General features: G+C 39.4%; 2 pseudogenes; both read left to right on the top strand.

Annotated features, from left to right (window-relative positions):
- The first annotated feature begins 31,734 nt into the window (after positions 1-31,734).
- On the top strand, positions 31,735-105,189 carry LOC149266691 (APO protein 1, chloroplastic pseudogene; annotated as a pseudogene).
- A 427-nt stretch (positions 105,190-105,616) lies between these two features.
- On the top strand, positions 105,617-106,392 carry LOC149266692 (nascent polypeptide-associated complex subunit alpha-like protein pseudogene; annotated as a pseudogene).
- The last annotated feature ends 37,787 nt before the right edge of the window (positions 106,393-144,179 follow it).

The following is a 144,179-nucleotide window of genomic DNA, read 5'->3' on the forward strand; positions in this document are numbered from 1 at the left end:
ACAACCTCGTAACGGGTTGTACCTCAAGCGTTACTATGCGCGATTCAGTATAGTAACATGCATGCTTTTGTTATGTTTTTGTTTTCACTAAATTGTTTGTTTTGGTCGAGTAATCCACTTTTTACATTTATTGCAGATGTCAAACCTATTGGAGTCATGTGTTGAATATGCCAATGGAGCGAGTCGTAGTTTGCGGAACCTATCTTCTGCGGCCTAGGTAGTTTTTGATACAAGCGGCGAGTTAGTAAGTTTCAGAGGGGTATGTATTGGTCGATCAACGAATAACATCGCTGAATATAGCGCGTTGATAGGACTTCTCTCTGATGCCATCACACATGGTATACACCGACTGATTGTCAGGCTAGACTCACAACTCGTCATACTACAACTCAATGGTATCTACTCTGTCTGAAATCCAACTATTTATCGCATGTTCCTAAGGGTTAAGATTTTGGAAAGGAAATTTGATTTCATTCAATATTAGCATATTTCTAGAACATTAAACACATTAACTGACTCATTGGAAAATTATGTGTTAGATAGACATTTTCAACATTTATAAAAAGAAGCATACCATCAATATTTGCATTTGGATCATGTAACTTAACCAAAATAAAACTCCAAAAATAAAAAGTATATATATAACTGTTTATGGTTTACACATAATGTTCTGTAACCAAGACAAAATTGGTCAAATGACCCAAAACTCAAAACGCTAGGGGGGCACCCTAGTCTAATGATGCTCGTGATAGCAAGTCACAGCCTGTGCGATCATGCGTAAGAGCCGAGTCCATCGTCTTGGCACACCAGTAGTATGTCGCTGCAAGCTCAAGGGCAGCTCATTAGTCCTCACATTTGGAATACCATGAGTGAGGCCCTCAAACTGTTCTTGTAATGCTGTGAGAGTCTCGGCCACATCGAGGTCGCGAAGGATAGCCCTTCCAACAGCCTCTCTTGCTGGGGCAGCAGCTGGCACTCTCAGGCGTACTACTAGCCGAACGGGACCAACATCTACATGAACACATGAGTTTGATTAAGTCTTGACAGAATAAAGCACAAGGACATTATAAAAGAAAAACAATAAACAGGGATATGGTCAAAGAATTTACCAATGACGCCCCACTGTTCGCCAGCCGGCAGTACTAAATTTGGATCACACCGGAGGTCCATACCGGCATATGGATACTCGGAATAAACCATCTCTTGATGATCAAACCACCCAAAGAAGGTATCAGAAAAGGAAATCTGAGACTGACCAGCATGCCTAGACATATGGTCGACCCATCTCTGCATACGTGGTTCAATCGGTGAAGGTAAATCGAGTGCAATATATTGCGGCTGCATCAGTGGTATCTTTTCCAAGGCAAAGGCGGTCAAGATAGAACCATACCCAAAGTTCTTCAACCTCCCATTCTTCACCTTGGTCAATTGTTCTTTCATCACAAGAAGTAATGCATTGCACCAGTTGAACACCTTCGGTTGGAGACATTCTAAGGCATACTGCATATAAGATCGGTTGGTTACATGAAGAGCCACACCACCAGCCATCCTACCAAAAGTGAACAGAATAGTCCTGTGGGACCTGTCAGTGACATCACAGATGATGATCTTGCTGTCCTTACTCGGCTAAGATCCCTCTCTGCAATACCGGAACATAATCTCTCACAGATTCACCTCCTCGGGCCGAACCTGATAAAGAGATGGGGGCACCCCACCTCGACAAGCCAGTCAAGAAATAGATGTCCACTACAGTCAAGGGGATGGATTTGCCCCTAATCTGGAACACCTGGTTGGTAGGATCCCAAGCATCGAGCAAATACTGCAGCAAGTTGATTTGTTGTCTCATGATAGAAATGCGGAAAAACTTCAGCAAGCCATAGTTCTGCAGTGCGTTTACTGTAACCGGATCATGTAAAGCAAGCATGTCCTCTTCTTCATGCTCATGTTCTCGCCATGTAATAGTCATCTTGCTCCAAAATCTCTGAAAAACAAACAAGAGAAGAGTTAGATCCTGATTTTGGTAAGAAACAGGCAAAATTTCCATCAAAAATTGTGCATAAAATTCCTTCCTTGCGCCCATCGCACCTACAGTAGTGCTCTGGGTGCATTGCATGTCAGATGGCCAGTAGACAGGCCAACATCCAACGCACCTTTCGATACACAAAAGGTGCACTGAAGCCAGGGCGAGGTTTTCAAACCCCAGAGGCTCAGAAAAACCAGGAATCAAGCTTAGAATGCAAGATGGAAAGCATGAAATGAAAGAGCTCAAGTTTAGCTCCTACCTAGTCCAGACGGCGCCGAGAATCGTCCACAGAATCTCCCGAAATCAGCTGATGAAAATCAAGGGGGAAAAGCACCTCCAAAGCTCCAACAAACCAAAGTTCAAATGAAATGGTAAAATGAGAGGTAAAAGCACTTTTACATTGCTTTTTACATAATTCAAGTAAAATATTAGTGTTCTAACTCATTTTTCAAACATGTATTGTTCATTTCTAACTAGTTTGATGAAGCAATTGAAAATGCAGTACAATCTTTGAAAGAACAAAGCTATTTATGGTAAAGTCAAGAAATGACCGTTATATCGAGCAGTTTTAGTGCATAGTTCAAGCTCGTTAAAAAATAAACATAAGCCATGAGCAAATGTTTCCCCCCGCGTTTAAGCTCATTGAAAAATGAACTATTTCCTGGTAAATAACCATCGTGAATGTAGTACTTCAGCCTTTAAAAGCCTTGCTCATGTTCTCATCATCACCTCCACTCTGTATTGGCTGATCATTCACCTCCATTTGATTGTTTACCCCTTTTGAGGAACAGCTGCGAAAAGTGATCTCACTAGCCATCCTTGTAAAACTGCCGTGATTGGAAAATTCCAAACCTTACCTAGAATCAGCTGCTACCCATTTTCATCACTCGTTCCTCAAGAGACGATACTCCTTTAAGCTCTTTTCAACTCACTCGTAAAATATGAAAAGATTGCCGAGCCATTGGCCTCTCCAGCTCGTTAAAGGGACCGAAGTGCTATCCCTCCTTTAGATTTTAATCTTTTTGGACCTGAGGGATTATTACACAAAAAGATTGAGCACTTGTTTTGTTCGGCTCGTTAAAAGTATCGAAAATTCATCCCTTCTGTATTGTTTTATACTTTTTCAGACTTAAGGGATTAGATGACGAAAAAGGAATTTTGGAGTTTCCTTTACGTTCCTTTTTAGACTCTCTAAAATTGAAAAGGACCGAGTTATCTTTGTCGTTAAACTCGTTAAAACTTAATAGCGACAAACTTGTCCATAGCAGACAAGAATGAGTTTCACTATCTCTAGGCTCGTTAAAACATAGCGATGGGTTTGCCCGAAGGGAAAATTATAGAACAAGCATATGTTATCCTCAAGCTTGACAAAAATAAAGAGGTACTGTTCAGCAATGACTGGGGAAAGATTGGGAAGAAAACTTGAAGAAACTTTGTTGGTAGCAAGTCGCTCTTGAACATGACACTATCACTCTGCATCCAAGTCGGGTTGGGTTGTTTCATTCACCGGTCACATCACCATGGTCCCATCACACCATCCACATTTGGGGTTAATGCTACCAATCCATCACGTCAGTGTCGCCGATATGTTCAAGAGAAGTCATTCAGAGAATTCACCTATGTCTCACCCGCTACAATACATTTACACTCCATTCTTTCATGACCGCCACCCTGAACCTTATGTCATTAGATTGTTTTCACCTCCATTAAAACCATTTACTCCATTCTGTGTCGTTGATGTGGGATTCATTAAGGCCCTCCTGTGACGGATCGCTTCTTGTTGACATCAGCTCATTATCCAAGAAGTCGATCTAGGAACACCCCATTCAGTACTTTGAAGCTTGCATGCCTCAATGGCAAGTTTCTCACTTCCGGTGATAGGTTTACATCAATGACCTTCGACCGAAAGATTTTGCATGGTGTTCGACGCCAAGTCCTTTATTCACACCACGTGAATTGTACTGCAGTACCTTGAGGGTCATTATCATTATCGGTGATCCCTCTCGCGCCTATTAACAACTTACATCATTGGCTGGTAATCAAGCGATGTCTTTCCATGTTCGACTCCAAAACATCTCTCACATGGATAGACTTGTACTTCGTGTGAAGATCAAACGAGATTGAAGACCTCGGATCTAGTTTCATCCATCCAGGCTGCGATATATATTCAGGGAAATAAAGACATCAAATGTACATCATTGCTGCACAGATAATCATCCAATCAAAGGGATGATGACTCTACTAGAATCATCAGTCTACACTCAGACGATTGTCTGTCCTATGTACATGAAAATGAATTTATAAAGCTGAGCATGGGAATTCCCGCCTCAGCTAGATCATGAAAATATTATGAAGATAATGTATTGTATTGTATCTTATTACAGGTCTCCTCCTAGCTTGAAAGAACTTCGGATCCTCATAATAAAGCATTTCACCCAACATCAAAAGATTAACGACCTCATGCTTTAGGGGGAAACTATTATAGACATTTTTTGGCACTACAAACCCAAGCATGAAATGTCCATAAACCAAGGGCTCCTAAGTCCCTAAATGTGTTGTTCTAACCCCTAAAGGAACAAGGTCAACTGATTACAACTTCTCCCAGAAGTTCTCCATGACAAACTGCTCAGAACTAGTCAAAACAGGATCATTTCAGCTGCACCATAGGCAAAGTGCGTTGCATCTCACCTAAATACACTGTGTGGGTGTGTTGCATTTCAAAAAGCCCTTCTATGGGGTGCGATGGGTGAGAAGTGACAAATGGCAGTGTCATTCCGCGAGGTGGAGAGGCATGGAAACTTCAAGAAACTTCTCCTGTGACACTTGCCTCTCGGAATTCGACCAAGGATGAGTAAGAGATCATCAATCTCCAAGTGGAAGCAAGAATATCAGAGGGAATACACTAATCAAATCACAAGCTGACTCATCTCCCTTACAGATATCTATATATGGATCCCTCATCCCAGAGATCCAGAGGCTGGAATTTTGCATATTGTAAGGAATTGCTGTTGGTTTCTTGAGACAACATCAGATTGTTGGGTGATCTAAGCTTTGTATGGGGTGAAGAGGGGCTTCCTTGCTGAGAGGATGATGCTGGGTCAGAACAACTGGTTGTAACTCTCTTGGCTCTTTCTTGTTTATCAATAAAAGCTATTCAAGTTTTCCTCCATACTTTTGTGTCATTTAAGTTTTATGCATTTGTATGGTCAATTTACATTTGATCCTAGATTGTTTATGATTATAGATCTATGTTCTTGTATAGTGCTATGCTACTGTGACCTTACAGGTACCCTGTGAAGCTGGGCGTACAAGGGAGCAAGTGGCGAAAGACTATCAAGAGAGAGAGGAATCGAACTAGGAGATTAGCGCAAGACAGAGGTTAGTCTTCTTTGTTCTTCTCTCATCTATATTTCATAAAGGAAAAACGAAAGTAGCTTTACTTTGTTTGTTTCTAAGGTAGCTATCACACCTTAGTGGGATAAGCAGTTTTGTGTAGACACTTTTCCCTGTAACAATATGCCCTCTAAAAAAAATTTGGTAATAAAAACATGCAATAGAGAATATCCTAACACTCTATCTCCATAATGGCAACAACCTTTCTCATATACTAGAAATAAATCTACCACATTTTCCTTGTAATACAAACATGTGAGTACTCAAGACCATCTGATCTGCGCATGTAAGACTTTCAAGATATGTTACTGATAACAAGACTTTGGAAATACTCTTTCACCATAATACACCACACACATGTCACACAATAGCATCTGACCTTCTACATTTCAACACACAAAATCAACCCAAAATTTCACTTCATTAATAGAAATAAACCAACACTCATCGCACTCTAGGATAGAGAAAACTATACATTGCATACAGGAGCACACAGGTCTATTTAAACTTAGGAATACACAACAATTCATTCATTGTTCCATACACACATCCATTACATTTAGACAAAAAATATTTTTTTTCTCCAAGCATTGTATATCTCACCTTTGATTGAACTTTAGCTTTTCATATTTCAACTGATTATAAATATACTAAGTTGTTTTACCATATCAACGACCACAATGGAGTAATCAATATGTTCCATGACCATGGAGACCAGATCAACTAATTACTTTCACTTTAATGCATTTACACTTATGATTTGGTGACCCATTCATACCTCCTTGACCCGATCAACTAGTGAACAATATAGACAAGTTCAGAAACCTTGACTGTATAAATTACCTTTGGAAATTATAGTGGTATAGCCCACGGATTTTAGTTTCATGCCCTGTAGGAAGAGTCATGGGGAGTACAGGGCATGCATGGGAATATTGTCATGGGCATACAAGTTCCATCATGTGACAATGTTGTAGTATTGTTGGTATACCGTAACAAGCCTACAACACTCTTGTAAACTTGGAAAACATTAAACATATTTGCCTAAATATAAAACCACTTGCTTCTAGAATCCTTCAATGACCTTTCCTAACACCTATATAATTCTAGAACATCAACACATCTCTGTTAAGAATCAAATCATCATGCAAGTTCTCCTTTTACTGGTTTAAATTAATGAATAACTGTCAAACTCCATGGTTGACATCAATGCCAACATACATCTGAGGGTTTAGATCCCATTTTTTCCAACGTTCATTGCTTCCACTTCTAGAGAGAAGATGGATTGTTTATGGTTTTCTTTAGTAGGTTTTAGAGAAAATATCACAATAAGAGGGGGGAAGGTGAATTAGTGTGGAGTAAATTTTATCATTTCAACACATTTTATCAATAAGAAACTATGTAGTAATGTACCATAACCATTTGTAGCATATAAATGAATAGAACAATGCATCAAGAAGCCATCATAAAATAAATAATGCATCAAGAATCCATCACATCGACACAGGAGGACATAAGATTTTATGTGGAAACCTTTATAGGAGAAAACCAAAAAATTTTCTTCATATTCTTCTTCAATTCATTACATAGATTTGTAGGCACCAAATTGCTAGAGGAACCCACCCTTCGGATATGCAAGCAACTACGTATGGTAGGATACAACCTTGTTGATGCAACAACCTTGAGAATGTGCAAGTAGCCACTTAACATAGGCTGCAACCTAATAGATGCACCTACCTTAGTGATGTGAAAGCTTCAAATTATTATATGCTTTGACCTGATTGAGGGACCAACCTCAGTGGAGGCACACATATCCTTTTTCAACTTCATGTGGACCACTTTTCATAATATTTCAACATGGATCGACTTGCTATTAAATATAGAACTTCGAAACTGATTTTGTTGATGCTTTCAAACTACTATCATAAACTTGTCGCACCCTATCATTACTTTGTTCCAACTACATTTCTTAGAACCTATTCCTTCCATATACCCAAAAACGATTGTAACATGCTTTTAAGCCATCAAAACATATAACATTGATCCTAGACATAAAAAATACATCATCAAGGATTGGCATCCCTTCATAATTGTTCAAAATTGAACCCTGATCATCACACTTCTTTTGAAATTCAATTTGGATTTGAAATGAGCCCAAAAAGACACAAAAACCAAATAAAATAAATTAATTGTTCTACACAATGGCCCTTTCAAGGTGTGCTCGACAAAATTCCTATTTCATGGAAAACGCTCTACAAATGTGTGCTTCTGACAACTTAACAATTTGAGCTAATAACATTTTGTGAGAAAAATAGTTTCAAACCTAATGAGTGAGAAATTTCAAACCAATTATATTGGCTAACACAACACACATCAATTGCTAACTAGGATACGTATATGGTTCTTACCATACAATCCAGATCAATTTAATTTGATGTCGTATAATTGGACTAGCTCTAGAATCGGAAAAGTACTAGATCTATGACTAGTCAACATTTAATTTTTTATTTTCTCATGCATCCATATAATTTTCATATACACTAGAAATCAATAGTTCCATCAAGTTTTCCAACTCAACGTAGAAATATAGGAACATTCCAACTAGTAAAAATCATTCAGTTGATGTGTGTGCAAATCAAACACCACAAGGGCCATGGCTATCCACACCATCAAAACATGACTTAAGAAATCCACATATGTTCTAACCGAGAAACACAAGGGTCATCAACATCCACACCACTAGGACATGAATTAAATAGTCCACGTGTGTTCCAACTGAGCACCATAAGATCCATGACTATCCATGCCACCAAAACATGACTTGACCAATAAACATATGTGTCAACCAAGCACTATAAGGCACATGACTATCCATGCCACTAGAACTTGACTTGACTAGTGAGAATGTGTGTCAACTAAGAACTAAAAAGGCCATGAATATGCATGTGTTCGCTAAATATATTTCCAAATAAGTGACCTCCACTAAAAATGTATCTAGACATCAGTGACCTTAGACACTTATTTTCAATGATAAATTCAAATCATAATCTCAAATAAAAACTAAAAACCAATAAATTATTTCCACCTTAAATTTTTTTCTATGTGTTGTTGCTTGAACCTCGTATTCAAACTTCGGTCATGTGGCATATATATACCTATCTATGTTGTCTCAGGGTTCAGTAGATCTGACATCAATCATTCCCTCAAATGGAGTTTTAAAAATACAACTGACCATGGGAAAACATTCAACCTTGCACATCAAAAGTTTAAAAGCAACCGTACGACTTCATCCATATGACCAAATAGACAAGAATTTTAGTTACACCCCATATGACTATGCCATATGAACATATCACCAAGGGTTATGGTCATCTTCTTGATGATGTCAATGTGATGTCCTCATGCCACATGGTAGCTTGTGACGTGTGCCATGTTTTACTCATATTTGAACCTTTTACTAGTAAAAATGCTCGAAATTGTTTTGCCATATCACAGTCCCTAGTGGTGTCACATCACCCTGTTGTCATCATTTTATGACATGTCATGCCAAGTCCTGTCGATGTAGCCACATCATTTCTTGTAATCAACTACCATGCATCAAAACTACCACTTGTCAATCCAAGGTTTGTGATTTCCATGACATTACTAATGAAGGGGTCCACATTACAGAGGCCAACCAAATTATATCACATGTTAATGTCTTAGTGGTCTAGAGATTGAGTTTAAACTTGATGCGGGTTGTAATGCCATCCAATCTTTAGGTTTGTCTTATTTGAGAAATATGCTCACCCTTTAACATTGTTAAACATCATTCATGTTTTGTTTATATTAGTTGTTGAATTAATTACTGAACCATGGATTTGCTCAAAAGATACACACTCTTTAACAAATTTGGGGTCAGTTAATTTTTCCCTATAGTTTAGCTCCTTTTCCCAATGTTCATCCTCAAATGGCCATAACTTATCATCCAAGAGGAGTATTTCAGAGTGCGACATACCATTGGAAATATCTTGAGAAGGAATACTCGACCATAATATCATTGGCTCATTAAGACATCATAAGTTTGTAGCCACCTCACTCCATATTCATCCACTTTAACTTGCTCAGGGTAAACTTAAGATGAGAGTTATTATGCGCGACCCAATTTCCAGGATGGTCCACATGTCCAAAACTAGCTACATACACCTAGTGACACATGATGACACTGTTATTAGCCTAACTTGACCCAACACTATTTGTTTTCTGTTTTGTTTCCTTAAATTAAAAAAAAAAAGCTACTTTTGGAAGTTTTTCGGGTTCTAAACTTTTGAGGTCGTTTTGAGGGCCTAAATGACAATTTTAGGGTAAAAAGAGAGACTAAAAATGTGCCGAAATTTTCTTTATAGATATTTATTTTGACCTCCTCATGGTGAGCTTTTAAACAAAGTATTATGATAGTCAAACATAGATAACATGCCAAAGTTACGACCCCAATAAGTTGGAGATCCAAATTACTCATTTACACAAACAGTTTGTGTACATACTACCTGTAGGTCATAAATGCATATATGTTCACTGATTCAATAAGCTCACAAGAGAATCATCAAGAAGGCTCAATGCTATCTCAATCTAGCTACAACCACACTTGTTAGCCCATGCATTCATCAACCATTCAATAAATTATCAAAACATGTTAAGATCCATAGATATATTACATAATATAACCAACATATAGCCAACATACAAATAGAATGAAAACCATGGAAAATTAGTCGTAACATAAAAATGATAACCATTACAAGTGCTCATAGATTACAAAAGGAAAATAACTCTTAATAACATATGCAAAATCTAACCAAGTCAGGGACTTCCACGTACCACTTGACCATATATTGGGATGAACCAAATATCTCTTTCATCCAATCATCTTTGTGCCATATTATAAGCTTGAATATGGCATCTCATGGGTTAAATCTAAACAAAACCAACTAGGGCTTCCAGAGGCCAAACCACCTCAACCCTCAAATATAGTGATTCCACCTCTATGGTCTAGAAATCACTAACATCAACCAGATCAGTCTCTACCTAGGTTGTATGGGGCCCCAGGAACTCGTAACTCAGCCCACAACCTTGTAGGGCTCCAAAGCATTTGTTTAAACCATGGCTCCAGGGACTAGTAACTCAACCGACCAAGGGCTCCAAAGATTTTTTCCCAACCAATGGCTCCAAGAACTAGTAACTCAACCTAAGTTGTTCCAAGGCTTTGAAAGTGTTTGTTCCAACCTACAACCATAAGGAACAAGAAAACCAATAAGACAAAAATAATAAGTGGGAAACCCACAACAACATGAATATCTAGGAAACAATAAGGTAAGGCTAAAACCACTATCAATCTATGAAACTCACCATGCCAATGACAACACATATCCATCGAATCACATTCATATACCATGCATCCCAAAATAAGCAAGGAAATCACACATGCAACATGTTACCTGCAAAGAAGTCCCATTATAGTTGTTGATCCAACTATTCCCTTATGCTCCTTTCTTTCCTTTGCCTTCTTTCTCCAATCTGAGTGAATGCCCAACTGCTCCATGAATGCTCCAAGAATGATCCAAGTGTGCAAGAGTATGAGAGAATGAAAGTGTGAGAGGGTGAACTAGATATCAACCACAAAATTGTCAAAAAGCTTAACCAACAAAAATTGTGAACTGATTCTTTGAAGGATTTTTATCATTGATGCCTCTATTTTCTTGATATTTTTCCTTCATTTTTCATCTAATTTCCCTTGCATGAAAATATGTGTCTCTTCACCTTCATTTTCTCCTATTTTCCTTTATTTTCATAAATAAATGCCAATTATTACCTCTTTTCTTTTTCCAATGCCTTTTCCAATTTCTATAACCATTATCAATCCAAAAATGATGCCGACTATAATGTTTTTCCCAAAATTCAGCTTGCAATATGTGTCCCATGACCATGGTTTTATTTTATTCACATGGAAAATCAACTAAGGGATGTTCCAAAATTCATAATAAACCTAATAAACTTCAATCGTCTTTGACTTTACTTGATTGAGGTCATGTAAGATATCAGACTATCATACTGCTTCATGGATGATATTGCTGATTCATTTAGCATCCCCTTTGAAATCAATGAGATTTTTTTTCATCAATGAGAAAACTATTGGTAGCGATATCACCATTTTTTATTGACAAAAACACCACCCAATATTGAGATTCATTGATGGAAATGGACCAAACTCCCCTTGAAAGACTAATTTGAAATTCTCCTAATTGGACTGCAAGATTCTCTTCCCAATGTCTTCCTTTGCCTCATCAATGTTTTCAATCTCTCCTCATATGAAATCAATGGGAAAGGGACATGCTATCCTACTAATGTTTCCATGTTTGTCTATTGAAAAAATCTTGTTTATAACCCCAATGATTATGTTGTAAGTTTCTTCCAATATTTCCAATATTTTCTAATGGAACTAATAGATTCTCCCCCTTACACCATGTTTCCAGTTCTTCTCCTACTATTCTTGGAATTTCTCATGGATATGATTGAGTCTCCCCATGTGACCATGATTCCTTCATTGGTAAGAGAGTTTCATGTATTCATTCTCTAATTTCCCTTAAATTATCCCATGTACTTAATGGAGTCTCCCCTTGGGTCCATGCTTCATTCATATATTTGTATGTGACTTCCAATGCTCTCAAGTTGTGCTTGAAATTTTCTATGGACCTAATCGGACTTTAAATGAAGTCTCCTTTGGTCAATATTCCTACTTGGTTTCAATATGTGATGTATTCTTTCTCATTAAACTTATCCTCTAATATTTACATGCCTCCTATCATACTCTCCCATCAAACATGAGAGTTCAAACTTTCTCATATACTATGTTGAATCAACACCCTGATCTCTTCTATTAGTAATTACTTTCATAGTAGTGACCATACCTCATTGGTTCATTATTTTGTTCATTTTCATATTCAAAGTCCATTCTCTTCATTTATTTATATCTAGAGTATGCTTGGTATTGTCCTTGACATGCTCATTATGGATGATATACAAAATCATTTTAGTGTTTCCTACGAATTCAAAATCTATTCTTTTCATGGACGCGATCTTGAAATCCAAAGTAAATCTATCATAATACCCTTTAAACACAAAAATTATTCATTTGGAAGAACCTAAAATAGAAAAAATATGGGTTATACCTTAGGGTAATTTTTTCACTGCGACAAGTACCCTCCACAATTTTACCTACACTTGAATTTTGGAACCTACTATGGATCCTGTGATTGATCATCCCATGATCACTTTTTGATCAGTCGAAGTCACTTGATCACACATATTCAGTCTACAACAAGTTCATAAGCACATTATTTTATAAAAGCTTTAACAAGTGTAGCATGGTCCATGAAGACACTTCATGTACAATATTCAACCTATGTTGACAGTTAGTGTGTGATTTCATTAACAATCTTCCACTTCTGGCTGCATTTGTACTTCTATTTCGGTGAGTTTTTCAATTTATCACTTTTGCGCACCTTCACTTTCGTGAGTATCATTTTCATGCATTCGACTATTGCTTTTGCTTGATTTTAGATTAATTAGTGTCTTTATCATGTTACCTTTGCTCTACCATGTGTCTCTTTCACTCTTATTCACGTATTGCAAGTGTTGTTCGCACCTTTATCTTCACATAGTAAATGTCATATTTTAGCATCTGGATGTCGCACAATGAACGAAATCTAGTTTTGGTGGTTTCAAGGGGTAATGCTTGTAAAAATGAGTTAGTATTACCATGTAAACATGTATCACACTCATTTCCAAGTTTTTAAGCTTTGTCACCCAAGTGTTGTCACGGTCATTGCAAAGTGTATCTTTGGTGTCACACTTGGTGTTTTTCATCGCAAAGTTTTTTCATTAGGGAAAGGATGTTGTTCATGTTTTCTGAGTGTTCCATGTTGTGCGATTAATTTATCTAAGTGTGTGGTCATGTTTAGAGTCATGAGTTTACTTATATTCCGCTCATTGGTCCTACAATTAGTCAAATTGGGAAAACTCTCCGACCGAAGTAGTTAGCCTCCTTTAGCTAGCCTGAACTTTGCATTGCATAGTCTTGGTCCTCAAAAAACGACCTTGTCTCTTGGCACTGTGAAATGTGTAGTTTATACCTCATAGAACTTCACATTACAAAATCTCAGTACTTAGTCCCATCCCTTGAACTCAAAATTTGTGCAATCATTGCCTCTGACTAGCCTTCTCTGCACGTTCTGTAGTCTCAAGAATCAAGCATCAGCCTTGAGCTCTTGAACTGCGCAACTATACAATCAGTTAGCCTTGGTCCCTCTTGAACTTTGAATTGGGAAACTTTAAGCTTCAATCCTCAAGATTGATCCTTTAAAGCCATCAATTGCACAACCTCCCAACTTGTTCTCCTGTCTAAAATGCACATTGGGCAACTTCAAGCCTTAAGCTTGATCTCCTGTGTCCCTCAATTGCACAGTCACTTAGCGTAGGCCTTCAAAACTATGCACTACATAGTATCAAGACTCAAGCCTCCAACTTGAGCTCTTGAGTCACTCAACTACGTAGTCCCTCTACCCAGGCCTCCAGAACTATGCATTGCATAGTCTGAAGCCTTAGTCTTGGATGCTAACCTTTGGAATTGCGTAATCCCTGAGTTAGTCACTTGACCAGTCATCAGTTCCATCCTTAACAAGTGATTTCATGAATCATATTAGGCTATGGGTTTATCGGAATAATTTCATTTTATCATGGGCGGATTGCAATTACATATATTCTATTATGTCATGACAGGATGATGGTCAAGGAGATGGAAAAGGAGACCATGCTAGAATATACCTAAGGAGTTGAGGAGATAAAATGATCATCAGGAAGGAAAAAGAAGTAACACCAAATTATAATAGTAGATGGAATATGAAGACCACATTGGAGACTCCTTATCTTCAAGTCATAAGGGGGAGGATAGAGAAGAAAATGCATCGTATTTTCAAGAAGACACAAAGAAAGTAGCAGCGAAAAGTGACTTGACATTTCGATGTGATCATGCAATCCATGCCATTAGTGTCATGTCATGTTGTGTCATGAGCCATCTTGTGCCCCATCATTTGTGGATTATGTAAATTCTATAGTGGAGAAATATAATTTAAATTGGAGGTCCAAGAGTTATTCATGTAATGTGAAAATTCATGTAGGATGTCAAAAGTTCATAGAGAAGTTGAATAGTCATGAGGGTAGTCCACGAGTCACAAGGGAGGTGAAGGATCACTCCACTTGTTATATATACACCCTCATTGTACAAGAAAAGGAATTTTCACCATGGCTTTTCCCATAAGGCATCAAAGGGACAAAGTTAGTACATTTTGGGAGAAATTCATGGCTCCAATGCTCCACTATTGGAGCTAGTGATGTTTGTTGTATTCATGTATCTTGGGACTTTTAGTTAATAATTGAAGCTTGATGGCCAACATGTTTTCATGCATGCATTGTGAATATTTGTAAGATTGTTATGTGAATGTTTATGATTCATGCTTTCTTTCACATGCACTAAGGTAGTTTAACTATTTCAGTTATTTTAGTGCTTATCTTATTGAAATTGTGTTGTAATGGTTTTAACAATTGTCACATCTATGGGGACTATTCTGATTGATGTTAGGAGATTCTATTTTCTTTTGTGTGCAACTCTACTAGGGTCATACTACTACCTCTCTCTTAGAGGCTAACTTTTCCTCCCTCTGCAGTAGAACAACCTTGATACATCTGCAATCAAACATTCACGAGGCACACTTACTTTCTTTTTGCAAAGGCACATATGCTCATCTCTCTCTCGCTGATAGCTTAAGCCAAGGAAAATCTATAAAAATATATGGTAGTCGGGTCAATACTCTAGATGGGGCTCCTATTCCAAACGATGGGAGGTATAATTATGACTTCACATTGGGGAGACCCCCTTGGTTGACAGATTTCCAGCACCGTCAACATGTATATAATAAATAAACAACTCATATCAATAACTTGAGAACACAAGGAAAGTTCATGATTTTCAAATTGTTTTCTTCTCCATAGTTTAATATGAATTTCTCCTTTCCTAGTAGAAACCTTTCCTTCCATAGTTTTCTTATGGAAGATCATGTTAAATTCTTCTGCAATGTGAGCAATATTGTGGCATCTAAAGCGTATTGTATAATAATTTAAAGGAGGAGAAGTTGACATATACTTTCTTTTATTTAAGACATATGGATCTAGCATTCCGACAACTTGCTTCTAAATGAATAATAATAATATCTACCATAGGCATGGCAATCCCTACCCTTATGCCTTAAATTCATACATAAAAAGAAATAACTAAGAAAGGTACTTTGATATCTAGATGAGAAAGATTCCCTTGAAGATATTTTGAAGATATTTTTCCTTAGAGGAGGATTGAACCTTTGATTATGCTTATTTTTGTCTTCTTCTTGATGGGCCTTCTTAAGAACATTGGCACAACTTCCTAGAGTAGAAACACTTCCAATCTGGCATTATTCATATTTTTCTTTGAACTCTTCTTCAAATTCGACCTTTGGGGACTTGGAGCTTGAGTCTTCTTTGCAAGGAGAATTATTTGTATAATCATGAATCTTTTTGTCACTTGGAGATGTATGAAAAATAAAAATATTATCCAAAAATTGTGAACTCTTCAATTTATTGTCAAGCTTGCCAACTTCAGCCCTCAAAGAAACAACTTCTTCAAATTGAGAATTCAAGAATATTTCTTATTCAAATTATGCTTTGATTTTTTTCAAGTCCTCTAATTTTTCTTTAAGATTAATTCTCAAAATTTATTCTCTCTTTCTTACCTCTTTTACCTCGATCATTAAGAAGCCAATTTCTTCTTCCTCTTTGATATACTTGTAATTATTCTCTTTGGAGTCTTGTATCTGTTAGCTACCTATACCAATAGGTTTCATATTTCATGATTGGCACTGAAAAGGTCCAAATATGCTCTGCTTTGATGATGCAAAGATCACATATTTCCATAAGAATACAAGCTGTGCTCATAGCCTGGTATGGACTCAAATTTTGATGGATGGTCCAACAGTCTAAACTGGATCATGTCATGTTTTAAATTTTTAGTTGTAGAATAGAGAAAGGAGTCTGTCCAAACTGTTTAATCTTGGCAGACAAGTAGTTCAGGTAGAGAAGAAAAGGCTCCCAACAGCTTAATCTGGGACCTTGGAAGAAATAAGGGTAGAAGTAGATAGAAAAACAAAAGAAAAAGCCAAAGAAAAGAAAAGGCAAGTAAGGGCATGCAAGCCTAAATGTACCCTTCAAGAAGAAACAAAAAATGCTAGGAAAAATAGCTGGGTAAGTAGATGGGGTTGCAGAAGTGGTATTCATTTCAGATTTTACCTTGATGGTCAAGATGAGAAAAGAAAAACAAAGAAGCATGTCTAACTTCCCAATTATCCCTTTTTCCCACTCATTACTAACATCCCCTCATCAATTGAATTGCTTAGAAAACTTGAGGTTTGATGGTGGTTTTATTCATTGAAAAGCCACATTTCTTGTCTAAAAATTCTTTTCATTTTGATCTACTCCCTAAAACTAAGTGAGTTTCAAATAAACTTAGTAATCCCCCCCCTCATTCACATTTCCCCCCATATTAACTCTAACTCTACTATGTAATTCCCCTATGTTACCTTTCCCCTACTATTATTAACACCATGGTGTATAAACCCCAAATTTTGTATAAATATCCCTCCCCTTGGCATTATAGCCAATAAATCCTCTGTCAGGGATCAAATTGGCATCTGGTCACTTTGATGAACCTAAACCTCACCCCTCTCCTTTCTTTGAAGTCATTCCACCCATTAAGCCTTTGTTTGTAAAGAAAAAACCTTGTAAAAAACCCTTCCTAGCCATAACCCCCTTTGAGATTACGAAATTACCCAAAAAACCCACCTTTTGGCACTTATCCAAAGTTTCGGGCGCTATATTGGTTTTATTGAAAATACATTGAAAAACCTTACAAAGCACCATACCCCGATGGTCTTCCGCTAAGCACGCATCCCAAAAAATATATTTTTTAAATCCCGCCCCCCTTCCGTATCGCTCGATCGTTTCATTAACCCGTCAGTCGTCCAATCGAGCGCCTCTGATCGGACGGCCCTTATGCATATCGGGTTGGTCCCCACGCCCGACAGTTAGCGCCCGAGAAAATGACGAAGGGTTACGTCAATCCTCGGCCACGCGTCGCCTTCTCAAGTCTCTCGGAGCGGCCTCTGACAAAACCGGGGCCGTACTGTAAGCGGTCCGAGAAAACTGTTACCACTATTGCACTTACCGCCCGGTTTGCTGGTCCCCTGTCATGCCCACGTTGGAGCCACGTCGCCGCCACACCGCCGTCGCATCACCTCATTCGTCCGTCCCTCCGCTGACATGTCCACCACTTCAGCATATCCATGGACCAACCAGGACCTGCCACATCACCTGGTGACATCATGCTGACGTCATCCGACTCCGACCCCACCTGATGACGTCATGCTGATGTCATCCCAAAAACGCGCCAATATTGCCAAAAATCTATTTTAAGCCAAAATTTCGTGTTTTTTCTACTTTTGCCGAAAGAGACTGTTGTTCCTGCATGAATTTAACGACCAGACCAACGCCAACCTACACTGTTCGACTCCAAACTGCGGGCGCCTCTGTCGTACCTGCATCTGCAACTGTCAGTGGCAATCCGCAAGGTATTTCTCGAAATTATTCTCTGCACCTGGTTTTTATTTAAATTTCTGTAAACAAACTGTTAAGGGAGTGTTAAGATGCTGAATTCACCGTCTAGTATCCAGTAACCTGCACCTATTTCCCTCTGGCAAGGCAACCAACAGTTTACGAAACCTGCATTTGACTGAAACAACCTGAATTCACAGCTAGCTCGCGCAATCGTGAGCTAGAAACCTATGCTGGCTAAATTCACATGAGAAAAGTTCTGGTCAGCCCTGCTATTTGTCTTTATCAATCTGTTAAACAGTATTTCAATTACTGTGTGCTCAATTAACCCTCTGGTCCCTAAAATTCATACTTTCATTATAAGGAATCACCTTTGTGTTGTTCTGCTTATTTCAACCAGTTCACCTGCAAGTCAGAAGCTTAATAGACCATGGAAACTCCAATTGCACTGAACATCAAGCCTTTCAATACCCCTCATAGGGAGTTAGAATGGAAAGCTCTGGGAGATATGGATTATCAAATGTTAGACTATTTTCCATTAGGCTCCAAATATAATATTCAGTTGCTAAATGAGTTGAAAGCCCAGCACCTTAGTGGAGCTGATATCCTAGGGATTTGGGACTCAAACTTGCCCATCTACAACCTCCCCCAGGTAAATCCTATGCCAGAATTGATCCACAGATGCCAGGAGTGCTATGATCCATGCCAAAGAGTTGTTCTCAGCCCCACAGGCTCAATTCTGTTCCATATCACCCCAGAGAGCATAAATGAGATGCTGCATTTACACACTGCAAAACCATTGACCCCCCTCTACATGCAGAACTTGATAAAGAAGGGGACTAAGTTGTCAAATGACCAGGTCATCAAAATCAATTAGCTGTTCATACAACCAGGCTCTGAAGCCATCAAAACTCCTCCTATTGGATATGCATACTTAAATGAATTGGGCAGAATGCTAGTGGATTTGATCAGCTATGTCCTAGGGTTCAGGGGAGTGGAGGATGTGGATGATAGTATAATGGCAATGCTGTCTATGTTCTCTCCTGGAAAGCCTCCAGCTATACATTATGACTATGCCACATATATTGCAGATAGGATCCATGACCAGCTAATGAATCTGCAAAGGGAAAGACTGTTCAGATACACTTCGTACATTTACCATTTATTCTTGTTTTATCAACCAGGCAGCTTCCTCATTCCCCTGAAGCAAGTTAATGCCCAGGGGAATCCAAGGTCAGTTGTGTTTTGGACCTCTGTTTTTCATTGCACCTCTGTATCACCATACACATACTGTGAGTTCATAGACTTGTTCATTCATCCAGCTATGACATTATTGTATGGTGTTTCTCCTCCAAGGCTAACTGATGACATGAGGAGAATTCTCCATCTAAACAAAACCTACAGCATTGGTAATTGGTACTTTTACCAACACCACACAGTGATCAGAGTTTATGGCTGTGAGTTGAAGCCTTATAGGCTGCCAAGGTATGTCCCCATGAGACTTTTTGCCCTAGAATACTTCAGGCAATTTGGGAATGCCGACTACCTCCACTTCCAAAGTAAGAACAAGAAGGCGCAGTTAAAGGTAAGGAGCCAGCTGGGCCCTTTCCTATATAACAAAAAAGAGAAAGGATGGAAAGAGGCAAATAGTATCCTAGAGGCCCTCAAACTGCAAACTAGTTTTGAGTGGATACCCTATGACCCCAATCATTTTGTTTCCCTCAGGAGGATAAAATACAAATTGGGTACCTATTCACATATGAGGCAGCCTGAGATTGAGCAGTATGCCAATGCATTGAGCTAGAAAAAGGGCACCCTAGAGGAGGAAATTACTAGTGAAGAGCTGCTAGAAAGCGAGGCTAGGAATATTCAAAAAGAAGCTGACTTGGAAACTTGTGGACAGGTCCCCCTCTCATATCAAAGACAACTTGGAGCAGCTGCCTCATCCTCAACAACACATCAGCAAGCTGCCATGAATACTCCACAGACATCCAACAAAGGCAAAGAAAAGCACGTGGAACAGCCACCTCCTATGACTAAAGAGCAAATGGAAACACTAGTGCAACAACAAGAAGAAATTATGCAGAAGGAAGTGCAGCAACAAACACAACACCAACAGCAAGAAGAACAAAGACAGGAGCAGCCTGTCCAGCAAGAGAAAACAGTGGAAGCCCCTAAATCCACTGAACAAACTGTGCCTCCAAGGCAAGAAACTTCAGCTGAGGCATCAATCCTCCAAACTCCACAAAAGGAGGATACAAGCAGGAAAAGGGACAGAGAGACTCCCCTTACAACATCAACAACTCATGGGGAGAAAAGACAGAGAATCAATCCCTTCTCAGAGGAAGAAATGCCAATAGGACAGTCTTTTGGTATGGTCCCACCCAGCAGGGAAGCATGAGCAAGTTCCTTTCAACAGGAACAGGATAGAGCAATGGGAGGAGAAGTGAGTTCCTCAAATCAGCAAAGGGAAGGTGGACTCAGCATTAAACAGCAATTCATCGACATTAAGAGGAGAAATGAACCCATCAAGATACAACTGTATAACCATCTGTTAAACATGGCTCCCACAAATCAACAAAGACTCATGTCTGCATATGATGTGCAGGAAGGCAAAATGATCATGAGTCATTTTATGCCAACAACAGTGCAGCCCCAATCTGCCTCTGACTACTTGAGGACCAACCTGGAGGTCCTTGCCAAGGATATCCACCCAATGGACAAAATAGAACTGCATAAGCAAACGGGTGAGATGGTCTATGCTTCCCTGGCAGACCAAACATTGGATAATTACAGGCTACAGAATAGCCTTAACAACACAGCTGCTCAGCTTGAGTTGGAGAAGGCATCCTCTCAAGCAAAGGACAACAGAATTAGGTCCTTAGAAGACATCATCATAGAGATTGGGCATGATCCCAAAGACATCAAGGGCATACAAGAGATATTAAAATTGAGGGATGCAGACATGGCAGCTTCGAGGAGAAAGATCAAACTCCCAGCCACAATTCACCCTCAAACAGATGATGTTGCCCAGCAAAGACATGATCAAGAGGCCACAACCTTGTTGATATCTCTGTACAAGCAGCTAATCCAAACCCAAGAAAAACTGGGAGAATCAGAGGCTGCACAGGCAGCATTACAGGCAACCTTGAAACAAAGAGAAGAAGGCCAGACTTCTCAGCCTCCTCCTCAAATCATTAATCTTGAGGAAACTGCTCCCATTGTTACTCCTCCTCCTTAGCAAACAGAACCTACAGCACCAACTACATCGATAGCTGCACCAACAACAGAGCAGACTCATAGTCTGGATATGCAGAAGCTTCAAAATGAAATTCAAGTCCTGGAAGCTCAAATGTTAGAGCTCAATCAAGCCAAAGAATCGTTGGCTAAAGTAAATGAAAGATATGATAAGAGCAAACAGAATGTGGCTGAGAAGGAAAGAGATATAAAAGCTCTCAAAAAGAGAATAACTGAGCTTGAGAAAGAGCTCACACTAGATAAGGTGACAGCAGAGCTCAAAACAGTCCTGTGGGCCAATATTGGCCAGTCCATTACTGATCAGTGGCAATTCATTGAGACCATAGATGAGCAGTCAGTTCTCATTACAAAGGCAAATAGGGAGATACACAGAGCAAGAGCAAGCCTTGGCAACATGCCTGATGCTGCCAATAGGATGATCAACATATTAAATAACAGGACAAGCTCTCAACTGACCACCATGGGAATTGCTCATAGGACTAAGACAATCTCAATGGTTAAAAGGGTCCTGACATTAAGAAACCTGGTTGGAACACTAGAAAGGAGAACCCAAGATATGCAGACCGAAATCAACAAGTTCATGGACAGGTTTCAGGTGTTACAAAACAGAGGCCTCCCCAGCATACTAAGCAGTGTGGGAAGACTGCTTACCCATGAAAATTATGCTAAAAGGGTCAATGCCTTTGCTGCTAGTCAAATTGCAGGACAGCCCAACACTTCAGCAGAATCAGGGCCAGCATCAAGGCAGACTCTATATAATAGGGTGGAAAACCTGTTTTTCATCATGAACGAGATCAATCATCTGTTCGATGTGCCTCCAAATTTCTATAAATATACAGAAGCAGATGAAACCATAGAGGCAATTGTGAAGCACCAATTGCCCACACAGGAAGTCTGGAACAAATTGACACAGCTAATACTATCAAGCCAGAACCTGTAATGTTATGTTTTGTCAAATTTATAAGTGATCATACACACGAAAAATTTTGGTAGATAAGCATACAAAGGAAGGATGAAAGGCTAAGCCAACTCAGCAGGGCTATTCGGTCACCACAGCAGCAAACACAGTCACAGGTGGCAGGGCCAAGAAGATACAACGCAGCAAACGTAAAGACACATTTTCCAGCATTAAAGCAAAGCGTTCCAACCGACTCAGTGACCTCCAAAGGTCAAAATATCCTCTGACAGACTTAAAGAGCAGTTATGTTGCATTCAAAGCTGTAATAACTTCTTTTCTACTTTTCTGTACGAAGTAATGAAGATATTTCTCTCTCAGATGACTCAATGCCTGAGATATTTTGTATAAACATTTCTATAAAGTCCCCTTCGCATGAGTTTGCAAGGGTTGTTGTTGATTTCATTTCTATATTTCTGTTGCTCTACAACTCTCAGAAAAATAATACAAAAGGTGGATGGAATTTCCAAAGCTCTGTGTTCCTTGATGCACTGTGGTGGCTGGATAAATATTACAGGATTCCTGCATGTTTCATAGCACAATAAGTCTTCTTTAAAACTCTGTGTTATATGTTTTCTAGTCTTTCATCTTCTTTCATGTTTATGAGTTTTTACACTTAATGGTAAAGTAAAAGAATAGTTCCAGGATTTGATCATAGATTACCCTGAACTCAATCTAAGCTGTTATAAATGTTTTCTTCAGATAGAGTAAATGAGGTGTAATTCTTAATTGCTACACTTTCAAGCTATATCTTTCACTGTGATAAATATTTTCAGGAATTCAAGTTTGCTCCTGAGGCATCTATCTCTTTCCCTCACCCCAGCTTAGTGGAAAATTCTTGAATGCTTTTCACTGGTTGTTCACATGTCACCATCATAATTTAACTTTGTTATATGAAGTATTTAAATGGCCCTGTAATTTCAGCAAATCATCTCAAGGTTTCTAAACACTTGTAGCCACAGACTCCATTGCCCAATGAAATAAACTCATCTGCAGGTTGCACACTTCAAGTACAGAAAGATATCCCTCAACCAAAGCACAAAACTAAATACCATCATTTCATAACTAGCCTAAAATCTCCAGAGACAAATTATAAAGAGAGAGCCCTCTCTGATTACAGTGTGGCTAGGCACTGTAATCCAAAGATTGGTTAGTGGTTACCTCGGCCGTATTCCATTGGGAGTCATAGGGAACAACCTGGGTGTTAACAGTATCTTTTCTTCCAGCCGATTCACCAAGACATCTTCACTTTTTTTAGATTCTTCCAATTATGCTTTTATAGAGGCTATATCATAGTCCCTATTTTATGAGTGTACCTGTTATCTTTTCCTTTTTCTTTCAGCTTGCTTTTCCATACTTCATCCAATACTCTTGCTTCTTCAAGTTAAGCTCTCAAAGTAGCAATATCATGATCCTGATCCTTCTGGAGTTTATTTTTTTCTTGGATCTTCTCTTATAATTGACTAACCTTTCTTCTTGAAGCCTTCATTTCCTTTAAGTAACTCTTGATTTTTCCTTCATAGTCTACTTTTCTTCAATTTCATTTTTTACTTCCTCTTCAATTAGTTGAGATATATCATATTCATTATCTATAACAATATATGAACATAGAGGTAGAGTGACCTTCTTTACCACAACTGAAAATAAATACAATGTCTAATTCTTTAATATCTATGAGAATTTAGAATGATTCTTCTTTGGGATCACATATAATTCTCACATGATTGTAGTGCTTCTTTTTTTGAGATCAATTCTTCTTATTGTTCCGCTTATTTTCCATAGTTACTTTGATCTACATTAAAATAATTAAGTTTTGTTGAAGACACCTACTCTAATACCACTTATTATACCAAATAATAAACTAAGATGGTGGGGGGTGAATCAATGTGGGGGATTTTTTCTCATCTCAACATATTTTATCAATATGAAATTACATAGAAATTTACCATAACCATTTGCAACATATCAAAAAATAGAAGAATGTATCAAGAAACCATCACATTAACACAAGAGGACATATTTTGTTGTTTGGAGACTTATGTTGTTAGGATTCTAAGTGTGTTGATCTAAAAAATCCACAGGTGCCATTTTAAGTTGATGTTTCGAGTCTCAAATAGGATATAAGTTTTTACGTGGAAACTAATATCTGTAAATTGTCGTGGATATTCCATTGGATAATTCATCATAATAAATATCATAAGATCATATTTAAAAATATGACATGTATAATATTACAAATTTATTTCTCTTTATATTTCAAGATCTGTGGATTATTGTTAATTACATATGCATGCAAATTAAAATTATCTAAAAAATATAGAACAATGAAATAAAAACTCACAAACTAAAATTTGACTTAAGATATGACCTAAGAAACCCTTTCGAGAGAGAAAGCAACTTGAAGGTAAGCTCACTCTACTCTCTTTCTTAGAATAAAAATTGATTGGGAGTACAAAGAAGTATGGCCTGGTTATAACACAAGTTGGTAGCCTTATAGTGGTTAGGTTTGACTACCTCAAATCTTAACTAGAGTTACAATATGGAATCTTCTAATGTTTTATTCATCGTAATGATGTGTATGGCTCATTTTCCATGAATAATGGGGGCTAACATGGAATCCTATTGAATTATGGTGGTGAAAACAAGAAGGTCATCTTCTGAGTATCATCACCTATGCATACAAAATTTAATTGATGCAATTCTTGTGAAGATGAAAAGGAATCTGTGTAGAATATGAAAAAAGGTGTGACATTAAAGTGGAAAATTTTTACCCCCCAAAAAAAATTGTTTGATTCCTCAAAATGCTCCTAGAAGGTTTTAGACACTTATTTGCTAAACTGGGCCCCACTGTTAAAAATGGTCATATGAGCTAATTCATCCACGTTTTCCACACTAAAAGCATCAATATGGATGGAAAACAATATGATTATTCAATATGGATCATAAATCACTATTTTTGGAGGATTTTGCTCGACAAAATATTCTACTAAATTAGGTGAAAAAAATTTTCCTCCACCTTCTCTTAGGTGTACCATTTAGCTTTTCCTAGAAGTTGTCCTTTCAACCTAAACTCCCAAAATTCATGCTAGCCCTATCTCATAGTTTTGGAACTCTTCTGGAACTCTCAACTCTAACTCAACTTGTGGTTCCAAATCCTCAACAGAATGTAGGACATGTTCCTCTTCCTAATCTAGCATGGAAGGATCATATAATTTCAGATTCTCTACATTCGCAACTGGGTAAATGCACATGTATGGTGGTAGACTGAGACAAAGGGCATTATCACCCACCCTTTTTAATATATCAAAGAGACCATACTATAGAGCGTTGATTTTCTTACTGCGACATTATATCTTCTCCTTGTTCAATTGTATCCATACTCTGTATGAGCTTAGACTAGAATTCTAAGTATATTGGGTTGTAGTAGTAGGAAGAGGCTCTACAGCTAAGTGCGTAGGGTGGAGCCGAGTCTATAATTGGGACAGAAAGCTAATAAAGAGAAGTTGATTCTTAATTCTATGTAATTGCTGTGCATTATATTCTTTTTGTTTATACTCATTTATGTATCGCATGCACTGATATCACTGTTGAATATGTTGTAATAACCATAAATCTTACACACACAAGTTAAGTAATTGGTTAATTAGCGAGGAACTTGGGTATTATACGGGTCGCGCCCCGAGTAGGGTTGCACAAAGCCACACCGTAGGTCACGAAGGGATTGCAAGTGCACACAGCGACAAGTCATACCACGGACCTCCAAAAGCCCACCAGACATTCCAAGGGTGTGGAAACCTGGTTCTAGCACCCTCCCATACTACTTTGGGTGAGACCTCAGTCCACGATCTGCAGACTACTGCCAAAAGGATCAGTAGTACCGGGATTTCCTTGGCGAAATCACCTGTGAACTTGGGTCAAGCCCCACTAAGCCAACAAATGGTTCCATTGCCGAGACTGGGATCTGCATAAAGGATGTTTGATGTCATGCCACAGGGACCCTACAAAGAAAGAAATTGAAGAGTGGTTGGACAATAAGACTCACGAGTTCGCCGTGCAAGAAAATAAAAATACGTGAGTATCTAAGGAACAGTGGTTGGATCGCTACTTGTACACTGAAATCCATGAAATTTTATTTGCATCTTTTCCATTTGAGTTATATGAGTGGATCCCAAAGTTAGAAGATAGCCAGGGAAGGTGTAGGCTTGAAAAACTAATAGTGTGGACTCTGGAAATAGTGTGCAGACTAGAAGCCTCAGAAGAGAAGATGGCGCGAGTTGTAGACCATTGGCTCGACCGAATAATAGGAGGATTTATCACTGAGTTCGCGGTAGACATGACCATCAGCTACAGCGAGGTAGAGCGACATTTTCTCAGGGGACTATGAGGTAAGTATGTTAAATCTTTGAACACTTAGATTAAGATGCTATTGTGTGAAAATCGGGTTAAGCAAATAAATTAATGTTTGGGACTACGTGGAGCGGAAATATCTACAGAAGCGGAAGTAGTGAAGAGTTAGAAAACAATCCCTTAATTTCACCCTTGCAGGAGAAAGAGGATGAGCTCGTGAAGGTTTCTCCAAGAAGCACGGTTAGTTTGATAAGGCAGTGAATTCCGCGTTTACCACCTCCACCCACACTGCCACCCACTTCACCCCCCTCACCTCCATCTCCACCCAATCCACTTCCACCACCTCCATAGTTCAGTATGGTGAGCACGATCAAACTACCAGTATTCAGAGTAGTAGGGAATGAAGATCTGGACCAATTCTGGTTCATAGTAAGAGAAGTATGGGAAGCCTAGAGCGTCGTGGATGATAATATCAAAAAGGCTATGCTGGGGAGCATGCTACACGATCGCACATTAATGTGGTATATCAAGCATTCTAATGACCAACTGGACACAGGAATTGTAGAGATCTAGACCATGTTGAACAAGGAATTTAGCATGCCAAAATCAAAGACACAATCAATCATTGGGTTTAAAGGGATCACGATACTCCTGGGTGAGACCCCTTGGGATCTGGACCAAAAGCTGAAGAGTATGATCTGCAAAGCCAATATGACGTTAATGGATGCACATCAGCGCACATGGTTTGTGGCCTCACTTACGCCACACTTAAGGATGACACTGTCACAGCAAAAACTTTCCACCTAGGCCAAAGCATTGGAGATGGCAATGAGGTTGCATGAGACCCCTATACAAGACCCTATATTGGGAGTCCAATAGATCCACACAAAGCTATAGAATCTATGTATGGAAAGATAGAGTTTGAAACTGGATAGGGCACCTCGGCCAAAGGCGCGTGAGGAAGTATGGTGCATAAAATGCAAAGGCTAGGGCCATGACAAAGCTCACTGTCTAGTGTTCACGAACTACTTAGCAAGAGGAGGGCCAATGCCACTAAGACTAAAGGCATAGGCGGGGCTGGGCATGGGGTCTGCATTATGGTGCGCAATCTACCAGGTAAGAGGAAAACATACCATGGATAATTTTCATCTGTTGCAAAAGTATACGCAAATGTCGCAGCAGTTGTTTCGTAATTTCTGAAGGTCGGTAGGCCATGACGAATGCACCTGTCGAAGCTATGAACTAATGATGGATCAAATTCCTGCCTATAGGGTGTAGGCCGAAATGTGAGCCATTGACCCAAATGCAAGGATGGCGTGCACTGGGTTTTAGGGGCATGGTTGGGGTCGAGGTGGAATGGGACTAGGAAGGGGTCGCTGTCAGATAATTTTTTACAATTGCGGAGGGCCAGGGAATTATGCCCGCGATTGTAAGAACCTTACTAGGATATCACGTTGGTACTATAATCAGTTTGATCATGAGGTAGAAGATTTCCCTTTGTTGATAGCGAAGATGTGTGAAAAAGGGGTACTCCAGCCCTGTTTGACCCATAATTTACAAATGATGAGGTCTAAACCACGCAAGGAAGACCCAAATGTAAACATGATGCTCAGGAGTTGTTTGACAATGGGAGATGATAAAGGGAAGCAGCCAAAAGAAAGCGTGTGGATTCATAAGGCTCCTACAAAGGAGTCCGAGTTTGATTTAGAACGCATGAAGGAGACATTCATGGAAGCTAAGAAGAGCTTCATGGAGGCCTCCACTTTAGGTACTAAGGATCAACTAGAACTAGGGATGGATCCTTCCATGCTCATCACCTTTCTAGAGACATGCATGAAACTACTGCATGACAACAAGGCAGTCAAAGGACTACAGGAACTTATCACTAGGTGTGCGGGGTCAGGAGAACTACGTGTGGTCCAAAAACTGGGAAAGCATGCATTGCACACAGGAAGGGAGATGAGGTTGACTGTGAAAATAGGTGAGTATGAAATGGATCAGGTAATCCTGGATCTGGGTTTGGACACGAATGTACTACCAAAGAAAACATGAGAACGCATGGGTAGACTTGCGTTACAATGATCCCCTATTCAGTTATGAATGGTGAACCAATAGAAGATTTTTCCCATGGGAAGATTGCAAGGGGTGACAGTCGATATTGAAGGCGCGAGCGTGCAGGCAGATTTTGAAGTGATAGAGATTGTCGATGTCAACAATCCATATCTTGTGCTACTTGGAATAGAATGGGCTACCGATATGAACAGAGTCATAAATTTGAAGAAGCGCAAAATGACCTTTGAGAAAAAGCCACTACGCCTAGTAGTACCACTAGACCCAGCTGAGGGAACATGATACACTGAACCAGTGCATGATGATGATAGTGATGACAATCTCAACTGTATCTACAAGATAACTGCACAAGGAGAGGATTGGGTGAATCCGACAATAGATGGAAGGATTTCATGGGAGCTCGAAAGCTCTTGCACTTCAGATTCAGATGAAGAGATAGAGTGATGGCAGAATCGACTGCACAAAGTAACAACACTGAACTGCAACATGATGATCAGGTCATTGCGTTGTGAAAAAATAGAGGCAAGGGAGCTACTGACATATGATGGATTGTCACCGATGGATGAATTACTGAGCAAATTTGAAAGTGTAGTACCAGAGCAACAACGGTTTGATGTGCTAAAGTGGGCACTACGTGCAACACCTACACGATGGCGGGGTATGCATTAAGGAACTTTTGAATACTGGCGCAGATGTAGAAGGATGATGTGCCTACATTTTGGAAAACCCCAACTTCGAATGAAAGCCAATTAGTTGGGGTGGAACAACCTGTGCGCCCACCTTTCCTGATGGGTACAGGCATATGCTGTACAGTCCACACAAGCACACAGCCTAGAGAATCGGAACAAACCACAACAACAGGAAAGGTGACATGCATTACCAATTCTCCATGACAAGGCATCCGATAGGGTGCATGAAGTACTGAACAAGGTTTACTAGACGAGACAAACTGATTAGGACCTATGTGTGCCAGCGGTCCAATGGGCCTACAGGACCATGTGAAGAAACCTAAATGCAGAGATGATTCCAAAGGTGCGAAACATAGTAGAACCCGAGATTTCTTAAGGCAATACAAAAAGGAATCCACACGTAATAGCTCCCACAGTTATGGCAGCGTGCGAAGAGTAGGATGAAGGAATCACATAGCTATGTGAGGATGACCATATAAGGATTCAGAAGGCCATTCAATGAGGGAACCTTAAACTTCATGAACTCGAATAAGATTGGGTACAATTAAAGAAGAAAAGAATGTTGATGGATGCTGAGATCAAAAGACTGGAAAATAGGGTCACGCAAGCATGTCTCATCAATAAACCAAGGATGACAAGGCAAGGTACAGATGGTCATACCACTGCATTAGAAGACTATTGCCAAGAATTTATGACTCTGCTACCATGGCTGAGACCGCACCTTACTGAACGCACTAAAAAGGCAAGCGCATCGCATAAGGTAGAACATGTAGCGCCAATTGTCACAAGGGAAAATTGAGGAGTGTCCACGCGCTATGTTGGAAGGCGAGTTTCAGTCTCACGCAAGTTGGGCAACCACCTAACTAGTCGTAGGGAGCACAATCTCAGTGCTCCAGACAGTCAAAAGAGAGAGTAGGACTCTAAAAGAGTCTGTTTTGGAACTGTGCGATGAGGGAGGCACGCGCAGAATCAACATGGTACAAGGTTCGTGCCCGTGCACAAGGGGGCTGCACTACCATGCAGGTTAGCTGGCAAGTAACCATTGACATCATTGTTCATGATGAGATGTCCAATTTAAGGCAAAAGGGAGCAGGTGGCGGGCAATTAAGACACGAATTAAGAGCTAGATTTGGGACGATCTACTGCAAAGAATGCATTAATGACTGAGAAATGGGGGGAACGGTCAAATTCAAATTCAAAAGACACTATAAAACTCCAAGAACTAACCATGAGACAACACTTGGTTGTTTGAGATTTGAGTAGTTGCAGAGTATTGAGCACTGAGCAATCTTCCATATTTGAGTACGTGATAGAACATATCCCATGCAAACACGATGACTGCTACCAAGCCAGGTGTGAAATTTGCTAAAGATACCACTAAGGAGCCCGGAGATATGGCGGTTGTGACAGAAGTTCCAAAATCACCATGGACGTCATGGATGAAAAAATAAGTAGACTATGGGACTAGTTCGCGTCTCCCCAAGAAACCCGCGGTTCAACAAGATATCAATGGAAGAAAAGGTTAAAGTTGTCAACCTTGAGAAAGATGATGAGGAGGAGGACATCTAGGCTCTCATAGATGAGATAGAGGTAGATGAAGAAATGGAAGAAGACATCCAGCTGGTGTGCACTGCAGTAAAACTTCCTGAGTACATTCCTCCATGGAAAGGGAAAGCTAAAATACCTAAGGATTTGGATGCCACTAAGAGTGTGCTCCAAACCCCGCTCCTCCCAGATGGAATTCTGTTTGAGGGCTCGACTCTGGGCTGCATGTCCACAATGAAATTTGAAGATTGGGACCTCACAGACAGCAAAAAGTTCCCACATTTACATACTAAGAACCTCATGAAATAGAGCAAGGAGGGGTCAGTTACAGCACTCAAGCCACAAAAATGGTTGCGCGGTGTGGAGAAGGCTGGGCTACTCAACCTACTATGGATTCTGTATTTTCACTGCGCACCGATCACGATCTTTGTCATCAGGCAACTGCTTTGCCTAGTGCACGATGGGTATTTATGATTAGAGGATCCTATGCCCATCACGATAGAGCTTATCCATAGGATTTCCTAGCTTCCCTGTAAGGGAAAGGACCCCACAAAGGTAGCTGGCAAAAGCGGATATTTGGCACTTGCAGAGGCCATGAAGAAGAAGTAAAAATTGGAAAAAAATAAGAGAGGCTACGTAATAAATAGCATTAAAGACAAAGGGGTGTGCGTAGCCACCCAACTACTAGCTTGGAAGGTATGAGAAAATGTCATGGAAATGAGGTACCAATGCCGGTCATTGTGTTGGCAGAACAATGCGCAGAGGGGGTTCAATTCATCTGGGCCGAATTCCTCTGTGAAGAATTCCTAACCAACTGTAAGGAAGCTCACGAGCAGGCCAAGAACTTCCACTACGTGTGGTTTCTCTTGTCTATATTACTTGTGTCAGGGGAACTGCCTGAGGACAGTCAGTTCCCTCATATTGAACAGGACTTGCCAAAGGCTGCAAAATATGCATCATTCTGGGCTGTGAAGGATGCCGCATGGATCCATGAGACTAAGATCTTCTTGGTGTTCATGGAGTCGAGCATCTGGATGTGGATTAACAGAAGGTCGTTCCTATCCCCCACAGTCTACATCAGTCTGCAGAGCTTTGCAAAATTCAAGGAGGATATGCACAATGTGTATATCAAGGTGTGTAAGGATTAAGCGTAGACCTGGACCAAACTTCCTTTCATTGCAGTTGACGATGCCATCTTCTCCTTGCTCGACTCATGGCTTGCCAAGTGGCGTGCCCCGGACCTCCAGAAAGGGATATAATAGTAGCACAGAAGTAGAAGGATGCAACCAAGTTTCGTGTCACGAAGTTGGCCCAACAGAGGTACAACGAACAAGTGGCCGGGGAGGTGAGGGCCGCCCACAAAGCAGCAAAGGCAGCCACAAAATAGGCAAAGGCCACTGAAAGAGAAACAACAACACAAGCAACAGGGGCCACCGCAACACAGGCAGAAGGAGGCTAGGAAATCTCTACCAGACAAGGACCAAATACAACAGAAGGCACAGACCCAAGTACAATGTCCAGTCAACTGAAACTGCCGCATGTCACGGAGCGGTCAGGTCCACAGAAGAAGGCCAAAGCTTCCAAATTGGACATCAAGCCCATTAAATTGATAGATGGTGACCTCTATGACATCGGTGACACTGTTCGCAAGGTCACTTGAGAAGCACTCCAGGAAGCTATGCTGGAGCAACAGAATGTGTTGGGGGCCCTAAGGGCACAACTACAGGAGCTTCAGACACGAGCCCCATAAGAAGGAATAGTGGCCGCCTACGGTGCCATAGGTACATTGACAGCAAATCAGCTGCTGTGCACAAGAATGGCCAACACCATAGTGCTGCCGAAAGGAGCGCTAACAGTGGAAAGTGAGGAGGACAGAGCCGTGGTGGGCAAGATCAAGGGACTTTGCCTAAACTTGGCCTCCCTTCTACGGGATACATTATATCAGCTACAGGACGGATCAATAGCAGAACTCTGCACTAGGGAAGGACGCACAGTACAGATGCTCAACGAATAGAGAATCAACATTGGCCAGCTTAGTCTACAATGTGATGAAGTTCTTGCCTAGAAGAAACACCTAGAGCAAATGGTAGACGAAGCATGTCACCGCGTACTAGAACTAGAAATTGCGACAGACCTACCAGTTGGAGTGTGAATCCACAAATTAACTAGTGGATTTTACGAGGCAAATGAGGAAGCAAAGAGGGTACAACTGGACCTCAACCTTCAGATTATCAAGATGCGATTAAAGGCATAGTCCTCTACGCCCCCAGAAGTTTGGAAAAAATGAGTTGGCATTATTCATAAAGGGCTAGAGGAAATAGGACAGGCAGTACAGAACTGCACCGCTATGTTGGAAGAATCCTTCACGGTCCTCTCTTCCTTACAGGAGGACCCCAACATACAGTGCCTGGAAATGGAGGCATGGGAGCTTCAAGTGTTGTATGACAGTGTGCACAAAACGGTGCAGATAGTTGTCCTGACCCAATGGCTTGTGAAGCTATAGCAGGCAAAGGCATTGAAGGAACAGGTGGATGCCACACAGTAGAAAGAGGCAGTCCTTAAAGCACGTGTCCAACCTTGGATTGATGAGGCCTTCCTCATCACTGCAGATATCGAAGGAAAGCTCACACAGATGAAGGCAATGCATGCCTTAAGATAGGGGTTTTCCCCTGACAGTAAGATTTCGACCGAGAGAGTGGAGCAGATCTAGCATACTACAGAACAATGCATCGCGGACCTCCGGTCCATGGAAGATCGGTTGGAGGGGCTCCATGCCAATATCACCGCACCAGCAGAGTGACTTGAGATGAGTCACGATGATTGTGTTGGGGGCCTGTTGGGCATGGAATCCCCCCACAGTAGGTTTTGGGGTTCAAAGCCCAAGTTTTGGTCAAAGATGTTGTAAAACTCCGTGAATTACGGGCGCGGAGTGTGAAGTGTACAATTGAGTCATAGGGTTGTCCACCCTAAACATTGTATTGTAAATTAGTGCAAAGTTGGCCCACCCATGGTCTGTATATCATGGGATTGTATAAATAGAGAGAGGTTCTAAGTTGTAAATATAGTAGAAGATAGTGAGTAGCCAAGGAATGGTACAAGCTTAGAGTGGAATTCTAAGTATCTTGGGTTGTAGTAGTAGGAAGAGGCTCTATAGCTGACTACGCAAAGGCCTAGTAGAGTCTGCAGCTAAGTGTGCATGGCAGAGTCGAGTTTGTAATCGGGATAGAAAGCTAATAAAGAGAAGTTGATTCCTAATTCTGTGTAATTGTTGTACATTATCTTCTTTCTGTTTATATTCATTTATGTATCGCATGGATTGATATGATTACTGAATATGCTATAATAAACGTAAATCTTACACACACAAGTTAAGTAATCAGTTAATTAGTGAGGAACTTGGGTATTATATGGGTCACGCCCTGAGTAGGGCTGTGTGGAAGCCACACCGCAGGCCAAGAAGGGATCACAAGTGCATGCAGCGACAGGTCAGACTGTGGACCTCAAAAAGCCCATCAGACATCCCAAGGGTGTGGAAACTTGGTTCTAGCACCCTCCCATACTACTTTGAGTGAGACCTCAGTCTGCGCTCCACGGAATATTGCCGAAAGAGCCAGTAGTACCAGGATTTTCTTGGCTAAATCACCTCTGAACCTAGGTCAGGCCCCACTAAGCCAATAGGCTTGTTGGTACAAAATTAATGCATCCTATAATGAACCTAGTTACATGACCTTGAATTTGGATTAATAATCATCCATTCACACTTTGTAATCATCCCATACAGAGGAAAAAGTGTCCCCTTTCTAGAAGTTTCGATAATTCTACATTATATTGTCTAAAAACTCTAATTTAGGACCCCATTGCACTTTCTTAGTTCATATAGTGTGATGAGGCATGTTGCATTAAAGAGAAAATCGTTCGTTAGGGAAGGTTGCTTTCACTATAAGTGTGATGAACTTTGAAACAAGGAAAAAGTTAAAAATAATTTTGAAGATTCTGCTTCTAGAGGCTTCTATCATGGAAGTTTCCATTCTATGTTAAGTATGTAATCAAATTCCTACAAATGAGGTCTTATCACTTCTCCCATGGAGCTTATCCCCTTCAAAAGTTGATCTTACCCTGGTTTAATGGATCTACAACCTCCTAATTTATCCTATAAATTCATTACCTACTAATGGGACATGGTTGGATTTGGAGACTCTTAGTTATGCCCTCATGCTGCCCATTTATGTCTAGAGGTCCATAATCCATCCATGTATTGGAGGTGTAATTATAGGCTTTCTATTGTGACAATAGAAAGAAAAGATAGTTGGTAGAGGTATACAAGGTCAAGGTCTTGAAGACTTGTAATCTTCTCCTAGTTTCATTAATAAAAAAATGCCTTGCTTTCCTATACATTATGTCCCATTTATGAATATGTAGAACAATGACTCCCTCACTTACTGTTTAGATATTTTGGTATATGCTATTTGTATGTTTTGTTTCTCTTCCTTGTTTTCGATGTTTTTCGGATTCCATTTATAAAATTTGGATTTGGAGCTAAATCTTGCAAGTGGAGAGAAGTAGAGAGTCTACATTGGTTTCTAAGTAAGTCTTTCTTCCATATTTCAAACTTATCTAAGGAAAGTAAAGTAATTTTTTCTTGGTTGTTTCTAGATCAAGCCACTAGGTCCCGGGAGATTTCTTATGTCTACAGAAGGAATTCATCAATAAAACACTACTTGTTCTTACATATTGGGCCAATACACATACCACTACATGCTGGCCATTCTCTTCCCTACGCCAAATTTCCTTGCAACCTTGGATGTGTGAGCCTCTCTAGTCACCTGCATTCACTCACCTTTAGGAACACAAAACTCATCCATCATGTAGAGTAACCCATCCTGGAGATGGTAGTCAATGATATCGTCACCATTTTGCACATGAATATGACTCTAAAACTACTAAAACACATCCCTAAAGTCCTCATCCTCTAGATATGCCTCTCTATGTGCATCATGGGTCAATGGCTCCATGTGCATTATATTTCCCGAAGTTTTGATCTTTGATGTGGGTGGAATTAAGATAATGTAAACCAACTTGTTTATGCTACCCTTCTTGTACTTAATCACTAAATGAACCTACTATAGAAATCACATTCACTTGTAATGCTTGGTATGTTGTAGATTACTTTGGGTTTGAAGGTATTGTAGAAGCTAATGACTTGTGTGGATCATTGTGTCCTTTCCAATCGGATAGTGCTTCCATATCTTCACAACTTACTCTAGGGCATAAATCTCCTTGTCATAGATGTGGTAGTCAGGCACTATCCCATGAAATACCTTGGAATGGTAACATACATGCCTTCTTCCCTACATCAAGACAACCCGCATAACATACCCACTAACATTTGTCTCCACTTTAAATGGTTCCTGCATGTTTGATAGGGCTAGAATTGGTCCTTGAATAATATTCTTATTTATCTTTTCAAAGGTCCTCTAATAAATCTTTCCCCACTGGAAACTCTTGCCACTTGTTGTTATAGTGTGGAGTGGCACTGCTACCATTGAAAATAAGGCTATGAACTTCCTTAGGTGTTGTACTGCCCCAATGAAACTCATAAACTCATAAACATTAATAGGAACTAGTTATTTCATGATGGCCTCCATATTTGGTAGATCTATATTCAACTCTTCTCCACTTATCACATACCCTAGATACACCAAAGAGTGTTGTCCAAAGTCACACTTCTTGAGATTTTCTAGCAACTCATGATTCTTTAATGTCTACAACACCTATGTCAAATGTGAGATGTGCTCCTTCCAGGCAACATTGTATGCCAGTACATCATCCAAATAGACAATAAGAAATGAATCTATAAAATGGCACAATATATCATTCATTATCCTCATAAATGTAGTTGTTACATTGCATAGGTTGAATGGCATGAATAAGCACTAATATAAACCTTGCTTGGTCTTGACAATGGTTTTCCAGGTATCTTCTTCTTTGAATTGAACCTCGATATATCCAAAATTGAAGTCCATATTGGTCAAGTAATTCATGTACTACATTTGATCTAGCAGATCATCTATCCTCGGTACGGGTTACCTGTTCTTGAGTGTAATTTTTTTCGACGGCTTGTAATCAATAAACATTCACCAAGACTCACATGGTGATGTAATTAGTTGAATGATACCCTATTCTAGTAGTTGATGCTATTATTTCTTCACCTTACTTGTTTCTATAAAAGACTTCCTGTATATCCCAATATTTGGCAATGGGGAGTCTAGCAATAGCTAGATCTCATGCTCCACTTCCATCTTTGGTGGTAACCCTTTGAGCTCCTGGAACACGTTACTATTTGGATATAGAAACTTTTCTAGTTTGTGTTTATGTTTCTTAACAAACCCCTCTAGGGATGCGTTGCCTCTTATAGACTCTTCTAGAGATTGATTTTCTCTTAAAAATAGTAAAACATACTCCTTGCTAGAACTGGTCAATTTATTGGCTTGGTTGGCACTTACCAATGATTTTTTTTTACCTTCCTTTGTGCACATTGATGGTAAATGATTTTTCCATCCTTGATGTTCTCACCAAAAAATGATCAGCTAGCGATTTATAACTAAGCAGATCGAAATACACCATGTAGCATTAAATTTATCATAGTAAAAGCACTTTCACAGTGGGAAATAATTTAGTAAACCATTTTTATTAAATTATTTTATGATTAAAATTAAAAAACCCCATGAGAATAATTGAATAAATCATTATTTATTTAATTTTCTCTAGGAATAATTATTAAATCATTGTTGATAATTATTCCCTGTCACATTTGACTAAATCACTTAGCAATAATTAAATAAATCACTATTTATTTATTATTCCTTAATTCTATTATTGGAATAATTATTAAATCACTACTTAATAATTATTTCAATTTCACACCATTCTTAATGCTCACGAAATAATTAACAAATCATGTTATTTGTTAATTATTTCTAAATAAAGATATTTGACCATTTAGAATATCTTTTCCCTCTCGGTTTTCGAGTTGATGGGTAATTAAATCATTTTGGGGGGGAAACGTAGGAGCGATGAGGGATTAGCTAGGGTTTGAAGGGTTTTCTGAGGAATTTTTCCCTATGGACGAGCACAGAGGAGGGAGCTCCACTCTCTCCTACAAGGAGGTGGTGGACAGCAAGTGCAAGAAACCTCTAGAGAGAGGCAGAGGTAATGCTGAAGAAGGAAGGAGAAACACGGAAGAGGAAACAGATGCTTCCATTTCAAAGGAGAATGACAGCAAAAAAGACAAGGAGGAAAATGACAAAAAATAGGGGAAAAGAGAAAAAAAACAGAAGGGACCATGCAAAACCAAGGCTGAAATCACTCCTAGAGTAGTATTAAATAATACAGAGCTACAAGCGCATAGGGAGCACATGCAAACTTATGCAATCGTATGCAAATTCATGGGGCTATGGCCCACTAAAAAAGCGTTACAAACCTAGATCGGATACCACTGGAAACCTAATGGAAGCATTAATCCTCATCTAGGGTCCAAAGGTTTCTTCACTATAGTGTTCACCAACATTGAGGATAAAGACAAACTGTTTGAAGGCGGGCCCTACTTCTATGCAGCAGCAGGACTATATATGAGGCCATGGATGATGAATTTCATTTCGGAGAGGGAAACATTTACTTCAATCTCGGTTTGGGTAAGACTCTTTTCTCTACCTCTTGATTATTGGCAAACCGAATCACTAGCTGCCATAGGCAATAAATTAGGAAGGTTTGTCAAAGCTGCTAAAGCCACAAGGAGGGGAAAATATACCTCCTTTGCTAGGATCTGTGTGGAGATGGATCTATCTGGATCTCTTCTGGATGAAGTTTTCTTGGAGGTTTTTGATGAGGAATGGGTGCAGACAACAGACTACGAGCATATTCCATTTAGAAGTCGTAGATGCCATGAACACGAGCACTTTCTAAGAGACTACCCTCTCACTAAAGTAGAAATCAAAGGAAATAGCAACACAATGAATGACACAGATAGTTTTCACAAAGTAGGTCATAAAGGAAAAAGTGGTAAAAAAGGGCCAAAGCAACACCAAGTGGGAGGACAACATGGTAGTCAAAATCAGTTCCAAGTTCTTGAAGAGAATGAAGAGATAGCAGTGGAAGATCAAGTAATGAAGGAAGGTTATGAGAAGAGGGACAAGGAAGAAAATAATGAGTATACACAAGAAAATTAAAAACAAAAAGGAAATATGATGAGTGATTCAGAACTAGAAATGGATCAGGAAATGAACCAGAGTGAGATGGAAACGGAAGACAATGAGCTATAGGAGATTCTTGATAGAGAAAACCTAGATCTATAAGGGTTCTTGAATCAAGGAACTATGGGTGGATTAGAATCACTACCAAAAGAAGAGATCAATAGAAGACAACAGTTATTCCTATGGAAAACTTAGGCCAAGGGTTTGGAGGAAGTAAATCACACTGAAAGACAGAGCAATGAAGGGGGGAAGCAGTAAAAAAAACTCCAGGGTTAGCACCGAGAAATTCAGGAAAAAAAAGAGGCAAGAAAAAGCAGAACGAGCTCCTAATGGAATGTGGCAAGCTCATGGTAGACTCAGGTAAGATGAAAGACCTAACCTGTTACTCCTTTACCAACAATTAATTATGAAGTTCACAACTTGGAATATTAGAGGTCTAGGCAGCAAGAGAAAATAGAGAATGTTGAATAACAGAATGCAGCAAGCAGCCCCGGATATAATTTTTGTGCAAGAAACGAAATGATCTATTCAAAAGTTAAGACAAATCCATAGTAAATGGCTCAACATGTTTAAGTTTCTAGAAGTTAAAGCTGAAAACACAACAAGGGGCATCCTCACTCTTTGGAATCCCAAAAAGATTGGAATAATTGATGCGGAGGCATCAAAGAACTATTTATCAGTGGTCATACAACCTGTAGGAGACAGGGATACTTATCTATTCATGAATGTTTATGGCCCCCAAAGGTTAGATGAAAAAATCCGGTTTATAGACTCCTTGGTGGATCTTCGGGCCAGGTATGTAGGGTTACCTTGGGTCATAGGAGGAGACTTCAATATGATCAGATCTCTCTTAGAGAAAAAAGGAGGTACAAGAGCTTTAAATAAAGATTCCTCAACCTTCCAAATCTTTTCAGAAAGCATGAAGCTTGTTGACATTGAGACAAACAATGGCTTCTGCACATGGAATAATAAAAGAGGAGGGGACTCCCAGATAGCCTCCAAGTTAGATAGATTCATGATCTCTGAAGATCTCATGCTTTTAGACAAGGAAATAATGGAATAAATTCTACCTTTTGGAGGCTCAGATCACTGGCTTATTCAAACGGAGATCAAAGGCATAGGCACCCCAAGAAACTGACCTTTTAGATTTGAAAACATCTGGCTTTCACACCCAGATTTTAGAAGCAACATTGAAAAATGGTCGGTGGAAGATTTGCAGATTCAGGGATCAACATTGTTCCTGCTTCACAAAAGATTAAAGCACATTAAGATGAAACTAAAAGACTAGAACAAGAATGAATTTGGAAATATATTTTTAGGTAAGAAATCGGTTGAAAACAAAATACTAGAGCTCAACCAAGCTTTGATCAAGGATAGATTTGATAAGAACAAAAATGATTAGGTAGAGAAACATCATCAAGAATGGGAAAAGTTGTGCAAACAAGAGGAAGATTTTTGGAAACAAAAATCAAGAGTTGAATGGCTAAAGGAAGGAGAACACTAAATTTTTCCACTGTTACACCATTGTTAACAGGACAAGGACGGGTAGATTCACCAATCCCATGAGGATATAGAAGCCATGTTAGTTAGACGCTTCAGAGGTATTTCCTAGGAAAACATCTTAGTAAGGGAACCTTTCATCAAAGACTTCACAAAACATATCCCTAAGTTGGTATCCAGAGAGGACAATTGTAATTTAAATAGACCAGTATCTGAAAAGGAAGTCAATGAGGTACTCAAGGAAATGAAAAATGGAAAATCTCCAGGTCTGGATGGATTCAATGTGGATTTCTTCAAAGTTTGTTGGAATATTGTCAAAAAGGATATTGTAAGGGTTGTGGAAGATTCCAGGCTGAATAGAACTATTTTGAAAACTCTCAACACCTCCTTCATCAACCTAATTCCAAAACAAGATAATGCAAAAATGCCAGAGAGGTACAGACCCATAGCCGTATGCAATGTAGTCTACAAGATAATTTCCAAGGTAGTGGCCAATAGACTCAAACCTTTGCTGCCTACACTTGTTTTGGGGGAACAATCTGGGTATGTGGAAGGCAGAAAAATTCTAGATAACATCATTCAAGCTCACGAAGTGGTTCACTCGCTAACTTGTAAAAGGAAAGCGGGTTTGATAATGCAATTGGACATAGCCAAAGCTTATGATAAAGTAAATTGGAAATATATCAAGAAAGTGCTCAGCGCATTTGGTTTTGATCATAATTGGATCAGATGGGTCATGGCCCTGGTAACTTCCTCCATCTTTTCAATTTTAGTTGATGGCTCTCCCTCTAAAATTTTTCTTCCTTCTAGAGGAATCCGATAGGGTGATCTGCTCTCTCCTTTTCTTTTCATCCTCATGATGGAAGGGCTGGGGTGGTCCATTAAGCATGCCAAGGTAACGGGAAAAATTCAAGGACTCCAACTATCAGAGAATGGTCAAGTTCTGACCCATCAACAGTTTGTAGATGATACCATGTTACAGGGAATCCCCACAGTCAAGGAAGCGCTTGCATACAAAAAAATCTTGAATGACTTTGCAATGGCAACAGGTATGGAGGTCAATCTTTCCAAATCAAATTTTTTTTCTTTAACACCCACATTGCCATTCAGAGAAATGTCTCCAGAATTCTTGGCTTTCAAAGAGAATCCCTCCCCTCTAAGTATTTGGGAGTTCCTCTAATAGCCAAACCTTTGCATAAGAGCATTTGGGAACCATTAATCATCAAGATGCAAGATAAGGTCAGAAAATGGACAATCAGGTCTTTAAATCTGGCTAGTAGATTGGTCCTTACAAAGGCTGTGCTCCAAGCTATCCCAATATTTATGCTATCAGCTCTCCCAGTTCCAAAAGGAGTCTTACAACAATTTAGAAATATACAAAGAGACTTTCTTTGGGGCAAGGAGGAAACCAGGAAAAAATGGGCTTTAGTGTCATGGGAAAAGATCTGCAAACCTAAGAACCAAGGTGGCCTAGGATTGGATGATCCAGAGATTCTCAATAAGGCTCTTGGGGCCAAGCTTTGGTGGTGGTGGGTTAAGGATCCTAAGGCTCAATGGGCAAGCATCTGGAAGGAAAAATATGCCAGCTCTTGGCATTTTTCTGAGCTAATAAGAATGTTTGGAAATATAAAGGGCTCTCCCATATGGAACAAGGCTTGGGAGAATAGAGGGATGGTTCAAAAAAACGTTTCTGGAAAATCAGAGATGGAGATCTTGTATTATTTTGGGAGGATAAATGGAAACAAGAACCAACACTCTTGAAAGAGGAATTTATGGGCCTCTAGCAAGAGACAGACAACCAAGGTTTAGTAAAGGTAAAGGACTTTTGGGATCATGCTCACAATATAGGAAAATGGAGAACATGGAAGAAAATAGATGGCAAAGACAACAATTCCCTCAAGAGTAGAGAGAAGACCGTAAAATGGATGATGGATCAGAGAATGATTCTTATCACTGAAGGGTAGGATCAACTAATATGGGGTAACAACAAAGAGGGAAACTTCAATATTAAGGAAGAAAAAGATATTCTCCTGGGGATGGAATCAAACACTTTATGTGGCTGGTTCACCATAGGAAAATCCTAACCTGGGACAATATTAGAAAGAGAGGTATGCTGGGACCCTCCAAAGGCCAGATCTGTGAAGCACAAGAGGAGACAATGGAACATCTTCTCGACAGATGCATTCTCACCTCAATGTTATGGGATTTTTTTTGCCACCCTCTTCAAGCAGTCTGATAGAGACAAAGCTAGTATCACTAACACCCTAAACAATTGGAGGAATAATGTTTCGAACAATGAAGTTCTTAACTCTAACTAGGCTCTCTTGCCATGTTTCATAATATGGAACGCGTGGAAAGAAAGAAACAAAAGAATTTTCAAAGAAGAGAAGAATTCCTCTCTTCGCCTATTGGAGAAGATATTGAAACAGTTAAAAGAGATAGTAAGAAAAATAGTTAGGGATCTCCCAAAGAATCCTCCCTCAAAAACAGAGTTGGGAATACTCAAGCAGTTAGACATGCAGGGGCTCATTCCACAAGGTCTGGATAGGAAAATAAGCATGAAGGAAAAGGTTAAAGAATTCTGGAACCCCCTGCCGGTAGGCTTTTTTAAATATAACATCGATGGAGCATCAAAATATAATCCTTAAATAGCTGGCTTTGGAGTAGTTCTAGGGGATGAAAATGGAAGCATCATCTCCCTTTTCCATTGTCATTTAGGAAAAGCCACCAACAACATAGCGAAGCTTATGCCATTGGAGCAAAGCTTAGAACTTTTGAAACAGGAAAACTACCAAAATGTGATAATAGAAGCTGACTTAGAGTTAGTCATCAACGCAACCAAGAAAACTAGTCATGGAACAGGGCCAGAAAGAGTTAAAAAACACCGGAGGTTAATAAGGGTGCTCCATAAAATTCAAGATCATCTTTAGGGACTACTCACACTCAGATTCATCCATGTGCATAGAAATGCCAACAAATTGGCAGAAATTTTAGCCAACCAAGGTGTCACCTGCAAGGATAACAAAATTTCGATGGGTTGGCTTGCAATGCCACAAAGCAGCCTAAAAGAACTTTTCCATAACTAGGCGGAAGAGGATAAGAGAGTGTATCAGAACAAAACTAAGGAAGCCAATATGCAATGAGCTGATTGTTGTAGGACTTACATTTTTGGTCAGACAGGTCTTCGGTAGTTAGCTCACCAGGGGCAGCCTCAACAACTATGGTTATCACAAAAACAAAAATACTTGGAGGCAGGAGTTTGGTTCTCATAGTCAGGGGAAAGGATGAGAAAAATAACTGATGGCCCTGTTCGGGCAACATCATTTCCCATTTTTTTCCAGCATTGGGAGATAAAACCACTTCTCGGGTGGTTTTGAGTGTTATCGTACCGCGTTCAAGGCGAAGGTGGTTTTGAATTCGGGGCAGTGATACCATACAACTATCAACATGTGGATGAGGGTGGGGTATGAAAACCACCCTCATCGCACAATAAAATTTGGTTACCTCAGGTGAGTGATTATCAATGCCGCCATCCAATCTTTGTAAGCCCGATTAAAGATCAAGATGGGGCGAGCGGTTTGGTGGGACCGGGGGATTAAATATCTGGCTTCTTTTTGGAGAGATATGCATCTCCACCATCGGGTTTAAGTAGAATCTTGGATGGCAGTGTTTTTGAGGCAGGCTAAGGGTTTGCTGGCACGGGTATTTGTGGGGAGAGTTCTTGTGCCCTGCGACTCCCGTCGCTTGGTTTTGTCAGTACTCAAACATGTTTGGTGAGTACTTTTTGAGGTTGGAGGGCCTAGATTCTATAGGACATCTTTCTTCTATGACTTACACCACTCTGTGGGGAGGAAACGTTTATATATTGTAAATTATGTTTAACTTAATGAAATAGAAGGCATGACTCTTGCTTCAGCAAAAAAAGAATATATTTTCCCTCTCCAACAAATATAATAAAGTATTCCTAACGGTTAGGTCTTGATTTGGTCAATATTATTTCATTATTATCCATTTTCAAGATTAACTCAATAATTTGTTATAAATAGGAGGGTTTGTTAGAAAATTATATATTACGGAGCAATGGAACACATAAAATATTGCAGAAATATAAACACACAAAACAAGAGAGACACAGATATACGTGGTTCACCCAGTTTGGGCTACGTCCACCTTGAACAGCCAGTCCTTCCTTTCTATTATCCAGCAAAATGAAGAGACACAACCTACAGCAAATCCGTTGTAATATCCTTTGTTTTCTATCATAGTCTCACCTCTTTGTTTCTCGCTCATAGAATACACATCTATCACACACCTCAAAATACAATACCCTCATACAAAGAGAGGGGTTGCCTTCTAGGGCAAAAAAACCCTAAACTAAACATAAGTTCTACCGTCAGATCATCCACCTAATGAATGGCCCAGATTGACTAGAAATTACTATACTTTTACAAGGAAATTTTACAGTTGTTTTTAGCTTCGGCCCCCCTGGACCCCCCCTGCAGCGAATATTTTACGGGCAGCGTTGCCACCCCCATTTCGAACTGGTGTCCTATGTGGCGATACCTTTGAATATAGAATATAATCAGGCTCCACACCCAACAATCTCCCACTTGGAGACTGATTGTAGCAACTCCACCGCTGCTCCATTTGCTGGACAATGACTCCTCTTTGGACCTGGTTGTTTCTCATCTTCATCGTCATCCTTCAAGACCAACTGAAACTGAGCATATTCTCAGTTTCTCCCTGGTTACAACTTTTTTTAGAATATCTGCAGGATTCTGGCTAGTGTGTATCTTTTCCAGCTTCAACTCTCCATCTTCCAACACTGATCGTATGAAATGGTACTTGAGCTGTATGTGTTTAGTCTTGGAATGAAATGCTGAGTTCTTTGCAAGATGAATGGCACTTTGGCTATCATTGTATAACGTGCCCATATCATGCTCCTTACCCAATTCACCCATAAACCTTTGTAACCAAATCATTTCTTTACTAGCCTCTATAGCAGCAACATACTCTACTTCTGTTGTTGAAAGTGCAACAACACTTTGGATTTTTGAAACCCAACTGACAGTTGTTCCTCCAACAGTAAATACATATCCTGTAGTGCTCCTCCTGTTATCTCTGTCACCTGCCATATCTGCATCAAGATATCCTTGTAGGGAGATGTTTGAACCACCAAAGCATAATGCTTGATTTGCGGTACCTTTCAAATATCTGAGAATCTGTTTCACTGCCATCCAATGTTCCTTTCCTGGATTGTTCATGTACCTGCTTACAACTCCCACTGCATGTGCAATATCAAGCCTTGTGCAGACCATTGCATACATTAAGCTTCCAACTGCTGATGCATATGGAACTTTAGACATACAATCCATGTCTTCTTGGGTCTTTGGGCACATTTCCTTGCTAAGTTTGAAATGGCTAGCAAAAGGTGTACTAACTGGTTTTTCATTGTGCATGTTAAATCTTTTCAACACCTTTTGTATGTACTCATTCTGAGACAATGTTAATTTACGATTTTTCCTATCTCTAGTTATTCTCATACCAAGGATTTGTTTTGCAGCTCCCAAATCCTTCATTGCAAATGAATTTGCCAATTTTCTTTTGAGCACATTTATTTCCTGCATGTTAGATCCTGCAACAAGCATGTCATCTACATACAATAACAATATAATATAGCTGCCATCATTTTTCTTTTTCAAATAAACACAATGATCAGAGTGACATCTAGTATAACCTTGTTCATACATAAACTTGTCAAATTTTAGATACCACTACCTTGGAGCCTGTTTTAAGCCATACAAGCTCTTCTTCAACCTACACACTAGTTTCTCCTTCCCTTTCACCTCATATCCTTGTGGCTGCTGCATATATATCTCTTCCTCCAAATGCCCGTGGAGAAAGGTTGTCTTTACATCTAACTGCTCAAGATGCAAATCTTCAGCTGCTACAAGACTTAAAATAGTTCTGATTGAAGTCATTTTAACAACAGGAGAAAATATTTCATCAAAATCAATACCTTTCTTCTGTGCAAACCCCTTCACCACAAGTCTAGCTTTATACCTCTGTTTTCCTCCATCTTCTTCCTTCAGCCTGTAACCCATTTATTCTTCAACGTAGTTTTTCCTATAGGAAACCTGACTAAATCCCAAGTCTGGTTATGCATTAAGGAGTCCATCTCTTCTTCCATGGCTACCTCCCACTTCTTCCTGCTTTCAACCTGCATTGCTTCTTCATAACATTCGGGTTCACCGAAATCAGTCAACAATAAATAATATAATGAAGGAGAGTATCGTTCAGGGGGTCTACTTATCCTGGTAGATCTTCTAACACCACTTTCAGGTGTTTGGGGTGCCTGTTGTTGTTGTGGTGGTTGTTGTTGTTGATTATTATTATTTTCAGGCACCTTTACTTTTTCAGTGATTTCATCAAGAACTGTGTATTCCTTGTTTTCCTTTTCCTGTTTCTTTTCCTGCAACTGATTCTTATACAAGACCTTTTCATTGAATATTACATCTCTGCTCCTAATGATTTTTTGATTTTCGTAATCATATAAGCGATAAGCAAAATCATTAAAACCATATCCAATAAAGGTACATTTCTTTGACTTTTCCTCAAGCTTTGTTCTATTTTCTTTATCAATATGGACAAAGGCCTCACAACCAAAAGGATTTAAAATAGAGTAGTTTACCTTTTTACCTATCCATGCTTCCTCTGGAACACCACCATCCAAGGAACTTGAAGGCCCTCTGTTTATTAGATAAACAACAGTATCTACAGCATCTGCCCAAAACTGTAAAGGCAATCCTGCGTGCAATCTCATGCACCTTGCACGCTCCATGATTGTTCTGTTCATTCTTTCTGACACACCATTTCCTTGTGATGTTCTTGGAACTATCTTCTCTCTGTGAATTCCATGATCTGAACAGTACCTATCAAACTCTTTGCTGCAATATTCACCTCCATTGTCTGATCTAAGACACTTCAATTTCTTTCCTGTCCCAATCTCAACAAAAGCTTTCCATTTCTTGAAAGTATCAAATACATCAGATTTATTCTTAATACAATAAATCCAAGTTTTTCTAATTGCATCATCAATAAAAGTAACATAATAACGAGAGCCACCGAGATATGATACCTGAGCAAGTCCCCATACATTTGTATGCACAAGCTCTAATTTTTCATTCTTCTTTTCTTTCCCAACTTTGAGAAACCTGACTCTCTTCTGTTTTCCATAAATGCAATTCTCACAGAAGTCCAAATCAACATTCTTCAAACCTCGCAACAAATTCCTTAAGTGAAGAATCTTCATCCCCTTTTCACTCATGTGTCCGAGCCTATGATGCCATAATGCTGCATCTGCTCCTTTGGAAGTTAAAGCATTAACAGAGTTAGAAATACCATTGCATAAATACAATGTACCAACCTTTTCGCCTTTTGCTATTACCAGGGCTCCTTTGGTGACCTTCCAAGCTTTATCTGTGAAAGTTGTCACACAACCTTCACCGCCTAACTGCCCTGTTGAAATCAGATTTTTCTTTAGATCTGGAACATGCCTTACCTCCTTTAATAGCCATTGGTTTCCATTCTGCTGTTTTACAGGAACCTTACCCATTCCAACGATTTTACAGGGTTTATCATCACCCAGACGAACTTGTCCAAAATCTCCTTGAACATAGTCATGAAAGTATTTCTTATCAGGTGTGGGATGGAATGAAGCCCCTGAATCTACCACCCAGGAATCAGTAATATTTTCGAAAGAAAGAATCAAAGCATCTTGTAACACCTCACCTGTCACATTTGCTTCATGATTGTTTTCTTGCTATGCATCTCCTTCTTTTCCCTTTCGAGATCTATAGTATTTCTTTAGGTGTCCTTTCTTTCCACATTTCCAGCACACTATCCCCAATCTGGACTTGGATCTGCCTTTCCTTGATTTACTGCGATATCCTGAGCTCTTTCCTCTTTCCATTTTTCTTCCTCTAGACTCTGCACTCAAAGCATTTCTCGATGTCTCACTAGAGCTTTTCCGTCGCATTTCCTTGCTAAGGATAGCACCGACAACATCATCAAACTTTAAAGTACTAGATCCAGAAACGGAGTTACTAATGGCCATTACCAAACCATTCCAACTTTCTGGTAATGAGCACAAGAATAACAGAGCTCTAACTTCATCATCAAAGTTTACCCCTACAGAACTTAACTGACTTGTAACTGTATTAAAATCATTTAAATGGTCTGCAACAGATCCACCTTCTGACATCTTCATATTAAATAACCGTTTCATAAGAAATACTTTGTTTGAGGCCGAGGGTTTTTCATATAGTTTCGACAGCGTCTGAATGAAACCCTCTGTCGTGGTTTCCTTCGAAATGTTGAAGGTGACTGACGCAACAAGGCACAATCGTATTGTTCCAAGTGCCTTTCTATCGAGAAGGTTCCATTCTTTGTCTGTCATACCCATCGGCATATTTGATTTTACCCCCAATGGTAGGTATAGATCTTTCTGATACAGATAATCTTCCATCTGCATCTTCCATAGTGAGAAGTTTTTGCCATTAAATTTCTCGACCCTAAACTTACCATCTTCCGCCATTGCTCCCACTCGAAATAGGAACCCTTCTTTCCTGCGATTTTATCAGCCAAATAGACCTTCGGCTCTGATACCAGTTGTTAGAAAATTATATATTACGGAGCAATGGAACACATAAAATATTGCAGAAATATAAACATAGAAAACACACAAAAAAAGAGAGACACAGATATACGTGGTTCACCCAGTTTGGGCTACATCCACCCCGAACAACCAGTCCTTCCTTTCTATTATCCATCAAAATGAAGAGACACAACCTACAACAAATCCATTGTAATATCCTCTGTTTTCTCTCACAGTCTCACCTCTCTGTTTTTCGCTCACAGAATACACATCTATCACACACCTCAAAATACAATACCCTCATACAAAGAGAGGGGTTGTCTTCTAGGGAAAAAAAAAACCCTAAACTAAACATAAGTTCTACCGTCAGATCATCCACCTAATGAACGGCCCAGATTGACTAGAAATTACTATACTTTTACAATGCAATTTTATAGCTGTTTTTAGCTTCGGGGGTGTGTTGTGGCCAGCAACACCCCCCCTAGTTCATCTAAGTATCAACCAAGATACTTAAATGAATGCGGACCCTCAGTTAATTTTTAGGAAAATCAAGAGTTTCTTTTTAAGGTCACAATCATATGCTTAGGAAAAGCCTCTTGGATATTTTAAGCCTAAGTTTATGATGAGAAGAAAATCTTTAAAGTCGCGTTGTAGAAGGATAGGAAATACCCTTATTTCTCTTTAAAAAATCGATATGCGCACGACCCTCATGTTAACAATAAAATCGCATCGCAACAAAGTAGTGCCCATAAAGAAAAACTTAGAGATTCACCAATCTGCGACAACGCCGATCGCTAGATCGCATATCACAGAAATAAGTCGGCTAGATTTGGCAAATATCAAATTTCTGCGATTTGCGATATTGTGATCGCTGCGATGCTACATCCTTGCAATTTGCGATGATGCGATTTGCGATGATGCGATTAGCGACCGCGCGATATACAAGGTTACGTCAGCAAATCATAAATCACTTCAGTATGAATCCTCTGGGCACGCCATTCAAAGAAAAGCCACTTAACATAATCTGACCCGAAATCATGCGCTTTTAATGATAGTAAATGAATTAGTTGTCAGTTATTAAGTGGATTAAAGACGCGTGCCTTGGTAGAGATTTACTTCACGTAAGGTGGCATATTTGATTTATCTGTTGCATTTAAAACTCTCCCATCACCTTTCTGGATTAGTCATTTCCATTTCACTCGTAATCTGCAGGAACGAAGAGCTAAGATGACTCAGACACAAACGCAGAGAGAAATGGGAAAGAAAAATAAAGCTCAAAGCTCCGAAGCAAAGGAGAAGACTAAGGAGATGGCGCCTCTGTACACAGACATGGCCTGTAACAAAGACGCGGGGATATCAACATGGGAAGGCATGTATAGGCTGCTAGAAGAGGAAAAACCTAGAATAATGAAGGTTGCTGCTGTCGTGGATGCACCGCGCTCTTCTGAGGCATCCTTAGAGGACCTAACATGTTCATTTCTTCACAGAATAGCGGCAAGACCTAAAATTCTACCATATACGGATATGATCAAGTGGATACTAGATGATGCAGACTTAAACAACAGACATTTCAAAGTTCAAGGATACGGGCTCGTCGGATTGTTTGTTGCGCAAGATTTGAAGCTTATGTATCATCTTCCAGAACTGCAAGCGACCTATAACGCACAATTTGTTAAGAAGTTCGCAGCGGAGAATCCAGATCTATCAGACACCACTAAAGAATGGTCTAGAAGAGACGAGCCGCTAAAAAAGGATAAAAACGGTATGTACAGCACTGGTTCCCTCACCTCTCCATATTGTTTTGCTGCGGCCATGCTATGTAGGTTATTTGGGATGCCGGATATCAACAAGTTTTCATCTGAATGGCTACCATTAATCAATGCTGCCACAAACGCCAACGTTATAGATTGGGCCAAAATTCTTTCTGATAATCTATACACAGCCGTTATCAATTACCGATCTAAAAGATCCTTGTCTCAAAGAATCTATCCTCCTTTTTATCTGTCTGCTTATATTATGGATTCCGTTTGTCTTGTATCTAAATTCCCTGCTATGGGTTGGAAATGGACTACCCAAGACCCATTGCCCATCCATGTTTATCATAAGGTATTATGGGATTCCCAGTTTGCCCCTCACTTCTACCAGATTTGCCATGGGCTTATTTTGCCCCTATATAAAATAATCTATGAAAAAGACCCCCCAAGGTGCTCTCCCGAGGCACAAATTGACATCATCCCCATAGCGAGATCGTTCGGGGAGGAATGGTTTACTTACATTAGAGTTTTTGGAAGCACTGTACCTCCACATGTCCTACCCCTGTATGTCCCTGATAAACTTTTGGCTCGGGAAATCGCTTATCAAACCTGTTCTAAAGGCGGCCTGACCAAAGACCTAAAGGACAAGAAGAAGGCCATATGGCCTCAATTTCCCGTAACTTGTGGGGCCTTCTCTTTGTTCGATGTAGGACACGCTTTTGGCGAAGTGGAGAATGTGACATGTCTTCAATTATTTAAATTCCCAGCGAGGCCATTCGACCCAAATGATGTGGCCCAAGAATTCACAACGAATGTCAAGATAAGAGTGTTCTCTAGAAAGAAAGATTTGTTTGATGACCTGTTTGAGAATAAGAGTTCGCTCCAAGAAATTTTGCGGGAAGCTCAGTCGAGATTGTCTTCAGGTGACCTCCAAAAATTCACGTTATACAGAGAAAGAAGGCTGGCTAGTATTCCGCTAGAGAAGCTGCGATTGCCTGCTAGAGAACCAACTCCCAGCATCAGCCTCAGTGAAAAATCTAGCACTTCCAGATCTAAGTCCAACGCCATGGAAGAAGTATCTGAGCATCCTGAAGAGTCTATTTACGACCAAGTGAAAAACGAAGAAACAACCAAAGATACAGCTCAGTCAAGTGCAATGTCTCAACAACAAGTTATCGCCTCCCCACCAAGAAATCTTCCCCCTCCTGTCATCGAAGCACCACTTGTCACAACAGAGCTAGATAAAGATTGGGAAACCTTCAATGAATTGATCAATCTTGAAGGGCAAGCCCCGAAAACACCTGTGAATAATACACAGGTGTTGCAAGAAGTGGTTTCGACCATAGTCAGTAGTGCCGCAGAAGCAAAACACCTTCCTATCGCTCCACCTTCAGAGCTTCTACTTAACGTAGAAGAAATTCCCCCACTGGATGTATTCTATAGTCCCCAACACAAAGCAGTTGTAAGGAGATAGAGAAAGAAAAGAAAAATAGAGAATACACTGTCGCAAGATGCTGAACATTTGGACGTCTTATGGAAAGACCCCAATAATAATCCGACTGAAAATCTCACGAAGCTGTCTCACATTGCAGGAGCATATGCCTCTGCAACTATTGACAAGGCCTTGGAAGTTCAGCAACTATTGAAGGAACAAGAAAATCATATACAGCTACTACAACAACAGTTACAACAAGCCAATGCTAACATTGAAGCTTCCAGACAGCTCGAAAAATTACAGGAAGACTTTCAACAAATGCAGATAGGCTATCAAAGGAGTCTCGAAGAGAAAGAAAAACAATTGCAGACTTTACAAGAAATGCATAAAGATGAGCCCAAGCTGGCAGAATTCATTTCAGAATCTATTGACTTGAACGAACAACTACTGCAACAACAAGAAGAGTTGGGACATAAAATATCATAGTGGAGTCACTATTGTGAGTTGAGCAACAAAATCACCAGTCAAGTGGTGGACTTGCGGAGTGACTATGATCAGAATGACAAGAAGGTGAAAGAATATTTGACTTGGCAGGATGATGATGAAGGCAAAAGGGCAGGTGCACCCAGGATAAATGAAAATCATAAGGAGTTGCTCTTTAATAAATGGGATGATCAAATCAGGCAGGCGGAGCGAGCAGCAGAGACAGCGGCAACACAGGCAAGAATTCTTATCGACTGTGTAAATGAGAATTTACACAGGGCCAATTTAATTGCAGAGACCACCCCGGGGTACCTACCAAACAAGTTGCAACTGGAAACAGAATGGAAGCAGAAAGCGCAGGCAAAAGGGAAAGCAATCCAAGCATTGGCCAGGCTGAATTGGGAATGTTACTGGACGTACTTGGTTAAACCGCACAGCCAATGGATGACGGTGAAATGCATTACAAACGCCCGAAAAGGTAGCGCCAGCTCTCATAGATGTCGTTTTCGCAGCCCAGCTCAGCGCAAAAATCAGTCAGCCGACTCTTCTCAAGCCTATGCTGAATACTTGCAACTTTAAGGACCAAGTTCATAAGTGACTTCATTTAGAATGTTGTTTTTTTTCTTCAACTAGATTAGAAAAAGGACGGTCGTTTGAAAACCGCATCCTAAAATTCTGTAATAATACTATATTAGAATTAGGTAGTAGTGTTTTAACCCTTCTCATTGCATTGGAGAAGGGTCCAGAAATTTGTCAAAAAACTTGTCCTCGGAACATGCACTTCTGCACCCTCAGAGGAGGTTTTGATAAATGGATGGATCGTGATTTATTTATGTTTGCATTTTTAATGTCTGCTACTGATGTTGCACTTCTGTACTCTTAGTAGATGTTAGAACAAGTAGAGATAAATCATTATTGCTTGAAGTTTGTGAGTGAAATCAGTCATAAATGGTACTTTTATCTCTTGACCAATTTCTGCTTATATTCTTAGAGTGATATGCAGTTTTAGTTGTTTATATGTTAGTGTGTGAATGTGTGGGTTACCATTTGGCACTTCTGTACGGTGGAGTCATTTATTTTTCTTGACATATGAATAACTTATTATGCGATATGTTGTTCACAACTGTCTTGTCTAACTTTTTATGCAGAATGGTTTATCTTAATTGATTTATATTCTTATGATAGCTGAATGATATTTATTACCAGTTATTGTTCAAAATCTTTTTAGATCGCATAATAGAGGAAATCTACCCCGGGTTAGCGTAGATTAGATGTGTTGTTTTGTTAGATTACAATAGCATAGATTCAGTTTAGAAGTTAGAGTTAAATTAGCTCAAATTACTTCTAGATCAGCTTCATCAAACTCTACACACACACACACCCCTTACATTGGGAAACTGGTCCCATTATCCCCAGTTGGACCCGCTATACCAAACGGACAAGGAGCTGGCAACCAAGTTCCGGACCGGGTGGGTATCCCCCTTGTTGTTGACTCGATTTCCGGGCCCTCAACATATTTGGCGCTAGAAGGAGGGCCTGAACATAGTGTCTGTTGGAATGATTTCCAAATTGTAAAATTTGAATCAGGATGGCTGCTCATAAAATTCCTATTTGGAGTTGCATCCATGTTCCTACCTCTTCCAACACTCCACCAGATGTGGTAAGACTCTTGTCTCAGGTAAAATTCAACGGTAAGAATAATTCTTCTGCCTTTAATCATGCCCTTTAGTTTATTCAAAAAGTTTCAGGTTCTGATATTCAGAGAATTGATGAAGGCGTTTTGTGCAGGATTTTTACTCTTACATTCACAGCGGAAGCTAGAAAATGGTGCAGAACCCTCCCAGTTGCATCAATTCACAGCTGGGACCAATTCGTCAAGATTTTCATTTTGGAATTTGATTGTTATGACTACGACCGGGTATATGATGAAATTGATTATCTACGGAAGCAAGATGAACCCGTAAGGGATTTTAATATGCGATTTCATCTTAAATGTCTAAAGTATGATCTTGAGAGTGAGCTCACGGATGAAGAATCTTCAGATTATGATGAGTATTCCCTACCTCCTATGTCTGATCAAGCAGAAATTAGTTCAACCTTTGTTTCATTTTCTTCTAATATGAATGAGCATTCCAAGTTGAATACACAAATCATCCATAATGAAGAAAATTTGCAAAGCCTAGGAGTCATGCATGCTCTAATACCAGAAGACAAAAACGAGAATGCTGAAGGAGAAACTACCTTGGAACCAGGAGATGACTCTGATACAAGGTCAGACAATATCATTACAAACCAACAAATGCAGATGCCAAGGTTAGAACAACGAACTATTTCCCTTTCAAAAAATATCAGTGCACAAAGGTATGATCTAAAGCCCGATATTTATGATGAATCTGATGAACAAAATTTTTTTCATGATGTTTCCAAATGCATTATTCCAAATTTGCATTTTTCTCTTTATCCCGATGTTTTCAGTAATGACAATTTTTCCCCTCTCAATATTAAAGATATCTCAAAAAACACAGAGGGTTATTCAAACGACTCATCATTAGGTTTTCAAGATAAAGAGACAGCTTTAGCACATCCTTTGACCAATGTCAAACAAGAGCTGCTTGACCTCCCTTGTCTGAAAATATATAATGAAAAAGAGAAGCCTAGGGAAATCTGTAAAATCATTTATGATAGTTAATTCGACAACGATGATGTTGTTGAGTTATCCCAAGTAACTCAACTAGGTTCAGATAATGAGAAACATCCTAAATCAGAAATCATATCGGTCGACCCTCATTTCAAAGTAAAAGATCATTTAAATGATTTTACTATCCAAGACAATACCCCGATCTATGATTCATATCATGAGGAAAGCTCCATACCTGTTTGCAATCATAACTCATCTCCCGATTCACAAGACCTGGCCAGTTCTTGTGAGGAGCAGGATGTTACAAGTAAACCCCAGTTGTGCTGTAACACTATCTGTACAAATAGTCATTCCTTTCTTTCTCACTTGCACTCATCTTGTACAAAATCGGATTTCGTTTTAAATTTTCAAACTTTTGATAGACTATGTTTTAGCGATTTATATATGGGAACTTTCATTTCAAACGAAATCGCTAAAAGCTCAGCGTTAACAAACAGTAGGTTACAAGCCATTGAAACTAAAAAATCATCTTCACAACCTGGCTTGTTATCCTTCCTATTACGAGATCATCAATTCATAACAGAAATTCATCCTAATTTTTATGATCCAATAGGTATCCAGTTGGAAAGAAGTTCTCATGAGAAAGGAAAATCAGACGTAATTCCAGCTGAGGTTATATGTTCTTATTCCACAACCAACATTACGATCCAAGGAAAATTTGGTTCTTTACACTGATGTTTGGAAGTTTCATACGGCTAGAAATAAAAATGAATAGATGGTTCCATTGGAAATATCATTTCACATAGTTTATTTTCTATATATCGCTAGAATAGGAGTAGGAGTAATTTAGCTAAGTTATTAGTTTTGCTTTCGATAATTGATAAGCAAAATTATACCTATTCTGTGCATAACCCTAGGAAATATCTACCTCTCATTGCGTTAAATATTTTTTCTCCATAATAACATTTGCTTTGCTTAACGACATTTGACATTTACTAGAGATACCTTTTCTCTGTCAAAGATTTTGAACTTCTGCTTCTATGAACAAAAAAAAAAAATCTTTTAGAAACCTGATCTTTATTATCAATAGAACTTTAACTCGGATATGATACTAGTTTCCACTCCAAGAAATTTGAAGAAAGCTATCTTAGTGAAGAAATTGTCTTAGGTCAGTACAATGAAAGGTATCAATAATAAAATAAGGATTCTCTGTAGAAACAACCATAACCAAACAACTCTATCATTGTCGTCCAGATCTTTCTTAAGGAAAGAAAATTTGACTTCCTCCCTGCTAAAGGAAAACACAGCATTCAGAGGAACAATCCAAAAGACACTATATCTCAAAGAATAAGAGGTCTCATCACGAGCCGGCTTATCATGATCATAGATATTATAACTTGCTGACTTTTCCAAAACTGTCTATCAAAACAGGGCAATGACTCAAGATTGTTGCAATCAAAAGACAAGGGGTCTCATCACGAGCCAGCTTGTTCAGCAAAAGTGTAAATCAAGCGAATGACTGTGTCATAATTTGGCCACCAAACCAAGACATTGTTCTTTAGAGAATATAAAAAGAAAAAGTGTCAAAAAGGGGTTTTTCTCAGAAAAAGTTGTAAATAACCTTAAGCAGGATAAAGGATCATTGTTGGGTAATAGGTAACCCTGTCGAGGCTATGGATGCCTGCTGGCAGTAGAGGCTCTACCTGCGACAAAGGAGCATATTTAAAAGAGGTTATTATATAGAGAAGGCTTTATTTTATGTTTTACAAGATCAAGTAATGACTGATTTAGATGCAAGGACAAACTGAGGATGCAAGTAATTGAAATAGAAAAGGGTTGAAACAAAACATCATTGAGAGTTTGAAGTATCATTTGCTTTATCTTTTTATAATAAAGTTCAAGTTTTCTAGAAAAAAAATTTAGGAGTTTGAAAGCGTCAATAGAAAATCAGAGATAACTGGTTCTCCCAAGTGAATCACCAATTGTTGTGGCCAGCAACACCCCCCCTAGTTCATCTAAGTATCAACCAAGATACTTAAATGAATGGGGACCCTTAGTTAATTTTTAGGAAAAGCAAGAGTTTCTTTTTAAGGTCACAATCATATGCTTAGGAAAAGCCTCTTGGATATTTTAAGCCTAAGTTTATGATGAGAAGAAAATCTTTAAAGTCGCGTTGTAGAAGGATAGAAAATACCCTTATTTCTCTTTAAAAAATCGATATGCGCACGACCCTCGTGTTAACAATAACATCGCATCACAACAAAGTAGTGCCCATAAAGAAAAACTTAGAGATTCACCGATCTGCGATAACACTGATCGCTAGATCGCATATCGCAGAAATAAGTCGGCTAGATTTGGCAAATATCAAATTTCTGCGATCTGCGATATTGCGATCGCTGTGATGCTACATCCTTGCGATTTGCGATGATGCGATTAGCGACGACGCGATATAAAAGGTTACGTCAGCAAATCATAAATCACTTCAGTACGAATCCTCCGGGCACGCCATTCAAAGAAAAGCCACTTACCATAATCTGACCCGAAATCATGTGCTTTTAATGATAGTAAATGAATTAGTTGTCAGTTATTAAGTGGATTAAAGACGCGTGCCTTGGTAGAGATTTACTTCACGTAAGGTGGCATATTTGATTTATCTGCTGCATTTAAAACTCTCCCATCACCTTTCTGGATTAGTCATTTCCATTTCACTCGTAATCTGCAGGAACGAAGAGCTAAGACGACTCAGACACAAACGCAGAGAGAAATGGGAAAGAAAAATAAAGCTCAAAGCTTCGAAGCAAAGGAGAAGACTAAGGAGATGGCGCCTCTGTACACAGACACGACCTGTAACAGAGACGCGGGGATATCAACATGGGAAGGCATGTACAGGCTGCTAGAAGAGGAAAAACCTAGAATAATGAAGGTTGTTGCTGTCGTGGATGCACCGCGCTCTTGTGAGGCATCATTAGAGGACCTAGCATGTTCATTTCTTCACAGAATAGCGGCAAGACCTAAAATTCTACCATATACGGATATGATCAAGTGGATACTGGATGATGTAGACTTAAACAACAGACATTTCAAAGTTCAAGGATACGGGCTCGTCGGATCGTTTGCTGCGCACGATTTGAAGCTTATGTATCATCTTCCAGAACCGCAAGCGACCTATAACGCACAATTTGTTAAGAAGTTAGCGGCGGAGAATCTAGATCTATCAGACACCACTAAAGAATGGTCTAGAAGAGACGAGCGGCTAAAAAAGGATAAAAACGGTATATACAGCACTGGTTCCCTCACCACTCCATATTGTTTTGCTGCGGCCATGCTCTGTAGGTTATTTGGGATGCCGGATATCAACAAGTTTTCATCTGAATGGCTACCATTAATCGATGCTGCCAAAAACGCCGACGTTATAGATTGGGCCAAAATTCTTTCTGATAATCTATACACAGTTGTTATCAATTACCGGTCTAAAAGATCCTTGTCTCAAAGAGTCTATCCTCCTTTTCATCTGTCTGCTTATATTATGGATTCCGTTTGTCTTGTATCTAAATTCCCTGCTATGGGTTGGAAATGGACTACCCAAGACCCATTGCCCATCCATGTTTATCATAAGGTATTATGGGTTTCCCAGTTTTCCCCTCACTTCTACCAGATTTTCCATGGGCTTATTTTGCCCCTACATAAAATAATCTATGACAAAGACCCCCCAAGGTGCTCTCCCGAGGCACAAATTGACATCATCCCCATAGAGAGATGGTTCGGGGAGGAATGGTTTACTTACATTAGAGTTTTTGGAAGCACTGTACCTCCACATGTCCTACCCCTGTATGTCCCTGATAAACTTTTGGCTCAGGAAATCGCTTATCAAACCTGTTCTGAAGGCGGCCTGACCAAAGACCTAAAGGACAAGAAGAAGGCCATATGGCCTCAATTTCCCGTAACTTGTGGGGCCTTCTCTTTGTTCGATGTAGGACACGCTTTTGGCGAAGTGGAGAATGTGACGTGTCTTCAATTATTTAAATTCCTAGTGAGGCCATTCGACCCAAATGATGTGGCCTAAGAATTCACAACGAATGTCAAGATAAGAGTGTTCTCTGGAAAGAAAGATTTGTTTGATGACCTGTTTCAGAATAAGAGTTCGCTCCAAGAAATTTTGCGGGAAGCTCAGTAGAGATTGTCTTCAGGTGACCTCCAAAAATTCACGTTATACACAGAAAGAAGGTTGGCTAGTATTCTGCTAGAGAAGCTGCGACTGCCTGCTAGAGAACCAACTCCAAGCATCAGCCTCAGTGAAAACTCTAGCACTTCCAGATCTAAGTCCAACGCCGTGCAAGAAGTATCTGAGCATCCTGAAGAGTCTGTTTACTACCAAGGGAAAAACCAAGAAACAACCAAAGATACAGCTCAGTCAAGTGCAATGTCTCAACAGCAAGTTATCGCCTCCCCACCAAGAAATCTTCCCTCTCCTGTCATCGAAGCACCACTTGTCACAACAGAGCTAGATAAAGAGTGGGAAACCTTCATTGAATTGATCAATATTGAAGGGCAAGCCCCGAAAACACCTGTGAATAATACACAGGTGGTGCAATAAGTGGTTTCGACCATAGTCAGTAGTGCCGCAGAAGCAGAACACCTTCCTATTGCTCCACCTTCAGAGCTTCTACTTAACGTAGAAGAAATTCCCCCACTGGATGTATTCTATAGTCCCCAACACAAAGCAGTTGTAAGGAGACAGAGAAAGAAAAGAAAACTAGAGAATACACTGTCGCAAGATGCTGAACATTTGGACGTCTTATGGAAATACCCCAATAATAATCTGACTGAAAATCTCATGAAGCTGTCTCAGATTGCAGGAGCATATGCCTCTGCAAATATTGACAAGGCCTCGGAAGTTCAGCAATTATTGAAGGAACAAGAAAATCATATACAGCTACTACAACAACAATTGCAACAAGCCAACGCTAACAATGAAGCTTCCAGACAACTCGAAAAATTACAGGAAGACTTTCAAGAAATGCAGATAGGCTATCAAAGGAGTCTCGAAGAGAAAGAAAAACAATTGCAGACTTTACAAGAAATGCATAAAGATGAGCCCAAGCTGGCAGAATTCATTTCAGAATCTATTGACTTGAACGAACAACTACTGCAGCAACAAGAAGAGTTGGGACGTAAAATATCACAGTGGAGTCACTATTGTGAGCTGAGTGACAAAATCACCAGTCAAGTGGTGGACTTGCGGAGTGACTATGATCAGAATGACAAGAAGGTGATAGAATATTTGACTTGGTAGGATGATGATGAAGGAAAAAGGGCAGGTGCACCCAGGATAAATCAAAATCATAAGGAGTTGCTCTTTAATAAATGGGATGATCAAATCAGGCAGGCGGAGCGAGCAGCAGAGACAGTGGAAACACAGGCAAGCATTCTTATCGACTGTGTAAATGAGAATTTACACAGGGCCAATTTAATTGCAGAGACCACCCTGGGGTACCTACCAAACAAGTTGCAACTGGAAATAGAATGGAAGCAGAAAGCGCAGGCAAAAGGGAAAGCAATCCAAGCATTGGCCAGGTTGAATTGGGAATGTTACTGGACATACTTGCTTAAACCGGACAGCCAATGGATGACGGTGAAATGCATTACAAACGCAGCCGAAAAGGTAGCGCCAGCTCTCGTAGATTCCGTTTTCACAGCCCAGATCAGCGCAGAAATCAGTCAGCCGACTCTTCTCAAGCCTATGCTGAATACTTGCAACTTTAGGACCAAGTTCATAAGTGACTTCATTTAGAATGTTGTTTTTTTTCTTCAACTAGATTAGAAAAAGGACGGTCGTTTGAAAACCGCATCCTAAAATTCTGTAATAATACTATTATTAGAATTAGGTAGTAGTATTTTAACCCTTCTCATTGCATTGGAGAAGGGTCCAGAAATTTGTCAAAAAACTTGTCCTCCGAACATGCACTTCTGCACCCTCAGAGGAGGTTTTGATAAATGGATGGATCGTGATTTATTTATGTTTGCGTTTTTAATGTCTGCTACTGATGTTGCACTTCTGTACTCTTAGTAGATGTTAGAACAAGTAGAGGTAAATCGTTATTGCTTGAAGTTTGTGAGTGAAATCAGTCATAAATGGTACTTTTATCCCTTGACCAATTTCTGCTTATATTCTTAGAGTGATATGCAGTTTTAGTTGTTTATATGTTAGTGTATGAATGTGTGGGTTACCATTTGGCACTTCTGTACGGCGGAGTCATTTATTTGTGCTTGACATATGAATAACTTATTATGCGATATGCTATTCACAACTGTCTTGCCTAACTTTTTATGCAGAATCGTTTATCTTAATTGATTTATATTCTTATGATAGCTGAATGATCTTTATTACCAGTTATTGTTCGAAATTTTTTTAGATCGCATAATAGAGGAAATCTACCCCGGGTTAGCATAGATTAGATGTGTTGTTTTGTTAGGTTACAATAGCATAGATTCAGTTTAGAAGTTAGAGTTAAATTAGCTCAAATTACTTCTAGATCAGCATCATCAAACTCTACACACACACACACCCCTTACATTGGGAAACTGGTCCCATTATCCCCAGTCAGACCCGCTATACCAAACGGACAAGCAGCTGCCAACCAAGTTCCGGACCGGGTGGGTATCCCCCTTGTTGTTGACCCGATTTCCGGGCCCTCAACAAGGCGCTGCCCCCAAAACCCCCCACCCGGGGGGGCTCCCAATGGTTGCAGCCGCCCCCCCCTGGACCCCCCCTGCAGCGAATATTTTACAGGCGGCATTGTCACACGGAATCAGTCAAGGGTGCAGACACAACTGACCTTCCTAGAAGTCTAAGACATTCTAATGACAAACAAAACAAACTGGAGCTATCCTTCTCTAAACATGCATTATGATATGAGAAATCAAGTGTTTCGTTCTTACCTTTGTCCAAACGCTGTTGTAGAAGTCCAAGCTTTGTTGATCTGGATGAGCTCCTCCTTTTCTCCAAAACCTACAATCACCAACAGTTAAACAATTAAATAGCACCTGATTATAACATAAAACAAAGCATATTCAACATATAGACCAAGGAGTACATGAAATAACCCATAAACAACAAGTTATTGAGAAGAATGGACCAATTTGCATTAAAGGTAATCAAAAGGAACCATTACAACCTGAGCCTTGGTGTTGTGCAAGCTCCTTCCAGGGTCCACAAGGGTCTTCCTTTACTTTGACAAAGCTCACCCACTTCCAAATAGAACAAGCAAAGATGGCAATCTCTCCTCACAAGCTTCTAAATGGGAGTCCTAATTCCTGCAGCATTTACCCTTAGAAATGTATAGCTTTCAACCTCCTCTCCTTCTGGCCCAATGCCTATATTTATAGTGCTCAAGAGGAGGTTAATCAGGTCCACCATCAATGGGATAATCCCCTCTTTGGGTGGGATAGCTCCCTTATTGATGGGATAAGTTCCTCTTTGATAGGAGTGCATGAACCATCTGGAGGTGCCCAATACACGTCAAACAACCTTCTAGAATGCTCTAGAAATGACCACAAGTAACTTTTTAAAGATGAAACTTGCGCATTCTGACCTTTACAGGTGGACGCACCTGTCCCTTTACATACAGAGCGTCTTTGGACGCAGCTTTTGTGAACATTGGGAGCGTCCCCGCAGGTAAGGTTGAGAGAACCTGCGTCCCTAGAGATAAATACATTTATACAAGACTTTCTCTCTTTTTTGGAGTTTGACATGGAGAGAAAAGGCATAAGACTTGCCTAAGAGGGTAGCATGACTGTTGATTGAGCCATACGCAAGGGCAGAGTAGCAAGCTCAATCCCCTTACCGGCTCCTTGACAACAATCCAAGGTTTACCGATAAGTGACCCCTGGCTCCTCGACAATGGTTAATCCGAGGTTTACCGTTTGTAATATGTACTGTCTGGCGTCGTTCCCAACGAGGGGGGAATGATCCCCTCACTAGTTCGGACACGAGCTCGTGCTTCTCCTTTAAGAGGAGCTTTCCCAGAGTGCAATTGAAACAATTGGATTTATTCTACTCAAGATAAACTATCTGTTTGGTTTTGTAGTCTTGGAGAGTTAAGTACTCACCTACTCCAAGACCCTAGCCTAAGCTATGTTGGTGTTTCAGAGCCCTAGAAATGTAAAAATTACTAGATGAATTTTAATTAAGCGCTGTGTTATTAAGGCTGTTATTACTCAAATGGGTAAATGGAGATGAAACCAATGGTGTTATGACCCGACTCAACTGAATGCAATCGAATATGATAATGCAATCCTTTCAATTCGATGAATCCTAACTAGAGTAAGGAGAGAGTTTCCATTCACTTCCAACAATGCAAAAAATTGATCATTAAGAGAAAATTTAACAAATTCTCTAATGCACTAATTTCATCAAGAAAAACTAATGCAAATCAATTCCAAACCAATTTTTATTTTTATTTTTGTGTAAATTCAAATCAAAGAAAGCTGATCTAAATCTACGATTGATTTTTCAGAATGTAAACTATGCAATTGTAATCTATGCACAATTCACATGAAAAGTATGCAAATGTAATCTATGCACATTTTTCATTCATATTCTGAAACTGAGAACTCTAATTATGCAAATGTGATCTATGCAAGAGAATTCTCAAACACAAGATGATTATAATGTAATCTAAGAACCAATCAAGTGCAAGTCGAGAAAATTGGGTGAGAGTTCCAAAGATCAAAACATAAAAACACTCAAGTAATGACCAAAGCAAATCAAATTAAGAATTTCTCAAAAAAGAGACTCAAAACACCCAATTGATGAAAGCTAAAAGCAGGAATGCTAATGAAACAAGTTCAGGTGAAAATTTTTGACAGGGTACTAAAGGATCTGGGCAGAAAACACTAAGAAAAAACAAAATCTAAAAGCAATTAAAGCAAAAATGGAGTTTTCCTAAATTTTTACAGGAAGACGCAGGCAACCCGTTAGAACAGGCACAGGTCCGCTATGTGCAAACGGCAACAGCGCGTCCAAAGACGCACTGTGCAGTACTCAGAGGGTGCGTCCTTCTGGAAAAGTTAAGAAAAACCAAATCTAACTAAATCTAAAGCTAAGCCACCCAAATACTAATTCTCACAGTAAAAAACCAGAAAATAAAAATGATTTTCTCAGAGCAAAGTTCACACAAAGGAAAAGACTTTCACATTAATGGATTCCCCAGCGGAGTCACCAATTTGTCACACGGAATCAGTCAAGGGTGCAGACACAACTGACCTTCCTAGAAGTCTAAGACATTCTAATGACAAACAAAACAAACTAGAGCTATCCTTCTCTAAACATGCATTATGATATGAGAAATCAAGTGTTTCGTTCTTACCTTTGTCCAAACGCTGTTGTAGAAGTCCAAGCTTTGTTGATCTGGATGAGCTCCTCCTTTTCTCCAAAACCTGCAATCACCAACAGTCAAACAATTAAATAGCACCTGATTATAACATAAAACAAAGCATATTCAACATATAGTACATGAAATAACCCATAAACAACAAGTTATTGAGAAGAATGGACCAATTTGCATTAAAGGTAATCAAAAGGAACCATTACAACCTGAGCCTTGGTGTTGTGCAAGCTCCTTCCAGGGTCCACAAGGGTCTTCCTTTACTTTGACAAAGCTCACCCACTTCCAAATAGAACAAGCAAAGATGGCAATCTCTCCTCACAAGCTTCTAAATGGGAGTCCTAATTCCTGCAGCATTTACCCTTAGAAATGTATAGCTTTCAACCTCCTCTCCTTCTGGCCCAATGCCTATATTTATAGTGCTCAAGAGGAGGTTAATCAGGTCCACCATCAATGGGATAATCCCCTCTTTGGGTGGGATAGCTCCCTTATTGATGGGATAAGTTCCTCTTTGATAGGAGTGCATGAACCATCTGGAGGCGCCCAATACACGTCGAACAACCTTCTAGAATGCTCTAGAAATGACCACAAGTAACTTTTTAAAGATGAAACTTGCGCATTCTGACCTTTACAGGGGGACACACCTGTCCCTTTACATACAGAGCGTCTTTGGACGCAGCTTTTGTGAACATTGGGAGCGTCCCCGCAGGTAAGGTTGAGAGAACCTGCGTCCCCAGAGATAAATACATTTATACAAGACTTTCTCTCTTTTTTGGAGTTTGACATGGAGAGCAGAGGCATAAGACTTGCCTAAGAGGGTAGCATGACTGTTGATTGAGCCATACTAACTGTAAATAGTCATGGTGACATTTTTTAGTGTAACAGGCATTGCCGCCCCCATTTCGAACTGGGGTCCTATGTGGCGATACCTTTGAATATAGAAGATAATCAGGCTCCACACCCAACAGGGTTTTCCATTCATTCTTCACCATGATCATTATCATCATCACCATTATCATCTCTTTTCTCTTAAGCTCACATTTGACTTCTCCATATTGTTTTGGTTTTTCTCACACGTTGAGAGAGAGAATCGATTACTGAAACATCAAGGACATGAAAGGATCCAACCCATGAAGGGGGATTTGAAGAACCTTTTCGTCGATCTCCTTCACAAGGTGTTATCAATAAAAGATTTATTCATTTTAAAAGTATTTCCATCTGGGTTATAACGTTGGATATATACATTGTTTCTTGTTGTGTTGGATCGTATATGTTGTTTTCTTGCAGGTTTTTCTAGTTTTATTATACATCTAAAGCTTAAGTAGCAACAAATTGTTGTTAGGGTCACATGTCACCTAGTGACTTAAGTCAAGTGTTTTTGGTACACCTTCTAAGAAATTTCACACTAACAAATGGCAACTCCACTGGTATAATAATTCATTTCTTGGGTAACTGAAGTTTCCATATATTTTAGGGTTTTCTATAGGTATTTGCATCCTCTGAATTTATATTTATATTTTTCTTTCCCTTTTTGTCAAATTTTTGGATTCTGGTGGTTTTTTGGTTCTTTCCGAATGTCGCAAGTACCATACCAGTAGGACATGACAAAATCTATACGGGATCTACTGAACGAGAGTCCTAGGAGAAAAAAAATACTTTCAACCTTGGATATATGTTGCAAACATTTTGGCCTAATAACTGCGTTTTCCATTGTTCTAGTTCAGTAACTACGTTTTAAAAAATTTCCTAGAAATTTTTAGAGTTTTTTCAAATTTTTCAAGAGTTTCATGTGTAGACTGGGAAGGGTTTCTTATCTCTATTTCAGTCTCCCCTAGGCATATGTCCTCTTAGTTTTTATCATTGAGGAATGAAAAACTCCCCTAGGGATTAGAGTACACCACCACATTGTTAAGAAGATATTGGTTTGGTGAGGAATCTAGGGTTTTACCATTTTTAGCGACTAATTTGCAAAGTTTGATCCATTACTTTACAACACTTTTGGATACGTTTATTTCACCTTTTCTCCCTTTCTTTTTTGGGATTTCCCTTTCCCTGTTAGGATCCCCTTGAGCATCCTAGGCTTTGGATCTTCATACCTATCCTTTGTAGAATTTTTCACCTCTAATTTTTAGTATGTGTCTACAACATTTATACCAGATTAGTGCCTATAGATATTAGTTCCTTTGACATTAGGCTCCTTAGGAATTCTATGTTTCTTTGAGTAGCGTGTTTCCTTCTCTTTCTTAGATGCTTGATAACGTTTTTGGGTGGTTTTTTGTGTGCTTGATTGGCTGTTTATTTTTATGTCATTTTCAACATTATTTACAGTATTAGAGCACTTTATTTTTAGCAACACATGGCATCATAAAACATGTTCAATTAACTCATCCACTTGACACATTATTTTCACACACACACCCTAATCAAACGTGAACTTGGTTAACACTACCAAGCCAAGACTTGAAACACTACACCTTAATAATTCAACCTACATAGATTAAGACCACTTGGGCACCAGGGCCAAACAATATTTGTAGTTTAGGTGTAGGACTAGTGGGATATGCTTCCAATAACACCCATTAATCGCTTACATTGAGACATAAAAGTTTACATATTAGGGATCTTAAAATCCTTTACCATCCCGCGGTCCAAAGATAGACTGCATCAAAAATCAGATTCATAGGGGGGTAGACTTGGTCATCGCATGAGTGGTTGTCCTCGGGGATACCCAACCCATGGCAAGGAATCTCGTGCATTTGATAATCACCAAGAAGCTTAAGACTCGACCACACCCATGGGACGAAGGTAACCACAATGACCAATCTTAGGAAAATGCCCTATAGGACTGGCTGTGGGAAGTAATTGGTTCTCTACCCTACCTTTCCTTGGTCAAATCTTTTTACAGGGATGAGATTCTGTCAAGTAAGGAGTACTTTGCAAGGCCATATGAAACAAAATATTTAGGATGGTTTGAGTATTTAGACTACCTATAGGCTAGAGGTATTTTTCTTTGATAGGAAGTGTATATGTGTATTATAGTAACATCATTAATATAGTTAGTTTACACTTGGCACCACTGCATTAGGTGTTTTCTTGTTGTTTATTCCTCTTTTATTCCTATCATCAACATTTAGTCCTTAGAGTCATCATTGTCTTGACATTATCATGACCCCTAGAGATTTGTTGCGAAGAATTCAGGACCTTCACCCTTAGTTTCCATTAGGACATATTACTCATCCCCATTGAGTTTGAGTTCATCCTCCTAGTCCTCCACTGAGTCATCATTCTGATTCTAGTTCTACTGATTCTTCTCATTCTTCCCTTGAATCCGAAACTTCTCAACCTTGTACCATCACCATGTCATCCACCAATGTGGTTATAGGAAACCAAGGGCGTAACCTAGGTACTAAATAGGGTAACCCACAAGCGGAACCTCCACTGGTATGGTCACTCCTCCTCCATTGATTCATTTTATGGCTAGTTTGAGTCTCCTTGATTTTAGCAAGCTCATCAATGATTCTCTTCCCCATGATCCCAATTAGATAGCTATGCCTATTAAAATTCCTCCAGCATCTAAAATTTTGAAGGTAATCCTGGAGAATATCCCACAAATCATGTTCGTTCATTCCATATGTGGTGTTCATCCAATTCTATCATTGAAGACTCCATCTGTCTTCATTTGTTCCAATGCCCTCTTACTGGAGTTGCTGCTAAGTGGTGTGTCAATCAACTTAGAGCCACTCATTCCACATTCATGACTCTTGCCAAAGCATTTGTAGCATATTTCCAGTTACCTCTCTATTATGACAGTAATACCAAACTATTGACTTCTTTCCATCAAACTTTTGACACTCACCTATCTGACCATGTTCAGGAATGGTGTAGAAGGAGGAGCATATGTAGTTATTCTGAATTCAAAGACCATGTCTATATGGATTCATTATTTAGATTGTTTTTGGCCCCCATTGCTAAATATGTAGCTTCTCACTTCCCCCAATCAGATGAATATGTGCTCCTAGTAGCCTTGAAATTTGATATAATCTATGCCCAGTCAAGTTATGTTTATACTATCATTCCTGATTTGCCTCGGCCTGGCATTGCTAATGCACCAGGGGAATCTCATGTCGTTGATGGTATTCTTGGAACCATTTCACACCCTTAAATTCAACCAAATGCTCCACCATTGATGAGTTATGGTCAACCCTAGGGAGGGACCAGTTCCTCTTACACATATCCTTCCCCTAATCTTCCACAAGGAAACTCTTATCTAGGTCCCAACACATTATACGTGTATCATCATATGCATTAAGTGATGTTAGGGAAATTTTTTGGTCCACCTATTTATCCTAATGTTGCCCCATCTTCTTCTTATTCGTATGCACCGGCTACCACTCATGCCCCATCAACACCAATACCCCATCTCCCCATGCCTCCTCCACCTCTGCCATAGCAAAAACCTCGTAATGTCAAGTGTAAGCTCGGTAGAGTGCAACCAATCCCCCTAACCCCAAGAAAAGGAAAAAGGGGAATGGTAACTAGAACCAACAATCTCAAGGTAATCAGGGTAGCCAGGGACCACCACCTAATGCAACTTAGCGACACCAACCTAACCCTACAATCCAATTATAGGGTAGACAACTGAAGAAAAACAAGGGTCTTCATCTGAGCAAACTTTATGCTTGTTGTGGCATATATGGCCATTATACTCATGCATTTTACCTTTTACCTCAAATAGGTCAAGCATGGGAAGCTCAAGAAATTGTTTCTAGAGGAACACAACCCACAGCTCCTCCTCCTCCTTTTGCTTCATCTCAACCTACCATGCTTCCAAATACTTTTCCTCATGAAAGATATCTTGTTGCTAATCCTACACAAGGTCATGCATCACCCCTAGCTCCACCATCTGGTCATAATGGTTATCAGATTCTTATGATGAATTTTGATAAGGTGAATATCGAACAAGTCAACTGCCATACTTGATTGGTCCAATATGACAAGCCACTTGCTAAGTTAGCGATTGAGTCCCAATCTCAAGTTTACACTGAGCCTCTTCAAATGATACCTTACAAATCCCTCCGCATAAGGTAGAGGTTATCCCCAAGATCCCCAAAAGTGTTTTACATCAAAACATTTCTTTTGCTAAAGCTGTAGGTACCTATTGCATAGTAGATGACTTGGAACAACTCCTGATTCCATGTCAATGCTGGAAGTTCTCTAGACCTTCCCATCCCAACAAAAATATCTGCTCCCTACTTTGAGTGTTGTGGATCCCCATGATGATCATATGATTGTCTTTGACATTGACAAGTTAGAACATCCTCCGCTACCTTCATCTATTGCATTCAAAATCCTAGTCTCCATAAGAAACACCATTGTCTAGCGGTGTATCATAGATGAAGCCGCCCCCACCTATTTGATGGATGCTAGTGTTTGGAAGTGACTTGGTTCACCATAGCTATCCCCATCGACCATCACTTTTCGTTCTTGCGATGTCATCCCTCATAGCCCCTTGGTTTATATCACAAGTGTCCTATCACTCTTTCCGATAGGACTGCCTCTATTGGCATCGAGTTCATTAATGTCCCATTAGATTACAACATCCTTTTGGGTCATAGTTATATCTACGCTATGTCATTTGTCACATTTATGGTTCACAATAAGATGTGCCTCCCTCATAATGGAAAGATCATCACTGTCGATTAGTTGACGTACTATGATCCCAAATCTCAATCTTCACCTCAGTCTAATATCTCATCAATGATTGATAATAAGACTGTCTCCTCCCAAACCAATGTCTCTCCTAGAGTCTACAAATATTCCACCTTTCTTGGTGTTTATTATGGTCCACCACGTCCTCCTTCTGAGCCTGGCTCATCCAATGTTTTCATGCTTCAAGTGTCACATGCTACTCACTAGCAGTCTCATATTCCTTCACAACAACCAACACCTTTGCAACTTATTGTTCCTAAATCAAACTAACCTTCTGATACTAGTCCTCAAGGTCCTCTTCCTTCTTCTAGTATCTCTCTTAGTCCTTTTCAACCCAAAACCCTTCCCCCGGTTCTTAACCATCTCGGATCAGTTCCCCTAGGTCATTACCCATTTGGTCAGATACCATTCTTATTTCCACCCCAGAGAGTTTATTCTACACCCTTCATGGCTACCTTGAGTTTATGTAACATTACCTTGGGGATCCCAGTCTGGTACATTGATCCTCTCGCATACACTCCCCAAAATCAGCTCAAACCTTACACTGCGTTCAACTCAGTTCAACTTGTTGTTGCTACTGCTTCCTTTGCTTCAGTTCCACAATGAACTCAATAGGAACCTATTCTTGTTGTGAAAGCATTTGTTGAGGGGAGAAAATCCCATAAAAATGGAACAAAATACAAAGCACCCCCAACAAATCCAGCCCCCCCTCAACTGCCAAAGCCTATTCCTATATGTTTCTTGTGTGATGTTTTTGGTGATGCCACCAATAATTGTCCTGAGCTCCCTCATATAAAGAATGTGGTCTCCAGTACCTTCCTTGATTATAACATTCCTAAGGTACATGTCACCTTACCTGAGTTATCTAAGAAAAACATATCATTACACACAAATCACTGCTGTGATTTGTGTGATAATTATAGCCATTATTCTCACCGTTGTCCCCGTCTCAAACACTTTTGTGATACACTTCAAGTGCTTCACGTATTAGAGGCCACTCATAGTGAACCCACCTCTCGTCTACCTGTGGATTCTAGTCCCATTCCTATGCTAGAACATGAGGTCTCTCAACCACCTATCATGATCCCCCCCCCTTATGTTTAGATGACAAATAATACCACTCCTATTCTCTACCTATTTTCATCCGTGAGATCGATGTATTGCGACTCCCTTGATGTCTCCTATTGTGATTATGTTGAACCTTCTTTGACGAACACTTCAGTCTCAACATCGGTAGATGTCCCATCTACTAGTCATATGTATCCCAAATGTGAAGATGCATATGTGAACCTTCTCTCTCATGAAGGTAACTAAGGTAGCTGCTCTTCATCATGTGGTCTCTCTTCCTCCCATCTCCCCATATTACATACTAATGAAGACATCATGGAAGCCATGACCACCCCTGTTTATCCTTGGGATGATATACACCATCACACATACTTCCTTCCATAGAAAGTGTTGGATACCTATACCAATAGGTTTCATATTTCATGATTGGCAAGGGAAAGTCCAAATATGCTCTGCTTTGGTATCACAAAGATCCCATATTTCCTAGAGAACAAGAGGTGTGTAAAGTGTTTTCAAATGTTGATGACCTTATTTCAATTTTGGTGGATGATCCAACAGTTTAACCTGGATCATGCCATGTTTCAATTTTGAGTTATAGAATAGAGAAAGAAGTCTGTCCAAACTGCTTAATCTTGGCAGACAAGTAGTTCAGGTAGAGAAGAAAAGGTTCCCAACAGCTCAATCTGGGACCTTGGAAGAAATAAGGGTAGAAGTAGATAGAAAAGAATAAAGAAAAAGCCAAAGAAAAGAAAAGGCAAGTAAGGGTTTGCAAGTCCAAATGCACCCTCCAAGGAGAAGCAAAAAATGCTAGGAAAATAGCTGGGTAAGCAGTTGTGGTTGCAGAAAGGGTATTTTCACCATTACACATATGTCAAAAGGTGTTTTGCCAAGGCAAAATCTGTCAATGGACAAAGTGGTTAATTCCATCAAATTGCAGCAAGGAGCATGACTAACCTCCCTTTCCCCCTTCATTTCATTACTAACATTTCCTTTTCAGGAGAGAGATCATGGTCTTATGGTGGTTCTTGTTCATTCAGAAGCCACATTTCTTGTCTAAAATCTTTTTCATTTTGATCTAGTCTCTAAACTAAATCAATTTCAGATAAACTCAGTGAGATCCCCTTCATTTGCTCCCTCATTCATATTAACCTCTAATTCTACTATATAGCTCCCCCATCTTACCTTGTCCCCTAATAATATTAACACTATGGTGTATAAAGCCCCAAATTCTATAAATACTCCTCCCCTTGGCATTATAGCCATATGTTCTTCAAAAGGAACCAAAGTGACCTCTGGTCACCTTGGTGAACCTATCACGTCCCATTCCCCCTTGCTACAAGCCAACTTGCTCCTCAAACCACCATTTGCATTGAAAAAACCCTTATAAACCCTCTTTTACCCTTAAATCCTTTGCAAAAATTACCCAAAGTCTAAAAAGCCCGCCTCTGGCACATTTCCAAAAGGTTAGCGCGCAGTTTGTTTTAATGGAAAACATTGAAAAACCATTAAAAAACCATATTACAAAGTTTTCCGCCTACGCTTATAAATCAAGCACCTTTTTACCTCACCCACCGTCGGATCAGATCTTAAGGATCCGACGATCCACAGCGATATCGGAGCGGCCCCCATGGTGGTCCTTTACCGCCCGAGAAAGTGACGTTGCGTCACGTCATGGGCAGGCCACGCGTCAAACAATAAGGGCTCTCGGAGCCAGGCCTGACACATTCAGCGCCGTACCCAGACCGCCCCGAGAGACCGTAGCGGCTAGCCTTAACCATAACCGCTACGGTCCTGACCGCCAGCTGCCCTCCTATGTCATATCGCCACGTCATTTCTGCTTATCCTTTTGCCGATTGATTAGTCCACCTCGCTGATGACATGGCTGCCACCTCATCGCCCCCATGGACCAATAGCTTACCGCCACGTCACCCGATGACGTCAGCTGACGTCACCTCACCTTGACCCACCAATGACGTCATGCTGACGTCATCACTAAAAAGCGCCAAAATGGTAAAAAGGTCCATATTAACCCAAAAAACCGTGTTTTTCTCACTTTTTACTCCTGTCGCTACTTCGGCTCTGCATGGCTGTTTACGTCCAAATTTTCGCCAACCTGCTCAGTTAACCAAGGCGACCTCCAGAGCTCCAACCGTGCACGCCCATGCGACCTCTGTTCGTCAATTAACAGGTATTTACCGTTTGCTGCCCTCCATACGCCTGTTATTGAAATTAAAGTTACTCAGAGGGCTAAGGAGACCTTAAAAATTATATTTTCACCGGCCATTTCCCTCTGCACATCCACATTTGCAACTGTGAAGTCCAAAAACACCAGCCGAGCCTTAATACCTGTAATTTCGCTCAAAAACAACATTCACTGCGTATTCCCGGCAAATTTCTTGTTAAACTCAATTCACCCGCTAAAAGAGGACATAGTGAGACCATAGAGAAGCCCTGCTCCTGAAACAAACAGTATTTCAACTGCTGTTGTGTAAATTCCTCCTCTGGTATCTGAGATACAAACTGTTTTTACAGAAAATCACTTCTACTCTGTGTTGCTTCCAATTAAACCATCCACCTACAATTGTTGAACTTTGAAGAAGATCATGGAGACTCCCATTGCTCTCAACATCAAGCCCCTCAATGCCCCTCACCAGGAATTGGAGTGGAAAGCCCTGGGAGATATGGATTACCAAATGCTGGACTGGTTTCTTATGGGCTCCAAATATAATATTCAGATGCTGAATGAGTTGAAAGCCCAACATCTTAGTGGAGCAGACATTTTGGGAATCTGGGACTCAAACCTGCCAATCTATAACCTCCCCCAGGTAAATCTTATGCCAGAGTTGATATACAGCTGCCAGGAATGCTATGACCCAAGCCGAAGAGCTGTCATTAGCCCCTCAGGCTTAGTTTTGTTCCAGATCACCTCAGAGAGTATTAATGAGATGCTGCACTTCCATACTGCCAAGCAATTGACCCCCCTCAATATGCAGAATTTGATAAAGAAAGGAAGCAGGCTGACAACCGACCAAGTCATTAAGATTAATTAGCTGTTTGTGAAACCAGGCTCTGAATCCTTCAGAACTCCTCCTATTGGATATCAGTACTTGAATGAATTGGGCAGGATGTTAGTGGATTTGATCAGCTATGCCCTAGGATTCAAGGGAATGGAGGATGTGGATGAAACCATAATGGCAATGCTGTCTCTATTCTCTCCTGGTAAGCCCCCAGCTGTGCATTATGATTATGCTACATACATTGCAGATAAAATCCATGACCAGTTTATGAACTTGAAGAGGGAAAGACTATTCAGGTATACCTCATACATATACCACCTCTTCTTGTTTTATCAACCAGCTACCTTCTCTTTTCCTTTGAAGCAACTCAATGCCCAAGGAAATCCAAGATCAGTGGTGTTCTGGACCTCTGTCTTTCACTATACATCTGTGTCACCTTACACATACAATGAGTTCATTGACTTATTCATTTGTCCAGCCTTGACAGTATTGCATGGTGTTCCTCCTCCAAGGCTAACTGATGATATGAAGAGAGTTCTTCACCTAAACAAAACCTACAGCATTGGTAATTGGTACCTCTACCAAAACCACACAGTCATCAGAATATATGGCTGTGAGTTGACACCTTTTAGATTGCCAAGGTACGTCCCCATGAGGCTTTTTGCCTTGGAATATTTCAGACAGTTTGGCAACTCAGACTACCTGCATTTTCAGAGCAAGAACAAGAAGTCACAGCTAAAGGTGAGAAGCCAGCTGGGTCCTTTCCTTTACAATAAGAAAGAAGAGGGATGGAAAGAGGCAAACACTATCCTGGAAGGCCTCAGACTGCAAACTAGTTTTGAATGGATACCCTATGACCCCAATCATTTTGTCTCCCTCAGGAGGATAAAATACAAATTGGGTAGTTATGCACACAAGAGACAACCTGAGATTGAACAGTATGCCAATGCATCAAATTGGGAAGAGGGTACCTTAGAAGAAGAAATAACTGCTGAAGAGCTTCTAGAAAGAGAAGCTAGAAATATACAAAAGCAAGCTGACTTGGAAAATTGTGGACAGGTTCCTCATTCATACAGAAGACAGCTTGGATCAGCCGCTTCATCATCAACAACACAGCAGCAAGCTGCCGGGAAAACACCACAAACAACCAGTAAAGATAAAGGGAAACAGGTGGAACAACCACCCCCATTGACAGAAGAGCAAGTGGAAACATTGGTGCAACAGCAAGAAGAGATGGAGCAGCAGCAAGAAGGGCAACAGCAAGAAGAAGTGCCACTTAAGGAACAGCAACCCTTGCAGCAAGAAAGGGTGATTGACACTCCTAGTTCCACTGAGCAACAGGCTCAGAATATAGTGCCTCCTAGGGCAGAAACTACTTTTGATGCCTCGGTCCTCCAAACCCCACAAAAGGAGGACTTAACCAGGAAAAGAGATAGAGAGACTCCCCTGACTTCATCCATCAATCAGGGAGAGAAAAGGCAAAGGTTGAATGACTTCCCAGAAGATGATGCGGCAATAAGACAAGCAATGGGCATGGGCCCACCCAGCGGAGAAGTTTTAGCCAGTTCATTCCAGCATGAACATGATAGAGCTATAGGAGGAGAGGTCAGCTCCTCCAGCCAGCACAAAGAAGGACAGGTAAGCATCAAACAGCAGTTTATTGACATTAAAAGGAGGAGTGATCCTATTAAAGTACAGCTGTACAATCATTTGCTGAACCTGGCTCCCACCAATCAGCAAAGACTCATGTCTGCCTTTGATGTAAGTGAAGGCAAAATGATCATGAGTCATTTCATGCCCACAACTCTGCATCCCCAATCTACCTCGGATTACCTAAGGACCAACATGGAGGTTCTGGCTAAAGACATACACCCTATGGATAAAATCGAACTGCATAAACAAACTGGTGAAATGGTGTATGCCTCCTTGGCAGATGAAACATTGGAAAACTACAAATTGAAGAGCAGCCTGGATAATACAGCCTCTCAGCTAGAATTGGAGAGGGCTTCATCACAAGCCAAGGACAACAGAATCAAGTCCTTGGAGGATGTAATTATAGAAATAGGACATGATCCTAAAGATGTTAAAGGTATCCAAGAACTGTTGAAGATAAGGGATCAAGACATGGCTGCCTTAAGGAGGAAAATCAAGCTCCCAGCCACCATCCATCCTCAAACAGATGAAGTTGCTCAGCAAAGGCTAGAAAAGGATGCTACGGATTTGATGATATCCTTATACAAGGAGCTGGTTCGGACTCAAGACCAGCTAGGACAATCAGAAGCTGCAAAGGCAGCATTACAGACAGCATTGAAACAGAGAGAAGAGGGCCAAACTTCCCAGCCCCCTCCGGAAGTAATCAATCTTGAAGAAGCTCCTCCAACAACTACTCTTCCTCCTCAGCAGACAGGAACTACAGCACCATCTACAGCAACAACTACGCCAACAACAGAGCAGACTCCTAGTCTGGATATGCAGAGGTTGCAAGCTGAGATCCAAGTTCTTGAATCCCAAATGAAAGAGCTTGATGAAGTCAAAAGGTCTTTGACTAAGGTGAATGAAAGATTTGACAAAAGCAAGCAGAATGAGGCAGCAAAGGAAAGAGAGGTAAAAGCTCTAAAAAAGAGAATAGCTGAACTAGAAAAGGAGCTTGCACTAGAAAAAGTAACAGCAGAATTAAAAGCAGTCCTCTGGGGCAACATTGGTCGATCCATCACCAATCAGTGGCAGTATATTGAGACTATGGATGAGCAAATAATACTCATCACAAAGGCAAACAAGGAAATACACAGAGCTAGAGCAAGCCTTGGCCACATGCCAGATGCTGCCAGCAGAATGATCAATATTTTAAATAACAAGACAAGCTCTCAGCTGGCCACAATAGGAATTACCAACAGGACTGAGACAATCTCAGTAATTAAAAGAGTCCTGACACTAAGAAGCCTAGTTGGAACGCTGGAGAGGAGAACACAGGATATGCAGACCGAAATCAACAAATTCCTGGACAGATTCCTGGCATTACAAAACAGAGGCCTCCCCAGCATATTAAGCAGTGTAGGAAGACTGCTTACCCTGGAAAACTACATCAAAAGGGTTGATGCCCATGCTGCAGCACAAATTGCAAAACAGCCCAGTACCTCAGCAGAAACAGGGCCAGCATCGGGGCAGAATTTGTATGATAGGGTGGATAACCTGTTTTTTATTATGAATGAAATTGATCACCTGTTTGATACACCACCAAATTTCTTTAAGTATACAGAAGCAGATGAAACTATGGAGGCAATCATAAAACACCAATTGCCCACACAGGAAGTATGGAGGAATTTGACACAGATAATCTTATCAGGCCAGAACCTGTAGCGTTAATTTTCTCCAGTTTATGAACAGTCATGCACAGGCAGAATTTTGGTGGATAAATCCACAAGGAAAAGACAGATGCTGAGCCAACTCAGCAGGGCTATTTACTCACCACAGCAGCAATCACAATCACAGGTGGCAGACCCAAAATACAGCGCACGAGCCATAAAGTCGGGTTCTCCAGCATTTGATCAAAGTATCCCAACCGACTTAGCAGCTCCCAAAGGCCAAAATATCTTCTGACAGAACATCAAGACGCCTTTATTTTGTATTCAATGCTGTAATAAATTTCTGATAATAATATCTCAAAAGTTGGTGAGAACATTAAGTCTGAGATAACTTAGAACTCAGATATTTTTGTAAAATCGTATGTATATATTCGCCCCTCACAGAAGCTTAAGGGGTTGTTGTTATTTTCATTTTGGAGATCTCACTTGCTGTAAAATTCTCAGAGAAATAATACAAAGGGTGAATGGAATTTCCAAAGCTTGGCGTACCTTGATGCATTGTGATGAATGGTGAATGTTGCAGGATTCCAGAGTGTTTCATAAAACAATAAGTCTTTCTTAAATCTCTGTGTTACATGTTTTCGAGTCTTTTGTTCTCTTTTATTGTTTAAATGTTTTACACTTAATAGCAAAGTAGAAGAATAGTTCCAGGATTTAATCACTGATTACCCTGAACTCAATCTGAGCTATTATCCATGTTTTCTTCAGATACAGTGAATGAAGTGCAATTCTTAATTGCTGCACTTTAAAACTATATCTTTTACAGTGATAGACATTCCCAGGGATTCAAGTTTGCTCCTGAGACATCTATCCGTTTCTCATAACTAGTTTGGTGGAAATACCTAAATACTTTAGTGAAAATTCTTAAATGCTTTCACTGCTTGATTCATCTGTTCATGTTATAAATCAAAAATTTTGTTCTATGAAGTATCCAAATGGCCCTGTAAGTTTCACCAATTCACCTCAAGGTTTCTAGACATCTGCAGCCACAGACTCCATTGCCCAATGATATTTGACTCTTTGAATACTACATCACAAGACCTGAAAGAAACTCTTCAACCAAAACATAAACAAAACCTGTGCATAATACCTAGCCTAAAACACTATCATAACAGATACAAATCATAAAGAGAGAGCCCTCTCTGATCACAGTTCGGCTAGAAACGGTGATCCAAAGATTGGTTAGTGGTTACCCCGGCCGTATTCCCTTGGGAGTCATAGGGAACAACCTGGGTGATAACATAATTGGCGACTCCGCTGGGGACCGAACTAAAGATTTTTCAACTACTATCTATCTTCCAAAGCTACCATCAAGCCTGAAACTAGCCAAGAGGCCTTAGGACTGTTTTCTGTAATACAGGGACAGCTTTAGGGAAGAGCTAATTAGGGAATCTTCATCCTAGCTTTGAAACATATATAGCCATTCCAAAATTTTCATCCAGTCCTTGCATATATAAACTTCTTGTACAAATTCAAAAGAAATTAGAAGCTGGCTCCCAAAAGAAACCCAAGGCACACTAGGGCAAACCCTGACCCTAATCAACCTATCATTGTTGATAATCCAAATATCATTCCAAAGAACATTAGGAGACAGCAAAAGCAGGATAAGCCTGCTGAGTCAGATATAATTTCAGATCAGCCTATCCGCATTCCCACACCCTGCAAAGTTCTTTTCCGGTCCACTCCTAGTTCCCCTAGTTCATCATCAACACCTCAAAGTCCTCCTCTTACATCTTCACCCACTGCACATACTCTTTCAACCAGTTCCCCATTTGTTACCCATCCCATTAACCCTGTTACACCAGTAATCCCTGCTGTCCCATTTATTCCTGTCAACCCTGTAAATTTCATAAACATGGCTAACCGGTATGCACCCCTGCAGATACCAGCTAATGCTCCAGCTCTACCCCAAGACTACCAAACCAAAATTTCATTTTTTGACTCCCATGGCCCTTTGACAGCTGTCCAGCATGCTAAGAAGATGCAAGACCACTTTGAGACCTATGAAATAGATGATAACAGCGTCAGGATGAGAATTTTTGTTCAAAGCTTAACTGGGGATGTTAGAACTTGGTTCAGATCCCTCAATGCAAACTCCATTGCAACACCTGATCAGCTTTACGAAGCTTTTACTGAGAGATGGGAGAAGAAGAAAGATCCACTCCACATACTTGGTGAATATAACACTATTAAAAGAGGTCCCCAAGAAACAGTTTTGGAATATTGTGCTAGGTTTAACAATGTATATAATGCTATCCCGCAGAACTTAAGGCCCCCTCCTGATTTGGCCCTGTATAACTTCCCTGACGGTTTTGATTCTGATATGGCCTATCAGTTGAAAGAAAGAGATCCTCCAACCCTTGCAGAAGCTCAAAGGGTTGCAGTCACTGTAGAAGCTAACCTAATTGCCAAAAGAAACAGGGCAAAGTTGGAAAAGAAGACTGGCTTCAGAGAAGAGCCCTCGGGTTTTGATCAAAAGCTGGATGCAATACTAAACAGCATGAAGAGATTGGGTGAAAGAGTGGAATCAGTTGAAAGAAAATCATCATGGGAGGCATCACCAAGCAACCCTACTAGAAATCCGAATTTTAGGAGAACTCAGAACCCTAACATAGGAAAAACAGGTGCTGACCAAGACATTAGACCCCCTTTTCAAGAAAACTATGCAGAAACTTCCACATCCAATCAGCTCAATGAAGATCCTGAAATTAACTTAATGGGTCTGGATGGTAAAAGCCATGTTTTCTTAACACAAGAAGACCATGAGGAGGATGAAAGCAAAACATTCCAAACTAAATCAGGAGAATCCTTTGACTTTAAACAAGGATATGATACTGCTGTCTATGAAGTCCATAAACAGTATAAACTGAGGAGTAGGACTGTAAACGTAAATCAGCCTGAAAAGATAAAGGATAAACAGAGGTCTAAAGAAACCATGGTCACAGAACCTAATGACAAAATAAACTTGCCTGCAGAAGAAATTGTAGTTGAGGAGGTTACTGAACTACTGTCCCCACTACAACAGCCCATGGCAACTCCGTCCTCTCACCCTAATCCAAACATTACCCCTCAAGACATGAATAAAAGAGGCAGAACTCAAAGTCAAGATGAAATCCAACAAGAAGATTTAATGAACAAAGAAAAGACTGTTATCCGTGACTCTAAAACCCAAATTGACAAACCCTTTGACCTAGGCACAGAGATTGGCAAGCTAAAGATAGCAATTCCCCTCTCAGAGCTAGCCAAGCATGACATATACAAGCAACAGATCAAGAAATCCCTTCAACTCACTACTAGCAAAGATGATGTAAATGTGCTAGATGACACTCCAGAATTACTGTTTGGCCCAGAGGTAGATGGAAAAACAATAGTCACAGGGGTCTTACCTTTTTATGTCAGCCTGCATGTTCATGATAAAATACTGCATAATGCAATGTTCGACTCAGGCGCCTCTCACAACCTTATGCCAAAAGCAGTCATGGAAAGATTGAACTTGGATATAACAAGACCATACAAAGACATGTTTTCTTTTGATTCTAGCCAAGTCAAATGTTTAGGCCTAATAAAAGATTTATGTGTGTCCCTGGTTCAATATCCCAACAAAACCATTCTAATGGATGTTGTAGTCGCTGATATCCCACCCAAGTATGGGATGCTGTTATCAAGATCATGGGGAGCCAAGCTCCAAGGTTCCCTGCAATTAGACATGTCATATGCCACTATCTCTGTCTTTGGGCAACCAAAAAGACTTTACAGGGAAACACTCATGAAGTACATGGTCAGCAGTGAAGAAAAGCCTCAAAATTTTCCAATATATGCTGTCCATTCGGATATAGACTCCTTCATCCTCTTCAATGACAGCGCAGACCTCTCAAGCAATGATATTAGGACCGAAACACTCATACAAGAACAAAACATTGATCAAGTAAGTAGCACCTGCAAAACATCAATCAGCCCAACAATACACCTTTCCCCTCCTCTAGTTGTTAAAGATTGTCAAACAAGTGATAAAGCTGTCCTAGAAAACAAATGGGGGAAGAAACCCCAACTCCTGCTCACATTGCCATCTCATGGACAGAATTTTAAATCTCCTGTTCAGCAAGATACCCTGTGGGTCCTAGAATTTGATGGCTCAGTTAACAAGTTAGGGGCAGGAGCTGGAGTGTGGATACATAACAAAGAGAAAGACTATGCAGAAGGCAGGGCTTATAGATTGAATTTTAGATGCACTAACAACATGGCAGAATACGAAGCTCTGTTACTAGGTCTCAAACTAGCAAGGTTATTACAAGCACCTAGGCTCTCCATCATGGGAGACTCTGATCTAGTAATTCAACAAGTAAAAGGAAATTTTGTCACCAATGACAAAAGATTGAGGTCCTACAGATCTGCTGTAATTGAAATATTAGAGACCTTCTCTGAGTGTGTTATCACAAAAATTCCAAGGGGCCACAATCTCCATGCACACAGCTTGGCAACGTTTGCCAGCACCTTCAAATTCCCATTAGAACCCAATAACTGTTTCACAGCCGAGGTCAAATACAGACCCTCTATTCCAAACAATGTCAAAGAATGGCAAGTATTTGAGGATGACATGCAAATAAACAATTTTTTAACCTTGCAACAAGAGTTCACAGGATTAAATATTGATATTGATGGAGCAAGTCAATCACAAATACTTGAATCAGCAAGTCAATCACAAATACTTGAATCAGCATGTCAATCACAAATACTTGATGGAGCAAGTCCATCACAAATACAGTTTCAACAGTCTGCTCACCCAATGTCACCTAGAACAGCAAAACAATTACTGAGTCCAACCATTTTCAGCAATGAAAACATTCAGCAAATTCACCAAATTGACTGTGAAGAGATGAGCAACGCTGAAGCTGAAATCATACAACTCAAAGACAATTTCCTTCCAGTAGGCCTTACCCCACTAGAGGATATTTTTGACTCAAATGACATCCCTAGGAAGCCAAAGATGCAGCCATTAGATGCAACAGTTGAAGAATGCAACATTGGTACTATTGACAAGCCTAAAATAATAAAGCTATCTGCCTCTTTGCCCCCTGATCAAAAGCCCAAATACATTGATCTCTTTAAAGAATTTCAAGATGTTTTTGCTTGGGGTTATGAGGATTTAAAGTCTTATGATACTTCTGTCATCCAGCACACCATTCCCCTCAAGCCTAATCAAAAACCATTCAAGCAGAAATTGAGAAGGATCAATCCTGTGCTCCTTCCTTCCATTGAAAAAGAATTACATAAAATGTTCAAAGCTGGTATCATAGCACCAATCAGGTTCTCTGAGTGGATTTCAAATTTGGTGCCTACAAGAAAGAAAACTGGTGAGATTAGACTTTGTGTAGACTTAAGGAATTTGAATCAAGTATCACTCAAAGATAACTACCCTTTACCCAAAATGGATCACATTCTTCAAAGAGTAGTAGGGGCTTCAAGGATATCATTGCTTGATGGATTCTCAGGCTTCAATCAAATCCTAGTACACCCTGATGATCAAGACAAAACTGCATTTACAACCCCATGGGGAACTTTCAAGTATGTGAAAATGCCCTTTGGATTGAAAAACGCAGGGGCAACGTTTCAAAGAGCGATGGACATTGCTTTTGCAAAAGAGATTCATGACTTCTTGGTCATTTACTTAGATGATCTTACACCCTTTTCAAAATCTGACCAAGAACATTTGAAACATTTGAGACAGATTTTCATGACATGCAGGAAATATGGCATTTCCTTAAACCCCAAGAAATCATTATTTGGCTTGGAAGAAGGGAAACTCTTAGGACACATTATTTCAAAAGATGGCATAAGAATTGATCCAGATAGGATACAAGCTATCCTACAAATGCCTCACCCAAGGAATGTCAAGGAGTTGCAAGGATTTTTAGGGAAAATCAACTTTTTAAGAAGGTTTATCCCGAATTTAGCAGAATTAATCAGATTACTAAACAATATGCTAAAGAAAGATTCAAAGGTCAAATGGACTGTTGAAGCAAAACAAGCCTTTGAAAGTATAAAATTGGCCTTAACTCGAACCCCAGTGTTAACTAATCCCCAGTTTGACAGAGACTTTATCATTTTCTCTTTTGCCTCCCAGCATACTATTGCTGCTGTTTTATTACAGAAAGATGACCAAGGGAATGAGAAGCCTATTGCCTTTTTCAGCAGAGCTCTTAGAGATGCCCCTCTAAAGTACCAAATAATGGAGAAACAAGCCTATGCTTTGACCAAAGCTATTAAAGACTTTAGGATTTACATCCTTTACTCCCATGTTGTGGCTTATGTACCAAGTCCTATTGTCAAAGACATTCTCACCCAAGAAAACTTAGAGGGTAGGAGAGGAAAATGGATTGCCAATATACTAGAATTTGACATTGAAATAAAGCCTACAAAGCTGATAAAAGGGCAAGGTTTGGCCAAATTAATGACAGAAGCAAATTTCCAAGCCTTAGATATCAACCAACTGGACAGTGAAACAGAGCTGGCGACTCCAAAGATCAATGTAGCCTTTGAACAATCTCCTTGGTACTCTGATATCTGCCATGTGTTACAAAACCTGTGTGCTCCCCCAGGACTGTCCAGAACTAAGTGTAGGTTCCTAAAAATGAAAACATCTAGATTTTGTGTGATAGATGGAAATTTACTTTGGAAAAACCATGAAGGTATATTGCTGCACTGTCTAATAGAGAATGAAACTAACAATATCATGCAAGATTTCCATGCTGGAGACTGTGGTGGACATTTGTACTGGAAGTCCACTGTGGACAAGATATTGAGGGCTGGTTATTACTGGCCCACCATGTTCACAGATGTTAAGAAATTCACAACCTCATGCCACAAATGCCAACTGTTTGAAGGCAAAAGACAGTTGCTGCCACTTCCTTTGAAGCCCATTGCAACAGAGAGACCTTTCCAACAATGGGGCTTGGATTTCATTGGGGAAATTCATCCCCCATCTTCAGGGCAACACAGATGGATTCTAACAGCAACAGACTACTTCACCAAGTGGATTGAAGCTGCCCCATGCAGACAAGCAAATGATTCAGTAATCATTCAGTTTTTGGAAAACAATATACTGGCTAGATTTGGCTGTCCGGACAAGATAATAACAGACAATGCTGCTGCCTTCAGATCCAAGAAAATGGTGAACTTCTGCCATAAATTTCACATTACTTTGGGCCATTCTACTGCTTACTATCCTCAAGGAAATGGCCTTGCTGAATCATCAAACAAAAGTTTAATAAATATCATAAAGAAAGTGCTGGAAGAAAACAAAAAGAACTGGCATAAGAAACTAGTAAATGCTTTATGGGCAGATAGACTAACAACAAAAAGATCTATTGGGACCAGCCCATATGAGTTAGTCTATGGATTAGAAGCCAAATTTCCTTCATCACTAGGAGTGCCGGTTATGAAGCTTCTGCAAGAGAGCCAAGCAGAGCCAAATGATATGCAAAGGAGGATCAATCAGATAATCTGTTTACAGCAAACTAGAGAACAAGTTTTCAGCAGAGTGCAGATATTACAAGAAAAATTGAAAAAGGCCTTTGATAGGAGAACCAAAGCAGAAGATTTCAATGTGGGGGACAAAGTCTTAAAGTGGGATGCAAGAAGAGAAGAGAAAGGAAAACATGGAAAGTTTGACTCTTTATGGAGAGGACCATTTGCTGTCCAAGCAGTACAAGGTAACAACACCTACTTCCTTAAAGGTCTGACTGAAACTGACTTGGATGAAGGTCCTGTTAATGGCAGGATGCTGAAGCACTACTTTGACTATTCCCCATGAGTGGAACCTAAGGATTCATTGTATATATGCAGATGTATATATTGTTTTCTGTTTTAGATTGTAAAATACAGTTTTCTAAGTGATTCACCAACCAGCAAGAAGCAAATAGAATCAGAGGTCTTTTAAGAAAGAAGCACATAGTTTTGACACATCAAAGCAGCGAATTTCAAGATTGAGCTGGGCAGTCAGAGAACAAGGCAATCTGACCTACTGTTCTTGGTCTTTCAAAAGAAAAACCATCCCCATGTGGAGCCACTGTTGGATACCTATACCAATAGGTTTCATATTTCATGATTGGCAAGGGAAAGTCCAAATATGCTCTGCTTTGGTATCACAAAGATCCCATATTTCCTAGAGAACAAGAGGTGTGTAAAGTGTTTTCAAATGTTGATGACCTTATTTCAATTTTGGTGGATGATCCAACAGTTTAACCTGGATCATGCCATGTTTCAATTTTGAGTTATAGAATAGAGAAAGAAGTCTGTCCAAACTGCTTAATCTTGGCAGACAAGTAGTTCAGGTAGAGAAGAAAAGGTTCCCAACAGCTCAATCTGGGACCTTGGAAGAAATAAGGGTAGAAGTAGATAGAAAAGAATAAAGAAAAAGCCAAAGAAAAGAAAAGGCAAGTAAGGGTTTGCAAGTCCAAATGCACCCTCCAAGGAGAAGCAAAAAATGCTAGGAAAATAGCTGGGTAAGCAGTTGTGGTTGCAGAAAGGGTATTTTCACCATTACACATATGTCAAAAGGTGTTTTGCCAAGGCAAAATCTGTCAATGGACAAAGTGGTTAATTCCATCAAATTGCAGCAAGGAGCATGACTAACCTCCCTTTCCCCCTTCATTTCATTACTAACATTTCCTTTTCAGGAGAGAGATCATGGTCTTATGGTGGTTCTTGTTCATTCAGAAGCCACATTTCTTGTCTAAAATCTTTTTCATTTTGATCTAGTCTCTAAACTAAATCAATTTCAGATAAACTCAGTGAGATCCCCTTCATTTGCTCCCTCATTCATATTAACCTCTAATTCTACTATATAGCTCCCCCATCTTACCTTGTCCCCTAATAATATTAACACTATGGTGTATAAAGCCCCAAATTCTATAAATACTCCTCCCCTTGGCATTATAGCCATATGTTCTTCAAAAGGAACCAAAGTGACCTCTGGTCACCTTGGTGAACCTATCACGTCCCATTCCCCCTTGCTACAAGCCAACTTGCTCCTCAAACCACCATTTGCATTGAAAAAACCCTTATAAACCCTCTTTTACCCTTAAATCCTTTGCAAAAATTACCCAAAGTCTAAAAAGCCCGCCTCTGGCACATTTCCAAAAGGTTAGCGCACAGTTTGTTTTAATGGAAAACATTGAAAAACCATTAAAAAACCATATTACAAAGTTTTCCGCCTACGCTTATAAATCAAGCACCTTTTTACCTCACCCACCGTCGGATCAGATCTTAAGGATCCGACGATCCACAGCGATATCGGAGCGGCCCCCATGGTGGTCCTTTACCGCCCGAGAAAGTGACGTTGCGTCACGTCACGGGCAGGCCACGCGTCAAACAATAAGGGCTCTCGGAGCCAGGCCTGACACTTTCAGCGCCGTACCCAGACCGCCCCGAGAGACCGTAGCGGCTAGCCTTAACCATAACCGCTACGGTCCTGACCGCCAGCTGCCCTCCTATGTCATATCGCCACGTCATTTCTGCTTATCCTTTTGCCGATTGATCAGTCCACCTCGCTGATGACATGGCTGCCACCTCATCGCCCCCATGGACCAATAGCTTACCGCCACGTCACCCGATGACGTCAGCTGACGTCACCTCACCTTGACCCAGCAATGACGTCATGCTGACGTCATCACTAAAAAGTGCCAAAATGGTAAAAAGGTCCATATTAACCCAAAAAACCGTGTTTTTCTCACTTTTTACTCCTGTCGCTACTTCGGCTCTGCATGGCTGTTTACGTCCAAATTTTCGCCAACCTGCTCAGTTAACCAAGGCGACCTCCAGAGCTCCAACCGTGCACGCCCATGCGACCTCTGTTCGTCAATTAACAGGTATTTACCGTTTGCTGCCCTCCATACGCCTGTTATTGAAATTAAAGTTACTCTGAAGACCTTAAAAATTATATTTTCACCGGCCATTTCCCTCTGCACGTCCACATTTGCAACTGTGAAGTCCAAAAACACCAGCCGAGCCTTAATACCTGTAATTTCGCTCAAAAACAACATTCACTGCGTATTCCCGGCAAATTTCTTGTTAAACTCAATTCACCCGCTAAAAGAGGACATAGTGAGACCATAGAGAAGCCCTGCTCCTGAAACAAACAGTATTTCAACTGCTGTTGTGTAAATTCCTCCTCTGGTATCTGAGATACAAACTGTTTTTACAGAAAATCACTTCTACTCTGTGTTGCTTCCAATTAAACCATCCACCTACAATTGTTGAACTTTGAAGAAGATCATGGAGACTCCCATTGCTCTCAACATCAAGCCCCTCAATGCCCCTCACCAGGAATTGGAGTGGAAAGCCCTGGGAGATATGGATTACCAAATGCTGGACTGGTTTCTTATGGGCTCCAAATATAATATTCAGATGTTGAATGAGTTGAAAGCCCAGCATCTTAGTGGAGCAGACATTTTGGGAATCTGGGACTCAAACCTGCCAATCTATAACCTCCCCCAGGTAAATCTTATGCCAGAGTTGATATACAGCTGCCAGGAATGCTATGACCCAAGCCGAAGAGCTGTCATTAGCCCCTCAGGCTTAGTTTTGTTCCAGATCACCTCAGAGAGTATTAATGAGATGCTGCACTTCCATACTGCCAAGCAATTGACCCCCCTCAATATGCAGAATTTGATAAAGAAAGGAAGCAGGCTGACAACCGACCAAGTCATTAAGATTAATCAGCTGTTTGTGAAACCAGGCTCTGAATCCTTCAGAACTCCTCCTATTGGATATCAGTACTTGAATGAATTGGGCAGGATGTTAGTGGATTTGATCAGCTATGCCCTAGGATTCAAGGGAATGGAGGATGTGGATGAAACCATAATGGCAATGCTGTCTCTATTCTCTCCTGGTAAGCCCCCAGCTGTGCATTATGATTATGCTACATACATTGCAGATAAAATCCATGACCAGTTTATGAACTTGAAGAGGGAAAGACTATTCAGGTATACCTCATACATATACCACCTCTTCTTGTTTTATCAACCAGCTACCTTCTCTTTTCCTTTGAAGCAACTCAATGCCCAAGGAAATCCAAGATCAGTGGTGTTCTGGACCTCTGTCTTTCACTATACATCTGTGTCACCTTACACATACAATGAGTTCATTGACTTATTCATTTGTCCAGCCTTGACAGTATTGCATGGTGTTCCTCCTCCAAGGCTAACTGATGATATGAAGAGAGTTCTTCACCTAAACAAAACCTACAGCATTGGTAATTGGTACCTCTACCAAAACCACACAGTCATCAGAATATATGGCTGTGAGTTGACACCTTTTAGATTGCCAAGGTACGTCCCCATGAGGCTTTTTGCCTTGGAATATTTCAGACAGTTTGGCAACTCAGACTACCTGCATTTTCAGAGCAAGAACAAGAAGTCACAGCTAAAGGTGAGAAGCCAGCTGGGTCCTTTCCTTTACAATAAGAAAGAAGAGGGATGGAAAGAGGCAAACACTATCCTGGAAGGCCTCAGACTGCAAACTAGTTTTGAATGGATACCCTATGACCCCAATCATTTTGTCTCCCTCAGGAGGATAAAATACAAATTGGGTAGTTATGCACACAAGAGACAACCTGAGATTGAACAGTATGCCAATGCATCAAATTGGGAAGAGGGTACCTTAGAAGAAGAAATAACTGCTGAAGAGCTTCTAGAAAGAGAAGCTAGAAATATACAAAAGCAAGCTGACTTGGAAAATTGTGGACAGGTTCCTCATTCATACAGAAGACAGCTTGGATCAGCCGCTTCATCATCAACAACACAGCAGCAAGCTGCCGGGAAAACACCACAAACAGCCAGTAAAGATAAAGGGAAACAGGTGGAACAGCCACCTCCATTGACAGAAGAGCAAGTGGAAACATTGGTGCAACAGCAAGAAGAGATGGAGCAGCAGCAAGAAGGGCAACAGCAAGAAGAAGTGCCACTTAAGGAACAGCAACCCTTGCAGCAAGAAAGGGTGATTGACACTCCTAGTTCCACTGAGCAACAGGCTCAGAATATAGTGCCTCCTAGGGCAGAAACTACTTTTGATGCCTCGGTCCTCCAAACCCCACAAAAGGAGGACTTAACCAGGAAAAGAGATAGAGAGACTCCCCTGACTTCATCCATCAATCAGGGAGAGAAAAGGCAAAGGTTGAATGACTTCCCAGAAGATGATGCGGCAATAAGACAAGCAATGGGCATGGGCCCACCCAGCGGAGAAGTTTCAGCCAGTTCATTCCAGCATGAACATGATAGAGCTATAGGAGGAGAGGTCAGCTCCTCCAGCCAGCACAAAGAAGGACAGGTAAGCATCAAACAGCAGTTTATTGACATTAAAAGGAGGAGTGATCCTATTAAAGTACAGCTGTACAATCATTTGCTGAACCTGGCTCCCACCAATCAGCAAAGACTCATGTCTGCCTTTGATGTAAGTGAAGGCAAAATGATCATGAGTCATTTCATGCCCACAACTCTGCATCCCCAATCTACCTCGGATTACCTAAGGACCAACATGGAGGTTCTGGCTAAAGACATACACCCTATGGATAAAATCGAATTGCATAAACAAACTGGTGAAATGGTGTATGCCTCCTTGGCAGATGAAACATTGGAAAACTACAAATTGAAGAGCAGCCTGGATAATACAGCCTCTCAGCTAGAATTGGAGAGGGCTTCATCACAAGCCAAGGACAACAGAATCAAGTCCTTGGAGGATGTAATTATAGAAATAGGACATGATCCTAAAGATGTTAAAGGTATCCAAGAACTGTTGAAGATAAGGGATCAAGACATGGCTGCCTTAAGGAGGAAAATCAAGCTCCCAGCCACCATCCATCCTCAAACAGATGAAGTTGCTCAGCAAAGGCTAGAAAAGGATGCTACGGATTTGATGATATCCTTATACAAGGAGCTGGTTCGGACTCAAGACCAGCTAGGACAATCAGAAGCTGCAAAGGCAGCATTACAGACAGCATTGAAACAGAGAGAAGAGGGCCAAACTTCCCAGCCCCCTCCGGAAGTAATCAATCTTGAAGAAGCTCCTCCAACAACTACTCTTCCTCCTCAGCAGACAGGAACTACAGCACCATCTACAGCAACAACTACGCCAACAACAGAGCAGACTCCTAGTCTGGATATGCAGAGGTTGCAAGCTGAGATCCAAGTTCTTGAATCCCAAATGAAAGAGCTTGATGAAGTCAAAAGGTCTTTGACTAAGGTGAATGAAAGATTTGACAAAAGCAAGCAGAATGAGGCAGCAAAGGAAAGAGAGGTAAAAGCTCTAAAAAAGAGAATAGTTGAACTAGAAAAGGAGCTTGCACTAGAAAAAGTAACAGCAGAATTAAAAGCAGTCCTCTGGGGCAACATTGGTCGATCCATCACCAATCAGTGGCAGTATATTGAGACTATGGATGAGCAAATAATACTCATCACAAAGGCAAACAAGGAAATACACAGAGCTAGAGCAAGCCTTGGCCACATGCCAGATGCTGCCAGCAGAATGATCAATATTTTAAATAACAAGACAAGCTCTCAGCTGGCCACAATAGGAATTACCAACAGGACTGAGACAATCTCAGTAATTAAAAGAGTCCTGACACTAAGAAGCCTAGTTGGAACGCTGGAGAGGAGAACACAGGATATGCAGACCGAAATCAACAAATTCCTGGACAGATTCCTGGCATTACAAAACAGAGGCCTCCCCAGCATATTAAGCAGTGTAGGAAGACTGCTTACCCTGGAAAACTACATCAAAAGGGTTGATGCCCATGCTGCAGCACAAATTGCAAAACAGCCCAGTACCTCAGCAGAAACAGGGCCAGCATCGGGGCAGAATTTGTATGATAGGGTGGATAACCTGTTTTTTATTATGAATGAAATTGATCACCTATTTGATACACCACCAAATTTCTTTAAGTATACAGAAGCAGATGAAACTATGGAGGCAATCATAAAACACCAATTGCCCACACAGGAAGTATGGAGGAATTTGACACAGATAATCTTATCAGGCCAGAACCTGTAGCGTTAATTTTCTCCAGTTTATGAACAGTCATGCACAGGCAGAATTTTGGTGGATAAATCCACAAGGAAAAGACAGATGCTGAGCCAACTCAGCAGGGCTATTTACTCACCACAGCAGCAATCACAATCACAGGTGGCAGACCCAAAATACAGCGCACGAGCCATAAAGTCGGGTTCTCCAGCATTTGATCAAAGTATCCCAACCGACTTAGCAGCTCCCAAAGGCCAAAATATCTTCTGACAGAACATCAAGACGCCTTTATTTTGTATTCAATGCTGTAATAAATTTCTGATAATAATATCTCAAAAGTTGGTGAGAACATTAAGTCTGAGATAACTTAGAACTCAGATATTTTTGTAAAATCGTATGTATATATTCGCCCCTCACAGAAGCTTAAGGGGTTGTTGTTATTTTCATTTTGGAGATCTCACTTGCTATAAAATTCTCAGAGAAATAATACAAAGGGTGAATGGAATTTCCAAAGCTTGGCGTACCTTGATGCATTGTGATGAATGGTGAATGTTGCAGGATTCCAGAGTGTTTCATAAAACAATAAGTCTTTCTTAAATCTCTGTGTTACATGTTTTCGAGTCTTTTGTTCTCTTTTATTGTTTAAATGTTTTACACTTAATAGCAAAGTAGAAGAATAGTTCCAGGATTTAATCACTGATTACCCTGAACTCAATCTGAGCTATTATCCATGTTTTCTTCAGATACAGTGAATGAAGTGCAATTCTTAATTGCTGCACTTTAAAACTATATCTTTTACAGTGATAGACATTCCCAGGGATTCAAGTTTGCTCCTGAGACATCTATCCGTTTCTCATAACTAGTTTGGTGGAAATACCTAAATACTTTAGTGAAAATTCTTAAATGCTTTCACTGCTTGATTCATCTGTTCATGTTATAAATCAAAAATTTTGTTCTATGAAGTATCCAAATGGCCCTGTAAGTTTCACCAATTCACCTCAAGGTTTCTAGACATCTGCAGCCACAGACTCCATTGCCCAATGATATTTGACTCTTTGAATACTACATCACAAGACCTGAAAGAAACTCTTCAACCAAAACATAAACAAAACCTGTGCATAATACCTAGCCTAAAACACTATCATAACAGATACAAATCATAAAGAGAGAGCCCTCTCTGATCACAGTTCGGCTAGAAACGGTGATCCAAAGATTGGTTAGTGGTTACCCCGGCCGTATTCCCTTGGGAGTCATAGGGAACAACCTGGGTGTTAACAGAAAGCCCATGATAAATATACTATGGAGTCAAAATACTTCATTCATGGTGCAGTCGATTGGTTTAAAAATCCCATTCCTGCACTAGATTCTCTTGAAGAAGGAAATATGGGTAACATTTTCCCTACCATCAAAATTAACATTTACAATAAACTAGGGATCAAAAAAATTATCATATTTGGGGCACAATGTACCCCAGAAGATATTCATGCTTATAACAAGTTATTCAAAGAATTTCATAATGTTTTCACTTGGTCTATTCTAAAATGCCGAAACTTGATCTCGCCATTGTTGAACATCACATCGACACTTGGCTTGATGTCATCCCCATCTGCCAAAAGCAAAGGTCCCTCTATCCTTCCAAATGTGATGCTATCAAAGCTAAAATAGATAAGATAAAGTAGGTTTGTTTCATTTATCCCATTGAATATGCCACATGGGTATCCAATCCTATTCCCATTATTAAGAAATAAGGCACCATTCATGTCTGCACAGACTTTTACGATCTGAACAAATCTTGTCCCAAAGAAAACTTTCCCACACCCTTCATATACTACGTCATTGATGAGTGTGTGGGGTATGAGATTCTCTCCTTGATGGATGGATTCTTTGGATATAACTAGATACATATCCATTCTGTCGATAAGCTTAAAACCACGTTCACTTATCCTTCAAGAATTCAATCTTGAATTTTTCACACCCAAAAGTAAGAAATGTTTAGCCCTTGCTGAATTCATTTATGAATTTCCCATTAGTGCACCTAATCCACTCATAAATGATGATCTTTTAGATGAACACTTGTTTGCCATTATTACAGATGATCCTTTGTATGGAGACATCCTTACCTACAAGTGAACCTCGAAATTTACCCCCCACCTTACTTGTGATGATTTATGATGTATTCGACATCACGCCTCTTGTTATCTCCTCATTGGTAACAATAGTTATCGCCATGGTGTTAACATTGTCTTCCATCATTGTCTCACCCAAGTTGAAGCTAAGAAAGTGCTCAATGCCCGTCATAGTGGCACTTGTGGTGATAACCTCTTCGGAATGGGCACTTCCTAGAAAAGCATGCACACTAGTTACTTTTGGCCTTCTCTCTTTATCGATTGCATTGAGGCATTCAAACACTGTTTGAATTTCTAGTTATACACCCCTAAGGTGTGAGCTCCACCTACCTCCCTCCATCCTGTCATTTCAGTCTGTCCTTTCTGTCAATGGGCTATTGAATTTATGGAGTTTCGACCCCCATGTGCTAATAACAACAAGTATATTATTGTGGTCGTCGCCTATTTCACCAAATGGGCTAAAGCCATACAAAGTTTCAATAACATCGCAACTATTGCAACCCTCTTTTTATTTAACCATGTTATTGCTCAATTTGGGGTTCTGAAAAAAGTGGTCTTCAAACACGGCCAAAAATTTGAAGATGAGATATGGCAAGTTATATCCTCTCTATGGGGCTTTGAACAACAATATTTTTCGTATTATTACCTCTAAGGCAATGACGAAGTTAATTTTGTCAGTAAAATCCTTAATAATATGCTTCAGTAGACGGTGAATAAACACAAGACCAACTAGCATCTTATGATCTTCCCTTCTTTGTGGGACTTTAATACTTGTATCAAGACTACCACTAGGTTCACTCCTTTCCACTTCGTTTTTGAATAGGAGGTAGTCTTACCAATCAAGTGTGAAATCCCCTCCCTCCACCTTGCCATTGAACTCCTCCCAGACACCCAACCTATAGAACAATGACTTATCATGCTTGAGCGTCGCAGTGAAGACTACGGTGTTGCATTATAAACCATTGAAGTTATCAAAAAGCTCACCAAAGCTCATTATGACTGAAAATTCCACCCTTGTATGTTCCATGACGTTCACCTTGTTCTTGTTTATGACAAATCTCACAATGTACAAGGGCATGGGAAGTTTGAGCCATTATGGCTAGGACCTTACATCATCCGTGAGTGTTATAATAAAGGAGCATACCTTTTAGGGGGTCCAGAAGGAGAAATACTTCCCAACCCTTGCAATGTGCTCTACCTCAAGAAGTTTTACCCATAGCATTTCCCATTCAATGTGGATATGTTTTCCTTTTTTTTGCATTTAGGTAGCTTGCATCCCCCACCATCTTATTCATTGTCTTCTTGCGTCTTTTAGATGGATCCATCTTCCACCCCTTATATCAGTTATGCTGATGGTATGAGTCACTTCACTAGGAATATAGCCTCGGTATCTTGGGCCATTTTCACCCCCTTACATTTGTTAGTCCACTCCAACGACATTTTCATTTCACCTACCACCAATAACCAAGTCGAATATGATGTTGTGATAGGTTTGATAGTCGATCCCCTTAATTGTCACATCCTTCACCTTCATGCTTGTCTTTATTCCTTGCTACTTTTCATGCAATTGAACAATGTTTATCATGTACATAATCCCATCCTATTTAGAAAATATCAATGAGTTAATATTTTAGCATGTGAATTTGAATCCATTACATTCAGTCATGTTCTTAGAGCCCAAAATCACTATGTAGAGACCATTGAAAATAATATTCTATATTGGCATTTATGACATACATATATAGGAATAAATCCATAACATAAACAAATTGTGAACCAGAATTGTCATAAAAGATGCATAACCATAATTATGTATCATAATATCCAACATATAGTGTTTTGAGTTGAGTACTCTAAATACATCCGACATTCTTATTCACATGTTATCACAAAACAAAAATGGGGACCCTCATGTCCCTATACCTAATTACTATCATTTCGAGGCTCTCAATCCAAAGGCTCCATCCCACCAGCCCGTAGGTCTTGTACTGCCTAACCAGCCATAGTAATACATCGCATGATTCCTTTCCACTATGAGGGAAGACCAATGCATTCATCTGTATATCGATATTCTAACTCATGCCACCCACACTCATTCACCTCGGTTAATAGCACGTCGAATCTGCGTCAGAGATCCTCCAGTAGAGCATTACTACTTGATCTCGATTGTGACATGGACCCACCCTAATCTGTAACCCCATGCACTGTGGATCATCCCGTGTATCCTATCAAGCTCACTAGTGTCATATATGCATACGAAAAATTTTAGAAATTAGTACCACATACACATATTTCTTAAACTATAAATACATCAAATATATAGCAACTTTCACTTACCATCTGGACCCCATGCTCGTCCCAGCGAAAGAAGTAAGTCAGTATCCCCTTTATAGTTCATTCCACTATACATATAATCATCTATATATAGTGGCATATGGTCTGACTCCCCCTCCTCCACCTCGTCGCAGTAGCTAACCCCAGTGGTGCATCCTTGGCTCCTGTGGGCCCCCATCATGGATCTGTACATGACGATGGATAGTTAGTATCTTCTCAAAGAAAAATGAGCATGATAGTATCGCAAAAGAATCAATTTTCATTTTTCTTCCATGTGCATAGTTTCAAATGTCATTTCAGCGATGATAGCATCATTTGGGACCACCCATAGTAGGTCCCTGCCAACAAAATCTCCACCAACATCATATGCCCCCAATAATGTGGTGGAAGGCATGACTACCCAAGATCCACAACACTATTGCAATAGTAGCTCATGTATCAAGCCTCTCTAGGTCCCTGATCTGAATGGTCATTCGTTTTGCATGAACGCCCGCTACACAGTGATGATAAAAAAACTCACCTATATGCCTCACATGAAGCAACACTAGATGTATCATGTTGTCATAAAATATATGTCCTAAATTGTGAACTCGATCTTGTGCCCCTGTACTACAAAGGCCACCTAATCTGGGTCCTAGTAACTCACAATACTTGATGACAAGGGCTCAAAAACCCTCATTAAAGGGTTCTCCAAGAAATGCAACACACTATACCATGCCAAAGTGCCTCTCACTCCTTGATTCCCATGAATCTCAGCACGAAGGATATTCAAATCTTCTTCTCTCCATACAACCTTTAACTCTTCCATACTTGTAAAATACCATTATGTTTTGTCAGTCCAATGTCAAAGGCACACATTTCTAGTTCTTAGCTTCAACTCACCATAGACCACCAATCTTGCTTTTCCTCTCAGCCTAGAACGCAGTTTTTTTCCTCAAAACTATGTTGGACACACTTATCAGCCCAGTTTTTGCATTTGATAATGTAGACACAGGCCCAGAAAAGTGTGTTGTGATCGTGAGGATAAGAAGGGGTCCCCCACTATGAACTAAATCCCTAATTAGAATGTCTAACCCACCAAAAATGATGAGTAAGGTTAGGCCACCTACCTCCAATTCACAGATCCTCATTCTAATGGTTAGTTTGTTCGCTATGGTCTCAAAAATATTTAGGGCCTTCTCCTTCTCTACAAATTCTCTAACAACTCACTATGTAAATGAATTGGATTTGGGAGAAAAAGGCCCTTTTATAAGAAAAACCCTAGTATTTTTGTTGCCCATTGCAACCAAACCATAGCTCTATTTGATGAACCATCAACACCATTGGAAATATCTCATGAAGTTCTATAATGGGTCTCCCTTTTTTATGTTAATTTGACATTTCACTAGGAAACCACTTTTTCCATGAGGTCTCACTTTGCTGCCTATTAAAACCGAATTTCCTCATATGAGTCGCCTGTACTTTGGTACCACTTTTCCTTAGAACTTATCGGCTCACGTGTTGAATTTTGTCATGAGTAACCATCATTTACTCATGCTTTCATGGTCCCTTCTGAGCCTCCCCCATGTGGCAGCATAATCGATTGAGCCTTGTTCAGAGCATCTGAGATGAGTCAGCCTTACATCTATGGAGTCTATGTTGAGTTCCCTTGAGTCTAGTTACAACATTTCATACATCTTTGTGTCGCATCCTTTCCATTGTATTCATCTTTTACCTCCAGCTATGTTGCTCCATATTTCAAAAGCCCGTGTTTGAGTAATTAACCATCCCCTCAAGAATCGAGTCAGTCGCTGCTAGTTTAACCGTGAATATCATGCTATGACAAGGGAAGTCATCAGTATGGCACTCATATTGTTTCCTTCCATCATCACCTTTGGTGCCAGTCCATCAGTCACTCTACTATGATACCTAGTGCCTTTGTTAACGATTCCTCATTGCCTTAACTCTACCAGCCCATCTTTTGTCAACTTCAGCACATTCATTCCAGAAATGTGGTCTAGGGGGTGGTGTACCTTGGTTCTAGTGTCATCTTTGTTTAGTTCCTTAGATCAAGAAAAGGGAACAATTATTGACCTTTGACTTGGTTGTTTCTCATGTGCTCGACACCAGGTCCTTATTGCACGATTCATAATCATACACTTCATGGTTTGGTGATCCACACCATTGTCCCAGTGATTCCCAAGTGTGTCTGATATCTTTCAGACCTCATGAGGGGGTGCTCCATTAGCTAGCCCCCCACATGCCCAGATGTCCACAAAAGTTGATTTAGCCTTAGATGTAGTTCAATAGATGTGATGAGTTTGGTTTCAGCTGCTTGTAGCGCTCACAAATTGCGTGTCTCCTTCAAATGATCCATTCAGATCTTTAGAGCCCTTTCCTATTCCACAGGGATTCGTTGGTTGCGATCCCCCCTCACCATTTCACCTTGAGGTACATTATGTCTCATGTAGTCAGATGTTATTGTATTCAATCCTGGCCTATGTCTTTCAAGGCACGTTTTGTATATGGGATTCATTGTATTATTTTATGACCCACTGACGCTACCTTATCATGTATCATGCACTTTGAATCTAAGTCCCTCATTGTTGGGTTCACCATTATTCTTCGTACGTAGTTATCTCGGTGGGTATGGGTATGCCTCCCCCACCTCATTTGAGATCATGTACTCCAACATAAAAGGATACTTCTATCAGTCTAGTAGGTCCAGCCCCCTCCATCTTTGTTCATCCTTGCATTGCTTCAACTTTCTCTCTCTCTCTCTCCCCTTTGGTTTCTCTTGAAAGTGAAACCTACAACGTATTTTGGTCATACGATATTCTCCTAACACTCATACGTTGGGGGGAAATCAATTATTGCCAAAAATTGATCACCTGGCCTTTTCTAACTAGGCAGATCAAAATACGCCATGTAGGATTAAATTTACCATAGAAAAGTGAATTTCACCATGGGAAATAATTTAGTAAACCATTTTTATTAAATTATTTTTTGATTAAAATTAAAAAACCCCATGGGAATAATTGAATAAATCACTATTTATTTAATTTTCTTTAGGGATAATTATTAAATCATTGTTTGATAATTATTCCGTGTCAGATTTGACTAAATATCTTAAGAATAATTAAATAAATCACTATTTATTTATTTATTATTCCTTAATTCTATTATTGGAATAATTATTAAATCACTATTTAATAATTATTTCAATTTCACACCATTCTTAATTCTCACGAAATAATAAACAAATCATTTTATTTGTTAATTATTTCTAAATAAAGATATTTGACCATTTTGAATATCTTTTTCCTTTTCGAAAAATATAATAAAGTATTCCAAACAGTTAGATCTTGAACGCGTCAATATTATTTTATTCTTCTCCATTTTCGAGATTAACTCAATGCTTTGTTATAAATAGGAGGGTTTTCCATTCAATCTTCACTATGATCATTATTATCGTCACCATTATCATCTCTTTTCGCTTGAGCTCCCATTTGAGTTCTCCATATTGTTTTGGGTTTTTTCACACATTCAGAGAGAGAATCAATTACTGAAGTGTCAAGGAAATCAAAGGACCCATCCCATGGAGGGGGATTTTCAGACCTTTTTGTAGATCTCCTTCACTAGGTGTTATCAATAAAAGATTTATTCGCTTTAAAAGTCTTTACATTTGTGTCATTACATTGGATATATACATTGTTGCTTGCTATTTTGGATCGTATATGTTGTTTTGTTGCAGGTTTTTCTAGTTTTATTGCAGATCTAAAGTGTGAGCAACCACAAATTATTGTTAGGGTCGCGTGTCACCTAGTGACTTAAGTGAAGTGTTATTGGTACACCTTCCAAGAAATTTCACACTAACAAATGGAAAATAAACTAGTGTAATAATTCAATTCTTTGGTGACTGGAGTTTCATTAAATTTCAGGGTTTTCTACAACTATTTATAACCTCTCAAATTATATTTATAGTTTTCTTTCCTTTTTGGTCAAATTTTCGGATTCCAGTGGTTTTCTGGTTCATTCGGTAGGTCACATGTATCAGTGGAGCAGGAGACAACAAAACATGTGTGAGATTTGCCACCCAAGAGTTATAGGAGAAAAATGCACATTTTTAGGCCTAGATCTGCATTCCAAAGCACATTTTTTGGCCCAACAACTATGTTTTCCACTACTCTAGGTTAGTACCTACGTTTTGATTTTTTTTTCCGAGAATTTTTCATATTTTCTGAGAGTTTTGTGTGTATACTGGGAAGTGTTTCTTATCTCTGTTTTAGTCTCCCCTAGACCTATATTATGTTAGCTTTTCTCTTTGAAGAAGGGAAAGCCCCCTAGGGTTTAGAGTACACCTCCACATTGTTAGGAAGAGATTGGCTGGGTGAGGAGTCTAGGGTTTCAACATTTTTCAACCATTGATTTTCAGAGTCTGATCCATTACTTTATAAAACTTTTAGATATGTTTATTTAACCTTTTATCCCTTTAGAGTTTGGTTTTTTCCTTCCCCCCTTAGGATCCCCTTGAGCATCCATCACTTCTACTCCATATGGCCATCAATGATGTAGTGCTTGTAGGGATCTTTTCACTAGTGTCCTGTGGATTTTGTATTTTTATCTTTCCCTGTTTCCACTTTTTCTTACCCTCCTTAGAAGCATAATTTTTCTCCTTTTTCCTCGATTAACTTGATTTTCGTTTCTTCAGGCCTATGTTCTCTAAGTATTGTGATTATACACAAGCCTCATACACCATTATATACTTGAATAACATCACTTACTTTCTTATATGACTATGTAGATATTGTAGATACCTGAGGTGTACTTATGCATTTTTTGGGGAGATATACAACATTATGGCCATGTTTTCGAACTCTCAGATGTATTCCTATATGGTTTTCACTTACTTTTCCTAAAGTAGTGCCATCAAATCCATTGGCCCTGTACATACCCAATAGGGTAATATTGTGACATTAAGATGGTTTTGGAGTACTTCCTCTTAGTCACTGGAGTATCTCCCTACAACCTCAAGGTATCCACATGGATTTCCCACCAATTGAGGGAATGACTCTCTAATTTCAGTCGCGTAAATGAAATCTTATGTTCTTCCTCAATATCATCGACATTGAAATAAACTTCTAATTGTTTTAACCAGTGATTTAGCTTCAGATTATCGATATCACCTTGGTCTGAATTGATATCGACCTTCACTTCCATTTTGAACAAGGACTCTAAATGATTCACGACACTTGAGTTGGGTTGATCTTTCTTGGGTCTCTCCTTTTTTTTTTTTTTTTTCTTTTTTTTTTTTTTTTTTTTTTTTCTGTTGGTTCTCTCTTTCTTCTCGATATCCCCTCTGATCTGTCCTTTGCATTAGAACCCCCATCTTCTCTAAATATCCTGATCTTATTTTTTTGGGCCAACATGAGGGGATTCATATTATGGCTGATATATACAACTTGTGCTTCGACCATGAAAACCACTCTCCTCTTTGGAATCACTATAGTCATTCACATATTCATCGGTCATGATTATGGTTTTAAATTTTTTGGCGTAGCTAATCTAGATCCCCTATGAATCTCTACAATATACACATAAAACCTTTCTCTGATACCAATATGATATGTAAAATTCCATGGATATTCCACTGAACAGTTCATCATAATGGATTTGATAACATTATGTTTAAAATTTTGAAATCTGCATTATTACAATTTTATTTCACTTTAGGTTTCTAGATATATAAATTATCATTAATTTTTTATGCATGCAAATTAAAACTATGAAAAAAATAAAGACTATCAAAAGAAAATCTCAAAAACCATGATTTGACGCAATATATGACTTGGGAAACCCTTTCAAGAGAAAACCTAACTTGAAGGTGAGGTCATTCTGGTCTCTTTCTCTTAATAGAAAATGGCTGCAAGTACAAAGAAATATGGACTATGGCCCACCGGCTACTACAGTGCATAAATCCTCTCTTTGTGCTATATCTCCTATCCCTCTCATCTAGTTTTTCTCATATATGGAACAAATGCACTAGGAAGAATATAAACCTTTTTCCTCCTAGTGGCCCGGTTATAAGATAGCCTCATAACCTACTAGTGGTTAGGTTTGACTACCTCAGCTCTTAATCAGACATACAATATGGACTCTTTTGCATCATAATCATGTGGTTATCCCATTCTTCATGAATAATGGGGGCTGACATGCCATCCTCTGGAATTATGGTGGTGAAAACCAAAATGTCAATTTTTAAGTGGCATAATGTTCACATATAGACTTTGATTGACATGATTCTTGCTATGTGTTGTAGTTTCTACAACACCACCAACAAATTTGAGCATATACATCTAAATTTTTGGCCCTCTTATGCTTTTTAAGATCTTAGGAGTACCTTTGTGACTTGAACTGGTCAAAACTCTTCATAACCTAGTTATGATTAAGGCTAGAAGTGCACAATTTATAGTATGTCCATAAGGCACATTGCCTATGCCTGCCTGTCTTGCTTCATCCTCTATAGTAGGGTTTATGGAATTTTGTGTTCATTCATTAGGAAACAACTTTTTCAACATTGCCTCTCCAGTTGTGGTTATATAAGCTAAATGAATTAGTTTTCTAAGAAGGTTTTGAAGCTGTACTTATGTGCACCTTTTGCATGCTTAGGGTGTGGACCAAGATTCAGTTTGAATAGCTTATTACTATTAGAATTGTTTATTAATGGGAATGGATCTTATTAGGAAAAATATCATTTGTTTCTGGATAGCATATGACAATGGATATAGTTTAGCCATAACAAAGTCCCCTGCTATTGCTGATGTAGAAATTATTTTCAGCACGTGGGTTCCGACTTAGAATGCGTTTAAAGCCATCTTGAAATGAGGTATGCAGGAGCCTCAAATTGGACAATTCAAGAAGTTGCAGAGTCGGTAAAAAAAGACTTTGGAACTGTTGATATTCTTGAGATATCAAGACTAGGGGTACTTTGTAGTCGTTTCAACCTCAAGTTATTCTTTTTGCATTATTGATATTACCCCTAATGAATTGTGGTGGGTCTAAAATATCTCTCACATATATTACATGTGAAAGGATCATTATGGGATTTGGTGGAAAAAAGAGTTCTACAAGAGCTTTCGTGGAAAGTGACATTAGCATGCTTGATTTTGAAGCTTGAAGACACTTCAACATAAGAGTTAATACAATTTTAGTAGGCCCGTTGAGAAGAAAAGGTGCAAAGGAATTTAGATTTATATATATCATAATTGAATACTCAATAACGAAATGCTCCCTTGTAAAAGGATGTGCTGCAACATTTTTAGCTTCACAATTAGCCTTTGTAATAACTCGTGCAATTGCATATGTTGACAATGGTTTGCATGCTATGGTAGTTGCAGTGGGTAATCTGGGTAGTCTAGCTCTGGTTGAACTTGAAATTCCACAAACATAAAGAAGAAAGACACTAGCATGATACTATTAGCAAACCAGCCATGAAGAAAGAGTTTTGAAGCCTCTCTAGAGAATAGATTATTTATTCCTATATTGATACTCATGCACACGATGTCTTGGAAACAAGAAGAATATTGATAAAGAGCTTTTTAAAGCTTCTATATGTGATTCCTATTGTTTCCTATAGATAATGCTGATAGGTTCACATTGGTTCAGTTGGCAGTGAGATTGGAACTTGTCATGGTCCATAAAACGAAGTTCGAAATTCATCACATGTCTAGATGACAAGTTATATCGATGAAATTCTTGTTCCTACTGAGTACTTTCACCTTTTGATCATCTTGGGAAGCACATTAATCACAAGGGGAGGTTTAAAGTAGATAGAATTACCAGCAATTGTGGATCTTTGCATCCAAGCAGGTGTGGATCTTCGAGAATACACAACAAGGAGGAGAGTAAAACCAGTGCGCTTGATTTAAGAAGGGTATTATACCCGGATGGCATTATGGATGAACCTAAAAACTAAAAGCAAGGAGGACTATGTGACGAATTGGATCCATGAGGAATACACTCACAATCCAATCCCCCACCTCTATCTTCACAGAAAATTCCGGAAGTTATAGAATGTGCACTTCACGCATGGGATACAATGAGAGGTGGAGCTTTGAAACTCATAAAGATGTATGATATCAAGACATGCGGGTATCGTTCGGAAGTGCATGTTGGTCAATGGGGAGTCAATGTCAAACTTTGTGGAGCTTTTAAGCATCATTGGCATGATGAAAAACATGGCTGGCAGAAAACAGCTCTGGACGAACTGATTCCTCCAAATTATATCTGGCGTGCGCACGATTTGGCCGAACCTCCTTTAAGAAATCACCTGAAACAATTTTATGTTAAATCACCTGCTATAATGGAGTTTTTTTGTGCAGAAACATGTAACAATACCTGAGCGATAGAAAGCCATGATGAGGCTGGATATTGTCATTCCAGATTGCCGAGAAGCAGAAATGGATACTAAATGAATTCGAGCTAGTTGCTACATCTTATCTAGCGTATATGTTTCTTAGAGTTGGTTGCTGTTGGCTTATTAACTTCATCATGTCAGGATATAATATAGGGAGTTGGATGAAATCTTGGAAACCCATTATTTCATTATTGTATGCAAACATTCGCAGTTGAATACATTGTTTGAAATCCCTGTCGAATCGTACTGTCGATTACATTGGCGCATTCCACTTGAACCTTGTGGCCAACAACCAGAGAATTATTTTCTGTAAATCAAAAACTACATCCTGACACACCAATGATTGAGTTTGTGTTCTATACCTTTGAAATTGCAGGTCGCAATCGCAATGTGCAGTTGTAGCCTCACTAGCCACTTAGTTTGTGATTTGCAACCTGCCGTAAGATCCTATCACACTTAATCACAAATCACATTTCACATTTGCAATGATTGTTCTCTGCACTCTAAGGTTGTAAACTGCAACCTCACCAAGTCCAGTGCATGCGATAAATCTACTACGCATTTCCACGCAGAAACTTGCGCTATAGTTGAAACCAACAACTTGAATTAGCTTGCTCCTGTCCATTAGGTCGTAAGTAGCACTTGTAACCTTAAGTTATATTGTGACTCAAGAATGTGACTCAATTTCCCTTGGTACTAGGTGCTCTGATATATTTGGTGTAGGAACGCATTAATAAACACCAATATTTTGTTTGTATCAAAGCTGACGAAGGAGGAGGAAACTGTAGCTACTCAGTTGGAATAACAAAAGATAGTCTGATGAGATCATCATAGAAGATGAAAATGATGAGGATGATGCTTAAGGAGAAAAGGGATGAAGCCCATTTATAGTGTCTCAAGGGTTACTATAAAGAAAATAAAAAGTATCCTATGTGTTATTTCAAATCCGAGTGTTTTCAAAAGTCCAACATTATACACATACATAGCCATTGTAGAGGCAAAGATTGAGGATTTAAGCTCCCAATTACAGGCACAAGTTGCAGAGCAGTTCAAGACTCTTAATTGGAATCATGTAACGATGAAACCAGAATCATTTAGTGTTGCAAAAGAGGATGAAGAAGAAGTAGATGATATTGGAGTGGAGCTAAAGAAAATAAAGCATGTTAGCACTTAGTTTGGAGTCTGGAGAGTGAAAGTGGTTAAAGCTCTTAAAGATGCGCATGGAAATATTATTAGTGCCAGCATGGACATTACAACATAGATGCGTTGATTAGAGAATTTTTGTTTTTTTTATTTTGTTTTAGGTGTATTGAGTTAGAAAGTATTTTCCTTATAGCACGGGTTTGTATCAAGGTCGATTATTATTACTTTTGACAATGTATGTAGAGAAGGACATTTCCTCATTTGAGTTCATTGGTCCATTCTAGATCATTTGGATTATTACATGACTCCGGGATAAAATGTCTCAATTGGAGTGAAGTTGTTCAAAGGAGCCACATTAAAGATATGTTATCAATATATAGAAAATATTGTGTTATTTCTACTCTAGGAAAGAATGCAACCAGAACTATTAGCACTTAGAACTATGATTACATCAAAATATGGATTTGTGATGAGTGCAATTACTAGAGACATTCTAATTAAGAATACAAAATGTATTTGACAATGTACTTTGAATGGAGGTCTAGAGAAGGCTAACTCATATGACAAGGGCATTTTTGAGGAGAAGATCTTGGAATAACTTTGGAAACTAAGGCCTTCAATTCCATCCATAAGCATGGTCACAAGTCAAATCTGATGACATATGTGATTCAAAACAAGCAATACATCTTTATCCTTCTTGTGATTGACTTCATCATTGTACCAATGAATATATTATATACACTTAAATATTGCAAGACACTTCTAGATGAAAAATATTCCTTTATAAAGTGACTATGTCCAAATGCAACACAATCTTATAAGTTTATTTCTCTAAAGCTAGTAAAATGGGATCAAGCTACCTTTGCATCAACCATAGGTCCTATTGCTAAAGAGTTTCTAGTTGATGGATTAGAGGGCTATATCAATGAAAACAAGTGTGTGGAATTTAACAAAGATCTAGCCACCACCAAATGTTTGATTTTGTTTTGTTGAATTGATATAGAAATCTTGCTAATGAATTTGATGCCAAAATTAGTACGCATATTTTGTATGTTGTAATTAAAAAAATTTAATAGGGAAACATAGAATTTTGCACCACACTTGTGAACACAAGTTCAAATAAAAACGTAATGAAAACACTCTAGATTACCCTACAAATTCTAATAGATACAGGGTCAAATGAAGATAGGCAAGGATCATTTAACAAATTCATATGTTGGGAATGATAACACAACATAGCTAGCACATTCTCCAAAGTCAAAAGTGAGCTAGAAAATGAGCATGTTGGAAATAATACTGAGAGGGGGGGTGAATCAGTATTATCAAATTCTTTTCAATATATCTTCCTTATTTATACTTTGAATAATTCTTCAAATATTGATCATTACTTTGTATGTCAGTATCATAAAATAATGAGCAGGAACAAGAAAAGCAAATAGTCACACAAAAGAACACCAGATATAAGGTGGAAACCCAATGTGGGTGAAAACCACCTGCTGCAATATGTCTCTATCTTCTTTTAATAAGAAACTCCTTTTACAATGATTTTGTACTGGTGCAGTCCTTTACTAGTACGCAGGCTACAACCTGCAGAGAGCTACAACCCTCTTAGCTCTTGTACTAGCCAAGATACTAGTACGTAGGTGCTGGCCTACTGAAGGCTACAACCCTCTCTTTCTTCCAGGGACCACGTTTCATAAATTTTCAAACTGGATCCATGAACATCAATCAATCATCAAGTATATCTGCGTCAAACAATCTCCTTTTCCCAATTAGCACTGAATCAAGTAAACACTTCTCTGACAGCTGTCCCCAAAACACAGTAACAGTAACCACACACCAAATTCTGAACCCAGAATACTGCAGCAATAGACAGAGGCAGCTAGATCATAATTTAAAGATATACGCTACTTCAACAACCTGAAACCTGCGTGCAGATCTATAAAGGATAATTCCTTCTTTCAAATATTCAGACACTAATTAACCCAGATTGTCAGATTTATAGATCAAGCATGCGCCTCATATAATAGATCAAAATCATGCAAAGATACTATTATTCAAGCATAAAGATTATGACCCATCAAAAGAACTTATCCTTCTTTATGCGCTAAGGTTCCTCCTTCATTCAGATCCAGATTTGCACCATAACCCAATCACAAATATTTCAGATCTAGCACTTATTAGATATTCAATTCATTCGATGATGCTTTGCCAAATGATCTCCTTCCTCTTTTATAGTCTTAGGCCTTCCACAATACCACGGTCCAAAACCATAGGATCAAAAAATTGTTGGACTAATACCATGAACCAACCATGAAAGTGCGTGAGATCAACACTTTTGGATGCAATACCACGGGCCAAAACCATAGGATCAAAAACTGTCGAACTAATACCATGAACCAACCATGAAAGTGCGTGAGATCAACACTTTTGGATGCAATACCACGGGCCAAAACCATAGGATCAAAAACTGTCGAACTAATACCATGAACCACCCATGAAAGTGCGTGAGATCAAAGCTTTTCTCTACATGAAATAAACTTTTCTCTGCATAAAAGTGCATGAACTTTTCTCTCCATGAAATAAACTTTTCTCTTCATAAAAGTGCGTGAAATTTTCTCTACATGAAATAAACTTTTCTCTGCATAAAAGCGCGTGAAATTTTCTCTACATGAAATAAACTTTTCTCTGCATAAAAGTGCGTGAACCTTTCTCTACATGAAATAAACTTTTCTCTGCATAAAAGTGCGTGAACTTTTCTCTACATGAAATAAACTTTTCTCTGCATAAAAGTGCATGAACTTTTCTCTACATGAAATAAACTTTTCTCTGCATAAAAGTGCATGAACTTTTCTCTACATGAAAGAAACGTTTATCTTCATGAAAGTGTGTGAACTTTGCTGCACTATAATTTATCATCTTCGATGAGTGGGTTGCCATCAAGTACAACATATGTATCATAATGCCAACAATCTCTCCCTTTGGAATTGATGGCAACAACAACCAATCACTCTCCCCCTTTGACATCAAGGGCAAAGGGTTATGCTCCCCCTAAGAACATGCTCCCCCTGACTATAAACCAGATCTACAAAGAAGAACCATAATCTATCAAACACCATAAATGACCATGAAAGAGAGATAGAGACGTATTGCAGCAATATTCAGACCAGCATCCATGATCTCCTTCTATACTTCCCCCATAATGCCAACAATGCATGATATGCTCCCCCTGAACCTGTGCCATTCGATCTTTGACCAATCCGCAACCCAGCACATGTACGCATATACTTCAGATGAACCTTGCGTACAACCAACAATCAGAAGAGATTCAACAACAAGATGATGCATCAACAACCCCCGGCTTTTGCCTGACGTATTCAAAGGTCTCCCTAGGCAATGGTTTGGTGAGTATATCAGCAACCTGTTCCTTAGAAGGAACATACTCCAACTTGACCTTTTTTTCAAGCACTTGTTCCCGGAGAAACTGATACTTGATTGGTATGTGCTTGGTTTTTGAATGCATGACTGGGTTCTTTGAAATGTTGATTGCACTTGTATTATCACATAAGATGGAGATGGGTGGTGTACAAGTGATTTGAAAATCCTGCAAGGTCTGCATCATCCAAAGGAGTTGAGTGCAGCAAGATGCAGCAGCAACATATTCTGCTTCAGCTGTAGACAAGGCAATCGAACTCTGTTTCTTGCTGAACCAAGATACTAATCTGGAACCCATAAAGAATGCACCACCACCTATGCTCTTCCTGTAATCCACGCTTCCGACCCAATCTACATCAGTATAAGCATGAAGTGTGAGATCTGTATCTCTAGGATACCATAAGCCATAATTTTGAGTCCCTTGAAGATATTTGAAGATTCTCTTTACTGCCTGAAAATGAGTTTCCTTTGGATTTGCCTGAAATCTTCCAACTATTCCCACTACATGCATGATGTCTGGTCGGGTACCTGTCAAATAAAGTAGACTTCCAATCATAGATCTGTAGGTTGGTTGATGTACTGCTGCTGATTCATCATTTGCACTGAGGCTACATCCTGTGACCATGGGTGTACATACTGGTTTTGCATCTTCCATGCCATATTTCTTCAAAATCTGCTTGAGATACTTGGTTTGAGACAAGAAGATCCCTCCTTCTTTTTGTTGGATTTGCAGGCCAAGAAAATATGTCAATTCTCCAAGCAAGGACATTTCGAATTCTTTCTGCATCACCAAGGCAAAGCTTTGACTCATAGATTCTTCATTGCTGCCAAAGATAATGTCATCTACATACACAACAAGTATTAGCAATTTGTCATTTTCAATTTTTATATAAAGATTGCTATCTGCTGATCCTTTTGAAAAACCTTGTTGATGAAGATATTTGTCCAAACGATAGTACCAAGCCCTTGGAGCTTGTTTAAGACCATAGAGGGCCTTTTCCAGTCTGCATACAAGATTTGGATCATTTCCAAGAATGAAACCATCTGGCTGCTCAATGTATACTTCTTCTTCTAAGTCTCCATTCAGAAAGGCTGATTTCACGTCCATTTGAAATACTTTGAACTTTTGAAAGCTTGAGAGAGCAAGGAACATTCGGATGGCCTCAAGTCTTGCAACAGGAGCAAAAGCTTCCTCAAAATCTATTCCTTCTTGCTGCGCATACCCTTTACAAACAAGTCTTGCCTTGTTTCTAATTACTTCCCCATTTTCATTCAACTTATTTTTGAAGACCCATTTTGTCCCTATAACATTCTTATCCTTTGGTCTAGGAACCAACTCCCAAGTGTTGTTCTTTTCGATCTGCTCAAGTTCTTCATCCATTGCTTTGACTCAACATTCATCTTTGCATGCCTCTTTTACATTTTGTGGTTCAGTGGAGGAGAGTAATGCCAAATAGCTTGAAGCTTCTGCAATTGTTCTTCTTGTTTGTACACCTGCCTCTTTCTGCCCCAAAATCTGAGATTCTGGATGATTCTTCTGAACGTACCGGGATGGAGTCTTCTCTTCTATCCTTATCTGTTCCTCTGGTGCTTCTTGAGGTTCTTCTTCTTCATCATTCTGTCTTTGAGGGTAGTCTTCATCTTCTTCGATATTTTCATGATTTACTTGCCTAGGAATGTATCCCTTTTCATCAACCACTACATCAATGCTGTCAACAATTCTTCCAAGTCTTTTATTGTAGCACTTATATGCTTTGCTGTGTGGAGAATAACCAAGAAGAATGCCTTCATCTGCTCTAGGTTCAAGTTTGCCAAGTTGCTCATCAGTATTCTTAATATAGCATTTGCTCCCAAAGATTTTGAAGTGCTTTACCGAAGGAGTCTCACCATACCAGAGCTCATGAGGAGTTTGAGTGCTGTTCACTCGGACATTTGTTTTGTTGACAATAACAACCGCAGCATATGCAGCTTCACCCTAGAAAGTTGCGGAAGTTCCGGACTCATCAAGCATAGCACGGGCCATTTGTTGGATTGTTCTGTTCATCCTTTCCACCACTCCATTTTGCTGAGGAGTTCTAGCTATAGAGAATTCCCTTCTTATCCCATGTTCTTCACGGAAATCGAAAAATTCATTTGAGGTAAACTCCCCACCTCTGTCAGACCCGAGGCACTTAATTTTGTAACCTGATTCATTTTCAACCAAGGCTTTGAAGAATTTGAATTTCTCGAATGCTTCGTCTTTGTGCTTCATAAGTCCTAACCAAACAAACCTGGAGAAATCGTCAATGAATAATATCAAGTATTCTTCTCCTCGAGGTGTCCTTTTCCTAAATGGACCACATACATCTGTATGGACTAGCTCAAGTGGCATGCTAGCTGATCCTTCCTTCTCTGGAAAGTTAGTTCTGGTTTGCTTTCCAAACAGACATGATTTGCATATGGTGTTGTCTGGAATTTTGATATCTGGAAGACCACGAACAGCCTGATATTTGCATGCTTTCCTTATTTGTGAAAAGCTTAGATGCCCCAACCTCCGGTGCCATAACCAGTGTTCATCATCCTTGCTCAAATAGCATTGTTGTTGTCCTTCTTCAAATATGTATAGATTATTTGGAGTTCTTCTACCTTTGATCACTGTTTCACCTGTATCAGGATCACGAACACGACATCCGTTTGATCTAAATATCACCTCGGTTCCTTGATCACACATCTGGCTGACACTTAGAAGATTATGCTTCAATCCATCAACATACAAAACATTTCCAACTTTGACCTTTTCTTTTAACTGAGCAGTGCCTTTTCCTTTTATAGTTGCAGGAGTATCATTTCCAAAAGAAACTTTCTTTCGCTTTTCTAAAGCAGAATATGATTCAAGTTTTTCTTTATCACCTGTCATATGTTTCGAACATCCACTGTCAATGTACCATATATTTTCTTGTCCTTCTGCATAAAATGCTATCCCACATATTTCTGTTTGTGGTTCCTTTATTCTCCATGTTCTGGTGCTTGAGGCTTGTTCCTTTGTCTGCTGAAACCTGCTCCTGCATTCAGAATCTTCATGACCAAAGTTATTGCAAATAGAACATTCAACCTCATTTTCAAGAGCCGAAAAGTTGTTATAGGTCCTTTTTGTAATCCCGATCATACTTCTTTGTTTTTGAGCTTCTCTAGTCATGATTGTTTTATATGTAACACATTGAGCTGCTTTGTGACCAAAGTTATGGCAAGAGAAACATTGCCCATTGAAGAAACTTCTGCGATTATCAAATCTACCGGCCAAATGATTGTAATTTCTATTGTCATCCATTCTTGAAGCAAATTGAGAAGATTTTACCTGTGGCTGGTTGTAGCTTTTTTTCATCCTTAAGACAGATTGCCCCTGGTTTACCTGATAGTCTTTGTTTGTTCTTGATGTAATTCGTCCCTGCTTTACCTGGTGATCTCCATTGTGCTTTTGCTCATTCCTTCTTGCTGCATCAAGATAACTCTTTGAGGTGGATGCTTGAGATGTTTCTCCATTATACCCCAGACCTGTCTTATTTAGCGGAGAATGTTGTACATTGATGATCTCATCCAGAGTTTCAGATCCTTTGACAAACTTAAGATTAATAGCCTTTGATTTCTCAATTTCTTTTCTAAGGCCAACAATTTCACCTTCTAACTTTTCAAGATATTTTTCTTTTTCATCAATTTGAAATTGTAGAGTATCAATGATAATATTCTTTTCTTCTATACATGTCTTAAGTCTAGAAATCTCATCATAAAAACTATCCACATCTATAGCATCCATGTAATCATCATCTTCAAATGCCATTAAAAGTTTATAGTCATTACCTCGTTCATCTTCATCACTATTTGATAGACCATCATTGTCTTCATGAGTGTAGTAGCTTTTCTTATTTGCATTCTGTTTCTTGTTCCATATAGCAGGTTCCTTTCCTTTGTCAATCTTATCCTTATGAGGACATTTGGCAGCATAATGACCTACTCTTCCACAAGAAAAACATTTAAAAGGTAGCTTACCTCTGAACCTTCCAGTACCTCATTGAAGATTTCTGACAAAATTTGATTCTTCTTCTTCTTCTGGCACGTGACTTGATTCATAGTAGTCTCCTTTGCCTGAAGCCTTAAAAGCAGCTTCTCTCCTGTCTGATGGACCTCCTTTTCTCATTTCATAAGCAGTTAGAATTCCGTGTAGCTGAGACATAGTAAGAGTTCGTAGATTTTCCTTTTCTTCTATTGCAGATACTTTAGATTCAAACTTGGGGGACAATGATCTTAGGACTTTTTCAACCACAACAGCCTCTTTTATTTCTTCACCCAAGTTTTTCATACAATTAACAATCTCATCTACCGGAAGGAAATAGTTAGCCACACTTTCATCATTATACATTCTGAGATTCTCATACTGAATCCTGAAGGTTTGAAGTTTTGCACGTTTTACCTGTTCATCTCCTTCGTAGCTCAAAACAATCTTGTCCCATATTTCTTTTGCGGATTTATATTGCATAACCTTCACGAATTCAGATTGAGATAGACATCCTAGAAGAGTATTAACCGCCTTTGCATTTGTTTCATATTTCTTCTTCTCAGCTGAATCTGTAGGAGTAGCTGATGGAAAAGTATACCCTGTTTCTATAATGTCCCATACTTCTGTACCCAAAGATTGAAGATAGGCAGTAACTCTTACCTTCCAATATACGAAGTTTTTCCCATCAAAAATCGGTGGCCTGATTGATGCTTCCCTCTCGTAGTTGCTCATGATGTTAGATCTTCCTTCAAGTGATCAAGTTTCTTCAGAAGGACCTGGCTCTGATACCAATTGTTGGAAATAATACTGAGAGGGGGGGTGAATCAGTATTATCAAATTCTTTTCAATATATCTTCCTCATTTATACTTTGAATAATTCTTCAAATATTGATCATTACTTTGTATGTCAGTATCATAAAATAATGAGCAGGAACAAGAAAAGCAAATAGTCACACAAAAGAACACCAGATCTAAGGTGGAAACCACTTGTGGGTGAAAACCACCTGCTGCAATATGTTTCTATCTTCTTTTAATAAGAAACTCCTTTTACAATGATTTTGTACTGGTGCAGTCCTTTACCAGTACGCAGGCTACAACCTGCAGAGAGCTACAACCCTCTTAGCTCTTGTACTAGCCAAGATACTAGTACGTAGGTGCTAGCCTACTGAAGGTTACAACCCTCTCTTTCTTCCAGGGACCACATTTCATAAATTTTCAGACTGGATCCATGAACATCAATCAATCATCAAGTATATCTGCATCAAACAATATCCTTTTCCCAATTAGTACTGAATCAAGTAAACACTTCTCTGACAGTTGTACCCAGAACACAGTAACAGTAACCACACAACAAATTCTAAACCCAGAATACTGCAGCAATAGACAGAGGCAGCTAGATCATAATTTAAATATATACGCTACTTCAACAACCTGAAACCTGCGTGTAGATCTATAAAGGATAATTTCTTCTTTCAAATATTCAGACACTAATTAACCCAGATTGTCAGATTTATAGATCAAGCATGCGCCTCATATAACAGATCAAAATCATGCAAAGATACTGTTATTCAAGCATAAATATTATGACCCATCAAAAGAACTTATCCTTCTTTATGCGCTAAGGTTCCTCCTTCATTCAGATCTAGATCTGCACCATAACCCAATCACAAATATTTCAGATCTAGCACTTATTAGATATTCAATTCATTCGATGATGCTTTGCCAAATGATCTCCTTCCTCTTTTATAGTCTTAGGCCTTCCACAATACCACGGTCCAAAACCATAGGATCAAAAAACTGTTGGACTAATACCATGAACCAACCATGAAAGTGCGTGAGATCAACACTTTTGGATGCAATACCACGGGCCAAAACCATATGATCAAAAATTGTCAAACTAATACGATGAACCAACCATGAAAGTGCGTGAGATCAACACTTTTGGATGCAATACCACGGGCCAAAACCATAAGATCAAAAATTGTCGAACTAATACCATGAACCACCCATGAAAGTGCGTGAGATCAAAGCTTTTCTCTACATGAAATAAACTTTTCTCTGCATAAAAGTGCGTGAACTTTTCTCTCCATGAAATAAAATTTTCTCTTCATAAAAGTGCGTGAACTTTTCTCTACATGAAATAAACTTTTCTCTGCATAAAAGTGCGTGAACTTTTCTCTACATGAAATAAACTTTTCTCTGCATAAAAGTGCATGAACCTTTCTCTACATGAAATAAACTTTTCTCTGCATAAAAGTGCGTGAACTTTTCTCTACATGAAATAAACTTTTCTCTGCATAAAAGTGCGTGAACTTTTCTCTACATGAAATAAACTTTTCTCTGCATAAAAGTGCGTGAAATTTTCTCTACATGAAAGAAACTTTTATCTTCATGAAAGTGCGTGAACTTTGCTGCACTATAATTTATCATCTTAGATGAGTGGGTTGCCATCAAGTACAACATATGTATCATAATGCCAACAGAGCACTCAATATTTAGGGGAAAATTATGTTTTTATAATGTGATTGGAGTTTCCAACAAAAATTTCCTAGATTTAGGGGTGATTATAATCTCATTCACCCACTAGTGCACTTCCCAAGGTTGCTCACATTTGATGCCCTTTTCCATTCGTTCAAAAGCTAAAAGTGGGCACAAGTGGACCCTTGTTTCATATACCTTAAGATAGAAATCTCATAGAAATATAGCATGTGGCATGAATAAATGATCCAAGAACAACTTGAGGAGAGATTTTTAAACATCCACAGAAGTAGAAGGAAAATAAACATGCCACAAATTAACATCACAACCATATTCATCACCTCATGCAAGTCTCCATGACTTTGCAATAGTATTGGAAATAGTTGCTCTAGGGTTTCCAATAACCATTATATTCCCCTCATAATTTTTCTTCTATCTTGGTGTAAATATTTCTTATCATAATTCCAATAGTTATGCAAAGATTGATTTTAGTATGTAATATGCATTAGACATTCAAGAGTCACAAGGAAGTTCAAGATTCATGAGAGTATATGAGAAGGGGAAATTTCACCCTCCTCATTTATATAAATATACACTCATGCCTGATTTTTAAGTGGGGGGGTAGAGGACTTTAGCACTTGAGCTTTAGATAGTTTATTTGTGCTTAAGGATCTAAACACAATCAAATTTTGGGAATTAGTAGCATGGGTTGTGGTGGGGCTATGGTTTTTATTTGAAAGATGGTATGAGTAACCCATTTTCCACTAATGAGCTATGATGGACTTGTTGAATATGTACTTAAATTTACAACATGGATAATGAGAAGTTCTTTATGTAACAACCTTGGTGAAAATTCCATGTAATAAAAATTAGTAAAGGAAAAATAAGACCATGACCAAGGGACACCCAAGATGAATATTAGGCAAAGGTATCCTAGTGGGTATCACTAGATGTGTTTATGGCTAAAGGAAACTGGAAAAGGAAAAGGAAAAGGCGTTAACAAGGCAAAAAGGAGTTTTTGGCACATTTATTTCTGAAAATAAAAGAAAATAGTAGAAATGGGAGGTGAAAGGTCACAGGTTACATGTGAGGAGGAAAATGAAGGAAAATAATGGAAATTGAAGAAAATAGAAGCCTCAATGATAAAAAGGCTTATGAGGATCAACTGGTCATATTTTTTTCAGTGTAAGCATTTGGTTAGAGTAGTCCTGGTCAGTGTAAGCTTGGTCAGTACAACTTTGGAGCTCTCTCATTATTCTCTCTCTTTCTCTCATCATTGGACACTTAGAATTTTCTTGGAGCACTATAGCTTTGGAGCAAGGAAGGAAAAGAAAGCAAAGGGAAAGGAAGGAAAGTAAGGATGAATCAAGGAAGAGCAAGATCAAGCAGCTTCAACATAAATACTTACAGGTAACATTCTGCATGTTTTATTTCCTAGATGATCTTGACATGCATGGATTTTCATGTTGGTGTATGGTTCTCTTGTTGTCGGTGGCATGGTTTTGCTCGGTTATGATAGTGGTTTTTAGACTATCCTTTCCTTTTTCTGGATGACATGGTGTTTAGGGATGTTGATATCGGTTTTGAGCTTTGGAATTATCAAATGGATTTCGAAATCTAGGGCAAATGTGGTCTCAAGGTTCATTCCTGAAGGCCTAGGAATCCTTTAAACAGTTTTGGCGAGATACACAATAAGGCTTGAGGCAGGTGTCTCGGTTTAGCGCCTAGTGATCCAAGATTGAATTGCAGTAAATCCTTAGAGAGAAGGAGAAGAAAATTCTTTAAGGGTAGTGATGGATTATGAATAGCATTCCAAGTTCAGTTTAGCTTTTTGATCGGAGCACCAGTTTTGGTGTGATCACAGATTGGTGAGGGTGGAGGTTGTTTAACCTTTGGATTTCCTTGGTTGTTTTTGGATTTTTTTATCCATTAGATCCCACATCCATGCTTAGAATATGGCATGAGGGTGACAGGTTGAAAGAAAGATTTGGTTCAACCATGTCTACAGTTGAGTGGTAGATGGAAATCCCAAACATGGCCGAATTTTTCTATGTTCAATAAAAGCTAATTTCTCTTCTTTTTTTACTTATTAGTATGTGGATCTAATGGTTTATATCTCACTGTCATTTTCATGGTTTAATGTTGGTTATAAGCATGGTTATATGAATAGTTATTTTCATGGTTATTTCATGTATTTACTTGTAACTGAAATAATAATGGATGCAAAACCTATATGATGTCATAATAGTTCAAAGGAGAAGGTGGTGATCCTTCTTGTCATGTCTTGTAATAATTTTCAGTCATTCATGCTTTGTCTTGTATCCTACACTCGTAGATTATATTGATGCCAAGTGTTTGATAGAATATCAATCCTGGTTGGGGATGGTCAGGCCTAGTCATGGAGTTAGTTTTTAGTTTATTAGTTTTTTCATCATGTCTTTAATGGATTCCGAAAGTTACAACAATTTATGTGTAGTGGCGAGAATTCTAGGCTTGAAAAGTGCCCTAAATCCCATAAACTTTGGCATAGGTCTACTGGAAATAGTCCTTGGATGTAGGTATGGAGGCTTGTAAGAGTGTCTAGAGCTATTTGGATGCTGGCATGCACATAACATGGGAGCATCTAGAAGTAAAGTAGCTTAAAAACTCAATGGGACCCAAGGGCGTGATACTTGCATGGCTGGGATGGATCTTGAGAGTGTTGTTGTTGATGTTGAAGATATGTTTGATGTGTTTCCATCGATTCCACTTCCTTAAGGACACCTAGGATGTTGAATCATATCATAGTAGCCTCTCGTCACATGTTTACCCTGATTGGCCGGTTACTTGGGTAGATATGGGAGGAGGTGGTTACAGAGTGGTATCAGAGCATCATTCACCCCTATGATTGGATGGGTTGTGTGTTGGTCATGCATTCATGGTGGTTGCATATGTGTTCCTTACGCTTGTAGTCCATGTTCATGTTGCATTTACATGGTCCTGATCATGATTGTAGTGATGTCGCCATGTGAAGGTTGAGGGCATTGTTGTTGGATGTGTCATCATGAGTGTATGCTTGTATATGCATTCTTATGCATGTATGGTAGGTCAAACATGCATTATGAGGTCATTGTATGCAATTACGTCATCATGATGTTGTAGGTTGTTATGATAATGATGTGTTGGATGAGATAGAGAAGGAGATGCATATCATTATAGTGAAGTTGTAGCATTGTACCGCGAGGCAAGAGCATTTTTTGATACAAGTTTGTGTGTTGGGCATGTAGGTATGTAGGTTAAGGATTGTTATATGCATTATGGTTATGTGTATGCCTTTCATTCTATTGATGTTATGGTTGCACACATGATAAATGCTAGTTGATTAGTCTAGTCATATACACATGTCTTAGATAGTCATGAATGATAGTAACTTGTGGTTATATGCATTATTGTTGTTGTTTTATGTTATTTAACTTGATGAATAGGTTATATGTTGTTTATGAGAATGATATGTAACTTGTTGTTATATGCTAGTAATTTGATGATTAGGGTTATTACATTAAGACCTTGATGTTATATGTATCATGATAAATTAGATTGGCCTATGCAGATGGTTAGGGTTATGACATTCAGGTACAAGTGAACTTATTTGTGACATTTTGTCATAATAATGTTTACTAATCATACACATGTGATTTCTATGCATAAATGAAAAATGTTTATGAGCTTAGGATCTAAACATGTTAGCTAGTTACTGTTATGAATATCTCAATGTTATGTCATGAAGTTATATCATCCTAATTTGGATTGATTTTGCAGAAAAGATAGCCTCCCCTAAGATAAATTAAGGTATGAGCTTGCTTATGTCATCTACTTTATGCTCGAATGTTTCATTATGTCATTTAATTGGTGCTTGAGTGTTGGTGTCTATTATGCTACCTATCTATTGTCTGAATGTTTGATTACTTGAATGAGATGAGTATGTGTCTATAAGATTTCTTGTCAAAATGATATTGTTTTAAGATGATTGTACTAAAACATATGTGTTGAGATAGTTGACATGTAATTGAGTGTAATAGGTGACAAATGTAGTATTATTTCTAATGACTATGACTTGACTACAAATTATTATATGATTGTTAGTCTTGGTAAATGTTGATTTCAAATTGATAGATATGATTGTCTTGATATTTGGAACATGTGTTTGACATGTGCAAACAATGCAAGGAACATGCTTAGTATTAGCATGACAAGGTAATAGTTGATGTGTTTATATAAATACACATGGGTGATGTGACAGTGCATAATAACACTCAATTGCAGTAAGGAAAAGGTCAAAGAAAGGAATTCGGCAAGAATTATTTTCGCTATTTTTGGAAACCCTAATTCCAAATGATTGAGTGCTTTGAATAAATGAAGTATTATTAATCTTAATCTTGTCTGACATTATGTGGATATGAGTTAGATTCATGAACTTGTATTTGATAGGTATATTAACTAGTCTCTTAGAGTTAAAGGTGGATTTGTCAAGGGAATTGAAGTCCCTTAACAGATGGCATGGATGTCTTTAGTTGCAAGCAACATGATTGGAACAAGAATGTAAGGTAACCAATGTATTTTTATGTTTATTTAAGCATTGAAATTTATGTGTTGATGGTAGTATGATGTAAGGGATTGCACGGAAAATAAATTACCATGAAATCGTGCAGAAGGCTTGAGTTGAGCTTTCCCTTGGAAGCACTGGGAACCATGGGGATTGAGTCATGGTGTATGTTGGTAGTCTTGTGCTTTTGGTATTTTGATGATTTTTTCTGCTTGATTACAGTTTTTTTTTGTGTCTTGTGCATGGCCATGCCACTTTAGTTGTAGTGTCGTAATGTTGTTGGTTTTCCATGGTTTTCTTCTTGTTTGTTTGTTGTCGTGCCTTTTATGTTTAAGGTCTGGGGAATTGGTTGGGAAATAGGAAATTTAATGGAGCCTAGGGAGAGCTGAATGAAACCCAACAGGTGATATAAGGCCCAAATGAAGCTCAGTGCATGTATAAGGGAAGCTGAAGGAAATCATATATCAGCTAGTTGGATTGGTTGGGTCGATTGGTGTAAATGGACCATGGCAAGACAATCATGAGAAAAGTAATAAAGAAAGGTAAAGTAAATATATTTGAGGCGTTAGATGCCTTAGTTATGCTGGGAATTGTTTTTCTCGATGTTGTACATGTGTTGCATGAATAAAGGAAGTTATCTTAACCTTGACCTTATGATATCTGGTAATTATGTTGTAATCATGATTATGTCGATGTATAAATATGTATACATATATGTATGTAGTTAAGTTGTTTTTTGACGAGATCATGATTGTTTTGTGCTAATGTTATATATATGTATGTGTGTATGTATCTATGTCATTGTCTGACAGGGTCATAGGGAATCGTTCTTATGGAGGAATGATTGCTTATGCATGTGAATGTCATGAACATATTCCTACATGAGTAATCAAGTGGGTAGAGTAGCCTAATAGATCTCCGAGGTTAGTATCATGTGGATATGAATTTATATTATGTGATGATATTATATCTATGTTTATGTTATGGAAAAGCTAATGCTGAGATATACATCAGTGAAATGAAAACAACGTGATGTACGAGATGCTAGGACAAGCATGGAGGGCAGAGAGATACTAAAAGCAAGCTTGCTTGGTAGAGACAGTGTGGTTCTGGATGTGTGGTATTACTATTGTGCATATATTGTATATGTTGTACATGTTTCATTTGTGATTTTTTGTGCATGTGGTGTTGTGTATATATAGTACTAGACTTGACTAAATTGATGAATGATCCAATTAGGTACTGTTATCACAAAACCAGACCCTAATAGGCTGCTGATTAGGAAGACTTTGAGTAATTATTTCAAACCAATCTTTTGGCTGAGGCTTAGCCTCCTCAACCTGAGAGGGCTCTCTCACTGGGTTAAAGATTTTAATTTGAAGATTAGATGGCTAACTCTATGGAAAAATCAAACAAAAATGTATAAATGGTTGAAATACCAATAAACAAACATCTATTGGGCTATGGATTCAAAGTATGTTTCAACACAACAGCAAGATCATCTTAACATGGAAGTCAGGGCATAAAGGGTCTTAATATATCAACAAAACAGAGACATAATGCAAGGAACACAGTTTATAAACACATGAAAGAAGTTAGAGCATTATCAATGAATTCTAAGTAACATGTGTTTATACCACTGCAAGTAAGTAAATGAATAAGGCCATGACAAAATCAAACGTTAAAAACCCTCTCTGAATCCTGAGTAGTGAAGCCAATATCTCTATATTAACATGAAAACATACAGTCTCATACAATAACACAGTGTGCTTGTTTCTTTTGAAAATTTCCAACCCTGAGGAATTCCGCCTCTTATCTTTTATAGAGTTATCATTACAATCTTGGATTCCCTAATCCAACTGGAGGGGAATTTGAATTTCCTAGCTTGACACCTATTCATACCTTACACAGACTATTAATTACTAGTAACAGCTAACTGACTGTCTTAGAGTCCTAATAAAATTAGGAGTACAACTCCTTATTATGATAACAACAACCTAATCTAGGAATTAAATTTGATGCTTGACAACTGATCCTCCTTAACTTCGACCTTGGTAATATCCATAACCCTCATGCTGGCCTTTAATATCTTCTCCTTTATCTGCCTTGAAAACTAGGAATATGTCACCTGCACTATAGCCTTGGTCTTCAATGATGTTCCTCGAATCTTCTGATGACAAAACTAGCCCCTTTAATCATGTAACATATGTTAAGTTAGCCATAGAGCCCTACTCTTTCATTTGTGCAAAAATTAAACTCCTTGAAAGTGCATGAAGAAGGTCGATGTGCTACAAAACTGATTGTTGTTTTTGTACCACAGAACTTTGCTTTTCCATATATCCTTTATCCTTTGAGTTTTTCCCTTTCTTGAGCTTTAAACTTTCATAACTAACCTCCTCACATTCTCCAATAGCATCATTCTCCAAAAAATAACCACTTCTTTCCTTTGAGAATTGATCAAAACATGAAAACTGCACCTACAACAATTTCGTAGTGTGCTACAAAACTGTTGTGTATATCACCTACAGTAGTTTCGTAGCGCGCTATGAATCTACTGTGGGAATCAATTTACACAGTATTCTTCCAAAATTTTCTTTTTAAGGATTATTTACAACTATTCCATTATGTACATATGCCATATATACTTAACATCCCCCATCCTTGAAACATCTTCAAAAATTAATGTCTTTGTTTCAACCAAAATTGTATTAGGGTTTCATCACTTACTGCCCTGTTCATTTGCGTTGAGGTTGACCTCCAGACTTGCTCAACTGAATTTCAAGGTCTTAAATTTGTCTTTTCATCCTCTTGATATTAGTTCTTAGTATGCCATTGATCCATCTTACATACCTTTCCTCCTTGATTTCAGGGACAGTCCAGGTAAAGTATTGAGCCTTCCTAACTACTTCAGGTTTTGAAGCTTTTTCAGCTTCCCACGGAGCCTTTATTAGACTATTGAAATTGGCCTTCTCAACTACATGTTTCCTTGCCGTTTTCTTAAGTTTAGCAAATATTGGCAAGTTTCAATTTCTTCTTAACTTCCTCATAGCTATTTTCTTCTTCTTGAGTATTGAGCACTCTGTTTGTGTCATCTTTGTGCATGGGTGATGGTGGAACTATGGGCTCTTCACAAAAACCTGATATCTCCCCTGTTTCATCTACCTCTAGCTCTGCCTCTTGTAACCTTTTTTTCCACCTACTATAGCTCCAAATCTCACTCTTGGGGTTTGTGATGCTCCACTCATGGCCCAGGGCAACCCCTCCTTCCAGACCTGGTCCAAAATTTAAAAAACAGTGTTTTATTCCCTATATGCGACATTTCCCTAAGATAAACGCATGTATACACGGGTCTGTGTATACCCAACCCGCGTATATGTCTTAAAACACTTAAAAAAAATTAAATCTCCTTAATTTCGGGTGGAGATCGCGGGTTTTACCTGCTAATCACTTGTTAGTGCCCGTGGCACAACTGTTCCCAACGAATTCCCAACTAAAAAACTACTTTGGGATAAGTATAAAAAGGCTTCAATGGGAAGGCCTAAAGGAGGAGAGAAGAGAGACAAAGGTTATTATGCTGAGATTTCCCTGACGAGGTCTGAAGATCCTAGTGCCTCCTGCACTTCACCCATTTTTACAGGAAACCCTTGTTTCCTTGTCTGATGATGTCCATCTACTACTCGTGATGTCATGGAGTAAGTCATGGAAGGAGTTTGTTAAAGGCTTGAGACTGGACGAATCTGGAGGTCGGTTCTGCTTGGAGCCTGCGAAAGGATGACTCAGGTGAAATTATTCCTTTCTGTACTTTTTTTGTCTATAATAAAAGAAAGACTTGTCTTTGTTCCTGATATAAATCTTCTTCATGTTTATGATATCCATGTTAGAATTCATGTATGAATGGTTGTTTAATTGCATAACTAACTACCTTTATTTATAATATGAAGATGGTTTCTTTATAATGTTTAGTCCATATACTGCTGTACTTTCTTGAATTGATTGTTTTGCAGGTCAAAGGAGCAAAAGGAACTCCAAGAAGGGTTTGGACCCTAGAAGGACCTTCTCAAACGTAGGACCTCAGGTATGCTCCTTATCGTAGAGTTTGCTTATATTAGCATTATGGCTGTATGGAATGTGTGTTTCTTTGTATAGACAACTTTCAGTCTGCTAGGGTATCAACCCAAGACCCTAGGGGAACTTTTCCCTTAACAGAATTGGCGACTCCACTGGGGAAAACACCATTGTTGTTCCTAGTTTGGGTGTGTTCAAGCCAATCAGGGCTCAGCTGTCTGTTTTCTTGCTATTGCTGTGTAGCCTATCCTGTAGGAACTTGAATTGTAAGTTTGGTTAGTTTCTTCAGACTATTTTTTATTTTTTCTTGAAATCTTTTATATACGCTATTTTTCTTGTTTTCAGAAGCATATATACGTATGTTTCCCTAAGTGAAACCGTGTATATGCAGGTTTCCTTAGGTACAATCGTGTATACATGCAACTGTACATCGATACAGTCGCGTATATCTTGAAATTTTCAAGATTTTTTAAATCTTTTTGTCTCTGAAGGTCTATTTGCTATTTTGATTCAGTCCTTCACAATTACTTTCTAGTGTTAGTTGTTAGTTTTACAGCAAGTATCTGATTTCAAATTCTCTCTGATTGTGTGAAGTGTTGGTCTTGCTTTTGTTTTTGCAAGTGTCATCATTCTTTTCTTAATCACGCAAGATTTCTTGCTGGGAATCTTGGCTGCTCTGATTCATCAGGACAGGAAGACTGATCTCAATCCTTGTGTTAAATCTTGTTTTTGGTGACCTTTTTGTTTGCTTGACAAAACTGCTTTTTGTGACCATCTACTTTTCTTGTTTCATGAAAGTTGTTGATTGACACTTTCTTGAAAATTGTCTTTTTGATCTTTTGGTCTTTGTTGCCAAAGCTTTCATTTCGGCTTTTGATTGTTAAGATCATCTTTAAACACATTTCTTTTTGTTGAGTTTTCATCCATTGTGTGTTGTCAACTTGCAAAAGTGTTTGTTTCCTATTCTTCAATCATAAAGTTTTAGTCTTGTTGAGAGCAATTTTGAAAAGACATTTTTGTTTTTGCTTTTGAAGAAAACTTTTTGAAAAACTTGGTTTTGCTTTCTTGAACTCTGTTTTGATTTAGTTTCCTTTTAGTGAATGAAAGTGCATTTTTGTTTTTCTTGAAACTTGTTTTTAGTGTTTAGACGAAATGAATGGTAGAAACTCATATTCCATCTAAACATTTTAAGTGGCAAAATAAAAATTGATAAACAAGTAACTTTCATCTCTTGATTTAGAGTAGTCTTAAGTCTTGCATCAGCATGTACTCATTGCATTAGGATAGATTTGCACATATTTTTAGGCATCCATAGATTTGTTAGCTTTTGTGAGTGTGAAGCATGGGTAAAAGAGAAGAAAAGAAAATTTGTTGTTTTTCTTGAAGTTCCTCTGAACCTTGTAGAAATTTCTTTTCATCAAAAAATGAAAACAAGTGCATTTGCATGTAGTTTGGTTTTTATTAATTTCTTTTGTGTCAAAACACCACTAGTTTCACTTTCGCTTATTCCTTGACTTAAAGAACAGCCCATTTAAAAACAAGCGCTAATTAAAATATACTAGAGCTTTTTATATTTGTCAAGTTAGACACACCAACAAGTTTTAGGATATTTTAGGGCCTTGGATTAGGCGAGTGGAGAGATAACTCTCCAAGGCCATTTAAACTATCAAACATAGGATTCTGAATAGTGAGTGAAAATCGAATAGCATTAGGAAGACCAGGAAAGCTCCGGATCTGGGAGTTAAGCACGAGGGTTTTTGAAGATAGGGAAGAGAGATACCCCCTCTCCTACTTGTCTGATCTTACCTCATGACTATTTCTCCTGGCTTCTGCAATGAGTTGGTATCCATAGTTGCTACTCCTGGGGATCTACACAGGTGGCTGCGAAGGGGAATCCCATGGCAGCTGAGGTCGACGTTGCATCACTCTCAACGGTACTACTAGAGGGAACCCTTGCGAAGCTTGGGGGCTTGCACCAACGCAAGCTATTGTTAGGAGGTCAGCGTAACTTCCTATGTTACCTTCACTGATAGGACTATGCCATCATTATCCCAGACTATCTTTAGAAGGCCCCTTAATTCACTTTCTTGTATTTTGTGTCCGGTCCTAATCACCTGGAGCGGAAATACCTGGAAGTTGTTTGACTGGATGATATCTTTTAGGGACTTTATAGTGTGTGCTCTATGCTCTTAGTTGGCCTAGCTTTCAATTTTTTGAGTCTTCAGTTAGATCTTAATAAAAAATTCAAAGTGGCTAACCGATCACCTAGACGGTCTCGAAGACTTTGTGGTCTTTCACCGCCAAGTTTAGAGCCTTCTCCTAGAAGGTGCAGAGGTAATATTGCTGGTGGGTTTCATCCCATGGTAGCTGACGCATCAGGGATTGATCCTCCTCAGGGATTGATCCTCCTCTCAGGGGCATTAGTGTTCAAGTATGGCCTGGCACTTCTATAGAACAAGAGAGGAACACTCCAGTTATTTCTTGAGTTTTCTTTCAAATAGAGAATAACATAGAGGTAGAATAACTCTTAGAGTTGTTAGCGACTCCAAACTCTCCCCTACCATCTAGCTATCTAGAAATATTACAATACATTGGGACTCTGACGCATAGACCATCAAGTCCAGGGTACATTACACACTTACCGTTGATGACCACTACTGGAAGCATGGCTTCTATTAAAAGTGCTACAACTATGCAGACTCCAACATTAGTACAAGGGGGAGGAACGATTTCCATCTCCTCTGATTCTTTGTTTGGATCTTTTGATAGCACATCTTTAGTTGGGTCTACCTCCATTCCTTCCATGAGTGGAAATTCCCAAACCAATGCTTTTAGTTCTGGATTCTTCCCATTTGGCACCCATTCACAGTGTATTCTGTCAGTTCCATTTAGTGCGGCCACATCCATGATGGGTGGATCAACTTCATTCTAGGGTTTTCCTTTTGGAAGTGGTCATATACCACATTCCAACCCGATAGTAGGATCTATGCCTTTTTCTTTTACAGGAAAAAGCAGCAATCCTTTCCAAGGTTGGACTAACCTTGTGGTTAGTGGCATGGGAACTGGGAATCCGTTCTTCGGCCAACAAGGGAATAGGCCGTACTCCACAGTTAGCTAGTTTCAAAGTATTCCTCCCTTAGGTTCTGCTTGGAATCGGTATCAGGGGTTATTGATTCCTTATAATCCTTTAGGAGGAAGCTTTGCTGGTTATGGAGGTTTTGCGGCCGGAGTTGGTCAAACTCTGAATTTTGCTGGATCACAAGGCTTGCCTTTTGGTTCAGCTAGTTCTGCTGGTTACTTTGGGTAGCCTGGTGCCTTCCAAAATCCAGGCCAATCTTTTCAGATCTTTGGGAGCTCCGCCCAGTCTGGGTGGAATCCCCAAGGTCCTCCTAGGCTTCTGTTTCTGGCAAATTTGAACTTGCTAGATCTCACTAAATTAACAAACGATCCAATCAAATACAATCCGGCCTGGCCTCCGGTCCCAACCAAACTCCCTTCGAACATTCCAAAATTAAAAGGGAAGAGCGGTGAAGACTGAGGCGACCATGTAACCACATTCCATTTGTGGTGCTCATCTAACTCCCTTATCGATGATTCGGTTAGGTTGAGACTTTTTCAACGCACCTTGACTGGTAATGCGGCTAAATGGTATATAGAGTTTCCAGGGGGCAGCTTTACATCTTTCGTTGACTTAGCTAATATTTTCTTAAATCATTTCTAGCTGCCTATCCATTATGATGCCGGAACTAAACTTTTGGCCACCTTTCGTCAGGATAATGCAACTCACATTTCTGACCATATTTAGGAATGGAGACGGAGAAAGAGGCTCATTAAAGCCGAAATCCCTCTGGAGTACCGTCTCAAATGGTTTTGGAAATCTTTACAACCTAATATCTGTAAGGATGTCTCCATGTCCAGAGTCTATTCTGAGGAGCAAGGCATTTTTAGGGCCCAACAATTAGAATTGATCTACTCTCAGTCTGGGATCCTACAAAAATACTTGCTACATGCTCCTAGATCTAAGGTTGATATAGCTAAGCTGAAGCTAGGTCCCCATTTGGATGGTATCATTAGATCGGTAGACACAAATGCGGTGAACTTGTTGAGCCAATTGCAACAGTTGTCTTTGCAAACTACTCCTAACAACCAAGTCACATCGTTTAACCCTCCGGCTTCTCAACCCTCTTCGATTAATGCCATCCAATCTGATAAACCTAAAGGAAATCAAAATTCCAATGGGAAAATGAAAGGATGAGGTAAGAAAAAGAACCAGGATGGGAAGGCTGACGCAAATAAATCCGGCAATAATGCTGGTGGTGGTAGAAATGAGTCTACAAAGAAAGTCAAGTTTCCATGCAAGTTGTGCGGTGGAGACAATTTAACTCACCTCTATCCCAAGATTGAAGACGCTCAGTGCTTGTTAGGGCAACAAGGGACTTCTAGTTCTCAGGTTGTGTTAACCAACCCTTTTCCCCAAGGGCAACAACTTCTTCCTGGCGCAAGTTCAAACCCTGGAACCTCCGCAGGGGGCAACCAGGAAGGGCAAAAATCATCAAATGCTTTCATGATGGGTTCTAACATCCATGTGGCTACTCGGTCATGTGATTACAGTGAAGTTGAAACTTCCAAGGACAAGACTACTCCCGGAAATACTGACCTTCATATTGAGCGACTCCCTATCAAGACTATATCACGGATACCAAAAGGTTCCGCTAAACGTGCAACTATTAATCATAATGCTAGGACCACCCAGAACTACTCCATTATTGAGGATCTGGCTCAGATTCCATGCACCATGTCCTCTTTAGAGGTTCTCCAGTCATGTCCGGCTCAACGAAGTGCTTTACTTTCCGCGATTGGGGCAGTTGATCCAACTAACTCTTTAGTGCTAACTTTCGACATGTTAAATGTCAAAAAGCGACTCCCTCATCATATGGCTTTCCAAATAATGTCTACATACTGGAAAATTAACATTTTTCGTACCATTTTGATGAAGGAGCTTCCACATGTGTCATGTTGATGTCATGCTGGAAGGCTATTGGATTGCCTTCGGCTGCTCCTTCACCTACCGTTCTAACTGCATTTGATGGTCATTCTCATAAGCCGCATGGGATTATCATGGCCTTTCCCATATGTGTTGGGGGGAAGGTCATTAACATTGAAGTAGAAGTCATTGATGCTAACCTAGACTACAATCTCCTCTTAGGAAGGAATTGGGTATACGAAATGGACGTCATTGTTTTGACTCTGTTTCGTGTCATTTGCTTTCCTCATGAAGGGAAAATTGTTAAGGTTGATCAATTGGATTATTTTCCAGTCGATTCCCAGGCAATCTCTGACTCTACTGTTCCTTTAGTGGATAACCCTCGTCTGCCTATTGAGAATCTAGGAGTTGGGATGTATTACTCATTGATGGGTACCTTTGATCTTTCCTCTCCTATCGCTAGAATCAATGTCGTTTCATCATCTAAGGAGTCTCCTCGAGAAGAGTTCTTCCGAACTCATTATTTTTCAGACCCTTGGACCTTGCCTTCACCTACAACCACATTAGCTGAAGGACAAGTAAATGGAATGGCATTCCCTATGTCTACAACTGACATTAGATATCAGTCTATCGTTAACTCTGCAGACGACCACTCTACTCCTTTTTCTGAAGAGGAGTTAGATGGTGGTGTGGCCTCGGCCTGGAGCCTTGATTCTACCTCTGCCTTGGACTACTTAGATTCAGTTTTACCTTCTGAAGAAGCAATCCTTGAAGCGATGATGGGTATAGATCGACCTTGAGAAGACTTACACCATCGTTCATACTTTCTTCCTCCATTGCAGGAAGTAGAATCTAGGTTCTTCGAGCTCTGTACTACTGATGTTTGTATGGTATCAAATCCTTTGGCTCCAGCACACTTTTGTGCCAAAGGTAATATGTCGGTGATTTCAAAAATGATATCTATAAACATCTCTACAGACCCTAACGTGATCGAGAATCTCTTCATCGGAATCGAATGTTCCCCTGAAGAAATTCAAATTTACACCGACCTTTTCAAGGAATTTCGAGATGTATTTGCTTGGTCTTATGAAGAAATGCCTGGCATTGATCCTTCTATAGTTCAACATGAGATCAAGACGTATGAAAATGCAAAATCAGTCCGTCAAAGGCTTCAACCGATTAATCCTAGGAAAGTAGCGGCAATAAAGCTGAAGCTGAGAAGCTACTCAAGGCGGGTTTTATATACCCTGTTCCTCTTACTGATTGGGTTTCTAATCCAGTCCCTGTGGATAAAAAGCAAGGAACAATCCGAGTATGCATCGATTTTAGGGACCTAAACAAGGCTTGTACGAAAGATAATTACCCCATGCCATTCATTGATCAGATTATCAAAAAGTGTGCAGGTAATGAGATTTTTTCCTTCATGGACAGTTTTTCCGGTTATAATCAAATTTCTATCCATCCTGAAGATCAACATAAGACAACTTTTATATGTCCCTGGGGCACTTTTGCATAGAGAAAGATGCCATTTGGTCTTAAAAATGTTGGAGCCACTTTTCAGCGGGCCATGTCATATGCTTTCCATGACATTAAACATATCATCGATGCATACTTGGACGATCTCACTGCTTGTTCTCGAAAGAGAACTGATCACCCTAGTCATCTTCGATTGGTTTTTGAGCGATGTCGTTTTTATAAAATCTGGTTGAATCCAAAAAAGTGTGTTTTCACAATTACGTCAAGTCGATTATTAGGGTTGATCGTGTCAAATGAAGGGATTTGAGTCGATCCCTTCAAGGTTGAGGCAATAGTTCAATTGCCTCCCCCGTCCTCAATTTGACAACTTCAAAGTCTTCAAGGGAAGGCTAATTTCCTAAGATGGTTTATAGTGAATTATGTCGAGATCACTAAAGGGTTTATGCGTTTGCTACGCAAAGGAGTTCCATTCGTGTGGGATGACTTTGCACAGTGGTCATTTGATTCTCTGAAAAAGGCATTAGTCTCTGCCCCGCTTTTGAGTCCACTGGATTATGGTAGGGACTTCCTTTTATATCTCGCTGCAGCAGAATCAACCATTGGTATGGTTCTCATTCAGGAAGACGATGCTCTCATAGAGCATGTGATTTATTATTTGAGCCGAGGCTTAATAGGTCCTGAACTTCACTACTCTTTGGTTGAGAAGTTGGCTTTGGCAGCTGTTCATGTTGTCCAATGGCTTCGTCATTATATCCTGCTATGCAAAACATTTGTCTTAGTGGCGGTCAATCCATTTCACTTTGTCCTTAGTAGGCGAGTTATTGGGGGAAAATATAATTGATGGATAGTCATTTTTCAAGAATTTGATCTCAAGTTCTTGTCTGCCAAGTCTAAGAAATATATGGTTTTTGTCGAGCTAATTTCCAAGCTGCCTTGTGTAGAGCTATAAAAAGGGTCTCTTTCACCTCTAATTATCTCACATTAATATGTCAATTCGGGAGCATTTTGTTATTTCAAAGAGTGACTTAGTCTGAGGCTATCACTTGTCAGAGTAATGCTAGTAGTACAGCATTTAACAAAAATACAAGAGTAAACGGATGCTTGTCTATAACTAAGTTACTTCAAATGAATAAATCACACATTCTAAAACTAGGCAACTTATTAGTCGAGGGTTCGACAGCAATAGCCCATCCCTTTGGAAACTGATGGAAAGGAAATTAGGGCATGGACCACGGGTCTGGGAGCTAGGCAGTAAATGTCGAGGCTCACTATAGCCACAGATCGTCTCTCACACCAAAATAACAAATGCAAGTAAATGAAACGGCAGGTAGAAAAATGGAACATCAAATAAGAAATCGAACAGCAAATCCGGAATGGAACAACAATGCTAAAATGGAACAGCAATCAGACAACTAAATCTCGCGAGCAGTAATCAAGATTTATCCTACCAACTCAAATACACTCGTTGTAATCAAACATCAATCTTTCATTCTCCAGGCAAATCAAGCAGCACGCACTAATGGAACAACATTAATTACTAATAAGTTATGGAACAACATTTGGAAATCATACACACAGACAACACACTTGAAGAGTAATCTGATCTAGCACCAATCATCATCAACAGGAATACAACTATGTTTCAAAATGGAACAACATTACTCCTGAATCGTAAAGAACACAACTTTCAGATAAATTCCATAACATGAATATACAACATAAGAGCTTTGTAACCAAATAGTAACAATGTTCAATTAAGTCTAACAATATTCAATCAACTCTGAAAGGATTAGTGATATAATGCAGAGTCAATACAATAGTTATTGTCTGTAAAAACCTTAATGAACGAATCTTAACAGAGCATATGATGTAACTTATAAAGCATATCAGATTACCAAATAATGACGATAAGAAAACCACGCAGAAATCAAATCATAGTGATACAGAAGCAAGTGTCCTCCAGGGCCGGGCCCTTAGCCTCTAGGGTACACTGCTTTAAGTTAATCCAAACGTAGAGATAAGATAATCACCAAGTTTCTATTAATGCATAAAACAGAAAGTACAATGAGCCAAGTTCAACAAGACTCGATGATCAAAGTTCAACCTTTAACAGAAAGTTACATAAAAGCATAATCCCCCAAAGCTAATAGTGTCGTCCCTTTATATAAGGGTGACGGCGGATATGTCTAAGCAATAAGATAAATAAAGCAACGATCCCTCAGGATCTAAGATCCTGAGGGATTCGCCAAACTGTTAATCCTTAATCACTTCTTTTCTCCTCCGCCGAGCTGGTGTCTTCTCCTCCTTTTTCGAACCGGTTTGCTTCAACCTGCTTGGCCTCATTTTCACTCGGTCTTTCGTCAAAGGGACAGCAGTTACCCTGTTCTTGTCTTTTTCTTTGGAACAGCGGCTCCTCGTTTTTACCCCTTCCTACACAGGAGAATGACAACTATTAGCGATTAAGTCTTGCATACTAATGCCACATGTTTTGTTATAATATTTTATTGTTTTCCATGTTCATGATACAAAAAGGTTCACAAGTTCCACTGAAAATCCATTGAAATGATCATCAAAAACATACCTTTTTAGTACTCCACACACCCCCCTGCTTACCTTGTTTCATGCCCTCATGAAAATGTTGTAGTTGACATGCAAAACAGTGAGAGAATAGGCTGGATAAGGAATCTCATGTGGAGGCCTACAACCATGGTGAGTGACTAGGTAGTCAAATAATTGGTCTGTTTGACCCTCAGGCATCTCATATAGGGCTTGATATCTGGGTGCAGGGTGCCAGATAATTGGACTGCGGAATCTATATTCGAACCAGGATGGCCCTGCCCTCAAAATGCTTTCGCCATAGAGGTTCAAACAGTTGGAAGCTAATTGAAAATTCTCATACTTAAATGGCTTCCTGAGCTGGATGTTTGGATTAGATATTCGGTACCGAAATTTGGCTGCATCAATGGCGAGGTCTTTGATAGAAAGAAAATATTCTAAACTTTGTCAAATGAGTGCCTCGTGCATGGGTCCTAATGTCTCGATGACACCCGGAGTTCTCATGAGGTTTCTATGTGCTTTCCACAACTGTACTGGGTTCCTAAGCTCAGCCCTTACCCACAAGTCTAAGCCATTTTCCTGCCTCTGGAAAGTATTATAGGCTTTGAGCCATTTAATCTGATTAACCCCGAATGAGATGAATGCTTGCAATTGGATGTCTCCAACAAAAGGGCCAGGGTTCAGTTCAGTTTCCTGATCTAGCACGAGGTTATGCAAATAGAATTCACAGAGCAATCTCTGGACCTTCACCCCATAATGTTTATAACAGTCTATAAAGTCATTGACAGTGTTAATTTGTATCGGGGCGCCTGCTTTAACAGCTTTTATTTTCAATTGTATGTACCGTTCTAGTAAAAATAGAGCATATTTTTTGGCAAGGGCCCAACATGCTAAAACGTCATTGTATAAAGAACACAAGGTATCCATCTGCTTGATAACAGTATCTAGCCTATGAGTTACCTTTGCAACTTTCTCTTGTTCCTTTCGCCACCCTTCAAAGGCCTGGCTTTCAGATTGATTGATGTTCCTTAGTTGTTGTTGTAGTTCTTCATACTTATCACGAGGGACCATTTGCTCTCTAAGCCTTTCTGCTTCTTGTTGAGCCTGTTTCAATCCCTTGCGCAAGGTCACTGTCTTCGGATCTTTTCTCCATGCAGCAGTGGAGGCTGGGAGTTTTACCTGAACTTTCTTATTGCGTTGTTTCGAGTTCAGAAACCTTATCACCCCTGAGGGTGGTGCCTCCGTCTAAATTTTCTTGTTGTCCATTTATTTTTTAACACGAATATCAGCTTGCTGCTATTCCTTTTCAAATGGAACAACAGTCTGTTCCTCAGCATCATTTGGAACAACAACTGGATCTTCAGCAGGGTTTTGAGCAGTAGGGCGATTTTTGGTCCTCCACCTTTTTATCTTGCGGATTTTTACTGCAGTGGTCATCTTTTTCTTCCCTGCGGTCTTCCTTACCCTCTGCCTCGCTTTTAGGATCTTGATCTGCTGGTGGAGCTGGGCTATTATGCTCAATAATCCGTTGTTCCTTTCGTAATTCCCTAATTTCCAGCGTTTTATTAGAAGGAACAGCAGGCTTTCTGCTGCGTTTTGGGTCGTGACTAGTCCCTAGATCTTTCTCCTGGGGTGCTTCTTCGTTGTTTTTTGCTGGTTGTTCTGGGGTAGGAACCCTAACTGGTTCTGTCACTTCTTCGGTTACTTCTTTCTCTATTCCTACTTCCTCCAGAATTTCCTCTGGTGCCTTGGGAACAGAATGTTCCCGTTCAGTGTCTCTTATCTCCTCTTGATTATGAATAGGCAGATTTCCTTCTTCTGCCTCTTCTGCATGTGGTTTTTCAGATGCATCTTCTTCCTGGGGTTTGTCATGGAGGTCTGATGGAGTGGAAGGTGGGCCATATTCACCCATATTGGCCAAGACTGCGGGCAATTCATCTTCTCCCATTGGGTCCTGTGGTGGGCTACTTACTTGCTGTCCCATTTCCTCCTCCTGCTTGGATTGTCCAGCTTCTGCCTCAGAATGCTCGACTTCTGTTTCAGAATGCTCAGCTTCTGTTTCAGGATGCTCAGCTTCTTCCTCATTTTCCTCTTCGGATTGCTCGGCCTCCTCGGCCTCTCCTTTCTTTTCTCCTTCAGCTTGTTCTTCTACTTCTAGCCGTGAGGATTGCTCGTCTTCAATTACCACTGGCTGGCTGGTGCTTTCTTGAAGCTTTTCCAGCCTTCCCCTTATCCGGGCTAACCAGACTGATTTTCTGTGTTTCTCTGGCTGTTCAGGTGTACCGGTGTCATGCTTACGCTTTGTTGATTCCTGGCATGTTTCTGGTCGTTCAGATGTGCTCGCAACGTGTTTTTGTTTTACTAATTCTCTGCGTTTTTCCGGGCGTTCTGGTGTGCTTGTAGTATGCTTACGTTTTGGGGATGGTGCTGTCGCCCTACCCTCAATTATTGCAATTAGCTCTTCCTAGCTGCTTTGCTGCTGGGTGAGGTTATGACTAACTATTAATCGAATTAACCCATGGTGGCTGACAACTGACTCTACATGTTGTGCCTTTTTTAGGCTTCGTGCAACGTCATGAAGTAATGAATTCAAAAGTGCAGGCAGAGTCACAAAGCATTTCTACTTTAGAACAGCTAAGAGTTTAAGATGTCGTGGTCTTACCACGTCTTTTCTCTCCTGGCAGGTGATGTAGCTTTGCACTGTTCTTCCTAATTCTGCCCAGGGTTCTCCTAGCGTTGCTGGCAGAACTCCCTTCCCCTTAATCGTCAAGCTCTGGCCTTCGTCCTGGAAAATTTCCATGATCTTCTGTAATCTTTCCTTCTTTAGTGTCCATACAGGTCCAGTGGCGGGTAGTCCCGATACTTCTGCGATTATATCGTCGGTGACCGCTATCTGCTTCCCCCTTACTATGGAGTGATCCTCCTGCAGGTTCTGCAGGAATTCCATCGCCACTATTTCATTAGACTCCTGCAAGCGACTGAGATAAGTCAGCCACCCTGCTCTCTCCAGGATCTCCCAGGCAGCAGCAGAGACTGTCAACTCCTGATGTTCACTTCGAATTGCCCTGCCTCCCATGGTTTCACTGTAGATTCTCAATGGAACAGCAACTGCTTGTGCTTTTTGAAACACAGAGGAGGTAATAATCAAAAGATTTTGAAAAAAACACAGAGTATGCAACAGAAATGGCTTATAAACAGCAACTTGTATAAAAAAATAGAAATATCATGCCGTTAAGCCGTGCCATTCCCTAGTACACTATCTTTCCAAAATAGTGAGTTGACACATAACCCGGGGAATAATGAGGTTAACCTCCCCCCCCACAATGTGATAGGTTGTCCCAGCCATCAAAGAAAGGAGCAGCACCTGATCTGTAACCAAGTCATAAAGGAACAACGTATGAAAATATGCCATGTTTAGAAAAACAACGAATTGCCGAAATCAAGGCATAAAGTTGGATCGCGTATTACGTAAGAGGCTGCTGTGATATGATGCGACGCTGGGGGATAGGACGTCTGTTGTACTTGCCAATATCAAGTGGTCATTGTCACCTCCTTTGCCATGATTGGTGGTAATAAATGTTCATGCGATATATAAGTCGGGAAATAATGTATGATTAATGCCTAGGATATAAGAAACAAAAGAGTATTAGTATCCTACCTATTGTTGTAATCAATGTGACTTCAATACCATTAACAGTGCTCTGTTGCCGACAAGTGTCCATAACCTTGGCAGAGTTGTTTATTTCACCCCTGGAACCATGATCCTTTATGTGCATATTAAGGAATTTAATGTCAAAGTGTAGGCCATTATGCTGGCTTGGTAACCAGTTAGCCATAATGCCATTCACAAGGAGGGAGCGAAGAGTGGGCAGGCCGGCTCGTGATGAGACCTCCTGTTCCAAGGTTTGTTTATTTGATATACCTTTTGGACCATATCCCTGGTGTGGTGGCCATAGTGGGAATGCCACTTCACTTCCATCCTCATGATCATGGTAGGCTGGCTCTTGATGAGACCCCCTATCCTGCATTTGACAACTTATAATTCATTTTTTTACTTTTTTTTTTTTTCATAAAGCACTTTTCCTTATTTATACACAAAGGGTGGTTCAACACTCCTTAAGAGTAGGAATGGTTGAAGAAGTCTTATCATCTCAATAGGAAGATATAAACCCTTTTCTCTTATTCCTAAAAAATAATCAAAGAGGATTAAAGAAAATGTCATGATAGAGATAACCAATCAAAGGCAAAATTAGTAAGACAATGACAACAAAAGATGATGAATAAGTATGTCCTTCCTTCTTCCCTCTTACTGATACAGAGCCTTATAAAGATAGCAATTTATAATTTTCTGATTTCAGTATGTTGTGATTTTGTGTTCATTGCATAAGTGCATAGCTGTTTCTAAAAGACTTTGAAAGAATAGGAGCAAGAAGCATCCTCAATTTAGATCAGCAAAATGGATAAGCTGTTTCACTAGGAGAGAAAAAGTATGCTAGAAGTGTTCCTTTTGTGAAGAGGAACAATAGAGGAGCATAGGTCTGAAAAGTGCAAATGCCGTTCCTTTTGAAAAAGGGACAACAGAGCACACCAATGCCGTTTCTTTTGAAAAAGGAATAGCATAAAATAAATTAAAAAATGCTATCTTTGTTTGAAAAAAAAAGGTCAGCAAAACACTCGAAATGACGTTCCTTTTGAAAAAGGAACATAAACCATGAAAAATGTTGTTCCTTTGAAAAAGGAACAACAAAAGACGCAAAAGTGTCGTTCCTTTGAAAAAGGAACAGCAGAAATCAAAAATATGTTGTGCCTTTGGAAAAGGGACATCAAACACACCGCACTGCCGTTCCTTTTGAAAAAGGAACAGTAAAAATCAAAATGATGTTCCTTTTAGAAAAGGAATAGCAAAACAAGCAAATGTCGTTCCTTTGAAAAAGGAACAACAAAAATCGAGAGTGTTGTTCCTTTTGAAAAGGAACAACAGAAATCAAGAGTGCTATTCCTTTTGAAAAAGAACAATAGAAAAATCAAGAATGTTGTTCCTTTCGAAAAGGAACAACAGAAATCAAGAATGTTGTTTCTTTTGAAAAGGAACAACAGAAATCAAGAATGATGTTCCTTTTAAAAAGGAACAGCAGAAATCAATAATGTTGTTCCTTTTGAAAAGGAACAACAGAAAAATCAAGAATGCCATTCCTTTGAAAAAGGAACAACAAAAACACGCCAATGCCATTCGGCAAAAATCGAAATCTTTGAGCAAAAAATGACAAGAACACATTTCGTTCAAGCATATGTACACGAACGACTTGAAAAAAAAGAACTTATGTACAGATTGTAAAAAGAAACGAATTCCTTAATGAATTACAGGTGAGGAATACTTCTCTTCCTCTCCTAAAATCTCCATATCAGTGTCTCTGCGTAGCTGCTGGCAGAAGGATTCTCGAGTGAGTGGTTTATGATAGAGACGAACTCGGTGGCCATTTACTTTGAAGGCATATTCAGAACCGTCAATGGTGATTAAAGTGATGGTCCCATTGTCATGTACCTTCTGGATTTCGTATGGTCCCAACAAACGAGTCTGGAGTTTCCCAGGGAAGTCCTGAAACCGAGAGTCATATAATAGAGCCTAGTCTCCCTCGTGGAAGACTTTCTTTTTGATGAGCGCGTCATGCCATTTAGCTCGATGTTGTTGAATCAGTGTTGTATTTTGTAGTGAAGAGAGCCTAATTTCGTCCAATTCATTGATCTGCTGTAGTCGATTAATCTGTGCCTCGGTGAGATCTAAGCCAACTTCCTGTGCTATTCGTAATGTTTGGATTTCAAATTCTATAGGAAAAATGGGTTGTTTTCCAAACATTAATTGATAAGGTGAGTAACCAATGGTGCTTCTCCATGTTGTTCTATAGGCCCAGAGTGCTTCAGGTAGTCGGGCAGCCCAATCACACCTATGTGACGCAATGGTTTCCGTTAGAATTGATTCTATTACCTTATTGCTTCTTTCTACTTGTCCATTCGCCTGTGGGTGATATGGAGTAGTGATTTTATGCTGGACATGATAATTATTAAGTGTTGCAACTAATCTATTGCCAGCAAATTGTGGTCCTCCGTCTGTAATTATTTCCCTTAGAAGGCCATAACGTACAAATAGATGGAACAGGAACTGTATGACAGAGTCCTCTGTGGCTCTTGGCAATGCTTCTGCTTCAACCCATTTGGTGACATATTCTGTTACCACCAAGATATATGTTTTCTGATTTGATGAGGGGTTGATGGATCCAACGAAATCAAGAACCCATCGCTCAAATGGTTCGATGACTAACTGCGGTTTCAGAGGCATCTCGTCAGCTTGACCAGGACGTCCTGCTCGCTGGCAGCTGTCACAGGCTTGGACAAATTTCTTTGCATCTCTGAAAATTGTGGGCCAATAATATCCTGTCTGTAATACTTTATGTCCAGTTCCCCGCTCAACGAAGTGTCCCCCACATGGTCCGTCATGACAGGCTTTTAGGATGTCAAAGATTTCATCTTCTCGAACACATCTCCTGATATGCATGTTTTCCCCTGTGTGAAACAAATATCCCCCAATCTAGGAGAATCGATTACTCTTCTGAACAATCTATTTTCGTTCATTAGCCGTTAAGTGTTTTGGTAGTTTACCTACTGCAAGGTAATTGGCAACATCAGCATACCAGGGTGTTTGAACGGAAACAATAAATAGATGTTCGTCCGGAAATTGATCTTCAACTACTGCTGCATCAATTGGCTTTGGCATTCTTGAGAGAAAATCGGCTACAGGGTTTTCTTTGCCAGGCCGATCGTTGATTGTGATATCGAATTCCTGCAATAAGATCAACCATCTAGTTATTCTGGCATTTGTGACAGGCTTATTTTCTAAATACTTTATGGCAGAATGATTTGTATATAAGATAACAGGATAGCCTGTAATATAATGTCTAAACTTATTGACAGCACATATTACAGCTAGGAATTCTTTTTCAATAACAATGTAATTTAATTCAGCAGGGGATAAATTTTTGCTGATGTAATAGATAGCGTATGGTTTTTTATCCTCTTCCTGCCCAAGGACTGCACCAATGGCTGTATCTGAGGCATTAGATGATATTTGAAATGGCAAATCCCAGTTTGGTCCTCGAAGGACTGGGGCTGTGGATACGAGCTTCTTTAAATCCTTGAAAGCACGTTCACATTTTTCTGTCCAAAGAAAATCGACGTTACCAGTTAGTGCATATAAAGGTGCAGCAATGTGTGAATAATGTTCTATAAATCGTCTATAATATCCAGAAAATCCAAGAAAGTTGCGTACCTCTGTTTGAGTAGTAGCAGTGGGAATAAGAAAAAGTATTTGGATTTTGGCAGGGTCTACCTGAATGCCGGCTGCTGAAACATAGTGTCCTAGAATAAGTCCTTTAGTCATCATCATGTAACATTTTTCGTGGCTTAAGCAAAGCCTGGTAGCTATGCAGCATTGTAGGACTTTTTCTAGGGTGTTTAGTGCTGGATCAAAATCATCTCCATATGGTGTAAAGTCATCCATATATACTTCAAGTCCAGCATTTATTAAATCTGCAAAAATGCTAAGGATAGCCCTTTGGAATGTGGCAGGAGCATTACATAGGCCAAAAGGTAGAACTCGATAGGCAAATGTTCCCCAAGGACAAGTAAAAGTATTTTTGTCCTGGTCTTCAGGGGCAATCTGAATCTGATTGTATCCACTGAAGCCATCCAGGAAAGAAAAGAATTTCTTTCCTGCCAAAGTATCTAGCACTTGGTCTATGAACGGGAGAGGAAAGTGGTCTTTTTGTGTTGCTTTATTGAGTTCCTTGTAATCGACACAAATTCTCCATTTCCCATTCTTTTTTGGTACCACCACAAGAGGAGAGACCCATTTACTGTCAGAAATAGGATAAATAAAATTGACATCCAAAAGTTTCTGAAGTTCAGCTTTTACCACATCCTTTAGATGAGGATTAAGTCTTCTTTGCGGTTGACGGACATGTCTATCATCTTTTTCTATATAAATGTGGTGTACACACAATTGTGGATCGATTACTTTCATATCAGGGTAATCCCATGCAAATGCTTCTTGATATTTTCTTAACAGATAGATGAGCTTTATTTCTTGTTCAGGTGTGAGGTTGTCATTGATATTTAAAATTTTTCCCGATTCAATTTCCACAATTTTACTATTTTCGATAGAAGTAATAGGTATTGTTTGATCATGTGTATCTTTCAGAGGATCTTCTTCTAATTCATTATCAAATGCTGCTTCTATCATGTGACATTGTGTCTAGGATCCGGATTCGGTTTGACTAATGAAGTTGTTAATGGCATCATCTTCTGTTTGATCTTTAAAATCAAGTGCCTCTTGTATAGTCAATGGAGATCTAATGTTATCAGTAAGGTATGATACAGGATACTTGTTAGTTTTAATTATTGTGACACTTGGCTGCGCTGGAGGGTATATAACTAAATTCTTGATATCAGGTCCTTTGGTTATGGTCATATTTCCTTGCTGGCAACCAATGTAAGCATCGACAGTGGCAAGCCAAGGTCTACCTAGGATTATCGGTTGTCCATCAAGTCGGGTTTTTGGATTAATTATCAGGAAATCTGTTGGATATTCCCAGGAATCTACAGAGGCCATGACATCATGTAGAGTACCCTCTGGTCTAACCACAGATCGGTCAGCCAATTCTAACAAAGTAGAGGTGGGTTCTACAGATGTAATGCCGAGCTTTTGACAGGTAGTGGTTATAAAAATATTGATTGCAGCTCCTAGATCAACTAAGGCATTAGACAGGGTCTGACCATAAATTTGAACAGTTACAATTGGATTTCCTGGGTCTTCATATTTGATGGGTGTTTCTTTCCTAGATAATAAATCAGATAAAGTACCGACTACTTGGACTCTTGGATTAGTTGTTATATTCCTCCTTGGTTTCTTTATGCATAATTCTTTGATAGTTTTTGCGTATATAGGAATGTCTTGAATGGCTTGGAGGAATGGGATTTTTATGTACAAATTTTGTAATTCTCCCAGAATGTCAAAGTCAGGATACTGTAAAAGTCGAGGTATAACTAATCATTCTAGGAACGGAGGAGAGGATGTGGTTGATTGATTATGAGTCTGCTGCTTATTTACATCCTCTTGTTGCAACTGATGTTCTCTTGATAACTGATATTCAATATGAACTATTTTATCTCCCTCAGTTTCAATGATACGTCCAGATCGTAACTGAAGATCGTTACACTCTTGCAAGTCGGGTCCTATTTCTGGTGATTTTATGATTTGAAAAGATTGGACCGGTCTGTTATTTGGATTGGGATTGGGTTGGGCTGGGAGTTGCGGTCTCACATTAGACTGGGGATTTTGTTGTAAAGCTGGCACAGTAGGTTGAGGGAGCGGAATAGTTCCTACTGGCTGGTGCATCGGTCTTTTCCTGTTTTTCTGCCAGGGTGAACTTTGTGAAGTAGGGGGAGTCCACTGTTGAGGATATGGGCTATTTTGCCAATATGATGGAGTGTAAGGGAAATTCGGCCAACCAGGTTGGCTTGCCTGATTCAGCCATGGGTTTGAAGAAGGAAACGATGGTGGTGACCAGTTTGAAAATGGGGGTTGGGACTGACTTTGCCATATACTATATTGTTGAGCATCATATTGTGGAGGTTGAAAAGAAGAAGTTGGGTCTGGAAACATACTAGATTGTCTCGGCTGCCACTGGCGGCGCTAGTTGATCAAGTACACCGATTCTGGTTCTTCCTCTGCTTCCTTATATACTGCTTTTAATCCAGGAAGTGAGGGGCAGCTTTCTGTAAGATGATCTTTTGTACAGATGGCACATGTTTGGACTGTATCCAGTGGACACTCCTTGTGACTATGCTTTTTCCTATATCGGGGGCAGAATATTGCCAAATTCTGTTCTGCCTCCATCTGCTTTTATTTGGCCTGCATAATATCAAGTTGTGTAGTTAGTGTCCCAAGAATATTAGTTTTAAAATTTTCTAATAAATTTCCAATCTCCACACATGTTACTCCTTCTGTTGATATTTTGTTATCTCTTGCAAACCGATCATATTCTACCGGGTTTACTCTTGTGCTACCTCTCGAACTCCTGATACATAAATTGATGATGTCAGCAAAATTCTCTTGATAAATATCCCCTTTTCCCATGATGTTTAATGTTTCAATCCACTGTTCCTTCATGCCCCTTATCAATGCAGTTTTTAACACATTATCAGGTAAAGGTAGTGACCCATAAGGAGATCTTTGTAAATTGTACT

This window comes from Pinus tabuliformis, chromosome 6, assembly GCF_031772625.1.
Source record: "Pinus tabuliformis cultivar Carrire ecotype Pingquan chromosome 6, CPIR1, whole genome shotgun sequence".
NCBI classification, from domain to species: Eukaryota; Viridiplantae; Streptophyta; class Pinopsida; order Pinales; family Pinaceae; genus Pinus; species Pinus tabuliformis.